Source organism: Xenopus tropicalis, chromosome 2 (genome assembly GCF_000004195.4).
Source record: "Xenopus tropicalis strain Nigerian chromosome 2, UCB_Xtro_10.0, whole genome shotgun sequence".
In the NCBI taxonomy this organism is placed as follows: Eukaryota; Metazoa; Chordata; class Amphibia; order Anura; family Pipidae; genus Xenopus; species Xenopus tropicalis.
The window spans coordinates 29,688,078-29,813,065 of NC_030678.2; the positions used below are offsets into that span (position 1 = coordinate 29,688,078).

The 124,988-nt window shown below is 40.1% G+C and overlaps 5 protein-coding genes across 10 annotated transcripts; 2 read left to right on the top strand and 3 right to left on the bottom strand.

The window, feature by feature from the left end:
- Window positions 1-225: 225 nt before the first annotated feature.
- On the bottom strand, window positions 226-32,643 carry vegfd (vascular endothelial growth factor D). The gene is made up of 7 exons (XM_002942563.5): window positions 31,920-32,643; window positions 18,532-18,733; window positions 10,304-10,494; window positions 7,244-7,389; window positions 3,496-3,599; window positions 2,535-2,709; window positions 226-1,294 (listed from the first exon to the last, which is right to left on the bottom strand). Exons 1-7 carry the CDS (start codon window positions 31,998-32,000, stop codon window positions 1,192-1,194), a joined length of 1,002 nt encoding a protein of 333 aa, XP_002942609.3. The 5' UTR covers window positions 32,001-32,643; the 3' UTR covers window positions 226-1,191.
- A 7-nt stretch (window positions 32,644-32,650) lies between these two features.
- On the bottom strand, window positions 32,651-56,335 carry pir (pirin). Of its 4 annotated transcripts, none has more exons than XM_012956874.3 (10): window positions 56,180-56,335; window positions 52,722-52,836; window positions 52,346-52,438; window positions 48,407-48,490; window positions 43,986-44,192; window positions 41,387-41,471; window positions 35,885-35,929; window positions 35,676-35,758; window positions 35,133-35,199; window positions 32,651-34,178 (listed from the first exon to the last, which is right to left on the bottom strand). In XM_012956874.3, the coding sequence occupies exons 2-10, from the start codon at window positions 52,815-52,817 to the stop codon at window positions 34,063-34,065; spliced, it is 876 nt and encodes a 291-aa protein (XP_012812328.1). In that variant the 5' UTR covers window positions 52,818-52,836; window positions 56,180-56,335; the 3' UTR covers window positions 32,651-34,062.
- Window positions 56,336-56,414: 79 nt separating this feature from the next.
- ttc19 (tetratricopeptide repeat domain 19) lies at window positions 56,415-65,047 on the top strand. 2 transcript variants are annotated; one of them, XM_002938246.4, is made up of 10 exons: window positions 56,415-56,728; window positions 57,502-57,590; window positions 58,213-58,323; window positions 60,067-60,105; window positions 60,578-60,634; window positions 60,716-60,777; window positions 60,864-60,958; window positions 61,665-61,819; window positions 62,225-62,387; window positions 64,704-65,047. In XM_002938246.4, the coding sequence occupies exons 1-10, from the start codon at window positions 56,434-56,436 to the stop codon at window positions 64,835-64,837; spliced, it is 1,200 nt and encodes a 399-aa protein (XP_002938292.3). In that variant the 5' UTR covers window positions 56,415-56,433; the 3' UTR covers window positions 64,838-65,047. The 2 variants fall into 2 exon arrangements, with proteins under 2 accessions (XP_002938292.3, XP_017946943.1); XM_018091454.2 differs by lacking the exon at window positions 56,415-56,728 and adding an exon at window positions 57,085-57,105.
- Window positions 65,048-68,268: 3,221 nt separating this feature from the next.
- On the bottom strand, window positions 68,269-108,521 carry ace2 (angiotensin I converting enzyme 2). The gene is made up of 18 exons (XM_002938247.4): window positions 108,269-108,521; window positions 88,684-88,842; window positions 87,911-88,004; window positions 85,867-86,010; window positions 84,815-84,927; window positions 84,078-84,186; window positions 83,688-83,785; window positions 82,944-83,113; window positions 81,776-82,002; window positions 80,594-80,738; window positions 79,582-79,680; window positions 79,290-79,412; window positions 78,618-78,796; window positions 77,694-77,755; window positions 72,552-72,652; window positions 70,934-71,044; window positions 70,449-70,643; window positions 68,269-69,239 (listed from the first exon to the last, which is right to left on the bottom strand). Exons 1-18 carry the CDS (start codon window positions 108,455-108,457, stop codon window positions 68,969-68,971), a joined length of 2,589 nt encoding a protein of 862 aa, XP_002938293.2. The 5' UTR covers window positions 108,458-108,521; the 3' UTR covers window positions 68,269-68,968.
- On the top strand, window positions 96,948-98,898 carry LOC116408790 (acrosin-like). 2 transcript variants are annotated; one of them, XM_031896656.1, is made up of 3 exons: window positions 96,948-97,311; window positions 97,502-97,638; window positions 98,152-98,898. In XM_031896656.1, exons 1-3 carry the CDS (start codon window positions 97,245-97,247, stop codon window positions 98,836-98,838), a joined length of 891 nt encoding a protein of 296 aa, XP_031752516.1. In that variant the 5' UTR covers window positions 96,948-97,244; the 3' UTR covers window positions 98,839-98,898. The 2 variants fall into 2 exon arrangements, with proteins under 2 accessions (XP_031752516.1, XP_031752515.1); XM_031896655.1 differs by having other exon boundaries at window positions 96,948-97,638.
- Window positions 108,522-124,988: the final 16,467 nt, after the last annotated feature.

A 124,988-nucleotide genomic window follows, 5' to 3' on the forward strand; every position in this document is an offset into this window, starting at 1 on the left:
CGGCGAGATCGGTGCGGGCCACATTGCAAGGCCTGGCGGGCCGGATTTGGCCCGCGGGCCTTGTGTCTGACATCTATGCTTTACGTGATACTAAAGAAGGTGTAAGTACCACTTTAAATATCCACCCTTCTCACTGTATTTCCTAAAATCCATAGTGCATAAACTTAGCAGGCAGGGTTTTGTCACATTCAAATACAACATTAAATCAAGAACCAGTGTACCACATGTTATGTATCAAATTTAATGATCATCATAAAAAAATGTTTAAAAAGATTTATATTTTCACTAAAAAGGTGATAAAACTTGCGCAGATAGAATTCCTTTTCTAAACAAATGTTATGTTTTATAGACCAGTAATTAAAAAAAATATAGATGCACAAGCACAGACTCAATTGATATGATATGGAATACTGATGGGCTGGCAAAGTGCTAAGTACGGGAAGAGCAGGTTATAGTGCGAATGCTTTACTGTTCTCTTCTTAGCTTCAATATACTTGTCAATCATAAGTGCTTCTTGGGCCTAGAGCTCCATTCCATAAATTGTCAGGGTTTCCTACAATCATTTTGATATATTTATATATATGGTTGGCCAAAGTCTAAGTTGGAGGACTACTTGGCCAAAATTTTAGTTGAAGGACTACTCGTTACAATGTCAATATCGATGCTTAGCAATTGTTTTAAAACAAAATGAGCATGATTCACAGTTTGTATTGCTAGTTTAAATGGTACCTTATTAATATTATTAGCAGCAACTCAATTCTGTCCCAACTGCCTACAAATGAATAGGAGCAAACTATCAATGAGACAGTGGGGAGCAGGGTTGTGCTGGGGTTCTTGGCACTTCTTATGATGCTGCTTTTAAATGAATGGCATTAGAAGAGTTCTGGCTAAGTAAGTCCTTTTGCAGAGTAAGCTTCCTGCCGTTAGGCTATACACAAAGACATGCAACATGGTCTGTTCTCTCTCTGGAATCAGCACCGGGTTTCTTTGGTGACCTCCTGTTTTTCTTCAGTTGCCTAAATGTTAAGGATCCTTTCCATCACAGAAGCAGTGAGTAGTAAGGGCAAATGAACTTCTCAGTGGTTGCATATGTGTGCACTTAAATGTCCAAACACTGATAGGGTCAAATAGCTAGACCTTGCAAAGCAGCATGATTTGTACTCTTGCTCAGGGGCTTTATCTGCTTGGGAGTCAAGATGTTCCTCTTCTCTCTCTGGGACACTGAAAATATTTTGCACATACTTGTTTCCCATTGGGGCATTCTTTTATTTGGAATGGACACGTGTCTTCACAACTGCAGGGAAAAACAAAGCACAACCCAAAAGCAACAGTTTAATTTCAGTCATTTGATAAAGAAGTGTCCTCCTCTGCACTTAAATAGATGCTGAAAACTGATTACTAGCACAGAATTACACGGATTAATCACTGACCAAAACGTTGGCTCTCTTTCCCTGAGAGGTCATGGCCTACTCTTGCATTCCAGGAAGCATTTCTGTACACCAGAGATGAACAACTCCAAAACATTAGAGTACACCTATGGCATCCCAGAAGTGTCTATTATGTAGTGTGTTCTATTATCACCCCATCTCCCTAGACCCAGTGCCTTGGGGTTATTTTTTATTTTGCCCTGTCCTTCACTTCTCTCATCCAATCAACAACTAAATCTTGTCACTTTCACCTAAGGAACATTTTCATTTATCACTTGAGATGCCACCGAAGTTCTGATTCACTCTCTGATTACATTATTTATTGACTACTGTAACTCTTTGTTAATTGGCCTCCCCTCCAGAGACTGTTGCCTTTCCAGATAATAATGAATGCTGCTACTGGGCTCATACACCTAAGCAACCACTTCTTCTCTGCTATATCTCTCTGCCAGTCCCAGAACTTGCTTTTGCTACCTTTCAAAATAAAATGTAAACTAAAGATCTTGACATCCAAAGCAATTCACAATTCTGCTCCACCTCTGAACTATCTCCAACTACTTACCAACTGCTTTCTACTCTACTTTCTTCTCTACTATTCTACTCCTCAGCTTCTTAATCATTACCTCTTCACATACTCTCATTCAAGACTTTCCTAGGGCTGCACCCATTCTTTCATTCTCAATTTGACTTTTCCCCAATTTTTCTGCCTTTAAACAATTGCTTGAAATACATTTCTTTGGAGGACCTTACCCTGAGACTCACTGACAATCTAAAGCTATCTGAGAAAATGGGGGGCCAGATGCCATACACAGTCACTGTTTATTGGGCCTGTGGGGCTGTTTGGGTTTTTTTTATCCAAATTCCAGGGCCTATATTGACTTCTACTCTGGACCTACTCACACTAATCTATCGTAATATGCCCTGATATATCTTCAATGAAAATGTAATGCTGCGAGCCCTCTTTACCACTTGTATATCTGTATCCCATGTATAAATGACTTTAGTTGAGGATATTCCAATGCTTGTAAGAGCTAGGTAGGTATAGTTCTGTTTATTATAGAGTGCTGTTTTATGATTCAGGTACAATACACACGAAAGGAAACTCACCTGCAGGTATCAGGGAAAAATATTTTCTGTTTCTTGTAGCAGCTTTCTAGTGTTTCCTTGCATTCGCACAGGCAGCTCTCTTGGTTCAGAACATGGTGTATGCTGGGACACTTGCGCTTGCACACACACTCACAGTTGTCTTCAAATTCCATGTGGGCCCCACAGATTGCAAGTTCTGGGTCACAAAAATAATAGTGTGTAGCGAGCAAATGTGCAATCATATATTCTAAGCCAATTTCAGTCCTGTCGCTAGCTGAGGATGCTGGGGGCCAGAGCTCACAAATGCTACAAATATTTGCTACTTCTTTGAAAGCTGCTGAAATGATGACACTGTTATTTGTTGCTATTGCCTTATTTATACAAGTATTATACATTTTTAGCAGCAATGAAGGCTGCAGGTTTTTCTTTCAACATCGTGTATACATTGGCCTTTGCTCAAGTACTGGAATTAGCTTCTAATATGCTACATTTGAAAATGGAGCACATTATTTCTTATTGTACATAAGAAGCAGCTATAGAGAAAGTAAAGTCACAGACTGACTACCATCTTCCTGTACCATGATCTATTTGTACCATCATCTACATAACTCAAAATCCAAGAGACATTGTTTTTTCTCATATACAAAGGCAGGGCAAAGGCAAAGTGGCTGAAATTATTTTACAGTTTGCTCTGCTGTGCAAATGATCCTTTTTGTTGTCTGCCCTATGGCAGAGCGGTACGATAGGACTGTGTTGGGCCCAATCTTTTTGTGCTTGATTTATAATCTGACCCAAGGTGCAGAATACAGATATGTGGGAGAAACACTTTTTCAGCTTAAGGTTTTTCATTCTTACTACCTAATCATCTACACATTGGAATCTTGGACTGAATATGTCACAAATGCTCTTCTGTGCAAGACTTGGTCACAGAACCACATTCTTTTAAACATGGTAACAGTCTTCATTACTGCACTTTTAATACCTTCCCTTCTTCTATTGATTGTTGGCTCCCTTTGCGGCACACACACACACAGGTTGCTATCCCACTGCCATCCATTCTGGCAGCTTGTATCTTCCTGGTAGCAACTGAAAAAAACCCAAATTAACAATAATTAATGTAAAAATGTCACAATATGATCCAGTTGCTTGTTGGAAGAAGCTGTTGTACTCTTTGCGTGGTTCCATGGGTCATAAATTCCATGGGATATGAGCGCTGAACTTAACGGCTGCCATAAGGCTCCCTAGAATGTTGTGCCTTGCCTGCTCACCTGAATACGGCACAAACTAGGGGTTGGGAGCACAAAGCCTTTTGCAACAAGAGGTCCTCTGTATTCAGCCATGTGTCTGTCAGCATGGCAAAGCAACTGACTAAATGACTAGTGCAAAAATAGGGAGCTATCTAAATTATGTGTCACCCCTTTAACATTTCTGAGCTCCAGGTAAGAATCTAAACTCCTGTGGACCGCAAATGGTTCACTCCTGCAGCACCTACGATATCCACACATTTCAAATAAGCCATTTTTCAATATAGTTTTGTGTTTTTTATATTGATCTTATATTCCAATGGCTCTTTCTCCCCTGTGGGCTTACAATCACAAACTCACTTCTCGGCCCCTGGCAGCATTCCTGTCCTGTTGGGGAGCAAGGCAAGCATGAAAAAAGTTCCTAGGGAGTGACAAATAAGGGCTGTGATTGGTTATTTGGTAGCCCCATGTGGACAGGCAGACTATAGTAGGCTCTGTTTGGCAGTGCACATGGTCATACCTCCAAAACTTGCCTCTATGCCAGAAATGTAAGAATGGGCACCAAGTTTGAGGCCACTGGGAGCAACATCAATGCAGTTGGTGAGCAACATGTTACTCACGAGCCACTGGTTGGGGATTACTGCTATAGAACATCATTTCTAAATGCTGCCACTTTACTTAGTAGACAGGCGTGCCGTTGGGCCTCTATATCATTAATTTCATTAGTCAGAAAGCTATATTGTTCAGATCACTGTAAAAGTATCAGTGGTACTGCATACTCTGATTAAATGCAAAAATATTATTGTTAGAGCACAGGATTTTGATTTGTATGAATAAAGTACAGTTTGGAAAAGTAAGATGGAAAGACTCCTCCGGAGATCTTGACCTAGGTCCTGGCACTTCCCTCAGCCCCCCTTTGGATAACCTTGATCGTTTTTGTTTTGTTTCAGAGTTGCAGCTATTTAATTATTTCACCCTTTCCTTTATGATTATTAGTTCCAAAAAAAGTTGTATTTCTATCTCAAATTCCTATTAGAAAATAAATAGAGATAAAATAATATCACTGTTTTCATGACCTTTCAGTTCTTGTTCGCTAAAGAGCAAGGAGGCAGGTGGCCAGACCACATTAAGGCATTGCTCAGATCTTTATGATATCAAAAAGTGACCATTTTTCCTGTTATTACTGTTGTTGTATTGGATACAGTTTGTTTTTTTCTATTTTTATCTTATTTAATAAGCATTGGGTGTCCAATTTAAACACCTCTGGGGAAAAGCATCCAGTGTTCTATGCATGGACAATTTTGATTGCTCAAGAGGTTTGATAAATGTAAAACAGATGGAGAAACTCTCATATGTCATCACTCAATCTTGATGTACAAAGACTAAGGAGCTGATTGTTACCCCTTATAGGTGTTAGACTGACATGCAACGTGAAAAAACAGTAGAGAGACTTGGTATTTTAGGGGATTACTGAATGTTCTTTCATTTTCTCCATCCTGAATCAATTTATATTAACCTTGAGAAACCCCAGCAATGCAAGACCCTCTGAGGTTTATGCTACAAACATATGTATTTAGGAATGCAGACGATATTTGTCTTTTTTAAACAACACATTCTTTTTTATTGTGCAAGAAATCATATTAGACATACGGGGTCCTGCTGAGTTTAGCTCTATTTTGCAGATCCTTGACGGGGAGATTTGAGCACTCATCAGTTGAGTGACCATCGTGCTAAAGGTCTCCTATGCATTCTTTTGGTAAACTATGAATTTATTTTTCACATTAGAGAATATTGCTATCAATTCCTCTTTATGCTGAACTGTATCAATGTTAGAACTGGTTTTGCAGAGAAAGGATAATATGAGAATGAAAGCCTAGTTCATGGAGGTTCTACTCAATTATAGCCATGGGAAAGCCAAGCTAGAACCAAAACTTTCTAGGTCTGTTTTAAAGGTCTGTACGACTTGATGCATTTACAAAGTTGAATGTAAATGCTTTTTATTTTGTAAATTTCTTGAGGAGTTAGTTTTGGCTTCTTACTTTGGAGTGGGACTGTGCCCTTCTCTGACAAAGAACCTGAGGGACCTTTCATGCAATTCCAATTTTTGACCTCATCATGCTGCTTGTTGCTTTTATAGCTGAGGAGCATGTACTTTATAAAACCAAGTCCTCCCACCGAGTCTAGTTCATGGAGGAGGATCTACTTAATTATAGCCAAGGGAAAGCTAGAGCCAAAGCTGTATAGATCTGTAGGACTGTTGATGCATCCACAAAATTAAATATAAATTCTTAAAAAATTACTTAAAGAGTTAGTTTTGGCTCCTGGCTTAGGAGAGGGGATATTCCCTGTTTGACAAAGAACCTGAGGGACCTGTCATACAATTCCAAATCTTGGCCTCTTTATGCTGAGTGTTGCTTTTATAGCTGAAGAGGAGCATGTACTTTATTAAACCAAGTCCTCCCACAGAGTGAAAATAGCTTATTCTTTTCATTAGCCAGCAACTGTGCTGAGACATGGACTAGAAAGTCTGCTGTTAGGCTGAGTCCACCAAATGCTTGCATATCTTTGGCTAATAGCACACACGTCATTTCTATCATAGGAGAACTTTCTGGAACACACAGTTCCATGTTCTATATTAACTTACATGAAGGGTCACTGGAGGGGACTTGTTTCCCCTCAGGTTGTTCATTTGAGGGCTGCAGACTGGGTGCCCATGACTTCAATAAGGATTATCCAATAAATATAACACAATGATGAAGTAAGTGACCACTAATGTGCGCAATCTAAAAACACCTCTGCCAAATAAAGAGATCTATTGGAAGTGCTCCACCTACAACTCAAGTGGCAGGGCCAGGAGGTGCATTGTTTTAAGGGCTCTGGCACACGGGGGAGATTAGTCGCCCGCGATTAACTCCCTGTTCGCGGGCGACTAATCTCCCCGAGTTGCCTACCCCTGCCATCCCACCGGTGAACATGTAAGTCGCCGGCGGGATGGCACATGCGGCGGCGCGATTTCGCGCAAATCGCCCCGCCGCGTCTGCCATCCCGCAGACGCGGAGATGGAAAGTCATTTTGGCATTTTACTGCCACATTAGTGCCACCTATAACACTATATTTATTCTGCAGAAAGCTTTATCATACCTGAGTAAACAGCCCTAGAAGCTTTCTCTGTTTGTTTAAGATTGCAGCTGCCATAATAGCTTGGTCTTCATAGCTTCCTGCTTGCAGTTTAGCTGTTATAGCTAAGATTACACATTCCTAAGGGAGGGATGAGTGAGTTTTATGAATTCTTATGGGAGGGGGAGCAGGAGAAAAAAGGAGACCAGAATTCCTGTGTTTCTTTTGAAAGAGGAGTCTTACTTAGTTTTTACCTTAACTTCTCCTTTACAGTTATTAAGTTTTTGTGAAGTTTTTTATTGGTTTATGCTTGTACAAAAAAGTTATAATGAACATAGTTGAAAAGAATATAGATCAGAGATGAGTTACCCGTATTCTGGATAGTGGACAGATCTTCGTATGATGGCCTTCGAGAGCCGCGGAGAACTCGGTGTGCATTTGCAGCTTGTGTGATTGGCTATTTTGATAGTTACAGGCTCTGGTGCTTGAGTTAATGGAACTGAGATTTCAAAGAGCTAAAGAATGAGAAAAACATGATCAGTTTTTGTTAAATTGTATTTTTACATTTTTCTTTATGTGCCTTTGAAGCTTGAAAATTGAGGTGATGTAATTGAAAGTCATGGGGCAAATGTCTCTCACCAACCTGCTGGTTTGCTTCTTCTGGTCCAGAGCAGTTGCTTCCACTGGGGACTTGGCAGGTGGGCACCCCTCAATTTTTGCTGATTGTACAAAAATATTCATATGTTTTACCCATGATCATTCCTGTGGTTCCCAATGACAAGGTAGTTTCGGGTGCTTTCATGTCCATGGGAGAACATAATTTCCCACAAAAGTGATACTGACATTTTTATTTTGTTTACAGAGATATATTTCTGTAGGGGAGGGTATTATAAGTAATGTATCAGTGATGACAAAAAGTTCTGCAGCCCAATTAATTCTATCCAGGATGCAACATCCTTGCAGCAGGATCTTGACCAACTGGCAATCTGAGCAGCTAAGTGGCAGATGAGATTTAATGTGGATAAATGTAAGGTCATGCACCTGGGATGTAAAAATATGCAAGCCCCGTATACCCTTAATGGGACTGCACTAGGTAAATCCATAATGGAGAAGGACTTTGGAGTCCTTGTAGATAATAAACTTGGCTGTAGCAAGCAATGCCAGGCAGCAGCTGCAAGGGCAAACAAGGTTTTGAGCTGTATTAAAAGGGGTATAGATTCACGGGAGGAAGGGTTATACTTCCACTGGTGGGGTTTTTTGTCTTCCTTTTGATATATAGGCATTGCAGTTGAACTTGATTAACGTGTCCTTTTTCACTAACTTATTATGTTACCCTCCTCTCTGCCCTCCTTGGACACTCCAGCTGCATTAAGGTATTGGCTTGCGGGAAAACTTTGGGAGGACAAAAAGCCAAATATGTTTTACCACCAGCAATTTCCATTATGGCCAGTTGGTAAGCACTTGCAGGAGACTGCGGTAGTGCAGATTTTAGCGGGCGCCTAATCTCCTCTTGTGCCAGTACCCTTAGCCATCATGTTGGACTTGGGAAGAAGTACAAAGTTATTATGGGGTTCCTGCCAGCCCCCAAACCCAGCATTATTGTTCCAGCCAGAGAACAAGGACAGTCCAAATGGGTAGGGTGCTAGGTGATAAGTGATAATGAGACATTTCTATACAAAAGAGGTATATCATTGAGTCAAGAACAGCATGGCTGTGTGTGTTTCTGTGGATATGGCCGTGTCTTACAGTTTTATATGAATCACAGTTGTAATGAAATTAGACACTAAAGATACTAGTTTGTGCTCCAGCCTGCTTGAAAACCAGAAGAAAATGTTGTAATAATCCAATGCAGTACATAGAATTGTCTGTAGCAATTTGTCATTATTTGAAGCGTCTTTAGATCCGACATCTGGCTTCTCTCATGCTGTCAGATTAGCTACACTTTTATTAATGTAGCTGGAGACCAACATTTTTTTAATGATTTGTGGAATGGATTTAAAAAAATGCTACCAATGTGCTTTTTCAGCCTATTGTGATACTCATAAAAAGGTCAGCAGTCAAATAGTGGGGAAGATTTCTAATGAGATAAGGAAAGGGGGGAGGCTGCTGGAACACAAGGTTCTTATCTGCTGTAAACATCTGGTTCTGTTTATTTATTGTGAAGCCAGAGGGGCCAACGACTACAATACCAGCGCTGAACAATGAGCATCCTAAACTCACAATTAGCAATTGAGCAAGTTCAAGTCTGTACGTGTATAAGGAAATTCAGCAAGCAAATGTATAGATATTATCCAACCAGCAAGGAGTACAATTTTCTGATAATGGCATCCTAGCATATGGGTATTGTACAGAGCTGAGCAAATTGGGGATTACGCCTTAAGTGTTTTAATTATGACCCTTCAAACACATTCTACAAACCATCCAAAATATCAATAAGAATCAATAATCTACACAATGTAACACCCATTTCTCTAAAGGCCATGTATGTAAGTCAAGCTTTTTTTTGGTAATGGTTTCATGACCCTAAGGACAAGGAAAGGAATTTACATTAAGCCCCTCAGTTACACAGACCCCCAGCTGTGGCCGTGTTGTGCATTCCCCGCCGTGCAGAGGAATCTAAGCCACTTTAGTGATGTATAACAGAATATAGAGCTTATTTGCTGAATATTTATAACATGCTCCATGCAGAGAGCTAAACCCCAGGGTGCTAGTAAAGAGCTCACTCTTGCACCTCTTAGCACTCTTGCACTTGCGCCCCCAGGGGTTGTAAATGACCTCTTGTATATCTCTGTGTTTTTTCATTATACATGTTATAATAATAGTATCATGTGACGATGACACATTTTTGTTCACAAAAGATATATAGAAGAAGCCATTTATGCAACTCTTTAGTGTTCATTAATAGAGCACTTCTAACTGGGGTCTGGCACTACTTTTTAGATAAAAAGTACGATACAAGGGGCAGAGGGAAGCCCCATCAAACCTCCTGCCATATAACAGTACAGGGCCCCATTGCTGCCTTTGCCTGCCACCACTGCCTAACTTTGGTGTCTTAATAATGTGCAAAGGATGGGGGGTACCTAAGTGCCATATTCATGGGGACCACAGGACTCCATCTCCATTTTAGAGGACAGAGACATGTAGCAATTCTTTACGTATAGGTCACAATATAGTATCATAGGGATAGCAAATGGGTTATACTGTGCCCCTGCCTTGCATGTAGTGAATGACCCCCATTTTTCATTTTTTTTTTTTATGTTACTTAACCCTAAAAATCCAGTTGGTTCAGATTAGATTTCTTATTACAACAGATCTTTCCTGGATGAGACAATATTTGTACATGTCCCAGTGTTAAGTCAGCTTGCACAAGAGGATCATGTATTTATTTGATATACTTATTGTAGCTTATAAGCAATATTTTGGACTTACCGTCTTGAATATATATGAAGTGCTGGTATTTACACATGAGATTCCTTCTTCATTGCAGCAGCCTCCACATCTAAACACAGATACACAGGGAGGCTTAAAAAAGGTGTTGGTTGAGGTGCCCAGGTCCTTCCCAACATCCACGCAAGTTTCCCTGGGAATACACTGAGTCTTCTGCCATTCCTCATCTATAACTGTTGAATTACAGGAATAGCAATGAATGTTACTAGCAAGAAAGTTTACAATGAAATGGCACTATTAGTTTTTGAAAGCAATTAATGGCATTTGTTTTAGTCTTCTGTAAATCAGGAGAACCCCCACTAGCCCTTTTGGTCCCAACAGGGAACCTTACCTCACTTCACAGGTAACCGGCAGTGTACAGACTAGGTAATATTGCAAAAGGTAGGGGGGCAAGAATTAAGTCAAAAACAGGTATAACTCAAATACCAGGAAACACACAATTACAGGCTTGAGCAGGATCTGAGTAACCAGAAACCAGCTTGGGTAAAGCAAGATTCAAAGGGATTTAGGGGCCAAAAAGTGACACATTTTCAGCCAATGGAAACACCCCAGTGTCAAAACTAATCTCCGGAGTATCATTATGCTCACTGTTGGGTCATTAACTAACAGCCATTGTGAATGCATACAGTACATAAATGTCACCTAGAACTGAAGAGTATCCAATGGTTGTTGTGTATAAAAGGAGCAGAACATGGCAGACTAGTGGGGAACCTAACATTTGTTGAAGTGAAACTTGGCTGAAAGATTAACATTGAACTGTTAAGGCCAAAGGCACTTTGCCATTTTATAATTTAAAGCTAAATACCTTACGGTTAGGTAATAAAAGGTGCAAATAATGCTACAGGTAACCTATAGCAACCATTTAGCAAGTTAGCATTTACTGGTCACCTGTTACAAAGAATGTCCGCCAACACAGCTGGTCATGTGAATGTAGAGAAACCCTCGCACCATAGAAATCGGTGAAATTCTAGGCTCTTCTCAGATGGAACAACTTTTACTGATTTTGAAATGCAAACAATAAAATGTGAATTGTTGACTGATACAAAACATTTCATTTTATTCTTTAATGGATCCCAAAGGCTACAAATAAACTGCCTTTGTTTCAAAAATAAACTAGAAAAGTACTTTTTATCTGTATTTTCTCTTTGTTATAAGCCAACGTGGTGGATCAGCATGTTCCCAGGTTATCAATTTAGGATGACATCTCATTATGAGATTTTTTTTTTTTTAATTCTACATTTTTGTGTGCATCTGGAAAGCATTAAAATAGAAAAATGCATTGTTGCCTTTTAAAACACATAAACATCTTGTGCACACAATATCTGGGATATAGAATATACATGAGCATTCCACTGAGAACAAATAAGGGGTCAACAGTGCAGCCAGACTATGGATACAAGTGTGTTTCAAATGGGCATTAAGGTCAACTAAAGTTAAAATACAATGTTCTCAAAGTATTGGCCAGTATGTCAAAATCTAACTATCCAGTGGGCTGATGGGGGGACTTTTTGGGCTCCCATGTACTTGAAATGCCAGGGCCTATTTTGAATCCCTGTCCAGTCTTGGAGACCAGTGCCAGTAGCCTGCCTCCCATTCAGTTCCCCTATGATACTATTCCCAAACTAAAGAAAAGATTATTGCCTAGTTGGTAGAAAATATCCCTCTGTCCATAGAATATCTGGATCTGAGGGCTAACATATGCGCACAACCAATTCGGAAGGAATATAATTTATTCCTATAATACACCTTGCCTTGCGCCGCAAAATGTATCCCGGTGGGGTCTTTGGCTGGGCTACGTGTATCAGTGATGACTCTGATCAGGACTTTTTTTGGTGCATGTGAATTCTGTGTGAAAACACATTATTTTGTACTGTGTACACCAGCTTTTTATAGTTTTAAAAAGTGTGCACAAAAGAAAATTTTTGTGCACACAGCTAAGAAGAAGTTGGAGGAAACATTGCTTGGGAAGATATTCTTGGAGAACTTACCCAACATGACTGGCACTAGAACCATTTTATGAAAAATAAAGTAAAGTAATAAAGTAAATATATAAAATTTCAATGCAGCTTTTTGGGAGTGGGACTATTGATGATTTTGTTCCATTGTGACTTGAGTTTCATTGTCCTGGGGTCTCAGTGGATAACCTCCTTTGTCTCTTCTGCCACTCTACACTCAACTGCTTCACACAATTGCGGTTGTGCAAAGTTTACTGCATTTATTACAGTTACTTGTGTCCTAATTCTATACTTGCACTTTCTTATAGTTGTGTTAGACACCACCTCTGCCATTGTCCTGCCTCCATTCCGAATGTAGAACAAGTGTGTCTATTGATTCAGGGGAACCCTGAATTTACTTGCTTTTTTTTTACAGTGGTTTGCTAGGCTCCCATTACACACATATTAGGGAATCTTTGGGTCATTGGCAAGACAAAAACTGCAACTGAATCAGAACAAAAATAAAGCCTATAGACCATAACTATTTATCTAGCTTTTGATGCTTCTATTAGGCAAACCAACAAGAGAATGAAAATTGTAAGGAATTATCCAAATACAAGTATGGGGTAAATTATCCAGAACTCGTTATCCAGAAAGTTCCAAATTATAGGAAGACCATCATCCCATAGGCTATATTTCAATCAAATAATTCAAATTTTTAAAAATGATATCCTTTTTCTCTGTAATAATAAAACAGTACCTTGTACTTGATCCCAACTAAGATATAATTAATCCTTATTGGGGGCAGAACAGCCCTATTGGGTTTATTTAATGGTTAAATGATTCCCTTTTCTCTGTAATAATAAAACAGTACCTGTACTTGGTCCCAACTAAGATATAATTACCCCTTATTGGGGGCAGAACAGCCCTATTGGGTTTATTTAATGGTTAAAAGATTCCCTTTTCTCTGTAATAATAAAACAGTACCTGTACTTGATCCCAACTAAGATATAATTACCCCTTATTGGGGGCAGAACAGCCCTATTGGGTTTATTTAATGGTTAAATGATTCCCTTTTCTCTGTAATAATAAAACAGTACCTGTACTTGATCCCAACTAAGATATAATTACCCCTTATTGGGGGCAGAACAATCCTATTGGTTTTATTTCATGGTTAAATGATTCCCTTTTCTCTGTAATAATAAAACAGTATCTGTACTTGATCCCAACTAAGATATAATTACCCCTGATTGGGGGCAGAACAGCCCTATTGGGTTTATTTCATGGTTAAATTATTCCCTTTTCTCTGTAATAATAAAACAGTACCAGTACTTGATCCCAACTAAGAGATAGTTAATCTTTATTGGAGCCAAAACAATCCTATTGGGTTCGATGAATGTTGAAATAATTTTTTAGTAGAGTTATGGTATGGAGATCCAAATTACGGAAAGGCCCCCTATTTGGAAAACCCCAGGTCCTGAGCATTCTGGATAACAGGTCCAATACCTGTACTGAGATTTATTCATCAGGTACTTCTTTTTCCTCTTTCAAAAAAAAATTCTATATGGTGCTATAGATATATGTTGCCATTTTATAGATATAGATTAGTGTAATTTCAAAAGAAATAAGAAATATAATTGGCTGATATGTAGCGCGGGCGTATGTGATAGAAGAGAACAAATTCTGTTTAATGTATCCTGTTAGCAAAATATATGGAACTGATCCCAGAATCAGGGTTAAAAGAAGGAAAATAAATGGCTAAATACTTGGAAGTGCGTCTGTTTTTAAATAGTTATCATCAACAAATACACGCTAAAAGGCTGAGCTTAGTGAGTTTGTAAGCAGATGGGCCTTAGGTAAGACTTTATGAAGTGCGCTTTGACACATTTCATGCTGACCAGACCTCATTATTTTCGGTGAGATGTGCGCTCTACAAAAAGAATGTCTAAATATATACACTTAAACTGTCACCATCTGTCATTTGGAGCTGCCAGTTGATTCTTATTATCAGTCCCATATCTTAATATTCTAATCCAAGCTAGATGTTAGCCTATCCATCAAAAGGTGTAACCATAAATCCCCACATAATTACAAAATGTAACTTAACGAAATGTTCCAAAGGAGTCTGCGGCACTCTAAAAAGGACAAGTCATTCGCTAATTATTAGCACGGTACAACCATCTGAACAAGCAAAGAACCTTTTGGAATTCCTGACTCAACTCTCCTTGTGTGACCTGAGCTTCTCTTCTTTAACTGTCCCCATTAAGCTTCAGCTAACAATGTGTTCCAAGTCCTCTGAGATAAAGGTGCCTAATGTTCTGTCTGCAATAAAAAGTTCTGCATTCCCATATTATAGTGCTGTCCAACTGGTGGCCCGCGACCCCCCTCTGTGTGGCCCCCCCACCTGTCTGGCTGCTTTGATGGCTTACCTTTATGTAAGCTCTAAGTGGTATCAGTACTGAGATTAGTTGCCCCCCTGCATTGTTCTCACCTCAGATTCAGGCTGTAATCCCCCTGTATTGTTTAAAAATGTAATCCCCTGTGTGGTTCATACTTTTTAATCCATTGTTCACCCCCTGCAGTGTTCACACCTCAGGCTCAGGCTGTAATCACCCACATTGTTCACCTGTTCACACCTCAGACATTGAATGTACTGCCTGGTCTATGCTGCCTGTGTGTATGGCACACAGAGGTAGAGCAGGCAGAGTATGGCACACACAGGCAGCATAGGGCAGGCAGGGTATGGCACACAGACAGGGTAGGGCAGGCAGAGTATGGCACACACAGGCAGCATAGGGCAGGCAGAGTATGGCACACACAGGCAACATAGGGCAGGCAGAGTATGGCACACACTGGCAGCATAGGGCAGGGAGGGTATGGCACACAGACAGGGTAGGGCAGGCAGAGCATGGCACACACACGCAGCTAAGGGCAGGCAGAGTATGGCACATACAGGCAGCATAGGGCAGGTAGAGTATGGCACACACAGGCAGCATAGGGAAGGGAGGGTATGGCACACACAGGCAGGGTAAGGCAGGCAGAGCATGACACACAGGCAGCTAAGGGCAGGCAGAGTATGGCACACACACAGGCAGGGTAGGGCAGGCAGAGTATGGCACACACAGGCAGCATAGGGTAGGCAGAATATGGCACACACAGGCAAGGTAGGGCAGGTAGAGTATGGCACACACAGGCATCATAGGACAGGCAAAGTATGGCACACACTGGCAGCATAGGGCAGGCAGAGTATGGCACACACAGGCAGGGAAGGGCAGGCAGAGAATGGTGCATAGGACAGGCAGAGTATGGCACACACTGGCAGCATAGGGCAGGCAGAGTATGGCACACACAGGCAGCATAGGGCAGGCAGAGTACTGCCTGTGTGTGCCATACTCTGCCTGCCTTATGCTGCCTCTGGGAGGTGAACCTGGCGGGGGTTTGTTCTGCGAGTTTATTAGCAGTTGGAAATAGCCATTAAATGGTCCCTAAGGTGTGTAATTATGTGCTGGGGGTTATTGTGCTTTACACAGGGGAGGAGGAGGCATATGGATTTAAGGGTATGTCTTAATATGACATAAAATAATTCTTTCAGAAATGAATGATGGTTGATATCCCTGCAGTGAGGACCATGCATTTGGGTTTTTGCTGCACTACCACCATTGTGATAAAATGGGTGTGGTTTGAAGTAGGCGTGGTTTAAAAGGGGAGTGGTCAAAACTGGCTTCCATTAGCGGCCCTCCACCATGTATGCTAGAGAAATTCCGGCCCTCAGCACCGCAGAAGTTGGACAGCACTGCCATATTAGATAAGGAATTAGGTATGTGCAAGCTAGGGTGTTCTTTCCTTAGTATCTTTTGTTTGTAGCAGCACTATTGTTGCAATACAAAGGGGCACATATACTTACTATTGGATTTTTTCTCTTGATTCAGATTTTCAGTTACATTTCATAATTATGTGGGGATTTATGGTTACACCTTTTGATGGATAGGCTAACTTCTAGCTTGGATTAGAATATTAAGATATGGGACTGATAATAAGAATCAACTGGCAGCTCCAGATGACAGATGGTGACATTTTCAGCGTTAAATGTCGGCAAAAAAAGTGATTTCTTTGAGAATTATTATGTTTTTTAAATGGCTAAGAATCCTAATTCACCATCTAAAACTTGCCGAGTCCATGTAGAAGTCAATGGCAGATGTCCCTTTACTTTCCTGGAAGATCTATCTAGGAGTCATATGAGCTACAGGTATATAACTATGTCATTAATAAATTGACTAAATTTATTAATTTTTTAAAATTGACTGCTTCAGTAGGATCCAGATGAAAAAAAGCCAATATTTTATGCCATTGACACATTATATAAAACTATCCATGGGAATGTACCTAGAATAGTGTGTGGGAATGTGACCTGTGAGTTAATTGGCTGATGGCTAACAGATTTAAATTTGTTCTGTTCATAAAGGAGAAACATGTATGAACGTTTTCGACCAATTCATATGTGTAATTCCCCTTGTGCTATCTCGTCTCAGTCAGAAGACCCATTTACGTTCCCCGGCATTATCTCTTCCAAAGTTAGAAAATGAAAATAAGAGATATTATAAACTACAGATTCTGCCCCCTATTTCATAACCCTCAATGCTGTTATCAGCAGACATAATAGTTTATATGTCTAATCAGCTCAATACTAACATTCTTTCGCCACTCAGTTCCCATGGCCACAGTTGTAGGGATATTTTTAGATCCTGTATATTTAATTATGAGACATATTTATCAGCCATCGCTAAACACTTCTTAAATCTCTTATCAGCTATCACACAGCACTTCTTAAATCTATCAAACTTGAGTTATTTTCAAGTACATTCTCCAAGTCCTTTTGGCTTCTTTGGGGTCAGCATAACTTACAACTTAAACGATATCATTTAATCAAATAAAAAGTTGCCTTATTCATCAGAGTGCATCTTATGCTTCGCTTTAGTAAAGGACCTAAGGCTTATAAATAAAGTCAGACTCTTGCTTACAATAATTAATATCATGAAAACCTAAAGATTGTTGTAATATCGTCCCTTATTAATTAAGGAATTATCATTCAGCCATTCTGAGAGTAATGTAAAATAATGCTGGGAAGATGCAGTAAACCAATAATTTGGCAAATATGGATTAGCGCCCTGCAGCGCCCTTTGGGTACCTATACTTCAGTATAGTTATTTGACCTCTGTGGATAAGTGATCTTTCATTGTTTTGCAAGCAATAAGGATTCATTATACCCGAGTTGGGATCAAGTACATGCTACTGTTTTATTGTCACAGAGGGAAAAGGATTATGTTTTAAAACTTTTGATTATTTGATTAAAATGGACTCTGTGGGAGATGGCCTTTGGAGCTTTTTCCATTTAATGAATCCAATACCTGTGTAGATACTGAATATGTAGATTGTAATTAAATGACAGGTTTTGCAGAACGTTCTGCTTTACTTCTACTTTTGTGTGTTCTGCCCACCCTTGATGATTTAACTTCCAAGCTAATGCTGAGCCACTCCTGTGTTTCTAGGTGCAGATGTCTGGATGCAGTTTGGGTTGTAAGTATGGCTGCTGCAGGAATACTGGGTAAAATTGCAGTCCGCAGGGGCTAGTCGTTGGTCACGAACAGTAGACACAGGTAGGTTCTATTGATTTAGATCTGTGCAGGTTTCTTCCATTTAAAAAAAAAAAAATGTTAGCCCCATTTTTCATGCAGCAGTGTCAACCCAGGGCCCAATATTCCGTGGCACTTTGTTTTGTCCAAAATACAAAAGTCCAACTGCATAAAGAACGCCTTAAGCCGTTGGCAGGTCTGTACTGGCAGTCTGTGGATACTGGCAAATGCCAGAGGGGCTGCTACAACATTCCATATAGATATTCTATTTATTGGACTGGTGGGGGGGGGGGGGCTGTTTGGGCCTGGCAGTTGGGTTTCTGTGCACTCCCACAGAGAGGATCAGGCACCAACCTGAGTTCCAGTTCTGGTTAGGCACTGTGGGGGTGTCTGTGGCCTACATTTCAAGACTGCTGTAACCCCAAAAATGTCTTGAGGTGACACTGTTGCATTATTGAAATAGTACAAAAAATTAGTCTCAGTATCTTTTTGATTTGTTTAATTTCACCCAGTCTTGGGTGAAATGAAACAAATACAGTCTTCTATAAATCTCTGTATGGGTGTCTTTATGTCACAAATACATAATTTTGTTTTGATAACTATGGTGCATCAAAATTTTTAATAAGTGACATTTTCTCTGACTTACCCTTTAATATTTCAATGTCATAGAAAGCAGCTGCAAATCGTGTTGAGCGATGAGAAGCAGACCTGGAATCTGAGCCAATGTAAGATTTAAGCTTTGATCTGCATCTCCAAAGTTTCAGTTCCCTGGGATGAGTTATTCGAAGAAACTCCTCGAGATTTGCAGCAGATCTGATTTTCTGCTCCAGCTCAGTCTGGGATGCCCCCTAAAGAACAAATTGGTAGTGATTGAAAAATGTTACATAAATTCCCTTGGGAACTTAGCACTCAACAATTAGCTCTGCAGACTTCACATGAACATTAGCCTAACACCACCCCTATGCAGCTCTACTACTGTGTAAAGTGATGCATCTGGCACATATTTCTTAACAAGTTTCCAATGGCTAACCAGGGCAGCAGAAAAATTGCAGCAGCATAACTACTGGGCGAATAGCCCCCCAGGAAAAAAATCTTCAGAAGGGCTCGGCATGCACAGGGACCCCTATCTTCCCCCCCACCTGTCTGTGCCCTTGCTACCCAACATCTGTCTGCAGGTAAAAGAGTGGTTGGGGTGGGAGGATTTCTTTACAACTATAGAGGAAGCAGACCTCCACAGCTGTGGGGTCTGCTTCCCCTATAGTTAGGCCTTTGAGCCTAGATTTCTATTGGTCTTAATGCTGGTTCCCCAAGGTTTAACAGAGAGAATAATTGGAGGAAAGAAGAGAAGGGCAGAATAAGAGAGAAGACAATAGAGAAAATCAAGAAAAAATTTTAAAAAAGGTGGAATTAGAGACAGAAGTGGAAAGAAGAAAGGGAAGAGAAGAATCCAAGACAAGGTATTACAGGAAGAATTCATGCAGAGGGGAGAAGTTAAATAATTTGGAAATAATGATGTGTGGGTTGACTGCAACCCATGGAACCCGTGAGTGTACCGTTAGGTAAGTCAGGTTGAAATCTGGGCGGCCATTGTGGGTGCAGGTCCTTGTCCTTGAACCTAAAGTGCTCGCAGATGTAGCATACAGAGCGGAAAGACGAGGATATGGGGTGGGTACGGATCCTACAAAGGCAATATCTTGCGGGTTTGCAGATAGGTTCAGGTGTGGGTTGAGTTTTTCTGACCTGCATATCGCTATTTGGAAAGTGGGCCATATAAACTAAGTTTTTCTAGTGTGCCCCTGGCATAACAGGGCAACACTTTAGCCATACCCCTTGCTCATTAAACTATTTAGTGTACCATGTGTATTTGATGATCCAATATAGGCAGCTCTATTTGTATGAATCGGCTAGGGACTGATTGAATAAGCAATACCCTGCGATGCAACTGCACAGTCACAATGTAAATGTTGCTTCACACATTTCTATTCATAGGGACAGTGTAAGTAGTCATGTAGTTTAAAAATGTTCTTTTTAAATTTTCTGCAACAATTTGGCAACTTCTTTGTACGTCAGTGGTTTAACATGATACCATCCATAACATTTCTGGCAATGTGTTGCGTTACATTGCTGCTGTACAAAAAAAAATCACCCTTTGTGCCTTATTCTAAGAAGCCGTAGCCAACCAGTCATTGTGCCACCTTCAGTTTCCAGCATGTGGGATTGCTCTCCATGTCTGACAATAAGCTCACTGCACAGAGTAACAGTCACTGACAAATAATGGTTTCAGGAATTTCTAAAGTACAAGACTATACGCTATTACGCAGTAAGCAGTGAAGCACACCCTACAAGCATTTCACAGTGCACATTTGTCGCACAATTTTTTTTGTTGCTCGTGTCTTTTTTGGTTGCCCACGTCTTTTTTTGTCGCCTGCGCTTTTTTGACGCGACCGTGCCCAGTTTGACACACAACAAAATCTTTATACACGTGGCACATTTTTCCGCAGCGAATTTTTACAAACGTTTTATGAAACAATTTGCCAATGTTAAATGCGGAAATTCGCTGCAGATCCATGCCTGCCGAGAAAATTCGTTCATCACTAGTCACCTTAGAGTCCCTTAACCTTTATGAGAGTACACATTCTTTTATAGTTAGTGACAGAATGTCTTGGTGACTTCCAATGACCTTATACATTAAAATAGAGAGTACAGATTCCTCCATATACTACAAAATATACAGATCAAACACAACAGCCCCATATTCTAGCCATCTAGACTTCTGTCAAACCTATTGAACTGCAGATATTATGATCAAATTTAGAAAAGATAATGGGGTATGACTGTTATACAGAACTCTACATGAGAGTTTCCCAGAAAGCTTGTCTTTTATACATACATACAGTATACCCCCTGCTGTGAAATGTAAGTATAATGGATGCCATATCAGAGTTCTATAACGTGAATAAAAGCAAAAACTACTACTAGTGACTTTAATGTTAATATCTATTTCAGTACTGGGGGTCTAGCCCTGGCAGCACAGGTCTCTAGTATATCCCCAGTTGGCTTCTATGCTTTGATCAACGCAGGGTGCTGATATGCTAGTAATGGAAGCAATATAGCAGTAAAGATAACCCATGCCAGATAACCCATGCCACACACTGTAGGTTTCATGGTTTTTTCCAACAGTGGTTTTGGATAATTGTTTGTTGGCCAGAACCAAAGTTGCTTGAATTCCTCTGACTTGTTAATGCATCAATGCCCCAAGTAAAAAACTAATGATTGCATTAAAAGTCTGCTTCATGAGTATCTGTTGCTGAAGAAATGGTTCAAAAATACTTGTTACAATAAGATTGTCCTGTTTAAGACTTGCAGAATATAGAACCTTAATCCCTCACCAAAGTATTACTTTATTCCTTTTAAAGGATAACTGAACCCTGAGGAGAATATGACACAAATGCTGTATGTTATATGCCAAACTTACTGCACCAGCCTAAAGGTTCGGCAGCTCTATAACTGGAATAATCCATGCCTTCAATTTGTCTACAGGAGCTCTCCATCTTGGATCTTGTTAGGCCATTTTTTAGTGTCAGTGGCACTGCACATGCTCAGTGTGTTCTAGGCTGCTGCTGAGATGTTAAGCTTAGGGGTCAAGGGAAATCATCCAAACATTAGAAGAAATTGAGGTTAAACCTGTACAACAAGCTGATGCCGTGGGATTGATAATTATCATTATTCTTTATTTATAAAGCACCATTCTCCCTCACTTAACAGAAATTGTACTAGAATTAGTGGTCAATTAAATGGGCCGTTACAATTGTCTTGGTGCTTTAGAGGTCGATAATATTGCCTGTGTGCTTTAGAGGCCAATTAAATTGTCTGTGTAGGAGGAAACCAGAGAAAACCCATGCAAATATGTTAAAAACATATCAACTCCCTGCAGATAGTGTCCTGGCTGGAAACTAGTATATAACTTGAATATAACTTGAATAGTATGTGTGAGTATAACAGGGACCTTAGATTGTAAGCTCCATTGTGTCAGGGACTGATAAGCATGATGAACAACCTCTGTAAAGCGCTGTGTAACCTATTAGCCTATATAAACAAGGAGTAACAATCATACAGAACAGTACCACTTGCAAGCAACACTGAACCCATCTCGTTTCATTTCAGCATTTCTCAACATAAGCAGCATTGCTTTTTGCTACAAGGGCCCTTTAAATGATATATCTGCTGCCAGAAAGCCCCAGTCCTGCTGTTTATTAAAGGCATTATCATTTTTATGAGTGACTGTTGTTATGTTTTTTTGTCATGAAAACTGCAGTTTCTGTAGAATGTTAAGATGTACCATATGCCCCGGGTTCTTTTGGAATGCCTTCTTGGAAGGTTACCACGAACGTGATGCTTGTGGAAAGAATTTAGCGAAAAAATGTGGTAGAACAAATGTAATCTATTTAAAATTGTTGTTTTGTTATGATGTGGTAGGGATCTGAGGCTCGCAGGGAAGCTTTGTACACTATATAAGGCCGGCCAGGCCAGCAGCTGCCCTCAGTGCTTTCTTATAGGCAGCGTCGGCTGCGCAAACTGCGCTCATGTAATGGAATGACGCTTAGGGGTTAATCCCTGCTGTATTAGCATGTCATGTAGCTCTACAGTGATGGGCAAAGGTCTCCACAACTACATCCCCCAGCACCCCCTACTGAGCATGTGGGGTGTTAGGCACTGTGGCCCCCCAAGTTCCTCCAATGTTAGAATCTCAAGCTCCACTTACCAGTAAACAAAGGATGTTTTTAAGATGCTTCTTACAGGCAGTTGGATCCATAATTCATAAAATAGAGCAAGAGTGGTGGTTTGCCTACCTGTGATCGAAGGATAATGGACTCTGCTTATTTATTGGTTCCCCTCTGTTTATATTTGCATTCATTTTTAAGATTTAAAACTCTATTTGAAGGCAATAAAAGACAAATTTACAGCCACCAAATTGTTAGACACCCCCGTCCTGTTGAATGTAATTCGCTAACCTTGTACCTTGGCTAGTTCTTTTCAGTACAGCAGAGCCATCTTTGTTTAGTCATGCCCAGTACGATAACCCTGGCAAAGCCACTACACAAGCTGTTGGCCAAGGGCTGCACATGAAAACACTGGGAATATGGACAAATATGGCCACATGAAGGTCTACTGAAAATACCCTGGTGCATTTTTAAGAGCAAAGAAACGCTGACCAGGTTAGTGATTGGTGTCTACCAAATTGGTATATCCATGCAATGCCTTTTAAGAGAAATTTCCTCAGTCAATATATATAAAAATGCAATAAACTTAAATACACAAGTTTCAGTGAGTCATATGGCACAATAAGCACAATATTTGCAACTGCACATGTGGCTGTGTTTGGATCTCCGTACCATAAGTTTTCTAGAAAATCATTTAAACATGAATTAAACCTAATAATATTGTTTTACCTCCAATAAGGATTAATTACTAGAATTTGAGGGCACAGTGGCGCTGTCATATTAGGACAGATTTCATTGCATTGTGTAATTATGCTTATTGCACTAGCAGATATGTATTACACTGGAGAATGAAATATGTAATGTAGAAAGTTAGTTACCCCAGGATACATACACTGTAGCCTTCATAGGGTAAAAATATAGATAGGAATTACACAGTGGTGTAACTAGATGTTACTAGACTCAAAACAAGTTCAATATAGAGCCCCAAAACATTGTTAAATAGATGCAGTCTACCAAGATATATTGAAATTGCTCATTAAGTAGGGCCTTACTGGGCCCCCTACACTCCTGGCCACCCCTGCAGGGTATGCTTCCTCTGTATTTGTGCCTCTGGAATAACAGTACAATGTATTTTTACATAATTAAAACATGGGACTCATTTATAAACACTAGGCAAATTTGCACCTGGGCAGTAACCCATGCAAGTTGACAATAAAAAAACAAACATCTGATTGGTTGCCATGGGATACTGCCCAGGTGCAAATGTGCCCAGTGTTTATAAATGAACCCCACTGTCAGGGCAATGAGCATTCAAATTCAGTGTAATAAAAGTTATGAAATGATTTCAAGGATTTGACTTATGGCCATAGGCAGACTGTTGTAACTAAGGCTGATACAATGACAAGTGTGTTAAAGTTAAAACCTCTGGAAGTGCTAATAGAAACAAAGCACAACAGGGATAGATGCCAGCACAGATCCCAAGCCAATGTTATACAATATTGCTTTGCTATACTCAATAAATGTGGGTGTATTGCTGCTGATTTCTGGGAAACAAGTAGTATCTTGGTGTCAGTTTAAAACAATACTTATTTCATTTGAACCCCCTGCACTGTGCAAATTGGACGCGCATGTTTTGAAGCAGAGCAATGGAAAGCAGCTCATGGCAGCTGTCTGATGCCTTTATTTATTGTCGTGCAAGAAACGTGGCCCATGATGCGCACTGATTGGTTTCATATGCCGCCGTCTCGCCCTTTGTACAGCACGACGCGGCCGTCTCTGCGCAGTTATGGATAAGCAAAGGCAGAAGCCAAGCAGCTATATCAGAGTATTCCCAGTGCTGTGTGCTATGCACTCTGTGTGTTACTGGCAGCCTGCTTTTCTGCCTTCACTCCAACTACAACTACAAGCTCTCTAAGTGATTAAAGCAATACAGACACTGCAGTATTGGATTTCTAATTTATCCCTTCTTGTTGCACCCCCTATGCTCACTCCTAATGTCTTTTAGCTTTATTATTATACTATATTATTACACTACATGGGATCCATATTACTGTATGGGATCCGTTATCTGGAAACCTCTTATCCAGAAAGCTCTGAATTACAGGAGCCATCTCTCATTTTATAAACAATTTCCTTTTTCTCCGTAATAATAAAACAGTACCTGTACTTGATCCCAACTAAGATATAATTACCCCTTATTGGGGGCAGAACAGCCCTATTGGGTTTATTTAATGGTTAAATGATTCCTTTTCTCTGTAATAATAAAACAGTACCTGTACTTGATCCCAACTAAGATATAATTAATCCTTATTGGGGGCAGAACAGCCCTATTGGGTTTATTTAATGGTTAAATGATTCCCTTATTGGGGGCAGAACAGCCCTATTGGGTTTATTAAATGGTTAAATGATTCCCTTTTCTCTGTAATAATAAAACAGTACCTGTACTTGATCCCAACTAAGATATAATTAATCCTTATTGGAGGCAAAACAATCCTATTGGGTTTAATTATTGCTTAAATTTTTTTTTGTTGACTTAACCCTTATCCGGAAAACTTGAAGTCCGGAGCATTCTGGATAACAGGTCCCATACCTGTCTGTCTCCTATTAATTTGAGTGTTCACTAAATATGTGTTGTTGATTAAATACATCTGAAAGTCTGTAAAAAAAAAGCAACTTCAAACAGAAGTCGTCACTTAAAATACAGCCAGCAAGTTTTCATAGAGAGAGCTGCAATTTATCAGCTATATGAAAGCTGTATGAAATCCTGTAACTAGGTAAGATCAGAGAAAGTATTGTATGTTAGACAGGAAAAGGCAGAAGGGACCTGTCAGGGTGATTGGATCTGAGTGAGCAGGAAGATCTGTCAGTCACTCAGGGGGACTCTATGAAACCCACTGCATAAACCGACCAGTAACCTGGATGAGTGGAAACAGACTCTGTAAGTGCTAATCCCAACTCCATGTGCCGCTGCGCTACTCCCAGGTTTGTCCTTTAGAATAACTCCATTCTTTACGCTTGAAAGTACAGGGCCTGAATTAGCTCAGGCAGCAGGAACTGACAACAGAGAGACAGTAGTCAAACTAGAACCCTTTAGCACAATGTACCACCCTGTTATTAAGCAGGAGAAGGGATGGGACAATCATAAACCTTAATTCACCAACTTAAAATAAAAATGTGCTCCATAAAAATAGTGTGAGCTCAGTTATCCACTACCCAAATCAGTAGAAACAGACAGGAAAAATGTAGGTATGTGGTACGAGCAGATTTGTTGGCGGTAACAGAGAAAAAAGCCAACGAGCCCTGCCTGGCTAACGGATGGTCAGTGCCTTACTGTATATATAGTTTATGTATGTGAGTGTATAGATTGGTGGGTGTGGGTTAGGTGTGCTGGGTTTACTTGGATGGGTTGAACTTGATGGACTCTGGTCTTTTTTTCAACCCTATGTGACTATGTCAGCGCTGTGGAATATGTTTGCGCTTTATAAATAAATGTTAATAATATGTAACTATATGTAGAGTCAAGGGCAAGAGAGAAATACCCACAAGCCCTGCCTGGCTAATGGTTGCTCAGCGCCTCGCTATCCCTCATAACAGTTCATACTGTAAACAATCACAGGCCCTCACAATCACAGGCCCTCCAAATATTCAATGAAAATGCTGTCGCGACTAGTGAGCAAGCATAAAAAAATCACTATATTATTGCACTTTATTATACGTTAAGGTTATTCAAATACACGGGTTTATAAATATGGTAATTATGCAGAGCGTGCAATAGAATATAAATATACTGTATAAATATTCTTTATGTGTCTGAGACATCTTTCCATTTAATAGAAATGCATGTCCATCAGTGGTTTCCATATGGGGTGGGGACCATAATTATGGGATCAGCCTGGAAGTTCTATAAATGAGTTCTGTGTACTTTTCTCTTGTACAGGCTTCATGGGCTTTACAACTGGATGCTATCCAAATAAGCAAATACTACTGATACTGTATATGATACTCCAGTTATTTCTCACTTCCAGATCTGGTCGGGCAGCAAGGTCCAAGTCCCAACTGTTTGACCAGATCTGTTCATGCTGAAGCACTTACTTGCTAGTTGTGTCACACAGAATAAAGGGAGGCACCTCCTTCAGGAATGGGGATGTAGAAAGAAGTCCCACTATAATCCTATTTCCTAAGCTTTCAGTCATTGTACAGAAAATTGTTGAACATTAGCCTTGTAATGTTGAATGGTTCCTGAAATGTTACGCAAAGCCATTCTAAAGAATCCCAAATGTCTCCCATTAGTAGAGTCAGGGTCTGGTAATGAGTGGGATGGCTGCAGGCACACACGTCTGGAATGTTTATTGTGCCAGATGTTCTGAAGATACTACTATATGTACAATAAAATCCCAGACATGTCAACAAGACTTGGAACGTGTTAAGGGGTCATGCACTAACAGCATTAATCATAGGACACTCGTGCAGTGAGATGTATGTGCTCAATGGGATTCATACAAAGCTGATACATATACACTAAAGCAATTGCTTTACAGAAGCATGGTTTCAGTTTACCACATGGATAAATAGGAGAGTTGATTGGACCACCACCTTGTAACGTCATGGGATTTTTTTTTATTTGTTATGTTAATGATTTATTTGTATACATAGCCAGTTTTGCTCAGTAAAGAAAGTCTTGGATTCACTGAGATTATGTTTTTGCTAAATTTTACATATTACATATTATTCTATAGATTGTACACCAATTTAAATCAACCCCAATTGACCAGTGTTCTGCAGAGCTCACAATCTAATCTTGGTTTCTGTATCAGACTCATAGAAAAGTCTAAATTCAATTTGCCCATGGGCAGTAACCTATAGCAACCAGTGATTGGCTTTTCTCAGATAGATGCAGGTAGAACAATGAATGCAACAATTTGATATGTTGCCAAAGGTTACTACCCATGGGCAAATTTGCCCAGTGTTGATAAATGAGCACCACTGTTTTTTGGTGAATTAAGACATTTTTATGGGTCTGATACAGAAACCGATACAGATTAATGAGCCCTAGGGGCTGATTTACTAACCCACGAATCCGACCCGAATTGGAAAAGTTCCGACTTGAAAACGAACATTTTGCGACTTTTTCGTATGTTTTGCGATTTTTTCGGCGTCTTTACGAATTTTTTGTTACCAATACGATTTTTGCGTAAAAACGCGAGTTTTTCGTAGCCTTTACGAAAGTTGCGTAAAATCTTGCGATTTTTCCGTGGCGTTAAAACTTGCGCGAAAAGTTGCGCCTTTTGCGTAGCGTTAAAACTTAAAAGGTGCGAAGTTTCGCGTAAGTTTTAACGCTACGAAAAAAGCGCAACTTTTTGCGCAACTTTTAACGCTACGAAAAATCGCAAGATTTTACGCAACTTTCGTAATGGCTACGAAAAACTCGCGTTTTTACGCAAAAATCGTATTGGTAACGAAAAATTCGTAAAGACGCCGAAAAAATCGCAAAAAAATCCGAAAAATCGCAAAATACCGATCTTTACGAAAAAAACGCAATCGGACTCATTTCGACCCATTCGTGGGTTAGTAAATCAGCCCCTTAGGGGCTGATTTACTAACCCACGAATCCGACCCGAATTGGAAAAGTTCCGACTTGAAAACGAACATTTTGCGACTTTTTCGTATGTTTTGCGATTTTTTCGGATTCTGTACGAATTTTTCGTTACCAATACGATTTTTGCGTAAAAACGCGAGTTTTTCGTATCCATTACGAAAGTTGCGTAAAAAGTTGCGCATTTTTCGTAGCGTTAAAACTTACGCGAAAAGTTGCACATTTTTCGTAGCGTTAAAACTTAACGCTACGAAAAATGCGCAACTTTTCGCATAAGTTTTAACGCTACGAAAAATGCGCAACTTTTTACGCAACTTTCGTAATGGATAGGAAAACTCGCGTTTTTACGCAAAAATCGTATTGGTAACGAAAAATTCGTAAAGAATCCGAAAAAATCGCAAAACATACGAAAAAAATCGCAAAATACCGATCATTACGAAAAAAACGCAATCGGACTCCATTCGACCCGTTCGTGGGTAAGTAAATCAGCCCCTAAGTGTTCCTACCTTGTGGTTCATCTTATGACCAACTTTACTCAGTTTATCTATGCGGTGTTCCTCATGAAAAATCTCTTCTTTAAAAGGTTAACGTTTAGTATGTTATAAGATGGCCTATTCATAGCAAGTTTTCAATTTGATACCAAGTTTTATTTTTTATTGATTCTTTCCAGCATTCAAACGGGGGTCACTGACCCCACAGCCAACAACTAGGGCTCTGTGAGGTGACAGTTTTATTGTTATTGTTACTTATTACCACTTATCTTTCTATTTGGGCCCTCCTCTGTTCATATTCCTGTCTCTCTTTCAAACCACTGCCTGTTGCTAGGTTAAATTAGACCCTAGCAAACCAGATAGCTGCTGAAATTCCAGACTGGAGAGCTGATGAACAAGAAGCAAAAAAGATTTTTGTGAATGGGGGTCACACATGCTTTGTCAAGATGCCCGTCGAGGAAAGGGTTACTGGCTAATGTTCTGGTGCTTTCTAATGAACATGAAGCAAGGCAGGTTGCTTGTGTCCAATAGTGACGGGGCCCACTAGGGACCTGAGCCACACAAGGACCATGAGAATAGGAGTGTGCAAACTGCTACTGAAGCCTCAGGAAAGGCAAAAATGTACCTTGATTTCAGGAACATGTATACACCCACCTCTTGTACTGGTAATCTGTATGTTTAATGTATACACCCACCTCTTGTACTGGTAATCTGTATGTTTAATGTATACACCCACCTCTTGTACTGGTAATCTGTATGTTTAATGTATACACCCACCTCTTGTACAGGTATCGGACCCCTTATCCGGAAACCCATTATCCAGAAAGCTCTGAATTACGGAATGCCCGTCTCCCATAGACTCCATTTTAATCAAATAATTCAGAATTTTAAAACTGATTTCCTTTTTGTATGTAGAAATAAAACAGTACCTTGTAATTGATTCCAACTAAGATATAATTAATCCTTATTGGATGCAAAACAATCCTATTGGGTTTAATTAATTAATGTTTCATTGATTTTTTAGTAGACTTAAGGTATTAATTACGGAAAGACCCCTTATCCGGAATACCCTTGGTCCCGAGCATTCTGGATAATGGGTCCTATACCTGTACTAGTAATCTGTATGTTTAATGTATACACCCACCTCTTGTACTGGTAATCTGTATGTTTAATGTCTACACCCACCTCTTGTACTGGTAATCTGTATGTTTAATGTCTACACCCACCTCTTGTACTAGTAATCTGTATGTTTAATGTATATACCCACCTCTTGTACTAGTAATCTGTATGTTTAATGTATACACCCACCTCTTGTACTGGTAATCTGTATGTTTAATGTCTACACCCACCTCTTGTACTGGTAATCTGTATGTTTAATGTCTACACCCACCTCTTGTACTAGTAATCTGTATGTTTAATGTATACACCCACCTCTTGTACTGGTAATCTGTATGTTTAATGTCTACACCCACCTCTTGTACTGGTAATCTGTATGTTTAATGTCTACACCCACCTCTTGTACTAGTAATCTGTATGTTTAATGTATACACCCACCTCTTGTACTAGTAATCTGTATGTTTAATGTCTACACCCACCTCTTGTACTAGTAATCTGTATGTTTAATGTATACACCCACCTCTTGTACTAGTAATCTGTATGTTTAATGTCTACACCCACCTCTTGTACTAGTAATCTGTATGTTTAATGTATACACCCACCTCTTGTACTGGTAATCTGTATGTTTAATGTCTACACCCACCTCTTGTACTAGTAATCTGTATGTTTAATGTATACACCCACCTCTTGTACTGGTAATCTGTATGTTTAATGTATACACCCACCTCTTGTACGGTAATCTGTATGTTTAATTTATACACCCACCTTTTGTACTGGTAATCTGTATGTTTAATGTATACACCCACCTCTTGTACTGGTAATCTGTATGTTTAATGTATACACCCACCTCTTGTACTGGTAATCTGTATGTTTAATTTATACACCCACCTCTTGTACTAGTAATCTGTATGTTTAATGTATACACCCACCTCTTGTACTGGTAATCTGTATGTTTAATGTTTACTGGTAATCTGTATGTGGGAATATGCTGGTGCTTTTTAAATAGGTATTAATAATAATACTATAATGTATGGGGCCTGTTATCCAGAATGCTCAGGTCCTGTAGCCTTCTGGATAACGGGGCTTTCCATAATTTGGATCTCCATGCTCCAAGTCTACTAAAAATCATTTAAAAATTAAATAAACCCATTATGATTGTTTTGCCTCCAATAAAGATTAATTATATCTTAGTTGGGATCAAGCACAATGTACTGTCTTTTTACAGAGAAAAAGGAAATCATTGTTTAAAAATTAATTGCTTATAATGCAGTCTATAGGAAGATTACCTTCATATAATTCAGAACTTTCTGGATAACAGGTTTCTGGATAATGGATCCCCTACCTGTACCGTATCTAGGTCTTAAAAAGTTGTCATCACATACTGATTTGATCAGATATGGAAGCCTTTGCCCCTCAGTATGGTTTTGCACAGTCCAGTACTAATTTCTAGGCAGACACTGAGGAGGGCTAATGGAAAAACTGCAGCTTCTTCCGGGATGCGGGACACCGGCACATGCTACAGGCTACTGATACTGTGCTATTTATATTCTGCATGCTTGAAAATACTTATAATTTATGTGCCATACTTCTAACTGCTATACGACACTCGCCATGCAACGTGAAGGCAGGAGAAATGTACATACTAATACACTGCACCTGCAAAGTAACCTTCTGCAAATGTCTATTATATAAGCAGTATAGGTATGGTATCCCTTATCCAGAAAGCTCCAAATTACAGGATTGCCATAGACTCCATTATAATGAAATTATTTACATTTAAAAAACTGATTTCCTTTTTCTCTGTAATAATAAAGCAGTACCTTGTACTTGATCCCAACTAAGATATAATTAATTCTTATTGGAGGCAAAACAATCCTATATGGTTTATTTAATGTTTAATGATTTTTTAGCAAACTAATGGTATGGTTATCAAAATGTCAGAAAGATCCCTTATCTGGAAAACCCCAGGTCCCCAGCATTCTAAATAACAGGTCCCATACCTGTCTCAGTATCATAGTACTCACAATATATAAATAGCAAGCATAGTTAAGAGCACAATACACTGGGGTAAGAACCAAGAGGCAGAATATAGAGAGGGCAGTAAATTCCTTACCTTCATATTCTCATTGTCAAATCCCTGAAGAAGATGCAAAGAAAACACTAAAAGGTTTGCAATGGCCCACGGTCTAATCATATTGGTACAGCGCGTTGCCAGCAGTTAAACACTGGATAGGATACAGCTGCCAATGCCCATTTTAATGTACATGTTGAGTAAGGGGAACAGTGCAGGAAGCAACCCAATAATCGAGGGGAGAGAAAGTGTGTAGATTCCCGTGGTTTTCTCTTTCAGAGAGTGAAAATGGCAGATGACGCAGGGGCAAATGTCTAAAACAAAATAAGTGGGAGTTTCTTGAGAATCTTCTCTCTTTCCGCAGAAATCTAGTGGCAGTTTATCTCCCCTGATTGCTACAGTATTTTTCCGTCATGCAAGTGAGAAATTGGTATTTTTAGCAGGGAAAAAACAGTAATCCAGATTCGTAGTCCAACTTTCTTCGCAACCTTCAAGGAAGCATGTGTCTTAAATCTGATACAGACCTTGGCAGAAAAGACAGACAAACTTTGGCTCCTCTCCCATTTAATCCTTTGCAAATTACGACAGCCAATAGGCTTCCTCTGTTCAAGCAGAGGAGGCACTGCTGAATTCTGTTAGAGCAAAGCAGGGTACCTGGAGCGTAAAACACCCAGCTGGACGGCTTTACATGAAAGAAGTTCCACATATGTATCATTTCATTACAGGAGCCTACAGGACATGCACAATACACAGAGCACTCTGACAACATTGTATTTGTTCTATATATATATATATATATATATATATATATTTTGTATTTTATATATCAGATCGTCCACAAATATACAAAGTAAATATACAGTGTAACAGCATCTATTGCCGGGGGAAACCCCTCTGCAATATAACATAGCTTTGCTTTCACATCTCATCTCAAAGAATAACAGTTGTATAATAAGAAAATGGTGTATGTATTTGCTTTATTGGAGAATAGTATTAAACAGAAACAGCCCCAAAATTCAAGGCAGAAACCTTTAAAAAGTAAAAGATAGGACAATGGAACCATTATTAAAAAATGACAGTGCATACTGTATTGTGCCTTACTGTATAATATGCAAGAAAGATGAATATCCTGTAAATGATATGCTTATAAATGGTGCTTAGTGATGTAGTGTGTCACATGACTCACTTAAACTTGTGTATTACACATATTATATAAAGGCATTATATTAGAAGTCACCTTGGAATTCCATAGCCTGTGTAAAAGCACTCTGCCTTCAGCCTCGTGCCTTTATATGGTGATGTGAACTTCTAATATCCTTATATATGACAATAGGGGGTATATTATCCCCTGTATATTGTAAAAGTGTATTTTCTTTCTTTTAAATTCTTTCTGCCCATGCACATACTTGCATGCATAAGTAAAGGTGGCCAAACATGGGCCAATAAAACATGCCAATGGACAAAGTCAGAACCTTATTGGGCTATATATCAGATGGGCCTACCTGACCCATACTTGCCCAAAAATGGTTAGATGTTGATCGGGCAGGTTTAAGAATTTTGTTGGGACGAGGAGCGCATGGACTCATGGATGCCTGTATCCCTCAAGGTGGGCATATCGGCGAAAGATCTACTCGTTTGGCTGGCCAGCTGGCCACATACGCACTGATAGAATCCTACAAAACCTAGTTTTGTACGATATTCGGTGCGTGTATGGTGGATAGACGAGATGATCGATATCACAAAAGCTTCAGATGTTGGTTGTCTCGTCAATCGGACAAAAGGTTTTAATCAGGCGCCATTGAAGGCGCCCAAGAAAAATCTGCATTTAAGGCTGAATTGTCAGGTGGAGGTAGAATCCCTATTGTTTCTACCTATATATCTGATGATTCAGCCCTGAACGTCAGTGGAGGGAACGAACGATCAATGGTCGCAGGAAAGATTGTTATTGCTACGTGTATGGCCAGCTTTGATTATACCGTATGAGCTGATAAATATGCATGTTTAATGACGTATTTTATACACTGAGAAGATCAAAGACATATTTAAAGTTAACATGAAAATAAAAAAATACAAAAAAAACCTGACAGCATGCTCTCTGTAAATTGCCCTGCACCATGAAGTATAAATAAGTGACACTTTTATTTTGCCCTGGTGATGAAAGGACAGGAATGCTCAGCCAGGCTCCTCACTTGTTTCCAATCTTCGACTGCCATGTGTGAGCCCCCTCAAACCCGTTGATTCCTAAACTGTAATCCTCGATTGTTTTAGTTATTTCTTCTCTTGTGTTCATTACAAATGGACCTATGGGGGAAAAGCATGTCCATAATCTCTCCATAAGCAATAATAGTGGATATTTATTATTACAGATAGTTGCCTAGTATAAGTTCTAATAGGTACCTACTGTAACTGATAGTCTCGCTATGTAAAACAACTTAGGTCACTTTAATTAATCTTACTGCTTTGTCTTTACTGGGCAAACACTTGAAGTTTGGTGAGTTAGGTTAATGAGCAGATCATAATGGGTATACATAATATACACAAGCCTGTGCTTAGGGTTGCAATTAGGTACGGAGATCCTATGCCTGTCACCAGGTTCAGCACAGAGTGCATAAAGTATATGGTATCTAGGGGTTCAAGTTTTCCCTTTATATATGGGCCCTATTATATTGCAAATTTATATAATGATAATTATAGAGATGGAACGTCTATGAAACATGCTGGAGCTGCAGATTTGGGTGTATTTATAATTGTGTTTCTTAGAGCAAGATGGGTATTGCAGCTCAGAAAAAGCTGGAGGGGTGCAGGTAATACCCCCTGCCATATTGTAACATCATTTTAATCAATGCATACATTATTTTATAACTGTACAATAATATACTGTTCAAATGTCCCTGACATCACAGGGAAACAATTATAACGATGCTATTTTGAAAACTTGCAGAAAGAATATAGCATGCAATAGGCATAGAGTAAAAGCATTTGTTCCTATGCAAAGACTACTAAAGGGAAATACTAGCTAGGGGATCCATAGTGGCCATAAACGAATAAAGTGTCAGACAGCTGTCCAGACCAGACTGCAGTTAACCTCGTGGCCTGCATAATAAATAACATTTCACATTTAATGGAAAATCCTTAAAAATCAGCAAACTGCTACCACTGACAACTGACGACCCTTAATGTTTAAAGGAAAAGGCATTAAAAAAAAAAAAAAATATCGCAGATATACAGTAAGTATTAAGGCCAGCTACTGCTTACCGTGCTGTATAACTGGCTCCTTTATTGGTTCCCCAGCAATCAGGACAAAACGGCTCAAATCTTCATCCTGCATTAAATGTGAGGGAACAGTATGCGATTATGCAGGGAACAGATACAAATATTAGGGTCTCATTCAACGTGCACCCACTATTTCTACATTTTTACTATCATGGTAAATATGCAGTATTGCAAGGACCTGAGGCATGAACTACCCATATTCCCCTTTCTAGCTAAATATATAGCTAAATTATTAGAAAGCATGATGGGCCCTGGGCTTTATGTTGTGGCTTTCCCTACAATAATCCCGAGTTCTTCTGCCAGTAAATTTTGACCACTTATTCCTTTAGTAGCTTGGTTGATAAGAAGAGCATCTTTCAAGACACTGAGCAGTCAAACCCCAGCAAATCGGTGTATACGTTATATATTTATATAGGTTCTTATAAAAGGTAATATTTTGGCAGATTGTCGTTCTAACTCAATTTACCACTTCTTTAAATAATCAGATGTTGGTGGATGTAAAAAGGAACCTCTTTCAGAGCTTACCTTGTTCTCAAAGTGAGCGCTATCTCCATCATCAAGCACTGCAGTGTGGTGTGCCTCAATCTTCTGCTGAGCATCAGGTGGTCCTAGAATAAGATGGGCATTAGCAAGCTGTCACTCTGTTCTAGGTAAAAGAAAGGGTTCTCTGTTTGGTTGAGGTTTGTGGGAGTTGAGTTACAATTGAAGAGAGGGAAAAATAAAGCAAGACTTACCAACACACACTACACCAGACAGTGTATAGATGAAAGCCGTCCAGCCTGTAAAACCAGATACACTAGCAATTAGTTTGGATTGAAAAAAACAGATATCTAAGTCCTTAATTATGAGTTATAATGAGCAGGGACAAAGTACAAATGAACAAGGAGGAACAAATGAGCAGCTCTTGGAGCCCATGGAGTGACTCTGCTAATGGCAGGAGAGGTTAAGTCCTCACCATGTCCTGCTGACTACAGTCAAGCACCCCTGTAATTGGTTTACTGTAGACCCATGTTTTCTGCAGGTTCTCTCTGATAAAACAAATGGACTCCACAGAGCTTAACGTCCACATTCAGTTATAGCTACACAATGACATAGAGCGCACCGTCAAACTAATTTACTGCTCTGTTCCATCGGGTGCCAAGTAAATAGAGTGCATCTGTGTATGAGACAGAGCAGGTGGCAGCAGAGCAGAAGTCCGTCCAGCTGTTTGGCCTGTCAGTGCTTTCTGTGCTGTCTCACTTCCATTCCCCTGGCCATGTGCAACACAACAGGGATCCCTGATAAAGCAGGAATTCCAGTAGTGGAAAAGGAAGAACACATTCTTGTGGTTAGTTCTTAATAGGACAGAAAAAGTTCTATATGCATTGTCAGACTCTATATACTGCAACCCCACCAGGCTGTCAACAGATGTTTAGCATCCTTGCGTTTTTATTGTGCCGCAATAAGGATAAAATTCCATCATCAGTTCAAAAGCCAATGGCCTCTCACTGCCATCCAAAGTTATGAGCCTGTGTTTGTTATTTGAGCAGCCTCCCCCATAGGGTGTTTAGAAAACTAAAGCTGCCACCAAATGCCCCCAATGAAGAATAACCAAATGACAGGAAAAGGAGGCAGTGAGATTAATGGAAAAAAGTGCACCAATCTTAGGGCTGTGACACAAGGTGAGATTAATCGCCACAGTCGCGGGTAACTAATCTCCCCGAAATGCCATCCAACCGGCTAGAATGTAAATTGCCGGTGGGATGGCATAGGCGGTGCCGCGATTTGCCGAAGTAGCTAAAGTTTCCTCTAAAGGCAACTTCCGCAACTTCGGGAAATCGCAGCGCTGCGTATGCCATCCCACCGGCAATTTACATTCTTGCCGGTGGGATGGCATTGCAGGGAGATTAGTCACCCTCGACAAGGGAGATTTGTCATGCAACGACTAATTTCCCTGTGTGTCACAGCCATTAAAGGACAAGGAAAGGCTAAGTCACTTGGGGGTGCCAAAATGTTAGGCACCCCCAAGTGACTTAAATCGCTTACCTTGTACCCCGGGCTGGTGCCCCTGTTATGAGAAAACAGCACCAGCCTGGGGTACCTGTAGCGAGCGCTTCCTCCTTCCTATTCACTCACTAGCCAACTGTCCCAGACAAACGCATGCGCAGTAGAGTGAAAAGCCGACTTCTCTGTTAAAGTTCCGCTTATCACTCTACTGCGCATGCGCGTGTGAGCGATCAGGAAGGAGGAAGCACTCGCTGCTACCCTGGGGCTGGTGCTGTTTTCTCCTAACAGGGGCACCAGCCCGGGGTACAAGGTAAGCAATTAAAGTCACTTGGGGGTGCCTAACATTTTGGCACCCCCAAGTGACTTTGCCTTTCCTTCTCCTTTAAGGTACAGTATACCGGCTCATTTAGAGTAAACATCCTCCTGTTGTTGCAAAGGCACAATCTGCCATGTTTTTGGTACTTTGGACCCTACCCTGGATTCAGGTCATCTAAGCAAACTACAGATTTTTTAATATTAGAGTTTTAACTATAGATATATATATATATTTGTGTCTAATGAAGAATGAAACCTCCAGCCTTTTAAGTGATAGTTTCCCTTTAACATCAAACTGTTATGTCTGCTGTTCACTGAGGGGCTCCAGATGTTCAGTTACCCAGAGGGGACATAGAAGAAAGAATGTAAACGTGTCCACAGGCAGTTGACTTGCTGATGATTAAATCCCTATTGTTTCTTTTTACTAATTGCGATGCTATTTTTATAGCAGGGGGCAAAAGTAAACCTTCTGGTTCCATCTGTATTTTATTTACAGCCATGGGATTGTTTGGTATTTTCATAGCAACGACCGCGTGAACACTTTCTGTTTCAAGGCACTTTTTATTTACGGTGAAATTAATCTCATCTCATTTAAGGCCATAGCACATGATTTGCCTAAGCCACCGAGGATCACCATGAGCATCAAAGCCTTTATGTACCCTTGATTATTGCCCATGCTGAGCACTCCCCGCTGATACCACAATGGCAAGCAATCCATAGTAGCCGTGTTTGATCCGTAGCCCTATTCAGCATTTAATATCCCAAGCAAATGCTTTTGTGCCCTTATTTAAACAAATTTGTGCAGAATGATGAACCTGTCTGTGAAAATGAACTGCTTTGGTGTCTATAGGAAAGAATTTTTAGCACACTGTTTTAATACAAGTACAAATCGGCCATCATTTAAATGATCCCATTGTTCCAATAAAATGAATATCTCCTCTGTGGAAAGAATTCTGCAGGGACCCATGTATTTTATGAAGTGATGTACAACATGCCAGCGCTACTAAATATTTCACATTGCTGCCTGCAGCAGCTGCACAGACGGAGTAGGTTGTAAGTGTCTTGTTGTGTTAGTTTAAACATTAACCTGCACGCTGTATCATGGCGCCCATATGTTAGGTATGATGTATTATTAGCAATATACATCTCAGACTCTTCATCCACTGTGCCTGAATGTATTCAAGGGGCAATATACTTTTATGTTCCACAGAAGGCCACTAACTCGTGCTTATGATGAAAAGTTGTTCTTGTTGGAGATTCGGTAATAAATAATAGGAGATGGGAATACTTAAGTCTAGCACAGGCACCATACAGAGCCCCTTTTGCCTTATTATCTTTTGCAATGGAAATATTACTTGCACTGAAGCAGTCGCTTCCCATTACATTTTAATCATTCTTACAAGAAGTTTTATTATAAAATCTGCTATATCCTGCACTGTTTGAGATTTCCATGTCAAGGGCCACTTATCTACTATCTCTCTAAATGTGTGGAGCGCCCAAAAGATTATAAAGGAATGATGATATACAAAGAACACTACTGAGATCAAGGACCTAATTTGGAACATAATATCGCTTCAGAGTGCAGGCCTCCAGTTGCACAGCCATGTCCTAGGTCTATCACAGACATAGTTACATAGTTAATTTGGGTTGGAAAAAAACAGTCTATCAAGCTCAACCCCTCCAAATGAACCCCAGTGCACATATATACACACACTCTTACTGACACATCTATATACTCACATATGTAAACCATATATACCAACATCAATACTAATTGTAGATATTAGTATCACAATAGCCTAGGATACTGTTCTTGTTCAAGAACTCATCCAGGCCCCTCTTATAGGCATTAACAGAATCTGCCATCACAACATCACTAGGAAGGACTAACCCTTTGGTACTCCATGAACAACACTGGTCCAGTTAATGTTCCATTTACTGCCACGCTTTGTAATCAAATATTACGTACCTGGACAATATTCCTTAATTTTACCATTAACTTCTGTATTTGTATTAACTGTGCGAGGTACTGTATCAAATGCTTTTGCAAAGTCTAAGTAGATCACATCCACTGCCATACCACAGTTGAGGTTTTTGCTCACTTCCTCATAAAAGGCAATAAAATTCTTTTTAAAAGACATGCACTTGTGTTCAAAAGTTTGAAAACACCCAGAATTATTTTTTACAACATTTTGCCATCCTCTCTGTACTTGATTGGCCAAATGTTATAATTCAGTAAGACAGTGATCCAAAGCATACTTCGAAGCTGAAGTACAGTCTTTGATGGAATGGCTGGTCCACTAGACCTTAAACTCTATCAGGCTCTTGTTGAAACAGCTTCATCTTAAGGTCCCAGTTGCACCTCTGGGATGAGCTAGGGAAGATATGGGTTGAAATTTCCCCTGAATATCTTGAAAGTAAGTTATGGCATTGGCAGTGTATTGTCTATCCTTTCTGATTAACTTAATATGATCAACAAGTATGCATTCCTATCTAAAACCATGAAGATACAGTATCTGGATGATTCTACATTTTTGAACACTAGTGCATTATGCACTTTCCTCCTAATTATTCTTTGCCGTCAGAAAACAAAAATGTCCATTGCTAAATTTGGTCAGATACAGAGGCACGAAAATGCTCAGTGAACAGAATCTTGTACATTCTCCCCCTTAATTTAAGTCATACATTAAAGGGGTGGTTCACCATTAAGTTAACTGTTAGTATGTTATAGAATAGCCAATTCTAAGCAACTTTGCAATTGGTCATTATCTAAAAAAAATTTTTGTATAGATTTTGCATTATGTGCCTTCTTCTGACAACGTTTGCTCTGTGACAATTTTATTGTATTGTTACTTTTTATTAAAAATTATTTTTTTATTCAGGTCCTCTCCTATAACTATATCAATCTCTCATTCAAACCACTCCTTGGTTGCTAAGGTAATTTGAACCGTAGCAGCCATATAGCTGCTGAAATTCCAGACTGGAAAGTTGCTGAACAAAAGTGAAATAATTGAAAAACAGAAATAGTAAAAAATGAAGACCAACTGCAGAATATTACTCTCTACATCATACTAGAAGTTAACTCATAGGTAAACACACATTATTAGCACAGTTTAAACTAATAAGCCTCACCTTATGGCAGAGCAAAAACTCTACATTATATTAACTGCATTTGATTAAATGTAAAATTCCATTTTGAAATGTTGTAAATTTTATATAAAAAGATTAATGAATTGCCAATTGGTGGCTTACAGCTAAGTCAACAAACATGAATGCTACTTTTACTTGTGCAACAGAGGTTCAGTCCTTTAGGAATTAATACCAGCTGCTCCTCCACATATGGTACACCCTAAATTAAGCCAAGGAAAATGTTGCAGAATTTGCAATGTGTAGTCAAAGGTGTTTATTGCTTATAAGAAATCGTAGTAAGGTGCTTAATGCCACACACAGTAGATCATGAAGAGTAGAACTGATCCCAGGCACTATAGAATTTCCTGTATACAATTCTTAAATAGACTGCATGAGGAATCCTATAATACACAGCACAAAATTAAATATACCTAATGTGCACTTAAGGAACTTGCTGTTTATGCTGTTTGATTGGCTCATGAATGAAATGTTAGTTTGTCAACAAATTCCAAGGGGGTATTCCCTTACACCAGTGGTCCCCAACCAATGGATCATGAGTACCATGTTACTCCCCAGTTTCTTAGATGTTGCTCCTAGTGGCCTAAAAGTAGTAGCCTCCTGTGGGCTACCAGTCCAAATAGAGGCTATCCAATAGCCAATCACAGCCCTTATTAGGCACCCAGCAACATTTTTCACTCTTGCATTGCTCCCCAGCACTTTTTATATTAGTGGCGTATGCGTAAAAAAGTTTGGGAATCCCTGCCTTACCCAGATAAGGATCTGTAGCGACGTGTGTTTGCCCTTACCTTTAGGAATTGCTTGAGTGTGCTTTGCATTTTTCTCCAACGTGACGTCCAGGTACAGGGTGGGTGTTCGGGTATAAACTTTAGACTAAAATGAAAACACACAATGTTAGTGGTGATAACGATCTTGGGCTTACCTTGGGGATTAGAAGGAACACCTATATTGTGTTACATTCTGATATTACCCCCATATTTTCCCCATTTTTACAAAATTATATCACACATGAAACCATCAGTTCTGCCACTAATTGGGGGGCCAGACATGCGCCCTGTATATAAACCGGCACTGATACATTCACCTCTTGTAATTAGCTCTTAGATGTGCTCCTAGATTAATAGGTTTTTAATGGAAGCTGCTCCGTCTGCAGACTTATTGTGGACAAGAAATACATTACAATCAAACAGAACACTTAATTGCACTCATGGGGGAACATATAACCCTTGATGTTTAATGTGTCTACAGATTCTGTTACTGTTAAAAGTCTCTCTCTCAATGTGGCTTTAGTCCAGGTATTAGAGGTTTTATGAGAAATTTGTCTTGTTATGCAGTACTTAGACTTCCAACTCGCATATTGTATTGATTCAGCGCTAAAACTGTTTATGGAATTCTCATGTGGTTGCGTAAAGTGTATTACATTTTTCACGAGAAAATTATGCAAAGGAAATTTTTTTTTTTTTCTAGAGCAAATAATTCTGTTTATAAGCCCTAGAAATCTGGCATTGACTTTAAATACTGACATATCTTGCCTGGTGGATCACAGTATCAGTTAATCAAATCTCTGACTTTAGGTCCCATCATTTTCAGCATCATTTCTTTATCTGCCAGACCTATCAAATGCAGGCTTCTTTAATTCTACTTTTATGCCATAAAGATAATGACCCTCCAACCAAATACATCATGTCTCAAAAACATGGCCTTCCATCTGTTTTCAATCTTCTTACTGATATAGTAATGTTCATAATGCTAAACAGGCCTAACATCACTGCATTGCCCATGTAAATAATAAACATTATATAAGGTGCCTCTACTATCTGGGTTTGGGAAAAAATATATTTTGGTTCCAGTGGTGGAACTATGTTATGAGATGCATAAGACATATATATATATATATATATATATATATATATATATGAACAGAGAGCCGCACACACAAGGACTTAACGATAAAGTGAAAAAATTTTATTCAAAAAAAATCCAACGTTTCGAGTACTAACTGTACTCTTCCTCAGGGACAAACCTGAGGAAGAGTACAGTTAGTACTCGAAACGTTGGATTTTTTTTGAATAACATTTTTTCACTTTATCGTTAAGTCCTTGTGTGTGCGGCTCTCTGTTCATATATTGTCTTATTTTAGCCAGCACCCAGGGCATTTGAACTTTTATAGGGTGTGCTCCACTCTTCCTTGTATATATATATATATATCTTATGTCACTTTCAGAGCCCTCCCATCCCCAAACTGCACCATGTGCATATGCCAGTACCTGTTAATAAAAGCATAGCTGTGCAGCAGGGATAGTGGCCACCATGTATGTCTGCTTGATGCCCTTCTCCTAGCTCTCTGGTGGCCAGAAAAACACAAATGTAATGCCATTATGGTCTGCTGGTTGTCAGTGGCAGGCAGAGAGCTATATGGCCTGACATTGTGATCACATACTATGCTTTAATTAACAGGTACAGTCTATGGCAGGGTTCCCCAACCTTTCTTACTCGTGAGCCACAGTCAAATGTAAAAAGACTTGGAGAGCAACACAAGCATCATTAAAGTTCATGGAGGAGCCAAATAAGGGCTGTGATTGGCTATTAGGTAGCCTCTATGCACACTATCAGTTTACAGGAGGCTTTATTTATAGTAAGTTTTGTTTGTATTCAACCAAAACTTGCCACCAAGTCAGTAATTCAAAAATAACTAGGTGGTTTGGGGGCACTGGGAGCAACATCCATGGGGTTGGTGAGAAACATGTTTCCCCCGAGCCACTGGTTGGGGATCACTGGTCTATGGGATCAGTATGGGTAAATGTGGAGTGCAATCCGGGGGGGACACTGAACGGGATGCAAAATTATCTATCTGTCAACTATAGCACTTTCCATGAGCTTATATACAAGGTAAAGCTTATTTAGTCCTCTGTTTCTGTGGCAGATAGGGGATGTAACCTGAGGGATTCTGTACTCCTTTAGAAATGTGCTATACTTGGCAACAAATGTTAAGTGAATAAAACCTAGATTGCAGAAAAATTCCTGATGTGTAGCTGGCTCTGAATGTATGCAATGAATAAAGCCTTAATTGCCGATATCTCCCATGGAAGGTGCTGTTACTGGCATGGTGATATTGGAACAGGAGAATGGATATGTTCCAATCATGTTGGAGTCATCTACTGAGTATTTTGGCTGAATCAGCTCCCATACAATATAACTGCCAGGGCTGCCATTGCATTCAGTACACTGTTTTCTTACTGCTTGATAGATTCCCCATGTTTAAAAGACACAGCTCTATAGAAGGTAGCTGTCACAACAAGACTTGCAGCTGTGATCTACTGAAATTGCTCCATATGTGGTATCTGTAGTAGAGTTCTAAGAGTAGATAATTAAAGCCTAAATTCCCACCTTAATGCCCATGCTCTCCCCCGAAATCACAGAAACGGTGACACCATCCTTCGACGGTTTGGGGATATCAGCGCATTTCAATTCTTGATACTGAGGCGGAATCATTTTTTCTGTGCTTCTGAGATTAACCCACAGCTGCAGTCCATGTGCCGGCTCTATTGTGCATGGCATCTCGGCATGAACTATACCACGGCCCGCTGTCATCCACTTCATGAGAAGAAAAGTGCAAAAAACTTGTAAATATCATCTATTAAAATGATCTTTATATTTGTATTTAGAGTTTGTGTGGATTAAACCATTTCCCAGACAAAACCAAGTCTGATACAGTGTAACTGTAACATTTATCCTCATTGTATGTATCAATGTATGTAAGGTGCACACCATAAACAGTTGTTTTACCTGGGTGCCCGAGCTAAGAAACAACATCAACAATGCAAAAGAACGGAACTCACAGGATTTGCTGAATAAGTCTTCCAAAGATTCATTTTGCACAATGTTTCAGTCCCCCAAAGGGTCCTGGGCACCCAGGTAAAGGAACTGTTTATGGTGTGCAGCTTACATTATATATATAATGTTTTATTACATCAAATGAGGGATAAATATTGCAATTACACTCACAGCAACACTAAAAACTTAGGAAACGTCAATCAAATTCTGATCACAGTCACAATTACTGAATACTTTTTTTACATAGAAAAGTTGGAAGAGGAAGGGAGCGAGGAGAGGAGTAGAAACGAAGCATTAAACTGGATGGCACTGTTAAGGTAAGTGTAATAGTTTTTTGGTATCTTGGCATGGCATTTAAAGATCTACAGTTTCAGGTTAATTACTGAATACTTAATCAAATCTTACAAATCATTTGGATATATTACACCCAGTATTACATAGCATGATTCTAAAAAGCAATTGAAAGTATTTACTGAGACCCCTGGGTGAGATAGTGCCCAGTTTTTTAATTCAAAATGTAAGTAAGGTTGATTGGTCACCCCCTTGACGTAGAATGGGGATAGAGTCTGTAGCTATGTACTTGAACATAGGTAATCTATGACTAAAGAAAATATTTTGCAACTGGTAGTGGTAATGCAAGTAATATGATGAGCTGGTCCCTGAATCATATAATGACAAGAAATACATGAGGGGTATTTAAAACAACCCAGGTAATTTGATGGTAACCATGAAGTTAAGGTAGTTTCTCTATTATAATACTTAACAGAGTCACCGACTACTAATACATTTCGTAAATTCTGTTATCCAATAATCGGAGGAGCATGACAAAAGTAACCCAAGGCATATGCCACATATGGTGGATTATCAGCCTGCAGATAAACACAGGCAAAGTATCCACCCCTACATTTGAATTAGTGTTGTTCTTTGTCTGCACCCAGAAACATTGTGCTGGCCCTAGTGCAGGAAAATGGAGCAGATTTTGTGGTTCCAGGTGCAGACACAGAAAAGCGCCAATTTAAGCGTAGGGTGGTGGAACTCACTACATGTGGCATAAGCCTAATGTCTTATTGATTGTCCAAGTTGAACAGAAAGATGATTGAAACAAGTGGAGATCATCAGGAAAGGACCCCTTCCTGGCTATTCATTGTTCAAGTCCAGTTTTACTCCTGGCCTTACCAAGGTCTTTATCAAGGGACATCTCCATGTAACCTGCAATCTGTCCCATTTGGAAATAAAGCGTAATGTATTTTAGTGTCACTTAATTTCAAATGTAAATCCAAAGACTATTGAATTGTCACATTGTATCACACACCTGATTAAAATAATCTGTCAGCCATAAACTCTACTTTATCACCCTGCCATAAAATGAACTAATCATCAATAAAACTCTTCAATAAAAGGATCCTTTGGCCATATTTGGGTAGTATGTTTACACTTTCAAACTGGTAAATCAACAGGTTTGCATTTGATGGTGCCCCAAGATCCAACAATGCAATAACAAACTATTATACTGCCACTGTAATTATCGCTGTCAATAAGGGACCTTTCCACAGCCTGCAGGGTGCAGAATACTGTAGTTGTCTACAGGCTCACTAGTAGTCTGGAAAATGTCTCCCTTAAAGGAAAAGGAAAGTCTAAATCACTGTGGGTTCCAAATGTTAGGAACCCCCCAGTGATTGTAATAGCTGGTATCTTGGTCTGGTGCTCCTGTTAGCAGGGAACTGCACCAGCCTGGGGTATTTCTGCAGAAGTCTTCAACGTATTCTTTCTTTCTCTTATTTTCACTTGGGTGTGGGCATGCGAATGCGCACATGAGTAAAAGAGCCAGCTTTTGGTTTTTAAGTTTGCCTTTTACTCTACTGCATGGGCCTGCCCAAAATTGGAACAAAAATAATATGGAAGACAGCAAAGAAGAGGTGACAATGATCTTCTTCAGAAATAGGCTGAACCAGTGCAGGTTTTAGCAAACAGGAGCACCGGCCCAGGGTTCCAGGGTAGCCATCCTAATCACTAGATTTAAACTATCCTTCTCCTTCAAATATGAAAAAGGATCGCACTACTGGCTGTAGTAACAGCCAGTATAGACTGGTTCAGGTCTGATTCTGACCCTAAAATGTCTAGGGAATGGTAGTTTTATCTGCAGAAATATGATAACATTAAAACCAGCCCTCTTTGCATTCTTGTCTGGAGCATTTCCAGCAATGACATTTCCATTCATTTTAAACGTGACATTTTATTTGCTGTTAAGCTGCACTTATACTGATAGATCATTACGAGGATTATTACCTGATTTGTTTGCCAAAAAACAGGCTAAATTGGCATTATCTGGGCAATGGTCAGTTCATCATGGGTGTGTAGGGAGACCCAATGTGAGCAGACCTCATCAAGGCTTCCATATCAACCTGGCCAATGGGATTTCCAGCCCTGCTCAATAAATGATTTCCAGCCAGATACCAGTCAGGCAGGCTGGCCAGCCATCGGGAGAACCCTATACACAGGCCAAGAAGCTGCTCACTTTGTTTGGAGGGGCCTGTGCAGGGCCGCCATCGGGGGGGGGGGTGGTACAGTTGTGCCGGGGCCATGAATTCTTAAGGGGGCCCAGTCACGAAAGTAAGTAACTTGCGTATGAAGCAAAAGACAATACAGAGAGGCTTTGTAGGGACAAACTCCACTGACCCCCAATAAATTAAAAAACTTAAGATAAATTCCACAGCCCCCAATGAGCTGACATTAATTATTCCTTGTAAATAGTGATGAGCAAATCTGTCCCATTTTGCTGAAAAATTGCTCCATATAAATAACTTGTGTGGGGCCCCAAAGTTTCTGATGGTGGCCCTGGGCCCATGTATGGCCACCTTAATGCCGCTGCATACTCCCTCCAATATCATAAAGCTGTGACACATCGGGCATTTTGTCCACCTCTGTCTGTCATTGATTCAGATAGTAGTGAATGTGTCACCAGTGTGCATCCAATGCAGCACTTTTTATTCACTACTATCATGAGTGATGACAGGTACATGAGCATTTTGACCACTTATGTTTTTTCCCAGAAGTATGTTAGCACCAGACTAAACTCCCTGTGTTCTGTAGCCCTTATAATAAATATTAATATTTATAGTTACAGGTATATGTATATATAAAGTTATAGGTTATACATACATTTTTGGTGGTGTTCCCCTTTAATGTTCATAAATGTTACAGTATTGGGTTGTTTTGTTTTAGAATCCATTTGTTATTGTGTTAAAAAAAACACTGGACACCCTGGATGTAAGTGCAGTAGTTCTAATAGGTGAAAAATTTTTCTATGCACCTCACATCGAGGATGTCTACGTGCCACCCATTAATTACTAGAGCTGTGCCTAATGCAATCAGTGCTGTATTCACTGGGAAAGTGCAGATCCTTGCTCTCCATTCTGAAATAGACATGGCAGAGACAGGGTGCAAAGTGAAGGAAAACATGGTGACTTCAGCCTATTTTTTGCACTTTGCTCCCACCATGATTTGCCAATGAGCCGCACTAAGAACTTATCTCTGGTCATAAGATCAGTTGAAAGCAGAGTAAATAACCAGAGACACTGTCTGGAAATACAGAACAGACGGCAATTATGGCTTTAATGATGAATTAATGATATGTTCTACTGTGCAACAGTACAAAAATCTTAAATTCAGCTGAACGTGGATATTTCTATATACGGTAACAACTTATAGCAGACGAGCAGCACGACAAATACTTTAGTGCTGTCAGAAGCAGACATCTGCTCAGTAGGAAATGCCTGTTCCTTAAATGATCTGTAAAGCTTCTCCAAAAGCCATTGGGGATGTCAAGGCCCCCACCTCCCCAATAATCTGAACGGCAGGGGATAAAAGTGCACAATGTGCATTCCACAAATAAGCATGGAGCGCATAGTCTGAATATTTCAAACTAACAAGCTGCAATGTAAATAGGAGTTAATTTGTTTTCATTTGTTTATTACCTGCAAATCTCCAGGATCCAATCTCCCAACATGTCCACAAAAGTCTTCATGTGCCATTGACCCTCCATCCAGCAGGTAGGAGACCTGAAATGCATATATTTGGAGCGTGATTTATTGTCATTTGCAGAAACCTGAAGGAACCTTTCCAGGAACCTTAATCTGTGTCCAGTGATACTCACCCAGTGTTCTACAATGCCTGAAGTTGGGTATGTAAGATCCCCAGGTGGGGGGCCAAGTGATACTTATCCAATCATTTGAATAAATCATAACAGGGGCTATGCAGACCCATTGGCAGGGAATTGCATCAACACCCTGGTGTGATCCTTGCCAACAGGATTTTTAAACAAGCCCAATAGATATCTGGCCTTTCCCCAGTTGGGCCATTCTGGCCCTATATGCAGGCCAATAAGCCACTAGCACAGCAGCTAATGTAGGTACGTGCATGGGCAGCTTTATATATTCATTAACTGCAACCAAAACCCTAATGAAAAATCAACATGTATTTTCAAACAAAAAATGTTTTTCAGTTTCCTCCCAAATTGCAAATACATACAGGCAAGTTAGTGGGCTCCTAATAGTGTGTATGAATGGGACTTTAGACTGTAAGCTTTTTTGGGACAGGGACTGATTTGAATGATGTATAATCACTGTAAAGTGTTGAATAAAATGTGTCAGCACCATATAAGTTTAGATAAGTATCATATATAGGGTTATTGAAATTGCCTGGTCTTAGTGGCTCTGCAAGAACAGGGTAGTTTCTATGGCAGAATCTTTCATTATCTATGGGACAGTGTCACTAGAATGCATTATTTTGTAGTTTCTCTCAAAAACCATTGTGTAAACCAAAGAAATAATCCTAGAATAGATTGATGTCTGGTATGTGTACAGCGGTTGTTAAAAGCAAACCTTCTAGCCATTAGTAGCGTTTATGGCAATTCCTATAGTTCTTCTTTTTCATATGAGCCCACAGTCTGCTGTTACTAAAGAACTGTCCCAGTACAGGCACCTTTTTTCCTCACTATTAGAAATGGCATTCCCATATTTCAGAGCTTTTTAAACAAAAGTTTTTTTCAGATAATAGATGCCATATCTGTACATACCCTAAGTAATATGGGTTGAGTAGGTACAGATGAGATTACCTCATTACCAGATTGGTAGCTGCAAGGTCAGAAATGATCCAAAAGTCAATGTACAGCTGCATGAATTGGAAAACTGTGGTATGGAATTATAAAGCATCTTCTAAAGTTTAGTCTATTTAGATTAAGGATGCACCAAACATATTACAGGTATGGGACCTGTTATCCAGATATAGTTTTATTCTTACTGTTACATTTTATCACTTTTGTTCAGTCCCTCACCTGTTTATATTCCAGTCTCTCATTCAAACATCTGCCTGGTTGCTAAGGTAAATAAGATCCTAGCAACCACATAACTACTTAATTGCCAAACTGAAGACCTGCTGAACAAAAAACTAAATAACTGAAAAACCACAAAAAAATAAAAATGAAGGCCAATTGCAAATTGTCTTACAATATCATTATCTGCATCATACTAAGGGCCGTGGCAGACCGGGAGATTAGCCGCCCGCGACAAATCTCCCTTGTCGCGGGTGACTAATCTCCCCAAAATTCCATCCCACCGGCTAGAATGTAAATCGCCAGTGTGATGGCATACGCGGCGCCACGATTTCCCAAAATCGCGGGCCTTTCCTCAAGGCAAGGCGCCATATGCCATCCCACTGGCGATTTACATTCAAGCTGGTGGGATGGCATATCATGAGACGACTAATCTCCCTGTCTGCCACGGCCCTAAAAGTTGGAGGTGAACTACCCCTTTAATTATAAATATGTACTTTCCCAGTGAGCAGGAAAAAGTGACTATAACAGTTACTCAGTTTAAGGCAGCTGCTGACCTCTAGAGGTATAATTGGGATACTACAGTGGGGCTGTAGGACCAATTCACAGCTAATTATATACAGTGTATATGCAAATGTCTGATACAGCCAATATTGTTTTAACCCACACACTAATGGGATGTAATGGTCCTAGTATCCCATGCTCTGTAAGTGAATACAATACATTAGGGCGGCTAATCACTGGAAGTGTGGGCTTATAGGACCTGCACTCCTGGGCAAACAATTCAATCTGGCCAGACAATGCTTGCAGCAAGTGCTATGCTGCCTGCGCCAGGTTTGGGTGGACATGTTGGTACTATAAGCATTTGAATCATAAGGAGTGTCCCAGTGCAATGCAGGGTATCATAAGGTTACTTATTATGCAGTAATTCTACTTAATTCTACTAATTAAAGTGTTAGTTAATACAAAAATACATACAAATACTCTGCTAAGAAATTCTTTATAGGTAAGTTTTATTTGCAAAGGTGTGTACTAATCCTGTGCCTACTGTTTTACTGTATTACTCAGATGATCCTTGGCTGTATACAAAGCCTGGCCAAAAGCCTCATATTACTGGATTTTTATTTGGCTACTGTACAAACAATATCCATGGCAGCACACAAATGGGATTATATTAAAAGGGACACACCTAATATTCACCAGTGCACAGAAAGGTAAGTAAAGTAGCAGAGAAACAGAAGGAAATCTTGCCTAATAAAAATGTATTTGTAATTATGCACGGCTCCCTATATGCTCACCCCAGTCCCAAGCCGATCTCACAGCCTATGGACAGGACAGGAATAAAGGGGAAATTATTACCTGCTCTTGGCACATGCTAATTTTCTTAGCCATAATGTACTGGCTGCATTTATGGATACTGAATCAATATTGTACATAAATATTCTATAGAAATGATTGTCAGACAATTTTGGTTCAAACACTTCACGGAGAGCCAAACATTGGTAACCCCCCCACCCCTTTATCTTATAACCAGTTACAGATATGGAAAAACAATTACACATTAGTCATCTAACCATCATTCCAGGAACATCATGGCCCTTCAAGGTATATCTAGAGAAAAAAAAAAGGGATTTTGTATCTTACACTAAATGGCCTGAGCCTCTCCCAAAGGGACCAGCCCCATATTTGGGGAACCACTGTTATTACTATAGAATTTATCACTACAGTAACAGAAACACAGCCTCTTTCAATGTTCACTTCAAGCCCCCTAAGTTACAACATTTGGAAAGCTCATAACAAGATGAAAACATTGCTGTTTCAGTTTTTCATATAACTGATAGCCAGTGTAGCAAATGCCTCATTCCAAATCTCACCCTAACAGACCTTCAAGGGCTTCCACTAGTATATCGGAAGGGAAGGTGACTCAAAATCACTCTTACTGGCCTTCAGGCTGTTGGGCTGTATAATATAAATATCAAGGCAAAGGACAAACTAAAAGTTATATTTAAGAAAATATTGCTGCCAATGATGGGTGCAAGCGATGTACACAAAACATGTAACATTTGTGAAGATTATGCAAGCAAAAATAATGATGTGTTTGGCGTAACTAGTGCTATGAACTGGTATTTATATTATACAAGCTTGTGTTTTGTGACTAATTACACCAAGCTTGGATCTCAGGAGTGTATACAGAACTGGAACCACCCCTACACAGTAGCCAGCAATACCCAATAGGCAGCTCTTAAGCGGTTCATTTCTGACACCTAGTGGTAATTATATTGCATTAAAGTATACATTTTTTCTTTTAAACTTATTTAACATTGAACAATCTTTTATACCCTTATTTACTATTTTATCAGGTGAATTTGTGCTCCCCATGCCTCCCATTGCCATACTGAGCATCGTAGTGCATTCCCACAGGACCACAGTGAGCAACTGGCCTTAGTAAGTTTTAAGCCAGTAGTCATACACAGGCCGGTATTACCTGCTCACTCTGCCACTCTGTGCCAGTATTGATTTCAAAATGTAGATAGATAGAGAGATAATGAATAGGTCACTAGCTGTTGCCATTGTAGACACTCACGGTTTCAAATCCTCTGTGTGGGTGGTCGGGAAAGCCTGCAGGTTTGCCTCCTTTAAATTCATCCAGCAACAAAAATGGATCCAGATTTCTTAACTGAAAATAAAGGATAATGAATTATAACCTGGTTTTGTGTAGGAACACAATTATATCAACTCTGGATTTTCATAGAGGGGGGTGGGACATACAATATTGTAATGCCACTGTATCATATATATATCATATAAATGAATGTGCAATTAACAAAGGAACATTACAGACTTAGAAGTACAAACATTAGAACAGTACATCAGTCTGAAGTACAAGTACATACTCCAGCATCAGTGTGATGTATCGGTATGCCATAAAAAAATGTATTTTCATTAAAAAAAACACCTACCTGTGCTCTGCCAATGCTCCTGCGGACCCGGGCGCCAACTCCCTCAGACTGTTCCACGCTTAGAACAGTTTTTGTCACTTTTCTTATGGACAACATTCTTGGTGTGAGAGTTGCTCTGCAAAGCATCAAGACCTTTGGTTAAAAGTAACTGAGGTGCATAAGCAGAGTCTCCCTACTTCTGCAACACATTGATGCCAACATTCCCCTTAAAGGAACAGTAACACCAAAAAAATAAAGTGTATAAAAGTAATTACAATATAATGTACTGTTGCCCTGCACTGGTACAACTGGGGTGTTTGCCACAGAACCCCTACTACAGTGGATATAAATAAGCTGCTGTGTAGCCATGGGGGCAGCCATTTAAAGGAGAAAAGGCACAGGCACAAATCAGATAACAGAAAATACCCCATTGTATTCTTTAGAGCTTATCTGTTATCTGCTAAGTAACCTGTGCCTTTTCTCCCTTTTTCTAGCTTGAATGGCTGCCCCCATGGCTACACAGCAGCTTATTTATATAAACTATAGAAGCATTTCTGTAGCAAACACACCTGTTTTACCAGAGATGGGCAACAGTACATTATTTTTTAATTACTTTAAAGCACTTTCGTTTTTTGGTGTTACTATTCCTTTAAGAGATAGACACTACATGCATGTCATGTAAGAAGATTCTAGTCCAGGGGTACCACAAACTCACAGTTACAGATGCTGGGAACTATACTGCACAATAATTGTGGTCCTGCAAGCTCTGACCCTAATCTACAACAACTTAGACTAGTCTAGTGACTGGGTCGCCAGGACACCGGGAAAAATCACGGTGGGCCACGGCAGGCCAGACCCGACCCTTGCCGGCGCTCCTCTGCCTGACCGTTCCTTTCCTGGCGTGTTAAATGTATGCGCGCTCAGTGCAGGATGTCGGGGTGGGGTTAGGGGACGCGGCCGGCAGGGCCCGTGGGCCGGGAGCACCGGTGGGCCCTGCACCCCCCAGTCCGACCCTGCACAGAGATCTAAAACAGGGTCGGTGCTGTGTGGCTGATCTAACCTGTGCCTCTTAAAGATCTGGAACAACACCTCCACGATGCTGATCTGACACTGTACCTGTGCTTCTCACATCGACCTAGGAAAACCCTCAACGATGCTGCTGATCTGACACTCTACCTGTGCTTTTCATAGAAATCGAGAACAAACCCAGGCTATGTTTCTGACTTATCTCTGTACCTGTGCCTCTCACAGACATCTAGAACAAACCCAGGCTATGCTGCTGACCTGTCTCTGTACCTGTGCCTCTCACAGAGATCTAGAACAAGCCCAGGATATGCTGCTGACCTGTCTCAGTACCCATACCTCCCAACTGTCCCGGTTTTTGCAGGACAGTCCCTCTTTTGACAGCTCAACCCGCAGCCCCCGATTCTTACTAAAAAGTCCCTCATTTCCCTTTGATCTCCTGCGCTGAAGCTAAAAAAGATACAAATTTACAAAAAATATACAAAAAGCCACACCTGCACTGAGATACAATTGTAACTAATAAACAGGTCTCTTAGGCCAGTGGTGGGCAAACTTATTAGTCAACTCAGCCAAATATCAACGAAACAGCGATTGAAATTTCTTTTGAGAGCCAAATTTTTTGCAGACTGTCACTGGCTCACTCTGCATGAAACGAGCGAGCCTCCCCTGCACTGCGTATCCCGCCCCCGCCTGCGCCGCGTCCCTGTAGCCCAAAGACCACCCCCTCCTGCTGATTTTTGCTATTGGTAACGAAAATGCGATCGCACTGTACATGCGAGCCCGCATTTGGAAGAACCAAATTCAAGGGGCTAAAGAGCCGCAGTTTGCCCACCACTGTCTTAAGGGAACTGAGACTTCCAGCTTAAAAGGCAATTTCACCTTTTTCAGCAAAACTGTAATAACACATAAAACAGGCAAACAGGAGTGGTAATTAGGGGGTGTGGTCACAAAAACAGGCATGGTAAAAAAAAAATCGCTGCGCTGCGTGCGCCATTTATTTTTGTCCCTCTTTCTGTTTTCAAAATGTTGGGGGGTATACTGTACCTGTGCCTCTCACAGAGATCTAGAACAAACCCAGGCTATGCTGCTGACCTGTCTCTGTGCCAGTGTCTCTCAAACAATACCCAGGCAAATCTGCAGATCTGACACTGCACCTGTTTCTTTCACAGAGACCTAGGGCAACCCCCCAACACTGCTGCTGATCTGACACTGCACCTGTGCTTCTCACAGCGCTCTAGAACAAAGCCAGGCTAGACTGCTGATCTGATACTGTACCTGTGCCTCTCTTAGATATTTAGAACAACTCCCCAGCAATGCCGCAGAACTGTCGCTGTACCTGTTTCTCCTCCAGAGATCAGTGCTATAATGACACGGCATCAGCCTCAAAGACTTATAAACACTGGTTGAACTGGCTCACCATGAGTCAGCAGAACCTCACCATCTGACTGACAAGTGAAGGAGCTACATACATGTCTCAATACAAAAAGATTTCTATGTAATTAGGCATGAGAATAAGCTGGCAAAATGTCAATTACACCCTTATATTATATTCCCAGTCACTTAAAATCAGCAAAAAAAGACTCAGCAAATTGCATATAACTGTGATTATTAAGGAAAATATCAGTTTTACATTAACTACTAGATTGCGGATACAAAGAGGTTTAGACAGGGGTGTATTTAGGTTTGATACAGGACCTAAATACGCCCCTATGTTGTGTGCGTGACATCACATGCATCTAAGTCGTACATGTGACGTCACACGCACCAGCGTCACAGAAGTGATGACTTCCACAGAGTGCCCTGACCCCCTGCCCTTTCAATTCCCCAGCTCCATTGCCAGATTCCATATGGAAATCTGCATCAGAGCCTGGGGGCTGCCCTCCAAAACCTGCCACCCTAGTTACCCTATTATAAATACAGGATGCCCTTACGTAGGCTGGGCATAATAGCAACCATTGATGATCCAAAGATTAATGTTTAGGGGGAGCTTTACTTTCCCTTCTCTCACAAGTTACATAAACTATAATAATGGATTCCTTGGACCACAAAATTGTATTCCAGGAAAGTGCAATTTTAAGCAATATAATCTGCCAGCTGTTCCTAAATCAGGGGTGGGCAAACTACGGCCCGCGGGCCACGTCTTTTTAATCCGGCCCGCTGAGGATTGGTGTGTCTCGCTTTTCCTAACAGAGACCGCAGTCCCAGATCGCTACTCATGCCTTCAGGAAATCCCGACTCCGCAAGTCTCATAACGAGAGACTTGGCGTCAAGATTACATGGAAGCGCAGTGACGCACAACCTAGGGGACCAACGAGCGGAGAAGGCGCCTGATGCTGGCCAGGCCCGTCTGTCAAATTTTAAAAGTCAATGTGGCCCCTGAGCCTAAAAGTTTGCCCACACCTGTCCTAAATGCAGAGCCGTAGTGCCAGCCCCAGTATGACCCCCCCCCCCCTCACCTGTCAAATAGGCCAAACCTCCACTTGCTCGGGGGTCTCAGTCTCAGTCGGCCCTGACGTCACCCTTGCACACAGCACAACATGAACACAAACTAAAGGAGACGCCCTCACCACATGTGCTAAAAGCCACACCCTCTCCTGTTCCAAAACAGGAAGAAATTTCATAAACAAAAGCTTTGTGACTAATAACTGTGGGAAAGGGCGATGTTTGCCCTGAGTAAAGATGGAGTTTGCTGCTTTTTGCAGTCTGTCACATGATCTCAGTGACTCAAGTGATCACATGGTGGGAAATGTTTTTCCATGGAGGGAAGATGTTGCGGAACACCGGAGTCTGTTTGTACCGCAGATGTGTCTCCTGTGTAGCCCAACGGGCCCGAAATCATTGCCAACAGGCAGGGGAAAGGACTAGTTGGGTGGCAGCCGCTAGTATCCGGCCCAAGAGAATCACAGTCAGTACCAGCCGCCCTTTTCCCTCATGTTTAGTGACCTTTGGCAAAAAGCGGGTGTCTGAGGGGTGCAGGGACCTTTCCTTTGTGATGGCTGCAGCAGGTGAGTTAACATTCTCCCTGTAAATGTGAGAGTTTCCATAGAATGAAGCATTGGGCCCATTCAGTGAGTGCATTTCATTCTGACCATGTGAGAAGCCAGAGAGGCTGCTCTGGAGCCGGTTTCAAACAGGGAGGGGGGAGGGGCTGGAACGCTGCCTGTCTCTATACTGCCTGTCACTATACTGCTGAGAGACTGCCGGTCTGAGGCAGCAGCTCAGTCATATTGTGCAGAGCAGAGGAAATATTTCTACCTAGCTGCACAGCCCTTCCTCTGGCTTCCTCAGACACACACAGCTACTAGTAGCAGCTACAGAAATAGACAATGCTGATCATTTACCGATAACTGTCTCTATGTGTGTTTTAGCAGAGGCAATATAAGTAAGAAAATAAGTAATACATTTGCTGCATCAGCCCTATAAAATAATCCTTATCATCAGGGTCAGACTGGGGGTGCAGAGCCAACCGAGGCTGCCAACCAAGGGGCCCCCACACCCCCCAAGGGACCCCTGTTGCCTACCCAACCCCCTCCCCTGAGCAATCGTATAATATAGTTATATTTGGGTGCGCTGGGGGAGAGAGAACAGCAGCCGTTGGGAGCTTCAGGGATCAGGTCTGGGCCAGTGGGGTCAACCGGGTTTTTTCCCCTTGGTCCTCACCACCATTACAATCAGATCTGACCCAACAGGGAAAGAGTTATAGGGCACATTTAGTTTAGCACAAGATACAAAACATTTCTTCTGCAATAATTATCTGTTTTTGTTTTTTTTTAAATAGCATTTTCACTCTTCTCATACTTTGGAGAAAAGGAAGAAGAAGTCACTGAAGCCGAGCAAGATATCATTCTCCTGTTAAAGAAAGCAAAGGCAAGGGATTGGCATGCCTTTTATTGGAATGTTAATGCTTACACTTTTGAAATAATGGTAGCCATTACTTTACTGGTTTATCTAAGGAGCATGGGTCACCTATAAAATGTCCTTAAAAGCCAAATGTACATGCAGTTTGTACATAGATGTGGCATGTTCAGGGGGTTCCCATATCAAGGAGGGTTTATACAAAATTAAATTGCATTTGATATTTGCAGTAACTCTGCCCATTGGTGCAATCTGGCACGGCAGGCCCTGAAATGTTGGTGATAGGTTATTTATTTATAATGGCAGTTTGGGGACAAATAAGGGCTAAGCTGATGGTTTATTCTTGCTGCCAACTCTTAAACCATGGCTGTCCCAGATCTTCAGATGTCCGGTCTGATCCAGCGGAGACCATAACATAATTTGCTGGCATAAAAATCCATCCATTGCATAACCCACACAAACGGGCAGGGGACCAATGTAACATCATAGCTGATGTGTAGGAATTTGGTAGCAATAAAATTTTGGTAGTATTTGGTAGCAATAAAAAAGCCAATATAAGATGCCTACTTATTAAGGGTGCATTATATTATTATCATACCAATGTATTTATCTTTTCATTTTGTTCTTCCCTCAGCTAAGCATTATGAAAGGGGAAATGGAGGAGGCAGAAGAGATTTTGCATCAGGCCCTAAATATGGCTCACAAGTCTGGCAGCACAAGAGCAATAATCTACACGTATGATCTGGTATGTGTTTTGCACACCTAAATTATAGAGGGGGTATAAACACCACCTGCTAAATGTGTTTTTGGCTCGTTTGTACAATGAATGCATTTATTTCTACAATACAAAGTTATAAAAATTATCTTCTCTGCTCTGTTTGTGCCTGGCAATTAAGTGGCCTTTTAAGACACAGAACATGTGCACAAAGTGAGTTTTAGAACTCATCACTCAGCTGCATGTGAGAAAGGTGAAACGGATCCCCTGCGAAAATGCTGTGCACTTAATATCTGGCCCTTGTGCTATAAATAAATCACAAGCTTTAAAATGTGTGTCTGCCTCTATATATACTTGGCCAAGAGTGCCTGTGATTGGATGGACCCCCTGTCTGTTTAATAAATCAGGCAGTAGATTAACAGTCTAGGCTATGGAAATCCCTGAGACCACGTCAAGGGCAATTATCACAGAAAAATCTTTTCCCCCATCGGGAGGTGAGGGCTAATAGAATCTGCACACAGTTTGGGGGAAACAATACTATTTTGGGCAAAAAAAATTTATCAGCGCTATGCTGTCTGAACCGAGAGGGTGCTCCCAATGGTTGTACCACGGCCAGCCAGGTCTTACCAGGAATTGAAGTTAAGAGACCAAGTAGGAAGCATAGGTTCATGCAGACAGGAATAATTCAGAATGCCGTATCCAAGGGTTAAAAAAACAGAAGAATTTAAAGATCAAGTCAAAATAGCAATTTAGGTGCTCCCAGGAACTTACTAAGTAAGACCTATACTCTGGCATTGAATTTTGGTCTTCAGTGTCCTTGTATTTCAAATTTTGCGCCAAACTGTGACGCCAGTCACATGATGACAGCCAGTGGCACATGATGACACACCGAAGTGCTCATGGTAGGAAGGGTGCTCCCTGTGCAGATGGCCATGTTTGGACTCTAAGCATGCAAATAATGAAAAGAGTCCCAGCTTGTTCATTTATACACTTGTGACGGCAGCATAGCGCACACTACAAACATTTTTTTATCAAAATAGTATTGTTTCCCCCGACTAGAGCACAGGCTTTATTAGCCCACACCTACGATGGGAGAAACTATTTTCCTACAATAAGTTCCCTTTAATCTCATGATGCCTTTTTGTTGTGTGTTAGTTTTAAATCACTGCAAGGGTTGATTTCTGACTCAAAAGTCCCTGTTTGTCAATTCTCAGGGTCTGGATAAACCATTGCTGGGAAGTTTGGAAAAGGGGTTCCCCACCCAACAACAGGTTTTTCGGCATAATAAAAGAAAATCTAATTCTAAGAAACTTTACAGTACATATTATTTCAAGGTTTTCAATCGTTTATAGTTATTTGTAAATGTAATTGCTACTGAATGCATTGTCTGTTCACTCCTTGTTCTGACTCCTGAAACAATATAGCACATCCAGATAATTAAAAGACCTGGAGGAGAACCAAAGAGTCAGAACCAGAGATCAGAAAGGGATAAACAACCCCTGCTTTCAAATGCAAATACATTTGCAAATAACTTTAAAACTATTACAAATCCTTAATGAATCGTGCAAACAAAATATTTTTTTTGGCCCATTTTATGGGGCAGTATCAACTTTCATTTGTGTCTGTGTAATGTTGCAAAATACTTAAAATCTCATTACTTGTGACCCTTAAATGAGAAATAAACGTAAATGCAGATAACGCTCATTAAAGGGATTTTTGATTTGGGTAAAAGTAGAATGAACGCTTTATCTATGCCTTTTATTTTGCTTTCAGATGGCTAACCTCGCTTTACTCACAGGAAAGTTGGATACAGTGAGTATTATACAGTATTATTTAAATCGCCAGCAAATATGTACAGTTAACAATGATGCAAAACAGCGGTTCTCAACCTGTGGGTCGGGACCCCTTTGGGGGTCGAACAACCCTTCCACAAGGGTCGCCTAAGACCATCGGAAATCACATATTTCCGATGATTTTAGGTATAATTTTATGGTTGGGGGTCACCACAACATGAGGAACTGTATTAAAGGGTCACGGCATTAGGAAGGTTGAGAACCACTGATGTAAAAATGAGACACTCCAGCATCAAAAACAAACACTTTTTCCTTTGTTTTCAGGGGTAAAACGGACCTTACAAATTAAGCTCGCTCTTCCCTTTACAAGCAGCTTTGCTTTTGCTCCGATTTTTTTTTCTTTCCCTATAAGTACATAAGTGCATTATAGTTGCATACTTTTAACAAGAACATTTGGCTGATAGCAGGTATCATTTTGTTTTCCTTTCTAGTCTGAAAAGCTTTTCAAGGAAACCTTGATCTTCATGCTTAATGATAACATCCAGCAGGTATATTTTTCTTTTGCCACCTTTGTTGCCTCTATATAATATCCTGTTATTAGGGTAACATTTGGGTATTTTATTGCTCAGGATGACAATGCCTTTATTGAGATTTCCCTCAAGCTGGCCAGTATCTACGCTACACAGAACAAGTAAGTAATACATTAGTTTTATTTGTTCAGTTCCATAAACCTGGATCAACCAATACCACTGACTTTTGAACTATTATGTACTACAGGAAAGAGTTGGCAGTGGCAGGCTACCAGTTCTGTATCTTGAGTCTGGAAGAAAAGCTTGAAAAACAGGCAGGTCTGTTGGAGGGGTCATTGGCTGGTAAGAGCTTAGCTTTGTCGACTTCTTTACTTTTTTGCGAGCAAAGATGTTTCTTGACTGTCACGGATGGAAACAGACCAGCAGGTGGCACTGATGTTTAAACAAAATTCATTCATATTAACAGTACACATTCACATTAAGTCCAGCCCAGGATATGTCTGTGCTAGCTTTGTGGAAAAGTGCACTAACTACTGCGTGGATTTAAGTTTTGCCTCTTCTGTCTACTGAGCAATGCTGTGATTAAGACATTGCTGTCTGTTAGCCATCTGAATGGTGTGGCATATAGAAGTCTGACAAGCTGCAGCCACCAAGACCTATATTGGCACTACTTGCAAGTTTGAGTTTAGCTCACAGATGTAACTGACCAAAAGCAAGGCATGTAGGCCACTGTAAGAATCTGGAAAACAGTGTATCAAAACATTGTCTTTTTTGTGCACCTGAAAATAATGTGATGTTTAGTAAAGTATGCCGTTGATGTGGCTGTGTCTCCCATCAGATTCTAGCTGTGGCCAAAACCGATTGCCCCCATCACAGTAGCCATTAAGGCTACACACAAGAGGTTTTGCTCGCCACTACAGTGTATGTTTATCATAGTAGGTGTCTCTGTTTGTATGTGTTTTACAAATATATAACTATGTAACATACTCAGTATGGGAAAATAGGTTTTAATCATTGCTGCCTTATTTATTTCATTTTATTTTAACAGCTGATGAAAAATCCAACACACGTCTCCTCCTTGGGTTATGCCTGGATTCTTATGGTCGTTACCTGATAAACAATTCATCATTTTCACAGGCGCAAAATATGTATGAAAAAGCATTACGGATTTGCACAGAGGAGCAGGGAACAGAGCACCCTCAGGTACAAATCCTTTGCACTGTAGCACTGTCTTGTGTTGCTCTGTCTGTCTTGCATGTCTCCTGAGCACGCCATGCTTTTCTGCTGGTAGAAAGGCACTTGTGCTGCTAAAGCTTTCAGAAGCCCTGTCTGTCTCGCATGTCTCCTGAGCATGCCATGCTTTTCTGCTGGTAGAAAGGCACTTGTGCTGCTAAAGCTTTCAGAAGCCCCATGACTCTATCTTTTCCTTATAATTTACTTTATCTGATGTACGGCCTAATGTTGGGTTATGAGCATGTGAATATTCATTCCTAGAGTGACACTTACACAAGGTTTCTTTGCAGAATTTAAGCTGATAAAGCAGTAAGTTGTTTATTCTCTTTAAACTTTTTCTGCTAAGCTTGACTTTTTTCTGCTGCTGTGTTGCAGAGTGTTATACTCATGAATGATATTGCAATTGCACTGGAAGCCCTGGGCAAGCACGACGAGGCCTTTGCCATTGTAAATCAAGCATCTGAGCTGGCTCGTAAGACTGAGCACCCTGACCTGCATGTGGTGCTAAGTAACCTGGCTATGATCCTTACTTATCAAGGTAAGAACATTATGATTCTGCAGACTCTGGCCACTGATCCTCGTCTTCAATCCTTATCTGTCATCTACTTTAGAATTGCCATTTTATATATCACGTCTCTTCCTTTTTTTACTTTTTCTATCCCCTTAATTAACAATGCATGGCGGAGAGCTGTCTGTGTGCAGCACTCTCTTAATCAGGGGTCCCCAACCTTTCTTACTCGTGAGCCACAGTCACATGTAAAAAGACTTCGAGAGCAACACAAGCACCATAAAAGTTCATGGAGGAGCCAAATAAGGGCTAAGATTGGCTATTAGGCAGCCTCTATGCACACTATCCGCTTACAGGAGGCTTTATTTGGTAGTAAATCTTGCTTTTATTCAACCTAAACTTGCCACCAAGTCAGGAATTCAAAAATAACTCCCTGGTTTGGGGGCACTGGGAGCAACATCCAAGGGGTTGGGGAGCAATATGTTGCTCCTGAGGGAAGGGAATCACTGCTCTTAATGGTTGCAGTTATATATCTAAATGGAAGATGCCATATTATTATTATTTTATTTAGACTTAGCTAGACATGTGTAATGCACTTGACTTCATGTTGTGCTAATATATTGCTTTACCTAAGGCAGGTAGGTGTTAGGCTAGTGGCATACATGGAGTTTTCTCTGCTAATGTAAAATGGGCCAATCCACTCCCTTTGGCACAAAAATGTATACAGTGGATCTGGCTTTTGAGAGAAAAATGCTCTGTGAGTGCTATGCCGCCTGCACCATAATGGGACCTCTTGCTGTTGGCGGCCATGTTTGGTTACACACATGCACTTAATTAAAGAGCCTCCCGTCTTGTGCATTACTCACACGCGTGTGATGTCACACTCATTTGCATAACGAGCAAACCGGGACACTATTTGGCCACAAACAGCCTTGTGTGCACTCTTCAAGAGAGTCTAATGCTGTCCGCATAGCCACAATATATCTAATAAAGCTCTGTTCTGTCAGTCACGGAGGTTGTCATTTTGCCTCCATAGCATAGCAAGCCCAGCAAGGTTCCACCTCTGGAGTGACTAAATCAGCAGCTAGTTTTAGCCCCTGTATAGCAAATACATAATAATAAAAAAGTAATAAAAAAAAAATGAAAAGCATGCACAAAATGAATTTTCTGTGCATGTTAGCTATAAACTTATAGGGAAAATCCTATTTACATATAAGGTTTATTATTCCACTTAACTCATACTCCTAAATGTGCAACCTTAGTTAGTGGGAATATAACCATCTAGGGCAGTGATCCCCAACCAGTGGCTCGAGGACAACATGTTGCTCCCCAACCCCTTGGATGTTGCTCCCAGTGGCCTCAAAGCAGGGGCTCATTTTTGAATTCCAAACAGATCCTTCTGTACGCTTCCAGTCCACATAGTGGCTATTAAGTAGCCAATTACAGCTCTTATTGGCACCCCCAGGAACATTTTTTTATACTTGTGCTGCTCCCCAACACTTTATCCATTTAAATGTGACTCATGGGTATAAAAGGTTGGGGGTCCCTGATCTAGGGGCTCTACCATCTGTTATAATGGAGTCTTTCTAAGTAACTGTAAAAAAAAAAAAAGGAATGACAATAGCTTATTTACAGAATTGCCTTCTTAGCGCTGACTGCCAATGTCCATCAGAAAATTGCTTGCAACTTAACAGAAATAGCACTGCCAGCCATAATATAGCATGTTAATTATATGAATGAACATGTTGTGTTCCAACATTTCTGCTCTTATGGAACTAAAATTACAAGTCAGTAAGGGGGAAAATAAAATACTTTACAGTGTGACAGGTTCCGAATAAGATAAGACACTTGTGGCTACATCACATGCTTTGTGTGGACTGATATAATTCCCCACCATGGGAATCTACTGCACATACTGGTCAGACCTGAATATTCTGCAAAGCGCAGGCATGCAACAGTTTGTCAATAGGATAGCACGTGGACTGGTGATTTTACTTCAGTATGGAATTCATTACAATCCGAACAACAGATTATGCCAAATCCAAACCCTTAAAGTCATGTGACATTACAGCACTAAACAATTAAGTGTGGCAATTTTTTGTTCACATGGGACGCAATATTTCCTTTGTTCTCAATTTTGGCTGTTCAAGTCAGGGCTGGGATTCAATTCTGTATTCAGCTGGTAGAAAACAATGTTTTTGGTGCATCCCTATTTTTTCTGTCTTCCAAGCTTATAAAATTCAGCCTGACTAGTTCCACCTCTGCAATGTAATGCCTGAACCCTTGTGTGTTAGTTTGTGTAATTTCTGGACCATACCCTACACCGTTTTTCTGTTTGACATTTAGGGAAAGAACACTTTGCAGAAGCTGAACGCATTTTTAAGGAGGCGCTTGAGCACTCTGAGAAGAAAGGGGACTCTGCTTCTGTACAGTATATTCAAGAAGGTCTGGCTGAACTTGATAGGAGGAAAAAGGGGTAGCTGATCATACTGAAAAGAGAACATTGGTATTAAAGATTTTTGGATTGGAAATGTACTCAGAATACTGTGCTTTGCTGCCATCTTTGTCACTCCGAGCTGTCCAAAGGGGCATCAAAGGTGTGAATGCCACCAGGACTTGTTCATGTATGAAATGTATAACTTATTTGCAAGATACAAACTTTTATGGAGTAAAAGATTTATTTTCAGGAAGCATTTGTGTCCTTTTTAATTTCATTACCTCTAGATGTAAGGCAACTCACCCGCAGCGTGTGCGACGGATCAGGGTGGAAGGCACAAAACCAGGTGGAACGCATGTGAGATGCCGTCACACGCACGCGACTATTCCTGCTCGAGACTAATCTGCTCGCGACAATTTACGTGCGCATCATTACGTTGACGCATGTTACGTTTTGGCACCAAATGCAAACCCTTTAAATAGCCAAAACAGTTAGGCAACAGCGCTCGGTTATCAAGCTCTCTTGTGCCTAGCATCCTGTATCCTATTGACCTGCTGATTTGACCTTCTTGCCTGACCCTTGCCTGTGAATCCTTGCTGCCTGCCAAGACCCGGACTTGTTTGACTATTCTTCTGCCTACTCCTTCGGTACTCCGCTATTCGGCCTTCCAGCCTCTTTCCACTGCTGTGCTTCCTGTCTCACCCTCGGGTAAGCCGCCAGCTAGTGTGAGGTGCTTGTGGGTGAGGATCTCATCTGGCCTGCTCGGCATGACACTAGAGATTGAACCAATCATCATGCAAACAAATGGAAGGTGAGAATAAAATCCTGACAAAAGAATCTGATGTTGCTCCCTGTGTTCTGCTACACCTGCATTGTGATGGGGCACAAGCACATCCACACTCTAACATTCTTTCTCTTGCAGCTCTTCCTCAATAAACTGGGTATTCAATAATATAAAACACCATTTGTAATGTTTTTACTGTTGGCAGGAAAAATCTAAGAATCTGGTAAATACAACTTCAGTTCTCTACCAAGCTACCATTAAGTACAGACAGAACCAGACAGACAGAGCTCTATAGCTATATCTGTCTGCTTGAAGGTCCATGTCATAGCTCTGTTCACCAGCACTGTATCCCTTAATATGCAGGATTTGTTTCTGAGGGTTGGACATCCCACCAGTGATCACTGGGTGTGCAGCAGAATATTTTTCAGTGCCTTGGGCACTGCAAGTTTTGGTTTTGGATGCAGAGATATCTAATGCATGCACTTTAGAGATAATATAACCAATGGGTACTTAACCTTAACCAAAGGGTTTGACCTACGTAAGTATTTACTGTATTTACTTATATACTGCCCATGGTTCTTACTGTTGTGTTATATACATGGAGGCTGGCAGCAGCTTATTAAGGAGGGGAAAGGTGAAAAGCAAATGCCAAGCTAACCAGCTTCCTGAAGGGCAAAGGTTACTTGAGGATCTTACTTGTCACAGAATTAAAACAAAAAGCATTATCATCTGTTTTACAGTGAAAGTGGTTTGATAAATAAAATGCTCATTTCAGTGTCTATGTGGCCTCAGGGGCATTTCTATTCTGCATTCAGCAAAGGCCAGTTTGTCACTTTCTCACTAGTATCAACTGTGTTGTCACTTGGGAGATGGACCTTTTATTTATACAGAAATAGAATGGTGGAAAACTTTCACTGCCTTTAGTCTACATTTGGTATAGGACACCCAAAAGCCTTTACCAGTGGTATAACAACAGCAAATAATTCTTTGGACGGGCCCAGCACACACAGCTGCCCCTACCCAGCTTTCTCTCCACCTGCTTACCCACTCACATCCCCTGCTACCCGGCCACTTGTGTCAGGGTAGGTACTGCCATCTCCATACTTTACTGTTGGTAAGGGTTAGCCACATAAGTGCATAACATTGGCTGGTTTGTTAGGTTGGCACAAATTAAGTCATTACTCAAAAATCCGTGCATTTTGGTAGTTTATGATCCAATGAAACCGGAATCTAGCTTTTTGGACAATGTTCCAAGCAATAAGACTGGGGTAACTAACACTGCCCGCAGTCACAAAATCGAACACTTCACCAACAGTGGGCCAACCCATAAACAGTTTTTATTCCCAAAAGTAGAGAACAACATATAGCTGTAGAGTAATCCTACCAATAGATGGAGCTGTGGCTATGAGAAAGTAAAAAAGCTGTACCAGTAAAATATTAAAGTATGCAACAACAAAAAAGTTACCAACTAAACATGTAAAAAATATAATATGGAATAAAGCAGCATATGTTATTTTTAAAGGTCAGAACATTTTTTTGTATAGATGATCTGGTCAGGGTAAATGGAAACATCTAGAGCTACCATCCTTCCTTATTGCCCATGGGAGTATGTGCCTCAAGAGAATGCCATTTATTAAAGTTACCTAAGTTGCAACATGATCCTTACACTTTTGTATAGTTATCCAAGGATCCAATGGGGTGCTTCTGTGGGAAACCCTGAAGCTACAGCTACCCTGAACATGGCGGTAATTCTGGGGTTTCCACAGTCAAAAGCCACAACGGAATGCAGTATTTGCTTATAATACAATTGTACAGTTCCTAAGTGCATACATCTGGGACTCGCATTTAGTGGCTGCATTGTGTCTGAGTGAAAGATTAAAAGGCAAGTATTGCCCTTATGGTATAATGCTCCTGCTAATACTATTTATTCAGAAGTGATTGCAAGGTACCCTGTTTGTGCAGTGATCAGAGATCAGTGTTGAACCATAATTGGTCAGTAGATCAGCACAAAATTAAGAGTCATGTTTAGGCACCTCCCAATGACAACCAATAAAAAATTAGGTATGATCAGTCAATCAGGTACACTCTGTGACTAGCCTGCTAACAGGGCTACTGAATGGACAATGAGCGAGGGGCCACACTGGTATGGACTTCTTTCTAAAAGAGCATATACACTTAATGGGATTTTTTGGAAAATGCCCTTTTAATTATAATTAATTATATACTGATGATTTAACTTCTACACAATATTTATAATGATACTCTATGTACCCTTACTTTAAAGTTTTGATGCAACTACCCTTTAATATCAAATTACCCAGAAGTTAATACACAACAGTTAGCAACACTAGTTATTATTTTCTACAGGTATGGGACCTGTTATCCAGCGTGGTCTTTGCATAATTCACCATGCCTTAAGTCTACTAAAAAAAACATTTAAATATGAATTAAACCCAGTAGATTTGACTTCAAGAAGGATCATTATACTGTATGTTAGTTCAAGTACAAGGTACTGGTTTTTTTTTAATTTAGAAATGTTTAATTAAAATTTAGTCTATAGGAAATGGGTTTCCCTTAATTCAGAACTTTGTGGATAACGTTGCATTAGGTGCAAATGTCCTACCTGCCGGTATTTATTTCCAGTTTCGCAAGTAGCGTATCTTATCCTTGCAAATCATTACTGATACAGGAGATATTAAATAGTTTTATTAGCTTTATCCATTCATACAGATTTAATGTATTGCATTTGGGTAAACAAGACTTTGTATTCAATTAAGCAAATGGTTTGAACCAATGTTATGGCATTTTTTTCCAGCTTTCCACAGATCCAACATAAAACATATGCAAGGGCACAAACAACATGGTTTAGACAGAGAACATAAAGTATAAACTACAGTAAGCCTAGGCAACCCAATATAGTGAGGTAGAACTACATGTCTCAGTATCCCTTTACCCCTTTAGCTGGGAGAAGGAGCCTGGGAGGTATTGTTGCATAACTTTTGATGATCAGTAGGTTAATGATATCTTGTACCTCTGTCTGTTTCTTTATGTTGCACAAGTGCAAAACTATATTTTTAATGCAACAGAGGTAAACCAGATTAAGTCATCATAAAAACTATAATTATTCCCTTTCTTTTGTGCATGTTAACCATTGGGAGAATCCTGTTATTGTTGTCAATAATACAAATTCTGATGCTCGTATCATAGTATTGCGGTTGGACCTTATTGGTCATGCAGTAGAAGACCTTGTTCCATAGCTGGTACTAGTGGATTCCTATATATACTTTGGGAATTTATCTTAACAGAGTCTTTTTTGCAGTTACAGAGCAAGTTATTCTTAAATCAGTCCCAGTATAGGGAAAATGTCCATGAACGATTAATTGGTTTTCTTTAAAATGTTGTATTCATAGTCTCTACTTCTTCATATGCTTTATTATCATTTCCACTGAATGCTTTATTATCCTTTCCATCAATCCCTTTATTGTCATTTCCGTCAATCGCTTTATTATCATTTCCATCAAATGCTTTATTATCATTTCCATCAAATGCTTTATTCATTTGCCCTGTATTTTCTTGAGTAATTTCCAATGTAGCAGGTTCAGGGTTATTAGCGTTTTGGCTGAGCTCTACAGCTTCCTTGTCTCCTTGAGATTTTTGTTTCCTGTAAAGCATAAGAGTTTATAGTGATTAGCAGAAATACGGAAGGTGCCTTTTTCATAAACCAGGAAAATAATTGTCAATAATTTATCACGTGATAGTTTCAAAACACATAGAACCTCAAATTAATATATTGCAGTTGAGTGATAGCTGACATTTAAATCTCCAGCATTTATAAAGGTCCAATTCCCAGCATACCCCCCCCCCCCCCATCTAAGGTGCTGGAGTAAAAAGGCTGCTGATACCTCTATGATTATAAATGAAAAAATGTGTGTTTCTAAGAAAAGAAAGACTCAGTTTCTCATTTAAAGACATGTGAATGAAAACTCAAATGTGTTGACGCCTACAATATAAACTGGGTACCATTAAGTGTATTGGTTCTGTGGAATATCGCATATTTCTCATGCACAAAACAATTTGAACCACCAAAGTTTAGAGATAACGGTGCTTATTCTGGGCATGTTTCTGGCAGTATACATTGCTGCTGCTCATGTGACTATTTTAGCTAAACAGTAGCAGCCCTGCTTTGCTATATGGTAGGGTTTCTAGGTACAGGGTTGCCATGCAATAGTGTGCTGCCTCATATCTGGCCAGGTCCCTGACCCTCACAAACTCAACCCAAGCCCCACCACTTTTGTTTGAGGTCCCATTCCTTTTTTTGGGAAGTCCTTAAGGGCTTCCTAAGTTCGCCAGTGCCCTGACACTACTCCTGTCCGTGGCCTTCTGATGGCAGCCCTGCATAAGAATACTCATCTCATAAGACTAACAGAAGGATCAATTACTCTTTATCTTAAAGCCTTAAGGTGGCCATGCATGGGCCAATAAAAACTGCTGACAGTCTGAGTCAACAGCTTTTATCTGCCCATGTGTGGGGCTCTCAGACAGACCTACCCGACCGATATCTGGAAAAAATTGGCAAAACTTAGATCGGGCAGGTTTAAAAATCCTTTTGGGACAGGGAACACATCAGCATGCCAAGGGCCGAACAATCAGATCAATCTGATATCGCCCTTAAGTTGGGCAAATTGGGGAAAGATTTGCTCATTTGGCGACCTTTCAATATATGGCTGCCTTTATAATTACACATATATTTTTTCTAATGTAGCTATGATAATGAAAGAGACAAAAAAAAATAAATAACTCTATTATCTAAACCCTAAATAGAAAATGTCATTCTAAAACAATAAATGCACCACATGAATGCCATACTTACGTTTTCCTTTCTTTGTAACCAAGAACGATCAGAACAATGAAAGCAACAACTATTATGGCAGCTACGGCACCAAATACCACAAGCCATATACTGAAGGGCTGTTCTACTGGGGCTGCCAGAGTAGGAGGAATACCTATAAACTCTAGAGCATTGTCATCTAGTTTAAATATGCTGTTGATCCGGTCTTTAGACTTCCTGTTAAAAGAACATAAAAACAAAGCATAGCGTTATGCACATTTCCTATTGCAGCTATAGATAGGGAAACAGTTTGAAATAAAAGGATTGACAAAGAAAAATTGTATACTACAGAATTTATTTACTAAGGAAATTAAACTATTTGTTGCTATAAATAATATGTAGTTGAACGGAATCTCTAAAAGAGAAAGAGCAATCCGGATGAAAAAAAAAAAGTGCATTTAAGTTATTGCCGTTTTGTTTCATATAGAAACAAAATAGAGAGATATAAAAATAGATGTTTTCTTTACTTCACAGCCTTTTCCACTTCCAGTTTCGAAACCACAGCATTATTTGGCATGGTGACATAAAACATAAAGGAAACTCTTGGGGTCTCGTCATATACATGTACATTTTCAAATCTGCCAAGAGAAAAAGAATGTATATAAGTGTATAGACTAGATGCAGTAAAGGCAACAAAGCCTACCTGAAAGCGAAATATGGGCTACCTAGCCAATTCCAAAGTGGAAAATAGGTTAACTTCTGTCAATCAGCCCATGTGAGAGTAGAATATGGCCTACCTACTGTCAAGCAGCCCATGTGAGAGTAGAATATGGCCTACCTACTGTCAAGCAGCCCATGTGAGAGTAGAATATGGCCTACCTACTGTCAAGCAGCCCATGTGAGAGTAGAATATGGCCTACCTACTGTCAAGCAGCCCATGTGAGAGTAGAATATGGCCTACCTACTGTCAAGCAGCCCATGTGAGAGTGAAAAATAGGCTACCTAACCTAAATTTCTGTAAAGAAGTGGATTTGGCTTAGAAAATGTTGAGATATTAAAGTTAAATTTAACTTGGTAAAGGTTTTCTTGATCTTTTATCAAATTAAACTTTAGAGTGCATAAAAGAAGCAGTAAAAATGCCCAAAATATGTCTGGCATGATATTGGGTAAAAAATACAAGGACCCAAGTTGTATTGTGCAGTTTTACAGCTGAGGGTATGGGCAGACCATGGGCAGGGTTCTGGCACAATGAGCATGACCATGCATGCATGCTGAATTTTTTTTTTATTGGGGCCTCATTCTACATCTTGGAAGGGCCCAGGTGAGCAGTGGGCATTAGGGCACCCGGGGTAACAGTATTATGGGCAACATAATTATATATAGGGGCTCTGACTTCTTCAACCACCTTCTTACCTACTGTCTTTTACCTGTATGTGAGCTACCAGTGCTAATGTATATTTAAAATGAAACTACTTTAAAGCACAGATATGACTTTACCACACAAACAAGATGACTTTACCACACAATTAAACATAAGCCCAATAAATATATAAAACATTTCATTTTATTTATTGCACCAAGCAGTGAAGTTAAAAACATTATCGTTTTACATTTGATCCCATCTATCTGTTTTTTTCCTGAGAAATTGTGAAGAAGAAGAGGGCAGTAATGACTCTGTATAATTAACAGAGGGGCTTGTTTATACAGAGACACTTACCATTCTGCCTACTAACTCCCCCAATTGCAGAGAGTGAAGCAAAGGTAAAAGTAAAACACTAATCTGGTATCTAGGGTTTAGCAAATTTGTATGTCAAACTGCAACTAATTAGGATCTTTGTCCTTGTCTAAAGTTGCCCCAAACCAAAGTTACCTCATAAAATGAGAATATGCTGAGATTATGGTTCGGTGGAAAAACATCAAATACATAGAAGCCTGACGCATTTCATGCCTAAAAAGGGGCACTTAATCATAGGCTGCCCCAGTCATTACATTAAAGTACAGGACCAGCCTTCCCGGTCATATTATACCACTTTGGAAGTCATGTGCTACAAAATGTTTTGAACAGTGTGATTTATACAGAATTCCTTCCTGTCTGTGGTTTTAGCATATCTGTAATTAGTGGAGAAAGAACTGAATAGAACTTACGTTAAAGATACTTCTTGTTTCATTACATCAGAGTAATATTTTGACATGGCGTATGCAATCGATGACCTGAACAGGTACATTTCACTTGCATCCCATTTATACTGTGAAGGCAGAATTAGCAGTTAGAACATGTTAGATATTCAATATTCTGTACTGGTGGATACTATTTTTAGTCAGGAAATGTGACAATAAAATGACTACCTTACTTCATAGCGCCTTGTAAATATTGAAATGAAATCTACTGCGATGTGATACTGTGAATTTATTCAAACATGAAGCATTACATTTCACTATTCGCACTTCAATTGTAAGTTGGGCTGAAAACAGGTCTGTACTGGGAATCAAAATAGGCCCTGGCATTTCAAGTACACAGAGGCCCAAACAGCCCCCCACAGGCCCAATAAATTGTGTCTGTCTATGGCATCTTACAGCAGCCCCTCTGGGATTTGCCAGAACCCACAGATTGCCAGTCTGGATTTAAAAGCAACACTGAAAACTGAAGGAGAAGGTGTGTTATATTTGCATATAAGCCCATAGCCCTCAACGGCTAACAACCTAAGGCTAATGGCACACACCAGGCCATGATTGGGATTCAAAATAGGCCCTGGTGTTTCAAGTACACAGAGGTCCAAACAGCCCCCACAAGCCCAATAAATAGTGAGTGTCTATGGCACCTTAGGCTGATGCCACACATGGCGTTTTTACGCTGCGTATTTTCTCGGCCTAAAAACGCCGCACAAGCCACACATGGCGGTTTTCAGCCTAGTACTGGTGATGTAAGCAAATCCCGTTGCCATGGTGCTAATAGTGCGAAATAGCAAAAAACGCTGCGTATTTCCGCTAGGTCTGGCAGCTGCCTTTGCATATACATTGGAGCAAGTACTGGCGTATTTCGGCCTACGCTTGAAAAATCTGTGCTAAAGCGTTTTCTAGCGTATTTCCGCATTGTGTGGTTTGCTTTGCGTCTTTTCAAGCTATTTCTATGGATGATGATATCAGGCGTTTTTCAGCCGCCGAGAGAATTAGAAAATACGCAGCGTAAAAACGCCACGTGTGGCATCAGCCTTACAGCAGCCCCTCTGGTATTTACCAGAACCCACAGATTGCCTGTCTGGGCCTGGCTGGAACTGCTATGGGTTCACCAATATCCAGTCCACTTAATTGCTGCACATTTGCTGTTAAAAAAAAAACATTTGGCAAGTTTTGGGATTTTGCCATTTTAAGAATTTTGAAGAAAGTAGAGCCAAATATTGTTTCTGAACATTTACTTCAACAAACTAAATTCTTACTTAACTGTGCCCAAGTAATGGGGCTCCTGCTTGAAATAGAAACTATATTTGGGGCACTTGCCATTCCGATAAGAAAAAAGGAGGTTCTGTCTGAATAATGGGAAAGGATTTGTTACAGTGAGAGCTGGGAAGTTGTGGGATTCCCTCCCCGAATCAGTTGTACTGGCTGATACATTATATAGCTTTAAGAAGGGGCTGGATGGATTCTTAGCAAGTGAGGGAATACAGGGTTATGGGAGATAGCTCTTAGTACTAGTGAGGGAATACAGGGTTATGGGAGATAGCTCTCAGTACAAGTGAGGGAATACAGGGTTATGGGAGATAGCTCTCAGTACAAGTGAGGGAATACAGGGGTATGGGAGATAGCTCTCAGTACAAGTGAGGGAATACAGGGGTATGGGAGATAGCTCTCAGTACAAGTGAGGGAATACAGGGTTATGGGAGATAGCTCTCAGTACAAGTGAGGGAATACAGGGGTATGGGAGATAGCTCTCAGTACAAGTGAGGGAATACAGGGGTATGGGAGATAGCTCTCAGTACAAGTGAGGGAATACAGGGTTATGGGAGATAGCTCTCAGTACAAGTGAGGGAATACAGGGGTAGGGGAGATAGCTCTCAGTACAAGTGAGGGAATACAGGGGTATGGGAGATAGCTCATAGTACAAGTGAGGGAATACAGGGGTAGGGGGGATAGCTCTCAGTACAAGTGAGGGAATACAGGGGTAGGGGAGATAGCTCTCAGTACAAGTGAGGGAATACAGGGGTAGGGGAGATAGCTCTCAGTACAAGTGAGGGAATACAGGGGTATGGGAGATAGCTCTCAGTACAAGTGAGGGAATACAGGGGTAGGGGAGATAGATCTCAGTACAAGTGAGGGAATACAGGGGTAGGGGAGATAGCTCTCAGTACAAGTGAGGGAATACAGGGATATGGGAGATAGCTCTCAGTACAAGTGAGGGAATACAGGGTTATGGGAGATAGCTCTCAGTACAAGTGAGGGAATACAGGGGTATGGGAGATAGCTCTCAGTACAAGTGAGGGAATACAGGGGTATGGGAGATAGCTCTCAGTACAAGTGAGGGAATACAGGGGTAGGGGAGATAGCTCTCAGTACAAGTGAGGGAATACAGGGGTATGGGAGATAGCTCTCAGTACAAGTGAGGGAATACAGGGGTATGGGAGATAGCTCTTAGTACAAGTTGCCCCAGGGACTGGTCCGATTGCCATCTTGGAGCCAGGAAGGAATTGTAACTCCTCTGCGGCAAATTAGAGAGGCTTCAGATCTTTGCCTTCCTCTGGATCAACTAGCAGTTAGGCAGGTTATATATAGGCATATGAGGTTAAACTTGATGGACACTTGTTTTTTTTTTAACCTAACGTATTGTGTTACTATGTTATTTGTGTATTACATTAATGTTAAATGCAAATTCAGATTTAATCTGTGTGCCAATGAAACAGTACCTAATTACTATAAACCAATAAAAATAGCAAGCACCTAGAATCCAAGGACCTTAAGAGGCTAGTGTACACAATCTTTTAGTACAGTCCCACATACAAGGGCCAAATGTATAAAGGATGGGATTAGGAAACTGGTGTTGGTTTTTAGCAATGAGGGGCCCCTGAGCAAAATCTGCACTGCTTGGTAATACCATTGATAGAATTGGCTGGGATTCCAGCCAGGGACCTACAGGTTTCTGGCCACTCTCTGTGAGAAGCTGGTGAGTTCCCTTATCTCTGATTTACTCTCGTCCTCATTTATTCTCAGGTTTTCACCTTGCCCTTCTTATCACAACCCAGCAACTTTATTGTTCAGCAAATTGGTCAGTCCTATTTAACCCTTCCTTGACCTCACTCTGATTCACTTTGCTCTCTCTCCTGTCCTTGGGTCTATGCCACCTAATCTTTGCCCATTCTGTCCTGTTCTTGTCTTTTCACCCGCTCCCCCCTGCTCCTACCTGTCCTGTTCCTGACTGGTCACAATAGCTGATCTTTTCCTTAAGGACTCACCGCCCATCTAATCCCTTACAACTGTGATACTGTTTTATACTGTTTAAGGCCAGTCTCTGTTCCAATTATAGTGTTAGGTCTATAATTCAGACAAATTCAAAGCCATTTGTCTGTTGGCTCTGGAACGTATATAACTAAACACTAATGTCTAGAATCACAACAGTTTGACACGTATTTCTCACTTCTCTCTCATCTCCATGTCTAACAGATGGTTCCTCAAAGCTAAACTGATATACTCTAACTGCAATCTGTTCCATACAAATGTATCACTTGTTCATTAAAAGAAAATATGAAAGATTTGATGCCCTTGCTTATAAGATAAAATTAGTAGCAACTTACTGATGAAAGCAAAATAATGTTTTGAATATGCCTTTTAGCATTTGCACATAATTTACAAGTAGGTCTGATTCATTATCATTCAAAGTTTTGTTTTTATGCAAAAAGAATTCAGTAAAATGTGTTTTGAAAACATGTTTTCCCTTGACAGTACAGGTATGGGATCCCTTATCCGGAAACCCGTTATCCAGAAAGCTCCAAATTACGGAAAGGCCATCTCCCATAGACTCCATTTAATCAAATAATTCAGAATTTTAAAACTGATTCCCTTTTTCTCTGTAATAATAAAACAGTACCTGTACTTGATCCCAACTAAGATATAATTACCCCTTATTGGGGGCAGAACAGCCCTATTGGATTTATTTAATGGTTAAATTATTCCCTTTTCTCTGTAATAATAAAACAGTACCTGTACTTGATCCCAACTAAGATATAATTACCCCTTATTGGGGGCAGAACAGCCCTATTGGGTTTATTTCATGGTTAAATGATTCCCTTTTCTCTGTAATAATAAAACAGTACCTGTACTTGATCCCAACTAAGATATAATTACCCCTTATTGGGGGCAGAACAGCCCTATTGGGTTTATTTAATGGTTAAATGATTCCCTTTTCTCTGTAATAACAAAACAGAACCTGTACTTGATCCCAACTAAGATATAATTAATCCTTATTGGATGCAAAACAATCCTATTGGGTTTAATTAATGTTTTATTCATTTTTTAGTAGACTTAAGGTATGGAGATCCAAGTTACGTAAAGACCGGAATATCCAGAATACCCTTGGTCCCGAGCATTCTGGATAACGGGTCTTATACCTGTATTCCTTTAAGACAAGAACACATATTCCAGGGGCAATTAGATGGTGTTAGTTTTAAACTATTCATATTCCATTAATAAATGCATTATATTAACATAACAATGTTTAATTGCAATAGACAAGGCATATTTGTAAAAATGAGAATGTGTGCATTTTATTAAACCCGAATGTTTGCTTAGTTATTTCAGAAAATCGAATAAGAAAAACTTGATCAATTTGAATGGTTAAAGGAAAACTCAAATGCATCAAATTCACATTTCACGTACCATTTTCAATGGGTCTTACAAACTCTCAAAGAACACTTGTACTGAAAAAAAATGCTTACATTTTGCCCATGGCAACTCCCATTAACTTCTAAATAAACAAGCTCACAAGCTTTTAGATGCCAAGTTTGAGTTGTTTGTGCTTAAACAAATATTAAACATTTGAGTTTTGAAAAGCCCTAATTCAAACTTTTTAAAAAAAGTGCAAATAATTCAAATCACAGCAAAAATTTGAATTCAAACGGTGATCAGCAATTTGGTGCCCCTTGGTAACAGTTATGTGATGTGTGATCCCTCTGCATTTCCTGTTTCCTTGTGTTGATAAGAATTGGGCCTTATTTTATTATATTCATATCAAAGTGCGACTATCTAAATAGAAATTTAGTTTTGATCCGAATAACTGAAATATACTAACACATTTCTACTTACCGCATTGTCTCCTAGGCCAGATATTAGACTGATCCTGACTTTAATGGACTCAGCCTCTGAGACTACAAATAAAAACGATAGTATTACATTATTTTAGCATACCACAACTGCAGACGGACAAGACACAAGTGTATTTACAGGGATATATGCTATATAAATAAGAAAGATAAAATAATTCTACTCAAAACTCTTCATAAATTAAGATGGAATGTGGCAGTAGAAGGCATATAATTCAAAAAGCACAATAAAATGAAAACCAGTTGAAACATTGCTAAGAATAGGGCATTTTATAACACACTAAATATTAACTAAACGTTATCTACCCCTTTAAACAAAAACATTTTATATAGTAGATAATATATCAGTCGTGTGTAAGTAACAACTGTTGCATTAGGGCTCTGGCACATGGGGAGATTAGTCGCCCGCGAACAAGGAGACTTGTTGCGGGCGACTAATCTCCCCGTGTGCCAGAGCCCTTAAGATGGACTGGGATACTATGAAGATAACTGAAAGATACAATATGCAGTGTATTTAGAGAAAGATGGTAGTATTAACAACTCAAAGGAAATGTCAAATAAAGTGGACTTTAAAGAATATACAGTATAATGAAGCCTCTCTTCCCTTACACCACATGTGCTAAACAAAAGGCCCGTGTGCTGAATCAGGCCTGCCTGGCAGTTTTATATGGCCCGTGGTGACTGTGCCTGACAGCACCAATCGCCTGACCCAGTGGCGTTTCAAGCGGCTGCTTACAGTTTGCAGAATATAAGCGGCCACTTGGAGCGCCACTGGGACTAGAGTGGCACAGTCAGGCAAATGGTGCTGTCAGGCACAGTCACCACGGGCCACATAAAGCAGCCAGGCATGCCACATTAATTGGGAGCATACAGAAACTGGTAACAAGCTCCGTTAATCTCAACATACATGGAGACCATGCTGTGTTCCAGGTACTCTGTCTTCTATTTTCCTCATTATTCTTCTGTAGCCATACAAATAATGGCTCAAAGTATTTAAGAAGTGGTTGGGAATCCATTTTTACTCCTCCTGTAATGCTTTGTAGTGCTTCAGTCCAGGACTTAGCTTTGCCAAGCTCCAACATAGCTCTAGAAAAAATCAACACAGACAAATAAACTTTAATTTCATTTGAATTAAAAGGTTTTCTTTTCATTGTGTATAAAATATATAACAAGACTGTGCTGGCAACTTGTGACCTGTGTATGGGGCCCTCTGAGAGGCCTTCCCAACTGATATCTGCTAGAAAATTGGTCAGGTTTAAAAATCCCGCTGGGGTGAAGAACGCATTAGCTCATAGATGGAGTCCTTGACCCGATGGCCTGTTGTACTGCTTTGTGATCCTACAGTTTGTCCCTTAGGCCAAGTGATGGGATCAGCCAGATACAGCCTACCTCAAGGTGGGCATATCTGTAAAAGTTCTGCTTGTTTGGCAACCTCGCCAAAGCAATGTAAATACATGTAAATACAATTGAGATTGAGGGTTATACTATATAAAGATTGTGGATAGGTGTAATTGGGCATGACCTGTGTAAAATGGAGGTGTCACGTTGTCCTTAATTCAGAATGTTGAGTGTTTCTCACCTTAGTTTTGCTCCAGCTTCTTTTGAGTTAGTAATGTCACATGTATGGAGTGGACCTACATGTCCTGCGGCCTTGCAGAGGGCATCTTGGAACTGGAACTGGTAAATAGTTCTTGTGTAATACCTGTATATGAAACAGAGGTTTTTTTGAGCTTTTGGGCTCAGTCATGATGGCAATGGAATTCACTGGTATCAGCTTTCATAGATGATATATTGCATTCTGTCTATATTGCTTTATATACTATAACTAAATACTATACTAAACCAATACTATTCTCTGCTCAGAACCATACCTAATAAATGAATAGTCATTGGACACGTGAAAAAGAGCTGGCGGGTCACAGTAGGTTTCATCATGTGGGACAGGTTCCACCACTCCAACTAGTTCTCGTCTGAAGTAAAGAAAACACAAAATGAATGTTCGGATTTTAAATAATTATAGACTGAATTACTGCCACATAGTTTTGACTTTCTAGTTTTTTACTAAATGTCAGCTCTAATCCATAGCTAATAGCTGCTGGAGAAAGCTGGCAATTGTTGATGATCAACAGACACAGAAGAAACAGTGGAGATGAGCAGTTGTCCTATTTCATGGTCATTTTGCAATACTCGCAAATGTTAATGTATTGGCCACAAGGGAACATCATTGCCAATAGTCATCAGTCAATTTATGCCACCAGCATACCAGTCTTGTCCATAGGTTTTATACTACCTGAATCCTTGAGATGGCATCTCAGAAAGCCTTGAGAAAGTAACAGTGGCATACTAGCGTTCAAATGTTTTATACCAATTGTTCTACATTTAATAACCCCCATACCTAAAAAGCGCTAAAGACCATAATGACTATTTCCTGGTCTGGGCCACACCTTTTACTTACACAGCAGCAGCAATGAGCCTTACAGCCTCCTCCACACTGAAGCAGGCCTCAGGCAAATATCTACTGAGTTTCTATAGGTGCTCATATGCATGATGTAAGATGTAGACAACTTAGACTGTCTAGATTGATTCCTAGAGCATTACATTGATCCTACCAACTTTATCATGCTTGGGCATGTGCTATGATGATTCAGGTGTTTCTCTAGAAATAAATCCACTATATATATTTTGCTAAGCACCAAACTGCAAGGATGTATCAGCTGAAGGAGCTCTGTTCACAACTCTACTTTGTTTATTATGCAACTGTTTGTTTTATTTTTGCTAATTCAATAACAAATTATATTATAGGGCATATATGTATCTGGAAAAAGCTGTTGAAAAGCAAATATAAAGTGTTATTGGTTGTTGGATATTGTTGTCTACTCTTACTTCATCTGCCACCAGGTTTTCATCCATTGGTCCTTAGGGATTTCTCCTCTGAACACTTTCCATCTCCACTGCTCCAGCATATAGGTGAAAGGTAATGTGCCAACGATGGCCAGTGCTTGTCGGAATAAGAAATTAATTTCTGTCTCTAAATGGAAAATGAAACAATAGATATCACTTAGGAGGCAACACAAGGAAAGCATACATATTTATACAGAAAATAGATGTGGTTCATAAAAGTACATCTTTCTAAGAAAGTTAAAACGAAAGCAGATAAAAGCAGCAGAATCATTTTCCTGATAAATATGAAATATGATGACATGAGCCAAAAACATTTGAAAATTTAATTTTATCTAAGTAAAATTCTCAAGTGCATCTTCTGAAAGATACAGCAGATGTTTCTTGTAAAAAGGAACACCAAACTTTCACCAACATAATACAATATATGTCTATGTCAGGATCTCAAGGTTAGGGTGGCATCTCTTCTATACGTACAGGTGGCTCTTTCCCTTTCTAACATCGATGTTCAGAATTATTCTATTGAGCCAGCAGCCATTGGTACCTCTAAGGGTGTACCATGTTTATGTTGTGTCAGTTCCTGAATGGTGATATACATGGTGCCAGCACCCTGTACTTTGCACTTAATACAGCAAAGCTGATGTAATTTGAGTATGGGTGCACACTGCAAGTATAGTGGAGCACACTGTGGTGCCAGTACCAATTTGGTATCTATTTTTGTACAGGTATGGGATCCCTTATCCGGAAACCCGTTATCCAGAAAGCTCTGAATTACGGAAAGCCCGTCTCCCATAGACTCCATTTTAATAAAATAAATTAGAATTTTAAAACTGATTCCCTTTTTCTCTGTAGTAATAAAACAGTACCTTGTAATTGATCCCAACTAAGATATAAATAATCATTTTTGGGTGCAGAACAATCCTATTGGGTTTAATTAATGTTTTATTGATTTTTTAGTAGACTTAAGGTATGGAGATCCAAATTACGGAAAGACCCCTTATCCGGAATACCCTTGGTCCCGAGCATTCTGGATAACAGATCCTATACCTGTACTTATTTTGCACTTATTTTGCACTGTACCTTGAATTTGTAAATGAACCCTATGAAAATCCTTTGTATAACATCAATCCTATTGCCCTACTAATATTTACCAGTAAGTATACTTACCCTGATCTTCTACAAAGTTTGCATCCAGTAGTTTGAGATGCTTGAGATGCTTTGGGGTAGCTGCAGACAGGGACATAATCTCCCCAACAGCCTCATGGAAACCTTCATTGGCACCATCCCGCAACATGAAAGGCTGCTTAGCATATGCCATATCATACTGAATGTGTCCCAGTTCGTGGTGTACTGTAAGGAAGTCTTCCATATTCACCTTTGTGCACATCTTGATTCTAAAAGTAAAAAAGAGTTAATTTGCACAGAGAACTGGAATACAATATAGAGTAAAATATTGCACTACCTAAACAATGAGCATTATGGTGCTTACAAGCCATTCCACTATAGCTTACTATAGGCAACATCCCACCATCTCTGTTATCCCACAACCGCAGTCCCTTCCCAGAGGCTATTATCCCCCAACTGCTACTATAGGCACCATCTCTCCCTACTATACCCGCTATCCCACAGCCACAGTCCCTTCCCAGAGGCTATTATCCCCCCACTGCTACTATAGGCACCATCTCTCCCTACTATACCTGCTATCCCACAGCCCCAGTCCCTTCCCAGAGGCTATTATCCCCCCACTGCTACTATAGGCACCATCTCTCGCTACTATACCTGCTATCCCACAGCCACAGTCCCTTCCCAGAGGCTATTATCCCCCCACTGCTACTATAGGCACCATCTCTCCCTACTATACCTGCTATCCCACAGCCACAGTCCCTTCCCAGAGGCTATTATCCCCCCACTGCTACTATAGGCCCCACCTCTCCCTACTATAACCGCTATCCCACAGCCCCAGTCCCTTCCCAGAGGCTATTATCCCCCCACTGCTACTATAGGCACCATCTCTCCCTACTATACCTGCTATCCCACAGCCACAGTCCCTTCCCAGAGGCTATTATCCCCCCACTGCTACTATAGGCACCATCTCTCCCTACGATACCTGCTATCCCACAGCCCCAGTCCCTTCCCAGAGGCTATTATCCCCCCACTGCTACTATAGGCACCATCTCTCCCTACTATACCTGCTATCCCACAGCCCCAGTCCCCTCCCAGAGGCTATTATCCCACTGCTAATATAGGCACCATCTCTCCCTACTATACCTGCTATCCCACAGCCACATTTTCTTTCCAGAAGCTATTAATCCCCCAATACAACTGTAATTGGTACCTGAAGTCATTCATTCCCAAATCCCAGGCTGTAGGGTGACACACAACTTGTCTTCCATCTTTAGGCTCCTCTAGCATTGAATTATTCCAAAAGTTTTCATTAAGTGCAAAAAGGTCAACAGACTTGAAGAAAATTTCTGCTTCCTTGAACATTCTTTCTATCGTCCATCCCTGAAACCGACAAAATATAATATTATATTGGAAGCTATCATTACAGTGGTTATCATCTGAATTATGTAATACTATTTGTCTCTTTCCATATGCTCCAATAGTATGTATAGCATGTACTTAATTAAAAGATACAAATAGAAATGGGGATTATTCTATGGTCACTGTTAGGCTAATGATACATGGCTCAGGACTCTATATTTCATTTTAAGGTGGTGTAACTACTTTATGATACACTTATAGTTAAAGCCGGAAATGGTCATCGAGGTGCTGGCAGTGCTGCATGAAGGTAGGAGCCCCTCCCTAACATGTGGTTCTTTTCCTTTCTGTCTAATGGTGTCTAATGATGTTCTGCAGTAGGACCTGAAGCCATTCCCAACTAGATGCTATGGATATGGACCATACATGAGAGGTGAGCAACAGCTTGTTTTGACTTCTTCTCCCCAATTTCTGTTTGTAAAATTTCAGTTTTTATATATTTTTAGCTTCAACACAGATAAGAGCAAGATAGGTATTTTTGAAAAACTTGTTTATTTTGCAAATTTGTTGTAGCCATAATAACAACAACATTTTATACCTGAGCTACCATGGTAGGAGTCACATCAATGCTTTCTTTGTTTGGGTAGGGGACCATCAGAGGATACAAATTTGTCCAAAATCTTCCCCACATATCACCTGCAACACAGATAGAGAGCCCAATAATGTTCCAAAACCAAATGGCTGAGGGAGGAAAAAGCATCAATATGTATACAATGTACAAAATCAATATTACTTAAATGTAAGAAAAACAGAAAAGAAGCCATGTGTTGCTTATAAAAGCTGCAATGTTTTGGGCACTATATGACCCCAAGAACAAACCACAACAATTGCAGGTATCGGGTTAATTAGAACACTCAGTAAATAAATATAGCAACATCATATTACAATGCCATCAGTTGAAAGTGAATGTGAGCAGTGAGGGGCATACCAAGCAAATGAGCAGGAAGGCATCCAGAGTCACTGATGTACCGAGAACCATAGACTTGCTGCAGATTTCCTCTTACAAATGCATGTAGTTCCTTGTAGAGTGGTAGTATCTAAAATCACAAATACAGAAATACAAATTTTGCGGTGTGATTGGCCATGACATTTCTTAACTGAGACTGACTACTGAAACATTGATTCATTTTACTACTGGATTCCCTAAACTGTTTAGGTTAGATTCAGTATATCAGCAGGAACATTTTTGTTAGTGTTGCTGGGGATGAGTGAGCCAAATTGAACTAGGAAGCAGTTTAGTCTTGTTAAGGCATGTCCAAAGTTTTGGCTCCACAGAAAGAGTTTTTTTAAAAAAAAGGATGTCTCTTCCATTCCGTTTTTTCTTAGGATACGGAAGCTGATCTGCTGATCTGAAGAAGCCCTAGCCAGAGAGAACTTCTGAAAAGCTGCTGCTGAATGGCAGGACCATTAGGCAGTTCAACAACAATTAGCCATAATAGAACTTTTAGAAGAAAAAGTCAACAGTGGTAAGTTAAAGTCATCATATATGACATTACTGTTATAGGCAGAGGTGATAATTAGATATAGAAGAATATATATTGCAAGGGTCATATCTTTTTCTCCTCAAAAAAGACTCTTAAGTAAAATGATTACTCAAACCAATCCTATTTTTTAATCCTATATTCCCATTCTGCTCTTAAACGAAACATGTCGGTATGGAGATACCTCTTGGTATGTTCTTTCCACATCCTTTATAAGATCATCACGGCTGTAGGCATACATGTCTGTTGCCAGAGTTTCATAGTTTCCTCTCCAATAATCTCCATAGTCATTATAACCTTTAAGGCAAAAGAAAAAATTCATTAATCGTAGACTCTTATTATTAAGAGTATACTTTCTTTAGGAAATGACAATGCAATTTGGCTTATGGAAAATATAAAATTTCTCCTTCTATTGATCTCATCTTAAATAAGATGCATTACTACTACTACTAATAATAATACTGTGACCTGTGTCCCATATGTTTTGGTGCATAGAACCACTGCTCCCACTTTATGACTTGCCAGTCTGACCAAGACACTAGTATGTTATATGTAACAACTGTTTTAAGTATGTAAGTGCTATGATAATTGTTGGGTTAATTAAATGAAAAGTGCAACATTTGTTCCAGTTATGTTCACCAAAAGCAGCCAATCAGATGTTTGTATTTAGAGAGCAGACCAGTATATGCTCCCTACAGAGTTTGCTTTTTGTGGGTTACAAGAACTGGAGCAAACTTGTACCTGTTATAAAACAGGTATTTCTATATATAGAACAAGTTGTTAGTGAGTAGGAAGGAGGAAGCCAAATCCCAAATCTTTCACAATATCCCACAGTTGTCCATTGTAGCCACTTCTGTAATGGTGGCACTTGGTGGCATAATCTAGTCAGTTACAAACAACAAAAGGAGCCCAGAGTCAGCTGTAAGGACATTGGGAGTCCCACAATCATTAGGAAGGAAGGTAAGACTTGGATACGGCCCGGAGTCATGGCCAGGTGGGGAAGGGTAGGCATGGAACATGTAAATGGAACTAATCTGAATGTGCCAGAGCCAGAGAACATTTCAGAGACAATTCCTGTCATTTCCATGTTTTTCCCCAATGGACTAATTACCAAGATGACACATCAAGGAATGGGCAATATCAGAATGTTTTTGAATAATTTAAATCTAATTTTCGTCATTCTGTTTTTGAACCCTGCACATCCGCAAACATTTCATAAATGAACACATAACTCACCATTAAGACGGGCAGCCTCATTTTCCAGATCAACATATTCCTCATACAACGATCTCATTTTCTTTCCAGCTCCAGCTCTCCAACCTTCCCAAGCCCACAGTCTTTCCTCATAATCAATGCTTTCAGCCATGATTTTGTCCAGACCTATTATTGCAATGAATGGTTAAATAATTACTACTTGAATAATGCCCTTTTTTTTAGTACAGGTATGGGATCCCTTATCCGGAAACCTGATATCCACAAAGCTCCGAATTACAGAAAGCCTGTCTCCCCTTTTCTCTGTAATAATAAAACAGTACCTTGAAATTGATCCCAACTAAGATATAAATAATCCTTATTGGATGCAAAACAATCCTATTGGGTTTATTTAATGTTTTATTGATTTTTTAGTAGACTTAAGGTATGGAGATCCAAATTACGGAAAGACCCCTTATCTGTAATATCCTTGGTCCCAAGCATTCTGGATAATGGGTCATATACCTGTACTAACTGAGGCTTTTCAAGTACAAGGCATGAAATTATAAAGAAGCAGACATTTCTAGTTAATAACTAGTTATTGCTAAGACATATAAATTAAAATAATACAATCCAGCTGACAGTTAAAACCCCAGTATTTCTGTGGGACAGTCGGCTCGCAGTCACTAACAGTCAGATTGGGCATACCAGGATGCTGGGACTGAGGGCAAGGCTTGCTGTAACTAGCTGTGGCCCAGTTGGATTGGGTTTGGAATAACATGCCAATTTTTTAATTTTGGGTGAGGTATGTTCTTGGGTTTCCTTGTACATAACTCTGTTAAAGGGGCTGTTCACCTTTGAACAACATTCCCAAATCTAACAGTTTGCATTAATAGAACAATCTTTGCCACCCGGGGGTGGGGGGAGTCAGTGACCCCTATAAACACTACAGTCACTTTTTTACTTAGTACTGGCAGCAGACTTAACTGCTATTGGCTGTGTCTCCTGTCAGTCTGACATTGCTTCCTGTGCCTGTGACAGAGCATATTGGATTGTGATATGCTGAGTCTGTTTGCCTATGCCATTGCAAGGGAGAAATTAACCAATGACCTTTTAATTTATGCAGCTGGTTAGAGTGGACAAGCAGCCAATGAATTGGCAGGCCCGGATTTGTGGAGAGGCCACAAAGGCCCGGGCCTAGGGCGGCATGCTGTCCCACTGCAACTAAAATTTGCTCCCATACGGAGCAATGGGGACCTCTCCCCACTGCTCCGTATGGGAGTATGGGAGCTCGCGCTCTCTGCCGCGGGGAGTGGATGTTTCGTGCATGCGCACCCGGGGAGGGGGGGGGTGGCCTCAGGGTGCCCGAACACAAATCCAGCGCTGTGAATTGGTCCAATATGAAAAAAGTAAGAGCAAAGCCTGGGTGTGATGATGTAAACATATAGGAAGTTCTCAGCGTGTCAGGTTCAACATAGGCCACTCCCACCCCTTCAGAAAACTGATCAGAGAGACAGAAGATGGACTGATGTAACATGAATAAAAAGTAGCTTTTACAGTGGCCTTTTTACTTTTTTTATGAAAAATGGATTTTCTAACACTGAAAACATTGGTTTAAAATGATTTGGATATTGAAGGTGGAGAACCCCTTTAAAATTCATAACAGGGCAGCTGTACATTGTGGCATTGTCAAAGTAATCAGAAATTGTATTAGTGGCACCATTCTGCACATTATTTATGACTTTATTATTATTATTACTATTATTATATCAAAATATAGGGTTGGACTAGGCTGGTGGGAGAGTGGGAAAAAGCCCGGTGGGCCCTGGCCCTTGTAGGCCCCGCTGACCCAGACATGATCCCCGCCTGCCCTCCCCTGAAGCTCCCCTGCTGCCCGCCCTGGCTGCTCTTTTCCCCCTGATCATAAGTAAGTATAAGGTGCACCCATGGGGGGTAAGGGTTGGGTGAGCCGGCTGGTGGTGGGTGAGTGTGCGGGTGGCCCGTAGAGTAGCAGCCCTGATGGGCCTCGAACACCCCAGTCCGACTCTGTAAAAACTGAATAAAGAATGTACAAGACAACGTTTCCTACCTGGTTCCAGTGGCAAACATTCCTTTGATCCATCTGGTTTACAGACAGCGTGTGTGCTGTATATTGTGCTCATTTCATTTAGAACTTGATTGAGCTGGAGAAAACAATATGCAATCACCATGACTGACACAATCATTTGGTATTCAAGGCAACTTAATGAGAGGGGAAAGTTTTATGACTCCATACTGTCTTATATGTGTGTGATAAAAAGAATCCAGATTTAAATTTCAAATTGCCTTTTACTAAAAAAAAAACACATTTATTTGCAGGAGAATAGTTTCTCTTTCTTAAATGTATAATTTGATATGTACTTTCTGGTCACTCTTGGTATCCAATTAAGGGGGATAGTGAGTAAAGCTGCTGCACCTAAGGTTGCCACCATAGCCATTTAATACTGGCAAATATTGAACCCACGTCCTGCATGGCTAGTTAGCAATTCATTTAGATGAATACTGCAAGGCTGCACATAAATCAGTTCAGTCTGCAACATGCATCTAAATTACTTGCCAATCAGCTATGTAGGATGTGGATTCAATATGTGGGCAGTATTAAAGGGATGAGGTTAGAAGTGCTTCAGCCATGAGGCTAGTTGACAAACTAGGTGGCAGCACCTGAAGGGTTACCAGGGTGGAAAAAGCCACTCTGTTTCCAAGCTACAACCTAGACTCACTTGACATTACTCTGTAGAAGACTAATTGCAACTGTTAGGACTCTGTACATGTATGTATCAGAGATAGCTGCAAGCCTGTTTGAAGTTGCTGTGCGGTACTTACTCTAGTATATTTCTCCGCTGGCAAAATGGCTGAGCCCTTCTCTGAAAGGAAGATTAGCTGAAGTTCGATGCTAGGGTCTGTTATATAATCTTTGTTGAATGCTTCTGAATTTTTACTTGCATTGGTGTAAAATGCTGACCATTTGGCTCCTGCTTCGCTCTGAAGTACAAACAAACGGATAAATGGTATTTAGTAAAAATGCATCCTGCAAAAACAGCAATTTTTTATTTTGCAAATAAAACTGGTCTCTATTTTTTTAGGTGACAATCACTGATCTCTGGAGACCTTTAGCACCACTTAGCTTTGATAAAATTCTTCAAGTTGCCTGACCCTCCTGGCAGCTACTTTCTATTCCACTTGAACTGGAAACTTGGTGTTGAGCATAGACCAAGGGATGTTTCCACCAAGCTGTACGGAGATAACCAAACCCCAGCTGTGTGCATAAGCCATACTTACATTTTTTAACATGAATTTTCACTTTATATAGGCAAGCACAGCAGAGCTCTCTACTCTAGTGATACCTCCCACCCAGGAGTAGGAGGAAAAGTTGGGGTATTGGCAGTGCTTGGCTCAGTTGTCAAGCACTGCCAAATCAGCCTTGGGTGTGCTTGTGACTTTAGGTTGTGTTTCTCAGGAACCGTAACTAAGGCTTATTGGCACAAGAGCCATATAGAGCCTCCTTGAAAATTTAGTGAATTGGGAGCTGCTAAAGGTAAGTATGACTCTCAGTGTGTACATTGAGATTGACCCTGAAAGGGCCAAGGCAATGAGAGATGCACTGACATAGGAGAAAAGACCACAGGTGGTACTACAAATTTCTGGGTTGATCTGACCTTACTTATAAGTAAAGCTCTAGTACAGCCTAGTATGGAGCCAGATCTTCTTAGTGTAGGGATGTGAGAATTAAATCACCCAGAGGGCCAAAACGAGAAGGTAACACCGAATAAAGGTCAGTGGAGGTTTACACATACATATAAAGAAATTCCATTTACTACATTTATGGAGCTGAATTCAGTTATAGAACTAATAGCTCAACTTGTAAATGTCTCCAAGTGACATAAAACTTACTTTAAAACCACCTATAGCTAAAGGTCTTAAAATATGTAAATATCTTTAATTATTAGCTCATACCTTTTAACTACGGTAGAAAAGGTGGAGTGGGTCAGGGTCTAAAGTGGAGCTGGAACTGATGTCCTATTGTGTCTTTTAGCTCTTTGGTGCCACGTACATACAATGACGTTGTGAAATAGTTGTAAGCTTGCCAAGATGTACCATAAAAATATAAACTTATATATTATTATCTGATGGTGCAAAGGTTTAGGCAATGCATTGCAACCTGATCTGTGTGTGTTATCTGGGTTTTAGAAAGAATTAAAAAAATAAAAAAAATAAGAAAATAAAATATATATATATATTTAAAGAATATAAAGTAGCAAAGCAAACCTTCCATAGCCACCTTAAGTGAAAATAAACGTGTTCTTTTTATTGATATCATAGCTCCCTCCTTCCTCCTAGGTAGCAATTAGTTTCCTCTAGCTCCTAGCAAATCAGTAGAGCCTCGGCAGGGTTTCTCTTTGATTAGGGCCTTTGGAACAGCACATTTTGAAGCTTCAGTCATTTTGGGATGATGACAGTTGCAGGCTTTTACCTCTAATCTATCGACATCAGGTTGTCTTGATCTAACATCAGAGCTTTCGGATTGGCGGTAACTCCAGTCACATATTTATAATGTCTGGAATTCTCTGATCAAAGAGCTACAAAACTGTCACTGCCCATGATAACTGAAGGGTCTGAATTATAAAAAAAAAAGTTTCAAAATCTGAGCCATTAGAGGGCATTATGTGACCATAGCTGTGATTATAGCCTATTTGGTTGTGTGTCTATAAAAGTGAGGATATCTCCATTAAGTATGGTTTAATTTTTTTCAAATTGTACATTATGTTGATGTCTAAGTACAAAGAACATGTTTAGTTTATACTGAACATAATACAGATGAGTAGGTTCATAATCCTCATATCTACCCTACTGTGCACTTGACTATTAGAAATAGACTGAGTTTGTCAGTACCATGTAATCAATGTAAATCAGAATTACATTTTCATGTCTTTCTTTAACACAATGCAGCGTGTTTTTTTACAGAATTTCAGCAGTATTGCGGGTGCAATCTATCTGCAATTAGATTTGAACAATCATCTACAAGTTAGAAAACAAAAGTATGGATCTGATTGGTTGCTATGGGCAACATCACCAGTGATTTTGGCTTTTACACTATACTAAATATGCCCCTTAGTTGCTTACACTGCAAATTTCACATGATAAACCAATAATGCCACAAATTAGCACCATGTTGCCTGACATTGATTTGTATGGCAGCTGCCTGTCACCAGAATCAGTCTAAAGGTGGCCATACACTATAGTTTGCCAAACGAGGGAATCTTTCCACCCATATGCCCAACTAAGGTGGGCTATATTACAGTAATCTGATCATTTGGCCCTCAGTTCAAGTGATCAAATTACAACAATAGGAATAGCAAACATTGGAGCAAGGGCCACTAATGTGATCCCCGATCAGATGGGAAAATCAAATCTGCCTGTTTTTCTCGGCTGAAATCAGTTGTCAGTCTATGGCAGCCCAAGTGGTAGGAAGTGTTTCTCTGCCACTGGAGCAAATGCTTTGTGTGCCATGAGCCTTAGGCTGCACTGAAACTACAGGCTGCAGGGCAGTATAATATGTCTAACCAGTCTTTCACAGGAATCAGCATGAATATAAAGAGAAGGATGCTTTAAGCATAGAAGTATAAAACTAATGTTTAGCTTTTACTACTGCGTAGATCCTACTGGCATCACTATTAGAATGGCTCCTCCAAGGTCTGTAAATCATTTATACAACATTTATTCTCAATATGTGATGAAATTGTCTGACGTTAATGTTTTCTTAAGGTTCTTTCAGGGAAACTACAAGGTACAATAAATTATATTACTTTTAGTTTAGTTTATTCAGCAGAAGTAAATTGTGCAACAGGTACTAAATATCTTGTGTTTTCCCTTTTTTATCATCTGCAGTTGGGATAATGGTCATATCCATGCGCATCAGCCTTAAGCATGAGTCCAAGAAGCCCAACTTTAAGAAAAAATTGCATTATGACCAGTCACTTTGAATGATACATATTCTCCCAAGGTCCACGTGCACCCAGCATGGCCCTATCACATGAGGCTGGCTCACATTAAAGGGACACTAACATAAAAATGGCAGCACTATAAATGTTTTTTTAAAAAGTCAACTAACAGTTGGGCTAGTTTGGGCATTCCTGGATCCTATCAGTTACAAGGAACCTCAGTCAATCAGTAGAGATACATTTCTCGCAGTTGCAGTAACAATTTGTGCAAGGAGCAACTTCAGGAACTGTACAAATGAGCACCGAGGCACAGAGTACAGCTGGAATGATGCTGCCACACATAGGGGCTGATTTACTAACCCACGAATTTGAATCCGAATTGGAAAAATTCTGATTGGAAAACGAACATTTTGCGACTTTTTCGTATTTTTTGCAATTTTTTCGGCGCCTTTTCGGAAATTATCGCGACTTTTTCGTTACCAATATGATTTGCGCGAAAAAACGCGAGTTTTTCGTAGCCATTTACGAAAAAGTAATGAACTGTTTCCAACTTATATAGTATTTCCAACGTAAATATAGTATAGGTATCATAAGAGGCAAACTTGTTCGTCCCACTAGATGGTAGCAACATAAAGCTGCACTGTGTGTCAAACAGAGCAACATAACTACTTAAATGTCCATGATGGATAAAATATGTACACTTCTGGGTATATATAAGAATAAGGCTGTATCCCCCATGTGTAATTTGTTGCTATGGGCAAACTTAGTGCCTTTTATTACATAACCCCCCAATGAGCATAAGAGTAGTTTAGGTATTTCCAAGAAAACCCTTGTAGCCAAACACTTCCTTGAGAAAACATAGAACAAAGCTTAACTATAGTGGTGGGTTCTGGAAAAACAAAAGAGCCAGAAATTAAATTTCTAAGATGTTGTTAAGAAGGAGGAGCTATTGGATATGGAAACTAAAGATCTTAGACCTTAGGGTATCAATGAGAAATATAATTGTGCTTGTTTCTCAATGATGAATCCCCCTGTTTCTGCCTCAGGGCTTTACTTAATGAAAGATTGGCGGCAACTTAGACACAGTGTACAGTTATAATGAGATATCCAGCTGCTTGGAGAGGTAATGTTCTGAACTCAATTATCTGTTGCTACACACCGTGTACTGATAGTTATCTATTAAATTGCCTGTTGCTACAAATATTATGTACTATGTAAATATTAAGGTAGTTATTTGGTATAGGTTGATATATCGATCTTTGTTCACACATCATGGGTTTCAACACAATTACTGACACACAAGGGGCAATTTACAATGCAGGACACAGTGTGCAAAGTGCCTAAAAGTTCACAATCTGCCAGTTTATTTTTTCATTTGCACACTGCTTCTTTTATTGTGTAACTAGCCTCAAAGACCTGCGGTATGGCCCTTGAATCGATCCAAGAGGGGCAGGTGGGGGAAGGCACAGAGGTACCCTCCAACTTGTGCGTCATTAGGACCTTACTGCAACCCGGTCAGGGCTACTGCACTTCCTGATATTGCTCCTTGCACCAAGCAAGCTTTATATCTGAAACACTAAGCCTTTAATAAATATGCTATCTTGCCTTGCACCTTCCTTGCCTTGCACCTTCCTTGCCTAGGGCCAAACGATCAACTTAGCTGATATTTCCCACCCATAGGTGATCATTTTGTGAGAAGACCTGCTTTATGACCTCTCCAAGTGAGCAAATCTTCCCGTGTATGGCCATCTTTAGGTGCAGTTCATACTGCTAAAATTCACAGAGCCTTATTTGGACCAATAACATCACGCAGGCTTGGAGGGCGCGTCAGTGAGCACCAAAATCCCATCTGCATGCCCAAAATAACACAATAACACTATGGGGCCCATTCACTAAAGGTCGATAACGCTTATCGCATTATTTTTTGCTTAAAAAAGAACGCAATAATTAAGTCCCGATTCATCAAAGTCATTTTGCATGCGTTAAGGCGCATATCACATGCACAAAAAAACGCATATCGCATGCGTTATTTACCTCGCATTGCGTTAATTCTCACATAGAAATAATACGCATGATTCACAAACACATATGAAGCACTAAACATGCTAAATATCGCATTAGTGTGTGCAAAGATTAACACCTACTTGGGGCAGGCGGTACTTAAAGAAAATTGTGGTTCGTGAGCTTTTGGCAACACAATATGGACTTTGCAGTGGGATTTATTCAAGTCTGTGTTGGCCCCAGAGTGATGCAGCCGCCAGTTTGCAGGGAAATGGGCATTTTCAGAAAAGTAGTTTTCCGAAAGTAATGGTTACGTGCGTAAAATTGTGCGCTAATATAGCAAGCGCTGAAATATATTGCGTGCAGCGGGGAAATAACGCAAGAAAAACACTCATCGCGAGTTAAATAACGCAAAGAACATTGCATCTTAATTATGACGCCTGTCCTTTTAGTGAATTGCAAAAAATAAGAAGCGATAAAAAATTTTAACGCATGCTATAAATAGCGTTCATTTTATGTGACTCAACCCCTATAAGTTTTAAATCTCTAGCATAGAAAAAGCCAGCATTATTATTATTATTAAAAATGCATGGCGGATAGTCACTCTTTTTTTGCACTTGTATGTATGTATATCTTTATTTATAAAGCGCTACTTATGTACGCAGCTCTGTACGGTAGAATACATTAATACAAACGGGGTTATTAAAATAATAATAGATAAATACAAACTAAAAAGGGAAGTTTTAGAACAAACTTCAAGTTGGGTTGAAATCTGATCTTTTGTTGACTCCACCCACTTTTTCTAACCTTGGCCCACAGTTATATAGTAAAAAGCACTGTGCAAAGTTTGGGGACCCTGGTTTTAATAGTGTCTGAATGGCAGCAACTTAAATTTCCCCACTGAAAATCAACAAGTGACTGCCCCGTAGAGCTTACAATCTATATGGGAGGGTAAATTACAGACACAAGTAGGCAAATATAAGGGCTTTAGGTCACAGTGGGTGACATTACAATATCAGGTGCGGTGCGAGTGCTCCAAAAGGCAGTCTTTAAGTTTAGTTTTAAAAAGACTGAGGGAGGATTCTCTCCAGAGGAAATCGGGGAGGGCATTCCCAATGTAAGGGGCAGCAAGGCAGAAAGGTTGAAGGTGGAAAACAGCAGTAGTAGAGGGGGGTGCAAACAAGCGATTGCTCTGCGAGGAACGAAGGAGTCGGCCAGGAACGTACGGAGACACAAGGGAAGAGATGTAGTGAGGAACAGAGGAATGGAGGGCTTTGAAGGTTAGGAGAAGGAGTTTGTAAGATTTTCTTTGTTTAATAGGAAGCCACAATTCAGTTTGAATTGGCGTTGGTTCATCCAATTGGAGATAGCCAGGAGGCAGTTAGAGATTTGAGTCTCAGTTTCGACTGTTAACGAAGGGGTCGACAAATAAATTTGGATATAATCAGCATACAGATGATATTTAAAGCCGAATGAACATTTGGAAGTGAAATCAATTACAGTAGTTCATTGAGATATTTAAAAAAAGGAGACCCCCTATGGATGAATTACAGCACATTCAATCTCATTGCTTTATATGTTTCATATTGTAAAGTGTGTTTTTTGCAGCAATATTTTAGGGCAGTGATGCAGCTGCTTTTGTTTGTTTCTTAATTGTTTGTTCTCACCATGTCTGTGTGGGTTTCCACCAAGTACTCTGCTTTTCTCCCACACCCAAAACACACAGACAGTTCAACTGGTGCCTAATAAAAACTGACCCTGCTGTGTGTAAATGTGACAGAAACCATAAACTTTAATTTCCTCTGGGGATGAGACTGATGTGAATGATGTAAAACCAATGTAAAGCACTGTGGAAATGTGTCAGTGCTACAGAAATACCTGAAAATAAATAAAAACATAAGAATATGAGACATCCAGCCATGTCAGTAAGGCCATGGACAGTGTAGCACCTAAATGCACAGACAAAGAATTTGCAATATCGGGTTTGTTAATGATCTAGTATATTCCTCATGACATATGTAAACACTTGTGCCTAAAGAATTCTATTGTTCTTTGCTTTATTATAGAAATAGCATTTGTTACTTCTGTACTGATAATGTAGGTGCCACAATATCAGTTTGGTGTCTCCATAGTAACAACTGCCACTGTGATGTCATCAGTTAAATTACTTCCTGTTGTTCAGTAAAAGCTTAGTGACCAGTTCTGTGCTGCATTGTGATGTCATCACTTTACATGACAGTGTAGTGTAGTTCAGCAGTCAGTTTGGAGATGACAAGGGCAGTGATGGAGCTGCTCTTGTTTTTTCTAAGCTTTCTACTACTTTTTCAAGAATTTCAGACATCAAGACATTTCAGTAAGTATTTATGGGAGGAATAGGCCATGGGCAATGTAGAACCTGTATTATTAGATAAAGATATAACAGAATCTGCTGTATAAAATGTTGTCATAATCAGGTTTATGGCCTATAGGACATCTAAAAACAATACTACCTGGAGAATAGTCATGAATAAGAAAATCTTTAAAAAGGGTAGTCCATAGACAGTATAGAATAGTGTTTTAGATGTATAGTAGAACTACAGTTTTATGGCCCTGAGTTTTGTTTTCCTAGAATTTATATCATTTTAATGCAAAATAATGTGTGAACACTAAAAATACATAAACTACTTTAGCAAAAGCTATCCTAATCTCTTATGTAATCCAAAATCCACTTTGTATTTGGTATGGATAATTCTTGGAATGTAGTTCTTCTGACCATGGCATGATATACATTAATCTCATTTCTTTTTCCCTCCATCAGATTGTGGAAATCGACCTTTATATAATACTTTATCACCTGAGTCCCAAAATCAAAAGGAATTAAATGTAGAGAAGGGAGAGTGGCCCTGGGTAGCCAGCATCCAGCGATTGGACATGAATACCTATGAACACATCTGCGCAGGGACCGTCCTGAACAACCAGTGGATTTTTACAGCTGCCCACTGTTTCAAGCATCTCAATGGGTAAAAATCTATTCATGTTATATTTCAGTAGATAATGAAAGATAATTGAATTTTTAAGTAGATAATTAAAAAAGGAAGGTTTTTTCTTTAATGGAATAGTACTGTGCAGAACTGTGAACAAGCAGTTTATTTCTGCTTGGGGAATATTGGGTATCAATATCAAAAACTAGTAATGATCTTAGATTGTACAGCAAGTGTCTATAATATGGCATTTTTGTAATATTCTTTTATTTTCTATTCCAGAGAGAATGATATAAAGTCATTGCAAGTTGTGCTTGGGGCACACCTGCTGTCGGAAAAAGAAAAACATATTCAAGTTCTTAACGTTCAGCAGATAATTCAGCATGAACTATATGATCCTAAAGTGGAGTATTATGATATTGCATTGGTTCAACTGAATAAACCTGTTCAACTGAATGACTACGTTCAACCAGCTTGTTTACCAATGTCGTCTGCCACACTTGAGCCCCTGACAGAGTGCTATTTGGCAGGATGGGGGGTTCGTGGTAAAGGTATCCCTCTGGCTTTTAATTATAGTCACTTTGTAACTATTTAACCATAGCTGTCTTCATATTTGTTCTAACTACCCCTCTATGTCATACTTTAAGGACTACCTTTCAATAGATTTGTCAATAGGCAGTATATTTAGACACATAGATTGTGCTGATCATTGTGTAACCTATCCTGTCTGTTTATATCTAGGCGATGAACCAGTGGCTATAATGCAAGAAGTAAAAGTTGAAAGGATTGCCAGCAAACGCTGCAACAAAACCTATTTAGGAGCTCTACAAGGATATCAGCTGTGTGCAAGCCAAAAGGCAAATATGAAAAGCTGCCAGGTACTACTTGAGTTGCATATATTAGGCTAGATTCAATGAAAAAACGTTATTTTATGATTTATCACGTGAGAACTTTCGGAATGGCTACGAAAAACTCGCGTTTTTTTCGCACAAATCGTATTAGTAACGAAAAAGTCGCGACATTTTTCGGAAAAAATCGCAAAATACCGATCATTACGAAAAAAAACGCAATCGGACGCATTCGGCCCGTTCGTGGGTTAGTAAATGTGCCCCTTAGAGAGTGATATTAGAGGGACTTTAATTCCAGAAGTAGGAGTCTCTTTGCATTTTGTAGACTTGTTGTATCTGATAGATCTGTAAAATCAAAGAAACATGCCATGCCCTCTCCTCCCAACATTCTATGATCCCTATCCTCAGTAATATACTTTTAACTGAGTAGCTGAAGTACATACCCCCTATATGTTGTAAGCACACATATGTCGTTATATATATGTTGTTGCACGCTAAAATTCTGATACTGATATAATGTTTTTGTTTTCCTTGCTTACTCAGGGGGACAGTGCTGCACCCCTCATGTGCAAAAGAAAAACATCCACGATCTTCTCTGTGATCGGAATAGCAAGTTGGGGATCAGGCTGTAGCCAAATTAATTCCCCTGGGATTTACACCTCAACTAAGGACTTTGTAAAGTGGATGGTTGAAAGAGTCACTAGTGAGGAAAGAAAAAGCAAAACTAAGGTTAAGGAATCTGTTCTGAAAATTATCGTTCCCTTTGAAAAACCTCCTAACCCAAGTGCAAAGGAGGAAAAGAAAGTGGAATCTTCAGTCCAGAAATCTCAGAAAATTCTTTTCAGCAAAACAATGAATCTGCTAATGCAAATGACCAGTGCAAGTAAGCATTTGCAACAGTTGCCAGCTATAACCAACACTCCAGAGAGCAAACCAATTTACCAAACGCAACCTCCTGAAATTCCTGTAACTCGTATTCAGGAAATCAGATCTCTAAAGAAGCGTAAAAAACAATCTATAATGCAAAAGCACCAAGAAGTCTTATCTATTGCACCAAAACTTATAGAAACAGAGCAAAACCTTGAAGCTCCGCACCAGTCCCAGGAGGCTCAGTTTGAGCAAACAAATACTGTGCTACAACAACTTATTAGTGCTGCGCTTAAGCTAAAAGCAGGGATATTGGGACTGTTCCAAAAAACTGCAGTTTTAGCTGAGCCTGGCACTAGATGAGATATTACTATATGAAGACAGTACCAGTGGTGTAACAACAGAGAAGGCAGACCAACAGCTTTGAGGGAAATGGGTGGGTGGGAAGGGGTTCCAATAGGAACCCAGGTGGGCACTTTTATTATCATCATTTGTGCCCCCCTCAAGCCCAGGCCTGCGCTCAGTGACTTCACATTACACCTCTGACTTTAACAAAAGAGAGTTGGCGCTCTCAACAATACAACAGCTACAAAGAGTGAGTAAAAGCACCTAGAGTGTATTTAGGTGCTTTTACCAGATATTTTGTTTACAATAATATATTAATCTTATTTATTTTTATATATATTATGTATAAAATATTTAACAAATTCATATATATTATATTTTTATATTATATATTGAAATAATTTTTGTGAAAAATAAATGAATATTTATTTTTAATTGTATAGTTTTGTCTCTTTTTTTAAAAATATGCCAGATAACATGTTGAGTTACAGGCAGTGGGTCACAACTTGAGTTTTGATTCAGCACTAAACATTTTTTAGTCTGTATTAGTTGTGTATAAGCTGCAGGAACCACATTTCTTTTTAACTATGGTGATCCAGCCACATAGAGAAAAGCTAACATATTACTGCCTGAAGTTTCTGTTGCTTACTATGTGTCTGGTTCTGGCATTTAGTCCCAGTGAGGGCCTCATTTCCATACATAGTGCAAAGTGCCATTCTCAAATGCAAATCACTATATTTATACCCACAAACAGACTTCCCTTTCATCCACCCATTATCAATATATAGGACATGTCATGGCAGCAGTATTGCCCTGGCATGGTAAATTGTTAAACCTGGCAGCATTTTACTTTGTGTCCACTGGACACCCTTAATTAACCCAATCCTCACTATCAACATCTGCTCTCAGGCTCCCGCAGAGACCCTTAATTAAATATGCAACCAGGGACTGCGGGAAGGTGACTAATTCAGCCACCTCATCAGACCATCCATAGCCAGACATTTGTTGGGGCAGGAAGCTGGTGGCCTTTGGTTTCTTTGATCTGTTGATCAAAGCCAGCCAAGTGTGGACCTAGGAACAGCAGGGGGGTACAGCATACAGAAAAATATGGAATACAGAAAGGGATCCATATATCCTTTGCTTTAGGGTTCACATCCTCATAAATCATAGGTGGTTTATGAGGAGGCCCCATGCTTCCCAATGATACCAAACAGGGACTGCCTATACCCACCAGTTAGGAGGGATAGTTTCGGGGGACTGGGATATGAGACGCCACCCATGTTTGGTATCATTTTGATCACCCACATATGGGTTAAAACAAGCCCCTATTTTCATAATAATATTGGGTACTAGCAAGTACCAATATTATATGACAAGAAACTGGCATGAGAAGTAGAGCTCTCTACAGGGGAGGTCATGTGACCAGCTCCGGGGCACTCCCTCCTCATGCATACGGTACTCACTTTCATCAGATTCATTAAGAATTCTACTGCTTTGTTATACATTTTTCTAGGGATGCACCGAACCCAGTTTTTTGGGTTTGTCCGAATCCCCGAATCCACCCTGATGGATTCGGACAAATACTGAACCAAATCCGTAGCGCAAGGCAAAATCTTTTTCCCCCCCTAACATTTAACCCTTCCGAATGCCGAATACCGAACCGAATCCTGGATTCGGTCCATCCCTACATTTTTCACAGGAACTAAATTTTACCAGCAAATTGCTTGATTTCAAGGTGAAAACTCCCGATTGGTTGCACGTTTTATTGACTCCTCTGGGATCATGTTTAATGATTTAAAATTTAGTGATAAACACAACTCTCCCTTTTTTGTTATACTGCAGTGATCCCCAACCAGTGGCTCAGGGGCAACATGTTGCTCACCAACCCCTTGGGTGTTGCTCTCAGTGCCGCCAAACCAAGGAGTTATGTTTGAATTCCTGGCTTGGGTTTTGATTGAATAAAAACAAGGTTTCCTACCAAATATATTGATAATGGATGAATGCAGAAGACCCTTTACCTGTATGTATGAATTGTGTAGTCACACCCTCATTGCACCCCTGTTTAATGGTTTAAAATTTAGTTGTGAGTGCAACATTCCCTTTTTTTGCTATAATTTATACCCACAATTCAATGTTTTTCTCCCAGAATTACAACATTGCATGTAACATTGAGCCTGCCATAAGATGTGTGCATGTAAACACCCATAATAACCTATAACATTGTTAAAAAATACTGTAAATACTATTTACAAACTTGATGAGGCATTCACTGATGATGCCAAATGAAACCAGCAGCCCAAAATGGCAGTAGAATAACCATTTGTTACTACAAGCTCAAATCAGGAATCTCCATAACACTAAACACATATTGGCATGCTCTGGAGACAAAGATCCTACCAAATCACTTAAATGTTAGATAAAGAATACACTGCGCTGGTAATATTTAAACATTAAAGAAGCACCAAAAAACAGTAGAAGCCATTTATAATTAGAAATAAAAGTCCAATAGTCCAAAGAAAAGTGCGCTATGAAAATAATACAGGTATGTGTCCCGTTATCCAGAATGCTCGGGACCTGGGGTTTTCCAGATAAGGGATCTTTCTGTAATTCGGATCTCCTACCTTAAGTCAGCTAAAAAAATTATTTAACCATTAAATAAACCCAATAGGGCTGTTCTGCCCCCAATAAGGGGTAATTATATCTTAGTTGGGATCAAGTACAGGTACTGTTTTATTATTACAGAGAAAAGGGAATCATTTAACCATTAAATAAACCCAATAGGGCTGTTCTGCCCCCAATAAGGGGTAATTATATCTTAGTTGGGATCAAGTACAGCTACTGTTTTATTATTACAGAGAAAAGGGAATCATTTAACCATTAAATAAACCCAATAGGGCTTTTCTGCCCCCAATAAGGGGTAATTATATCTTAGTTGGGATCAAGTACAGGTACTGTTTTATTATTACAGAGAAAAGGGAATCATTTAACCATTAAATAAACCCAATAGGGCTGTTCTGCCTCCAATAAGGGGTAATTATATCTTAGTTGGGATCAAGTACAAGGTACTGTTTTATTATTACAGAGAAAAAGGAAACCACTTTTAAAAATGTAAATTATGTGATTAAAATGGAGTCTATGGGAGACGGTCTTTCCGTAATTCGGATAATGGGTGTAACACTTGTTTGGCTATATTTAGACAAAACCCAGGCTAGTATTAACTATGAGGATTTACATTCTAGACAGTGGGATGTCATATCGGGGAGATTAGTCGCCCGCGACAAGGGAGATTTGTTCCGGGTGACTAATCTTAGCATGTGCCACAGCCCTAAGAAAATGAATGCCAGACAATAATAAATAATTTAAAGAAAAGCGCTATGCCAATGAACTGATTAATAAACGTAAAAATAAGACTGATAACTTAGGTAGGCATAGATTGTTAGAGAATAAGCAAAAACAAGAGACAATGGGAACTGATGTTATCCCATTTATTATCACATTTAACAGTTCAAATATGAAGGTAGAAATAATTCTTTAAAAAAACACTGACATGCCATTATGAAAGACAATGAAAAAAACCACAATCCAATAAACAGCTGTAGCTCCAAGTAGCCTTCCAACAGAATCCAGGAGCTGCAGCAAAAACATTTTCTACAACAAGAACATTTAAAAGGCTTTTACAAATGGCAGAAATATAAGGTTTGTTTAACATATAAAACACAGGAAAGAAAGAAGTCGAATTATGAATAATTCACTATTAAAGACACCATAACATGTTATTTGTTACAACTCCTTGCAACCTACAATAAATAGGGAGAACCAGCCGCTTTTTAAAAACTAGATTAGGAAAGGGCGAGCTACTTATAGGGGCCCATTTACAAAACAATTTTGAGATAATTTTGTATTTTTTCTAACTTTTTTTTTAACTTATAGAACATCCAGTCATGTATGTGAAAAGTTTGTTAAAATTCCATGACTTTTTTGTGGTTTTGTTAAAAAAAACCATGAAAAAAACATATTTTGCACTACGAACATTTTGGAATTCTTTAAAGCTTTGGTTAAACTTTCCTCGGGACTATCTTTTCACCAGGTTTGATCTGTCAAGAACCATTGAGTCCTATGGAACTTCCAAAGCAACACATGAAAGGCATCAAAGCCAGGCTTAATGAACTTTTCGGCATAAAAATGTAGTGACTTTCGTACGACTGATAAAATAATTTTCGTGACATTTTAGAACATCAGAAATTATCGTGGTTACTGTTAATTTTTACCATATCGTGATTTAAGCCCAGAAAACCATTGGACTTTTTTAGCATATTATAGTCTTGTTCTATTTTTATTCAGTTTCGAAGAGATATAATTTGTGTTCTAAAATATTTGAATAACAGTTTTGCACTTTAAACAGTTTGCCATTTGTTTTAAAGATTACTTCAGATGGGCATACATGCCAAGATGGCTGTCCCATTCCCTGTGATGCTATACTACAGTGATCCTAGCAGAAGAAAGAATTGTTTGAATAAAGGCCTATTTTACTTTGAATCATTCAGAGCCTGCAATGACATCTTGGAATATGGAAAACTTATAACCTGGAGAAAAGATTTGTTTTTATTTACTGCACTTAAGTTAAGGAATAACAGAAAATATACTGTACATGATGCATGCAGTGTCTACACTATAGAACTCTCCCTAGCAGGGAAGGTAATAAAAGCATCTGTCTTTTGAACACTGACCTTCTATACTTTGACCCTAAGTCATAATGATAGTTGTTGATTATTACAGCCCAATTTACTTATTATGCTCAAACCTTTCCCACAAAGGGTCAGAAATGATCTTTGGTGGCCAAAGTCCTTTGGGAGGAGCCAAAGTTATCCAATCATTTATCACAATCTTCTGACTCAAGTAACCTTATTATTTTTCCAAGAATCAGGAGTGACAAACAGAGATAAGGACATTATCTGCATTATTCTTCTCTACTGAGCTGTACGTTATAGATAATGCCCTACTTTATGGTGAAGTCAATACTTCTCTGGCTGTACTAAACTGTAGGGTACATGATTCTGGGGGAGTGTGATTATGCAGAAGCCCTTTATCCAGAAAGCTCTGAATTACAGGAAGTCCATCTCCCATAAACTCCATATTAATCAAATTCAATTTTTAAAAGGTAAAAAGTTTTTCTCCCACTAAATGCATAGAAGCGAATGGACACTTTTCACAGCGATTTTCAAAGTTTTGCCGCAGTCTTCACCGCGAATCCAGGCCTGGTGAAAAAATGTGCTCATCGCTAATCATTTAAAAATGCAGCCACATAAAATGTTGTCCTGTTTTAGTGCTGAGCCATTTGCATGGAAGTCTATATTGATGTGACATAAAGGTGAGGGGGAAGATTAATACAGCCGGCCCATATAGGATCAAAGTGACCCAGTCTGCACTGGAATTCTATAGCATATGGGTAACATGCCAAGTGCTGCCCCCCAGCCAACTATGTTTGTGATTGTTTATTCTAACAGTCCCTGTTCTTCCCGTATTCTGCCATTCCCTTCCATAAATTGCCCGAGTAGGTACTTCATCCCCAGTATTCTCCTAATTGCAAATAGGGTTCATGTTTGGTACTACTTAGCCAAACTGCAAAAAACCCTTACACATATTTCCTCATTCTTCTTTTTTTTTCCCTTACCTTCATCTTTTGGTAACTATGGAAACAGTTTAGCATCTTAATTTTTCATCTTTCTTTACTGAACCCTGTATGCTCTTCTAGTGTTTTCAGTCAGTGTGGGTCTCTTGGCTCTTTCTGCATGTCATCTTTTTCTCTCCAACTGTACAGCCAGTTATTTGCTTTAATGGAACCCACTTGTTACTACTGCATACCTCCCAACATTTGAAAAATGGAAAGAGGGACAAAAAGACATGTTGCGCGTAGAGTGGCAAAATATTTTTGACCACGCCCATTTTTGCAACCACACTCCCTAAATACCACTCTCATTTTACTAAATTTGGCAGGTTATTAAAAGTTTGCACACATTTCTGGGAGTTTTGGGGTTGTTTTATTTGTTATTACAGTTTTGCTAATGCAGGTGAAATTGCCCTTTAAGCTGTGAGTCTCAATTCCCTCCAGAGACCTTTTTTAGCTTATTAGTTATAATTATATCTCAGTACAGGTGTGGCTTGTTAAGATTTATGGGCTCTCTGCCAAAAGTCCACTTATTTAATTAAATGTGAGAAACAATGTGTCTAAGTACAGGTATAGCTTGTTAACTTTCTGGGCTCTCTGCCAAAAGCTACTTTTTAATTAAATTTGTATCTTTTTTAGCCTTCAGTGCAGGAGATCAAAGGCAAATGAGGGACTTTTCAGTAAGAATCTAGGACGGCAGGCTGAGCTGTTAAAAGAGGGACTGTCTTATGAAAATCGGGACAGTTTAGAGGGATGCTACTGGTTTCAGGTAGATTTGCAGTAAGCCCAGCAGTGCTACTATATATATATATATATTTATGTATTCAGCTCTAAATTTGATAAATCTGCTCCTTAAGGTCCCCATACACGGGCAGATCTGCTCGCTTGGCGATGTCGAATCCAGGATAATTTGATCGTTTGGCCCTGGGGCCAAATGATCTAATTATTACGGCGGGTATAGGAAAAGTCGGTCCGGGGACCACATCAACGAGCCAATGCGGTCCCCGATCCGACTAGATTTTCTAACCTGCTCGATCAAGATCGACCCGTCGTAGTGCCCATACTTGGGCCGATTTCGGCAGCTAGAATCGGCCCGTGTATGGGGACCTTTACTTACCCTCCTTAGTCAATCACAATGACATCATTATCTAAGGTTAATGACTATTTTTATTGCTTTTTATCACTAAGTTATTTATGGGGACTAACATCCTTATTAGCAATAACATTGATAACAACAATTTCAGGGCTTTATGAGCATAAAATTATTGTCTATTGGTTTTCTGAAATGAACCCCATATAGAAGTTAAGGAAGGGCTATAATGACTACCATTAGCTTCAATGTCTGGGAAAAAATGCTTCGATATATAATGAGATAAAATTAAATTATCTTTTTACCATCATTGCTCCCCTCCCATTCCTTTTTTCATGACCAGAGTTTAATTTATCTTCCTGACATTCCAGATATTTGATAATATTGCAAATATTTTTCTGAAAATGATTATCCCAATACAGACTCAGATACAGACTAGAAGTGTTTTGTCCAAGTTGAATGTTCAAGTGCACATAATGATTCTTTACTGATAGCAGATATTTCAGTATTCTTTTTCCTTCAAATGTAAGAAAATCTCCACTATTGTCTCATCATTTTAGTGTATTTTGCCACTTCTCTTCTGCTAAAGAGAAACATATCAAGCTAGAGCGGTGATCCCCAACCAGTGGTCCATCAGCAACATGTTGCTCACCAACCCCTTGGAAGTTGCTCCTAGGGGCCTCAAAATATTTGCTTATTTTTGAATTCCTGGCTTGGAGGCAAGTTTTGGTTGCATATAAACCAGTTGTACTGCAAAACAGAGCCTTCTGTAGGCTGCCAGTCCACATAGGAGCTACCAAATAGCCAATCACAGCCCTTATTTGGCTCCCTCATGAACATTTGTCATGCTTGTGTTGCTCCCAAACCCTTTTTACATTTGAGTGTGGCTCACAGGTAAAAAAAAGTTTGGGGATCCCTGAGCTAGAGTGAGCTTTATCTATACAAAGAGCCTAGACTTCTAAAGTGATCCATAGCTGAAATTGAACTCCATATTTGCTTGAGAGAACCATATCACCTATCACCTAACCATATCATTTTTGATAAATGGGACCATATCTACTAGAGAGAGCCATATCTTTTAGTCTGAGGCATATCTTTAAGAGGAGGCCATAACTACTAGAGAGAACCACAACCATATCAGCTAGAAAAAGCCATATCTGCTAGACAGAGCCATATCTGTTAAAGGAAGCTATATTGACTACAAAGAGCCAGTACTGCTAGAGTGAGCCATAGCTGTGTATGAGTGAGAGTGTTGTATTTGTATTTTTGTAGAGCAGGTATCTGCAACCTTTTAAACTTGAAAGCAACACACAGATGTAAAAAGTGTTGGTGAGACACAGGTATGAAAAAAGTTCTTTGGGGTTGCCAAATAAGGACTGTGATTGGCTATTTGGTAGCTCCATGTGGACTGCTGGCCTGCAGGTGGCGCTGCTTGGAGTAGACCTCTCTGTGCTTCCAAAACTTGTCTCCAAACCAGATATTCAAAAATAGGCACCTACTTTGAGGCCTCTGGGGTGGTGAGCATTATGTTGCTCGCGAACCACTGGTTTGGGATCACTGTGCTAGAGAGAGACATATCTGCTACACAGAGCCATATATGTTAAAGAAAGCTAAATCCAGATAAATCTGCTTAATACTGCTAGAATGTGCTAGAGAGAACCATATCAGCTAGAGAGAGTCACATCTGCTAGAGAAGGCCATAACTGCTAGAGAGAACCAGAGCAATAATGACTAGAGAGAGAAATATCTGTTAAAGAGAGTCATAACTGCTAGATATACCATATAACCATAATAACCTTTATAAACAAAGCTATACCTGCTAGAAGGAGCTATATCTACTTACCCATTCTAGTCACCTCAACAATAGATGTATGAAGAGCTATTATCTTATTCTATCTTAAGGGCTCTATGCAAATACATTGGGATAAGGACTAGACCTTGATTCACCTTGCCTGATTATGTCCACTGTCACTCTGCTTGAGCTCCTCTCACTTGAAATCTGTTTGTAATTCTGTATTTCTGCTTTCCACAGCGCAGTAAAAATTTGCTGTAATAATTTGTAGAAATTGATGCTTCCGGAAAGCAGCGTATTTCTAACATAAAAACTCTGTGAAACCCATTGACTTAGCAGGATATAAAAGCATTTATCCAGAACTAAGCGAGCTGCTAAAACCTTTACACATTTCACCTTGACAGCTAATTGTCAAAACATGCGCTGTTTTTAAGAATGGAACTATTTTCCCAGATCACAGATCAATAGATAAACATTATAAAAGGCCAGCATGAACATTTTTCTATAGTTGTTTTAAATAAACCTATGTATATATTGTACCCTTATTAGTTAATAAAGAATTTTTTTGCACAATAATGCAAATATTAATTATTATAATATCATCTGTAGGTACACCCCGTGCTTATGTACTTCAAACTTCTAGCAACGCATCCAGCTTGAATTACATGTGCTTGTATAAATGTCATTGATATCAGTGGTTAGAATTGATGCACATTTGTCCAGAAAAGTAACATGTGGGCCATAAACAATGAATCCCATCTCCACACACCAAGTATCTCCTCATTGTCTACATTCAACTCATTGTCTGCATTTATAAGTTACTGTCAACCACTTTCCCTACAGCACAAAAGTTGACATTTTAAACGTAGCACTGACAATTATGATGATAGATATAACCTACCATTTTTTGGGCATTTTCATCAGTGATATTGGTGTTGTATTCCCATTGTGCAAGTGCGCTTTGATGATAAAGGACTTCTGCTTCCTGTTCAAACCGTTTTAGGAAATCCCTGGCTTGGTCTGTAACACTTTGGCTCCTGCCAGTGGCAAGGAGAAGCCCAATACAAAAAAGCCAAAGCAGACCCGGCATCTTACTTCCTGAGCCGAGGTGTTCTCAACTGCAACATGTCCCTCCTGGCAATGGTAAAAAACTAGCGTCTCTATCATTAGCCTTTGAACTGTACAGCAAAGGTTTCCTAGTGCAATTCAGGAAGTGCATGTCTTGTTTGGATAAGGTACTTTTATTATTATTATTATGGCACTAACTGTCCTTGCTATCATATGCATACAGGTCAGGAAGGCTTATAGTTCTGAAGGTAATTGCATAATGAATGTAAAAGGCATTTCAGGCAGGGTGCGTAGTCTCCATTTACCTGCAATCGGATGCAACTGATAATGACTGAATGTCGTTCGGTTCACTCTGAACTTGGAATTTTGGGGTTAATACAAGACCTAAAGGTTTCGGCACACACAATAAAAGGGAATTATGTGGCAGGACTATAGCACTGCTTTCTGGAAATGATAGACGTTTGTTGTGTCTCCATAAAGAGGCATATAAGGCATTGATTTCTTTGCTGCCCGCTGACTGATGTGTTCAACCTATTGTAGTTTACATTTTAATGTTCTAAAGCTTAAGGCAGAAGAATGAAAGGCACTTTGCGCTTCCATATAAGCCTTCCACAGAGGGCTGAAGGACCTGAATTATTGTAAGTGTGACCGAGTAAGAGCAAAGATTCCTGAATACAAGTTAAGAATTTGCAGCTCTGGAGATTATTAATGCGAGAGGTGCTAGCGGTTCTTAATAGCTAAAAGGTGTTTCAGGGTTCATATTTTTGAAAACTAATTGCATGTGTCGTGCCTGTGAAACAGTTATTCACTAGGGTGATTGTAGGTTATGATATAGTGTTTACACTATTCTTTTTCATACCGCACTATTCTTAGAGAGGCTGTTAATGTGCCCATAAGGACTGATGACAGAGGGGTGACAAAAAGTCCCAAGAGAACTGAGTTAGAGAATCTCAAAAGACAATAGAAGCTTCTACTTTGCCACTAACACAAAGTGTGTTTTTCAGCTCATTAAATTTTCTAAGAAATAGCCAGAAATGGGCTAATATTCACTAAAATGGGAAAATGATGATGTTAGCTGTTGGTTTAAGGTTCCAAGAGGCTCCCTAGTGCATTTAGAGTCAGGCATTTGCCATTCAAGTTAATGGAAGATGGCAGGAGTGGTTTGGGAACTTCTCCAAGGGCTGAAAAGTGCTGACAGAGATGGCCATGTCCCATCAGCCTTCATGATCTGAGTTTCTCTGCACTTAAGTTCTATCAGAAGAAAAGTACATTTATCCAACCACACAATATAAGTAACTTAATAGGACTGAATTACGAACAGGGGTTAGTAGGATAGAAACCCATTCACTGGACCTTCCCCACAATATTTTTATTGCCATGCCTCAGCTCTGCCCTTTTGCTGGCCAAGCATAATAACCATTTCATACTCATCCCATCTATGATGCTTATTTCCCATTTTACATCTACTACAAGCCGAATCACTCACCTTTACACTTCACAATCCATCCACATTTAGGTCATCAAGCTTATGGACATCAACTATCTCAACCTTCTTAAGCCCCATTCTCTCAGCTTCTCTTGTCCTCAACGCTGACAACTTGCCTTTAGTCCTGCACCATGTTTATTACATAAACCCCATCCTGCTGTCCTTATTACATATGAATTCAGTTCGTCCCTAGCTTTCAGTTGAAAAACACTGCCCAACAATACACCATGTACGCCACGAGTCTTAAGGTACAAGTGAGGCTGTTGCCCATAGAGATACTTTGTCCCTTTAAAATCTTCTGGTTTTGTAATATATAACTATTCTGCAGAATTTTCAGCTCTATTTTCTTAGAGAAAAAAAAAAGTATAACTTCTATTTCTATAAACAGTCTGACAGATAAGAATGTGCACTTTAATCACTGAGGGTCTGTGGATCTCCCTAAGGAATTTTAATGATGTTCTCTCTTCTGCCTTTCAGTGTTTATTGCTATAAAACAGCTTGCTAAGTTAATGATCATGAGGAAAGGCCACAGAATGAATCACAGAAAAAAATCTTTAATATTTCCTCTTGGAAAAGACTAAATTATTGCTATATATAGTACTGAAAAATCCTCAGTTGCCATCTCACTGGCTATATGGCGAAACATAGAACTTGTTCAGCTGGTAGTATCTGCACTACCATGGGGCTGACTCCCCATCTTGCCAAAGAATTTACACTTGGGCCAGGGTCAGACTGGGGGGTGCAGGGCCCAATGGGGCTGCTGCCCCAGGGGCCCTGCAGGTTCCCCCACTGGCTGCTTCCCCCACACCCCCTAGGAGCCCCCGCCTCCCTAACCCCCCACCTGACGTCCTCCCGTAAGCGCATGTAAATTTTATGCGTCAGGGGAGGAACACCATCAGCTGCGGGAGCGCCGGCAAGGGTCGGGTCTGGGCTGGGCTATTGGGGCTCACCGGGTTTTGTCCTGGCGGCCCAGTCCGACCCTGCCTGGGGCTAATGCTTGAGACAAGTGGGGGCCTGCCAATGTTAATCTTGTAATGACGTCTTGTTATCAATTCCTCACACACATATTTGGGCAGATTGCTCAAAACACTTTTTCAAACTTTTGAAAGCTTTTTCCTAACATTCTGAATACCTTTCTCCAGAATCTAAAAGACATTTTAGGCAGTGGGAAATTGATCACACAAGTCAGAAATTCCTGTATAATAAAATTTGGGGGAACAATGATAAATATGAAAACATTTCCTGCTAACATTACTTTTTTTCTACTGGTGATGGAATGTGGAAAGAAAATATTTTTCTTCTAACGTTTGATGATTCTGCTTCTAAGTGAAAATTACATCTGTGCGCACCCCCTGGGCCTCCCAGTGCCTGCAGATCTTCTCCATACTGGGTACAAGAAACACTGGACCAATAGTGACCTCTCTTACCCATGTTACTGTCAGTCTCGTTAGTATGAAAATCTGATTAAGATTGGTTTGGAGGCCTGGCCTAGTTAAGCATGTTTCTGATGTCATCTAAATAATAAAATAAAAATGTCCCAGTCTTAAACATGCAATGAAGGTTTACTGCATAGTTATCTTCACTAAGTACTAATCATTCCAACTGAATTGTGTTCCGTACAAGATAATACCTAGGCTGACATGGTTTTATGGTCTCCAGTATAAAGGCAATATTGGGTGGAACTTTCTCAAAGAGATGTAGCCAAGTCAAAGGCTGAGGATTATCTCAAAGAAAAGTATAATTGCCCTGGTCTTTTTAGCAAGCTTAGCCCTCTGTGTTGAGAAATTTAGGGTCATCATTTTCCTCTGCACTGGTGGTCTCTTTCATAGGACACATTTTCCTACCTTTGTGTGTCTCATTCAGCATACACACATGATACACAGACAGACAGACAGACAGATAGATAGATAGATGATAGATATTCTAGTGGTATTACAGCGGGTCAAGGGGGGGCTCTGCACTAAGCCTAACACTAAGCTTATAATGGAGTCTGTGGGAGATGGCCTTTCCATAATTCAGAGCTTCCTGGATAATAGCTTTACAGATAATGGATCCCATACCTATATATATATATATATATAGCAAGAACAAACGGAGCACACCCTATTACAATTCAAATGCCCAGGGTGCTAGCTAGAAAATATAAAGCAAGAAAATGAGCTGCACTCACCAGGACTTTTTTTAATCCAACTTTTTTTCCCTGAGGAAGAGCACAGTTAGTGCTCGAAACGTTGGATCTCTTTTCTTAAATAAACGTATTATCTTTTTGCCAAGTCCTGGTGAGTGCAGCTCATTTTCTTGCTATATATATATCTCAAAAAGACTACCAACACCATGAATTTTAATGAAAAACCAAATGTGAATTCAGTAGGGACATACAGCGATTTGTACTACAGGTATAGGACCCGTTATCCAGAATGCTCAGGACCTAGGGCTTTCCGGATAAGGGATCTTTCCGTAATTTGGTTCTCCATACCTTAAGTCTACTAAAAAATCAATTTAAAACCATTTAAACCCCATAGGATTGTTTTGCCTCCAATAAGGAGTAATTATATCTTAGTTGGGATCAAGTACAGGTACTGTTTTATTATTACAGAGAAAAGGGAATCATTTAACCATTAAATAAACCCAATAGGGCTGTTCTGCCCCCAATAAGGGGTAATTTTATCTTAGTTGGGATCAAGTACAAGGTACTGTTTTATTATTACAGAGAAAAGGGAATCATTTAACCATGAAATAAACCCAATAGGGCTGTTCTGCCCCCAATAAGGGGTAATTATATCTTAGTTGGGATCAAGTACAGGTACTGTTTTATTATTACAGAGAAAAGGGAATCATTTAACCATTAAATAATCCCAATAGGACTGTTCTGCCCCCAATAAGGGGTAATTATATCTTAGTTGGGATCTAGTACAGGTACTGTTTTATTATTACAGAGAAAAAGGAAATCATTTTTAAAATTAGAATTATTTGCTTATAATGTAGTCTATGGGAGACGGGCTTTCCGTAATTCAGAACTTTTGGGATAATGGGTTTCTGGATCAGGGATCCTATACCTGTACTGTAATTTTAATCTTGGTTATTGGTGATTATTCACTCCAATATTTTAATGTAATGTTAATTGTCTGATGCAGGTATGTCATCGCATTGCACTTTGAGGTATAAAGTCACAATCATTTGGTTCTATAACTATTAAGATGATGTTATTCACTATGATCTTTTAATTTAATATTTGCCTGATGTACGTATGTTGATGCATTGCACTTTATGGCATCGTTTTTTTCACTTATAGGGCCTGATTCACTAAAGGGCGATAAAACGTGCGCTATTTTTATTGTGCGCTAAAATTGTTGCTGTGACTATTATTTTTTGACACTTGTATCAATTTTTGGATGTGCAGTGAATTTTTGCGTGGCAAATTTTTTCATGCGTTTTGCCATTGGCGGATTGTTTTGAGAAACGCATGAAAAAATCCGCCGCGAAAAAAATTCAACGCAGGTCCAAAAATTCGATGCGAATCCATGCCTGGCGAAACATTTCATCACTTGTAGCCAAATAGAAATAGTCGCGCAAATGAACGCACGCCATGTTAGCCATACATGCCAATACTTGCAGAAAATTACTGTATTAAAAATGAACATTTCGCTGCAAACTGGCGGCTGCGTCACTCTGGGGAAACACAGACTTAAATAACACTTAAATAACACTGTAAGTCCATATTTTATTGCAAAAAATCATTTACTGTACTTTTCTATAATTTTTCGCCTGCCTGTAGTAGGTGTTAATTTTCGCATAGCCGAATGCGATATTTAGCGCGCAAAAGTTATAGTGAATCATGCGATCATATTCTTTTCAGCGCGGAAATTAACGCAAAATGGTAAAACTAGTGCGAGAAATACCGCATGCGAAAATGGCGATTTTTCGCACGCGATAATACTATGTATGTATGTATGTATATCTTTATTTATAAAGTGCTACTTATGTACGCAGCGATGTACAGTAGAATACGTTAATACAAACAGGGTGTTAATAAGATAATAGATAAATACAAAGTATAATAATAAATACAGATAAATACAGCAGCAATAAGTTAAGAGTCGAGGACACAAGAGGAAGGAGGTCCCTGCCCCGTAGAGCTTACAATCTATATGGGAGGGGTAACTAACAGACACAAATAGGCAAATATAAGTGCTGTAGGTCACAGTGGGTGACATTACAATATAAGTGCTATTTCCCAGATCAGGTGCTGGGTGAGTGCTCCAAAAGGTAGTCTTTAACCTTAGTTTTAAAAAGACTGGGGGAGGATTCTCTCCGGAGGAAATCAGGGAGGGCATTCCCAATGTAAGGGGCAGCAAGGCAGAAAGGTGTAAGGCGGGAAACCGCAGTAGTAGTGGGGGGCGCAACCAAACGATTGCTCTGCGAGGAACGAAGGAGTCGGCCAGGAAGATACGGAGACACAAGGGACGAGATGTAGTGAGGAGCAGAGGAATGGAGGGCTTTAAAGGTTAGGAGAAAAAGTTTGTAGGATATTCTTTGTTTGATAGGAAGCCACGATAAGGACTTTAGCAGGGGAAGGGCCTGAACTCTCCTGGATGAGAGGAGGAGAATTCTGGCAGCAGTGTTTAATACAGACTGTAGGGGGGAAAGATGGGAGTTAGGGAGGCCGGTTAGTAGCAGGTTACAGTAGTCAAGTTGGGATAGGATGAGAGCATGCATGAGTAGCTTAGCTGTTACAGTAGAAAGAAAGGGACAGATTTTGGCAATATTGCGTAAGAAAAAGTGACAGGTTTTGACAGTGGAGTTAATGTGGTTAGAAAAGGAGAGACTGGAGTCAAAGATCACCCCCAAACAACGCGCCGAATCGACGGGGTTGATGAGGGTGCCATCAATAGAGATAGAAAAGGGGGGGGGTAGGACCAGGCTTAGGCGGAAAAATCATTAGTTCAGTTTTTGTTAGGTTGAGTTTGAGGTGGCGTTGGTTCATCCAGTTAGAGATGGCCAGGAGGCAGTTAGAGATTTGAGTCTCAGTTTCAGCTGTTAATGAAGGGGTCGACAGATAAATTTGGATATCATCAGCATACAGATGGTATTTGAAGCCAAATGAACGGATGAGATCTCCCAAAGACAGCGTGTAGAGGGAGAACAACAACGGCCCAAGTACAGAGCCTTGAGGTACCCCCACATTAAGAGGAACTGGAGATGAGGTTTTATTAGCGTAGGAGACAGTGAATGAACGGTTAGAGAGATAAGAAGAGATCCAGGATGCAGCCTGACTGCGGAGACCAATCGAATGCAGAATTTGCATCAGGAGGGAGTGGTCAACCGTATCAAACGCAGCCGATAGATCTAGGAGGATTAGTACGGAAAAGTGACCTTTGGCTTTGGCAACCTGAAGATCGTTTGTAACTCTGCACAACGCTGTCTCAGTAGAGTGCGCAGGCCGAAAACCAGATTGCAGAGGGTCTAATAAATTATGGTAATTGAGAAAGTTAGTGATACGGGAGAAGACAATACGCTCTAAGATTTTGGAGGCAAGCGGTAGAAGTGAGACAGGGCGGTAGTTAGAGAGGCAGGACTGGTCCAGCGTGGCCTTTTTTAGGATGGGCTTGACACAGGCCTGTTTGAAGGAAGAGGGGAAGCTTCCAGAGGTCAGAGAAGAGTTAAAGATGTGAGTAACAGCCAGAGTAAGTTCAGGAATGCAGTGTTTGAGCAGAGAGGAAGGCATAGGGTCAAGAGAGCAAGTGGTGAGGGGAACAGACAAGAGAAGGTGGGAGACCTTGGAGACAGTTAGGGGCCAAAAGAGTTAAGACATGCAGAGGGGGGCTGAGGAAGGAGGAGCTGGTCTGTATTAGTAGAGGGGGGAATCTGATTGCGGATGGACTCCACTTTGTTCATGAAGAACTCAGCAAAGTCCTGGGGAGAGTGCATAGGGTGAGGTAATGGAGTCTGCGAGGGACGCAGAAGGGTATTGAAAATAGAAAACAGGCGTCGTGGGTTGGATTTATTGTGGTTTATGAGGGTGTTATAGTATTCCTGTTTAGCCTTCAACAGGGCAGAATTGAGGCAGCCAATAGGAATTTATAATGTATAAAGTCTGCTTGCGTACGGGATTTCCTCCACATACGTTCCGCAGACCTCGTACAGGAGCGTAAGAATTTGGTGTGCACATTCAGCCACGGGCGTGGGTTTTGAGCCCGAGTACGCTTAGGCTGATGGGGTGCAAATAGGTCAATGGTGGAGGCAAGTATACTGTTGTACTTGTTAACCAGGGTATCAGGGTCCGACATCTCATCAAAGGAGGAGAGACTGGACCTGAAAGAGGAAGCTAAGGCCGGGAGATCTACGTCGCGTGTATTTCTAATTAATACAGTGGGGGAAGGAGCAGGTTGGGAAGGAGAGTGAGAGATATAAAATGAAACCAGGTGATGGTCAGAGAAGGGGAAGGGGACACTGTTAAAATCAGACAGGGACAGCTTTTTAGTAAAGACTAAATCCAGAAAGTGGCCATCCTTATGAGTCGGAGCATTTGTCCACTGCTGGAGTTCAAAGGAGGAGGTTAGGTGGAGAAAACGTGATGGCCAGGGTTGCGAGGGATCATCAATGTGGGAGTTGAAGTCCCCAAGGATGATTGCAGGGCCGTCAGTGGAGAGGAAAAAGGAGAGCCAGGTTTCAAAATCAGAGAGGAAGGTAGCAGGGGAGGAGGCTGACGGGGGCCTGTAAATGACAGCCACCTGTACGGAGAGAGGATGGAAGATCTGAAGTGCATGCACCTCAAATGAGTTAAAAGAAAAAGCAGGGGGAATAGGTGCAAACCGACAGCGGGAGGAGAGGAGAACTCCAACTCCCCCACCGCGTGCAGTGGTCCGGGGGGTGTGTGAGAAAGACAGACCGCCATGAGAGAGCGCAGCTTTAGTGGCGGTGTCATCCTGTAAGAGCCAGGTTTCTGTTAGAGCGAGGAGATTAAATGATTTAGAACAGAACAGATCATGGATTAGTGTAGCTTTGTTAGTCAAGGAACGGACATTGAGAAGGGCACAGGAAAACGGAAGGCAGGAGGAGGGAAGAGTGGGAACCTGAATGGTTAGAAACAGCAGAGCAATAGGTTTTAGGCATGGGGACAGAAGGACGAGGACGGATATAAGTAGGTATGGAGTAGGGCCCGGGGTTTGGGGAGACATCCCCTGCAGCCAGCAATAGTAGGAAAAGTAGTGAGAAGACGTGAGCAGAGGATTTGAAATGATTGCGCCTCCGCATACGGACAGTAACCGGGGGACAGAGGTGCTGTAAGTAGTTATAGAGGGTAAAGGAGCCGGAGTATGTAGATGGGAGCAAGGAGGGGGATATGTGGATGGAGTATGGACAGGCAACAGAAGGTTTAAAGGAAGAGACTACCTTAGGGAGCAACATGCATACAATCAACAGGAATGAAGTGATTGTAGTCATTTTTAGGAGAAGTCCCAGATGGAGTATGTTCAATGCTGTTCCAACTGCTGTCCAACTCTGTCTAACTCATTAAAGTATACTTAAATTTGCTATACTTTAAGTTGCTATACTGCCAAGCTGCTACCCCCAGCCAAGCTGCTCCCAGTGTGGTGAATCGCGCGCAAATTATTTTGCGTTTTTTAACGCGAAAAAGCGTGCAATAATTTTTATCGCCCTTCAATCAGGCCCATTATCTTTATTCTGACTGAGATGATTTCACTTCCTCAATTAATTTAGAATGGGCTATTTATATTTGATAGTGATTAGGGGGGGGTTGCCTTGATAAAGGTCCCAATTGGGACTGAAACATAACGTTGGCTGTATGTTCCTACTGAATACACATTTGGTTTTTCATTAAAATTCCCGGTGCTGCAGTTCTTTTTGTGAACTCTATGTTTTTTACCGTGCACCTGGGTAAAGATTTTGAAGCAGTGTGCCACCCTATGGATATGTGTCTATATATATATATATATACAGTGTAACAATTATATATAAAATTAGGCAACCATTTATTCAAACAGGCATAAGCATGTTTTCTGGGCCCCTAGTAGCAATTGGTTAAAGAGCTACAGATTTCTATGGTAAGGGATTTTGAAGTTTACAAGTACTTTTTATACTGCTGACACATAGACAATTTTTTGTTTGAAGATGATTTTCAAGTATGGATGTCAGCAACTTTAGGGCTGAGTAAATGCAAAAATCACTGCAGTGAGAATTGCCCATGAAATATCCATTCCAACCAGCCAGGTGGTTTCCTAGATATTCTCATAAGCTCATTGTCTTTTAACACAATTTCCTAGCAGGTAATGCTTCCCGTAGGGATCACACACAGACTTTGAACTTATTGGCAGCATGGCCATTTCATCTGCAGATTGCCTGTAACACATATTATAGCTTAGCTGAGCATCTCTAATGGCTGCATGGCACAAGCCTAGGAACAGGAATACACAAACAATTCAATACAGTCCTTCTGTTGTGTATCTATGGGGACACACTGTACAAAGTCTCCTCAGCAAAGCACTCACATAATGGTGATGCTAACCTTTATATTAACCTTTAGTATGTTATACTGTATGTGGCCCTATTGCTAGCATTGCTATTCTATTCCTAGCCTGCAACTGAAACTCCTATCTGGCTCTCTGGGTCACTGACCCTGGCAACCAGAATTAAGGGGGTCATTTATCAATGTTCGAATTCAAATTTTTTCCACAATTCGAATTTGTTTGCGCTAAAACTCCCAATATTTGAATTATGGTTCAAAAACTTGAATGATATTTATTAAGTCCGAAAAAACCCAAAGACTTGAATGTAAAACTTTAGCATCTAGAAGTCAATGGTAGTTGTCCTAGGCAAAATCAATTTGAGATTTTCAAGTTTTTCGAGTTTTTTTTCAAATTTGTAAACGTAACCGTTTTAGGTATTTGGTTTTTTTTATTTGAACAGGTTTTTCATATTCTGTTTTTTTAAAAATAAGCATACATTTGACTTTTTTAAAATATGACTTTATACAAATTAGAAAAAAATCTCCACTAGAAACTAGAAAATTGATAAATAAGCCCAACAATCTGTGAGAGTTCAATTTTCAACCCCTCTCAGTTTGATCCTCCATTGTGCCTTTCAAGCTGCAGCCTCATTCCCCTTGTGCTATAACAGGTTAGAGAGTAGCCATGAGGAGGGGTGGATTGTACTGGGATCTGTAGGCATATAACCACCAGCAAACCCAGGCTCCTTAAGTAGATACAGTGTGGTGCTCAGTATGAGGGATCGGCACCCTCCTCAGCATAAAATTAGAAAAATCCCGGCACACAAAAGCAATGCAAGCAGGGTAAATGCCTGTGTATTTATTCAACCATCAAAAAAGGAAGGTCCATTGAAGGAAAGACCTTGGAGTAAGACGGTGATAACTCAGTGGAAGCCCAGATGGGGGTCCCCCATGAACTAGGACTAGATCTTAGGTACAGCTCACTCTAGAAGTGGAAGATAAACTAAGACTAGGGTTACATGTAGAGCAGTCATTGGCGCCACCAAGGGGACCAGAAGGATTAGTACCCCAGGTGTGCTCCTATCAGTGTTAGGTAAGTAATAAAGTAAGAAGGTTCAGGGTAAAGTAGAATCACTTCAAGCGTATTTAAAGGGTACTGAACACTAAGACTGGGTTCTCTAAGTACTACCACTGAATATATATTGTGTACCAGCTATGAAGAAAGCTGATAAACAGCCTTTGTGCCTACAATTTATTTTCAGCATAATAAGCTAAGAGTCCAAAGTCATAAACCTAACTGTGCCAATCCATTGAGTGTGCCACTCTATGAGCAGTGCATATGGGCAATGTTGGACTTTAACATCCCTGGTAGTATTGTATATCAGGTTCTAGAAATCCAAGCATCTGCTTTTATTATCCCTTCTTATCTAATTGCTTGTGCTTCAGTGAATATGTTAATCCTACAGGAAGATAGGGATGTTTCTCTGCACTGTATGTATATTTATGGCATAAATTTACGAGCAAGAGATACTATCACATGAGATAGCCCAGGATTATTGTACTGCTAACTCATTCTATGTCCTATCCGCTGGGTTCATATTTATAAATGGAGATAGTAATTATCTCATTAGCATTGAATGGAGTAGATATAAAGGAGGGTATGTTACACCTGACAACTTTGTCTGACATTACATCACTTACTGCAGTGAGTGGCAAGTCATGGGAGATTGGAATTGGCTACTTCTTAAGCTGGCCATACACGTGGCGATCTCACGATGTTTCGTACGACCGTCGGTTCGCACGAAACATCGTCAGATCCGCCACACACCATTCAGGGCTGAATCGGCAGGTAAGGAGGTAGAAACAATAGGATTTCTACCTCCTTCTGCCGATTCAGCTCTGAAGGGAGAATTTTGGTCAGGCGCCTTCTATGGCGCCCGATCAAAATTTTCTAACCTGGCCGATCGGCGAGTCGACCGATATCAGCAGCTTCCTGCGATATCGGTCGGCTCGCTGACATGCCATACACGCACCGATTATCGTACGAAACGAGGTTTCGTACGATAATATCGGTGCGTGTATGGCCACCTTTAGTGACTTCTCAGCAGCCAATCTGGCTAATGTTCTCATTACAATAATCATGCATCACATTGGCCTGAGAGGAATTACAGAGAGCTGAACTATGGGTAGGCAGGAAGCCTGTACATGCCTAGCTCCCACCCCTTGTTGTGCCCTAGGCATGTGCCTCTTCTGCCAACCACTAGTTCCGTCTCTGGTGGCCCTTTAGGCTAGTAAACCTTGTGGGTTTTCTCCATCAGTATAAATTCACCATTAAGGAAGATTTTAACTGCTGCCTTTTGAGCTGAAATCAGCCCATTCTTTGGTACCAGTTGTTTTGAAATAATGCACTTTATTGTGTTTATCACTGGCAGCCATAGCATAGTGGTTTCCTTAATATCAGAGCATACTAGCACTGGTTATCACCCACAAAGTATTCATTTTAGTATCACACAGCTGCCTTTTGGCTACCATCAACCCACCCAGGTCTGCCTGCATATATACTGTAGTGTAATACTCAGGTGTTAGTAGCCCCACTTTAATCATAGCTTATCATGAAAGAAAATGTCTGTGGCTGTTCCTTTCCAGAGATGAAGTTTTTAGTTTCATTAGATTTCAGCTTGTCACACCCTTGGTTGCTGAACCACTCTCCCTGCTGGTTTCCTAAAGCGGAGGGGCATAAAATTAGAAAAGGAAAGTTGTGGCCTGGTCTTCTGAGAACTATAGAGACTTGTTGAGTAAACAAACCGAAGCACCTTAATAGAACCTTTGGCAACAATAAACTTGTCATTGATATTTGAGTAATTCTACATGCTGTCCCTTGCAAGGGCTACTAAGCTACTTTCCTATTAAGCCTCAGAAACAGGCTTTTTAGGGTTAAACATTAGGACAGACCATCATTGCTAGCCATATTAAGTCCATTTAACAGGGAATTTAGAAACAAAATACCCACTCAGTTGCATCAGGAACCAATGAACCTGTATGGATATTTTTAAGTGTAGGAGGAAACCAAGATCAGAGCCAGCACACGGAAATGCAAAATCCTTGCAGGTCGATCCCTGGTTAAGAATTCCAGCCTGGCAACAGTGAACGATTGGCTCTGTACAGATACCAGATAAACCTCTGGTACTTATGGACCCCTCCAACCAATCAAGAAGCAGCAATTGCTTCTATACTTGCCCCCAGTAATGGCAGCCATGGTTGCATTGGGCATTGCTATATAGGACATTGCTGCATGCCAATTCGAGTCTTAGTTAGGAGACGGTAGGTTAGGTTTGTGGAGGGCAGGGGAGCGTACACACGTCAGTAGGCTGTCACTGTTGGGCCCCAGGTACAAAGTCCAGAGCTGGGCGGGCAGCATATATTCATCTATACACTCTAATGCACACTGTATGTCTCTGTCAGAACTAAAACATTACCCTAAATAAATTGAAATTTTATTTAAGTGTTCCTATATTTTTATACTCCAATTTGCTGTTTATAACCATTCACTTTTTAAGCAGGTAGGCTGTTAGGGCAGTGCCTGAGTGTTCCATTAACATGTATCTATCCACGCTCTTCCATACAAAGGTCACTATTGGCACTGGCTGAACAAAACATGCGCTCATATGAATCATTAATCTTCTACTGTCATAATTTCTTATCAATAAATGCCCCATGTATAGTCATGACTTTGACTTTCCTTTAAGAAAAAAAAAACCCAAGTAACATGGAATGTAAGACAACCAAAATATGAGCCTCATTCTGTGATTCTGCCAACCAACTGATTAACTACATCTCTTTTCATCAGAAAACCACAGAAAACACAATATACACTATCTGTCAAATGATCTGTTACTGTTTTCAAGTGTTCTGTTGGTCCAACAATTAGACAATGATTTATTTGCCTCTACTGTGTGAATGACTAAATAGAGACGATTCAATTGATTAATATGTGATAAGGGCAATATGGACTCTATCATTTCCTGTTAGCTATTGGCCTCTCAGAAGGTGGTGATAAAGGTACTTGGCAATTGATTTGCAGCTAAAGGTCCCCATACAAGGTAAGATCCGCTCGCTTGGCGAGATCACCAAGCGAGCGGATCTTCCCCCGATATCCCACCTACGGGTGGGCGAATATCGGGGAGCTTGAAGTTAAAAAAATAAATAATCCGATCGTTTGGCCCTGGGGCCAAAACGACCGGATTATGATAGGCGGCAATGGGGCAGTCGGTTCGGAGACCGCATCAATGAGCCGATGCGGCCCCCAATCCGACTGAATCTTTAACCTGGCCGATCGATATGTGGCCCAATTTCAGGCCAGATATCTGTCGGCCAGCCCGCTCGTTTCTGACCCTACACGGGCAGATAAGCTGCCGAGTCGGTCCAAGGGACCGATATCGGCAGCTTCTATCGGCCCTGTCTATGGGGGCCTTTAGGGAGACTAAGGGGCATAGTTTGCAATAGTGTGCAATAAGGCCAACATCCACCAATGAGATTGTCCATAGCAACCAATCAAATCTTTGCTTTTGTTTTCTAACTTGTAGGTGTGCGTTCAAATTGAATTGCTGATTGGTTGCTATGGGCAATGTCACTGGGTGATGTTGGCTTTCACACTACAATAAATATGCCCTTTATTGTTTGTTATCCAATGAAGTTGGATGCCAGCCAGAGTAAATCAATGGTTCTCAAATGGCTGGATGGCGGGGGGGGTGGGCATGGCACTGCCTAATTAATACAGTGGGGGAAGGAGCAGGTTGGGAAGGAGAGTGAGAGTATAAAATGAAACCAGGTGATGGTCAGAGAAGGGGACACTGTTAAAATCAGACAGGGACAGCTTTTTAGTAAAGACTAAATCCAGAAAGTGGCCATCCTTATGAGTCGGAGCATTTGTCCACTGCTGGAGTTCAAAGGAGGAGGTTAGGTGGAGAAAAACGTGATGGCCAGGGTTGCGAGGGATCATCAATGTGGGAGTTGAAGTCCCCCAAGGATGATTGCAGGGCCGTCAGTAGAGAGGAAAAAGGAGAGCCAGGTTTCAAAATCAGAGAGGAAGGTAGCTGGGGAGGAGGCTGACGGGGGCCTGTAAAATGACAGCCTCCTGTACGGAAGAGGATGGAAGATTTGAAGTGCATGCACCTCAAATGAGTTAAAAGAAAAAGGCAGGGGGAATAGGTGCAAACCGACAGCGGGAGGAGAGGAGAACTCCAACTCCCCCACCCGCGTGCAGTGGTCCGGGGGGTGTGGGAGAAAGACAGACCGCCATGAGAGAGCGCAGCTTTAGTGGGGTGTCATCCTGTAAGAGCCAGGTTTCTGTTAGTGCGAGGAGATGAAATGATTTAAGAACGAAACAGATCATGGATTAGTGTAGCATTGTTAGTCAAGGAACGGACATTGATGAGAAGGGCACAGGAAAACGGAAGGCAGGAGGAGGGAAGAGTGGGAACCTGAATAAGGTTAGAAACAGCAGAGCGATAGGTTTAGGCATGGGGACAGAAGGCCGAGGACGGATATAAGTAGGTATGGAGCAGGGCCCGGGGGGGAGAGATCGGTAGCGTAAAACTTACGCGAAAAGTTGCGCATTTTTCGTAGCGTTAAAACTGAAAAGGTGCAAAGTTCGCGTAAGTTATAACGCTACGAAAAAGCGCAACTTTTTGCGCAAGTTTTAACGCTACGAAAAATCGCCAGATTTTACGCAACTTTCGTAATGGCTACGAAAAACTCGCGTTTTTACGCAAAAATCGTATTGGTAACGAAAAAATTCGTAAAGAATCCGAAAAAATCGCAAAACATACGAAAAAATCGCAAAATACCGATCATTACGAAAAAAACGCAATCGGACTCATTTCGACCCGTTCGTGGGTAAGTAAATCAGCCCCTTAGTGTTTGTTGCATTTATCTGACACATGATTATGTGTGATATGATGCCCAATATGCATAGATATGTCAAAGTATGTGACATCCACGCACCCCGAATGAAAATAGAGCATATTAACTTTCTCATGTAAGGAACATGCTCCTACATTAATGCCAGGACTTGATGTCCAGAAAAGGGGCACTTTCAGAATACTGAAGGGCAATGAAACTAAATTATTTCCCCAAGTAATATCACAAGCATCAGGTATGTGTATCAATTGACTTATTATTGCCTGTACACGTATCCCTTATCCAGAAACCCATTATCCAGAAAGTTCCAAATTACAGAAAGGTCATCTCCCATAGACTTCATTTTAATAAAATAATTCACATTTTTAAAAATGTGATGATTCCCTTTTTCTCTGTAATAATAAAACAGTACCTGTACTTGATCCCAACTAAGATATAATTCCCCTTATTGGGGGCAGAACAGCCCTATTGGGTTTATTTAATGGTTAAATGATTCCCTTTTCTCTGTAATAATAAAACAGTACCTTGTACTTGATCCCAACTAAGATATAATTACCCCTTATTGGGGGCAGAACAGCCCTATTGGGTTTATTAAATGGTTAAATGATTCCCTTTTCTCTGTAATAATAAAACAGTACCTTGTACTTGATCCCAACTAAGATATAATTCCCCTTATTGGGGGCA

What these genes read in the sequence shown, in the direction of transcription:
- vegfd (XM_002942563.5), bottom strand. Translation starts at nt 32,000, where the DNA reads ATGATTAGACCGTGGGCCATTGCAAACCTTTTAGTGTTTTCTTTGCAT. An exon ending in TTGACAATGAGAATATGAAG is followed by an intron (nt 18,734 to 31,919) that starts GTAAGGAATTTA and finishes TTTGTTCTTTAG; the next exon opens with GGGGCATCCCAGACTGAGCT. An exon ending in TGACATTGAAATATTAAAGG is followed by an intron (nt 10,495 to 18,531) that starts GTAAGTCAGAGA and finishes GTAATTCAACAG; the next exon opens with TTATAGATGAGGAATGGCAG.
- pir (XM_012956877.3), bottom strand. Translation starts at nt 55,100, where the DNA reads ATGCCGTGTCATTATAGCACTGATCTCTGGAGGAGAAACAG. An exon ending in GGAGCATTGGCAGAGCACAG is followed by an intron (nt 52,439 to 52,721) that starts GTAGGTGTTTTT and finishes CTTTATTTTCAG; the next exon opens with TTAAGAAATCTGGATCCATT. An exon ending in TGGATCCTGGAGATTTGCAG is followed by an intron (nt 44,193 to 48,406) that starts GTAATAAACAAA and finishes CTTCTCATGAAG; the next exon opens with TGGATGACAGCGGGCCGTGG.
- ttc19 (XM_002938246.4), top strand. Translation starts at nt 56,434, where the DNA reads ATGATCTCAGTGACTCAAGTGATCACATGGTGGGAAATGTTTTTCCAT. An exon ending in ATCTACGCTACACAGAACAA is followed by an intron (nt 60,778 to 60,863) that starts GTAAGTAATACA and finishes TATGTACTACAG; the next exon opens with GAAAGAGTTGGCAGTGGCAG. An exon ending in GTTGGAGGGGTCATTGGCTG is followed by an intron (nt 60,959 to 61,664) that starts GTAAGAGCTTAG and finishes TTATTTTAACAG; the next exon opens with CTGATGAAAAATCCAACACA.
- LOC116408790 (XM_031896655.1), top strand. Translation starts at nt 97,393, where the DNA reads ATGTCATACTTTAAGGACTACCTTTCAATAGATTTGTCAATAGGCAGT. An exon ending in CAAATATGAAAAGCTGCCAG is followed by an intron (nt 97,639 to 98,151) that starts GTACTACTTGAG and finishes TTGCTTACTCAG; the next exon opens with GGGGACAGTGCTGCACCCCT.
- ace2 (XM_002938247.4), bottom strand. Translation starts at nt 108,457, where the DNA reads ATGCCGGGTCTGCTTTGGCTTTTTTGTATTGGGCTTCTCCTTGCCACT. An exon ending in TGAGGCTGCCCGTCTTAATG is followed by an intron (nt 84,928 to 85,866) that starts GTGAGTTATGTG and finishes TTTGCCTTAAAG; the next exon opens with GTTATAATGACTATGGAGAT. An exon ending in AAACTTTGTAGAAGATCAGG is followed by an intron (nt 80,739 to 81,775) that starts GTAAGTATACTT and finishes TTTTCCATTTAG; the next exon opens with AGACAGAAATTAATTTCTTA.